Source organism: Lytechinus variegatus, chromosome 6 (genome assembly GCF_018143015.1).
Source record: "Lytechinus variegatus isolate NC3 chromosome 6, Lvar_3.0, whole genome shotgun sequence".
NCBI lineage: Eukaryota > Metazoa > Echinodermata > Echinoidea > Temnopleuroida > Toxopneustidae > Lytechinus > Lytechinus variegatus.
The window spans coordinates 41859092-42003270 of NC_054745.1; the positions used below are offsets into that span (position 1 = coordinate 41859092).

The 144179-nt window shown below is 35.9% G+C and overlaps 9 protein-coding genes and 3 long non-coding RNA genes across 12 annotated transcripts in view; all 12 read left to right on the plus strand.

Moving 5' to 3' along the window:
* Positions 1 to 3088: 3088 nt before the first annotated feature.
* Positions 3089 to 5928, plus strand: LOC121416659. The gene is made up of 3 exons (XR_005970227.1): positions 3089 to 3193; positions 4238 to 4387; positions 5829 to 5928. It is a non-coding gene; the product is annotated as an uncharacterized LOC121416659 (long non-coding RNA).
* A 21-nt stretch (positions 5929 to 5949) lies between these two features.
* Positions 5950 to 19856, plus strand: LOC121417842 (MAM and LDL-receptor class A domain-containing protein 1-like). Its single transcript, XM_041611574.1, has 16 exons — positions 5950 to 5969; positions 7426 to 7548; positions 8518 to 8651; positions 9472 to 9589; positions 10439 to 10851; positions 11153 to 11240; positions 11911 to 12048; positions 12388 to 12585; positions 13198 to 13350; positions 13960 to 14100; positions 14539 to 14670; positions 15552 to 15685; positions 16396 to 16528; positions 17287 to 17433; positions 18684 to 18922; positions 19833 to 19856. The coding sequence occupies exons 2-16, from the start codon at positions 7428 to 7430 to the stop codon at positions 19854 to 19856; spliced, it is 2313 nt and encodes a 770-aa protein (XP_041467508.1). The 5' UTR covers positions 5950 to 5969; positions 7426 to 7427.
* Positions 19857 to 20006: 150 nt separating this feature from the next.
* On the plus strand, positions 20007 to 22039 carry LOC121417502. Its single transcript, XR_005970361.1, has 3 exons — positions 20007 to 20084; positions 20848 to 20994; positions 21988 to 22039. It is a non-coding gene; the product is annotated as an uncharacterized LOC121417502 (long non-coding RNA).
* A 3181-nt stretch (positions 22040 to 25220) lies between these two features.
* Positions 25221 to 26312, plus strand: LOC121417843 (MAM and LDL-receptor class A domain-containing protein 1-like). The gene is made up of 2 exons (XM_041611575.1): positions 25221 to 25454; positions 26079 to 26312. The coding sequence occupies exons 1-2, from the start codon at positions 25221 to 25223 to the stop codon at positions 26310 to 26312; spliced, it is 468 nt and encodes a 155-aa protein (XP_041467509.1).
* Positions 26313 to 28797: 2485 nt separating this feature from the next.
* On the plus strand, positions 28798 to 43413 carry LOC121417844 (MAM and LDL-receptor class A domain-containing protein 1-like). Its single transcript, XM_041611577.1, has 13 exons — positions 28798 to 28872; positions 29363 to 29493; positions 29996 to 30080; positions 30700 to 30822; positions 32000 to 32146; positions 33838 to 34103; positions 35704 to 35956; positions 37253 to 37481; positions 39821 to 39992; positions 40738 to 40840; positions 41254 to 41400; positions 41781 to 41965; positions 43204 to 43413. The coding sequence occupies exons 1-13, from the start codon at positions 28803 to 28805 to the stop codon at positions 43411 to 43413; spliced, it is 2121 nt and encodes a 706-aa protein (XP_041467511.1). The 5' UTR covers positions 28798 to 28802.
* Positions 43414 to 43985: 572 nt separating this feature from the next.
* Positions 43986 to 91564, plus strand: LOC121417845 (MAM and LDL-receptor class A domain-containing protein 1-like). Its single transcript, XM_041611578.1, has 40 exons — positions 43986 to 44151; positions 45600 to 45862; positions 47251 to 47485; positions 48390 to 48473; positions 49277 to 49446; positions 50181 to 50304; positions 51364 to 51513; positions 52772 to 53028; positions 54456 to 54546; positions 55295 to 55426; positions 56387 to 56535; positions 57311 to 57433; positions 58361 to 58595; positions 59702 to 59928; positions 60962 to 61085; positions 61715 to 61831; positions 62908 to 63048; positions 64398 to 64654; positions 65550 to 65634; positions 66063 to 66191; positions 70014 to 70160; positions 70769 to 70866; positions 71696 to 71957; positions 72527 to 72682; positions 74201 to 74323; positions 75315 to 75433; positions 76773 to 76910; positions 77624 to 77813; positions 79018 to 79167; positions 79607 to 79707; positions 80805 to 80969; positions 81524 to 81644; positions 83594 to 83710; positions 84729 to 84869; positions 85586 to 85848; positions 86829 to 87057; positions 87622 to 87762; positions 88427 to 88524; positions 89713 to 89877; positions 91418 to 91564. The coding sequence occupies exons 1-40, from the start codon at positions 43986 to 43988 to the stop codon at positions 91562 to 91564; spliced, it is 6330 nt and encodes a 2109-aa protein (XP_041467512.1).
* Positions 91565 to 92634: 1070 nt separating this feature from the next.
* LOC121417846 lies at positions 92635 to 99366 on the plus strand. Its single transcript, XM_041611579.1, has 5 exons — positions 92635 to 92815; positions 93596 to 93686; positions 96253 to 96328; positions 97918 to 97974; positions 98858 to 99366. Exons 1-5 carry the CDS (start codon positions 92635 to 92637, stop codon positions 98933 to 98935), a joined length of 483 nt encoding a protein of 160 aa, XP_041467513.1. The 3' UTR covers positions 98936 to 99366.
* Positions 99367 to 104814: 5448 nt separating this feature from the next.
* Positions 104815 to 111535, plus strand: LOC121417848 (MAM domain-containing protein 2-like). Its single transcript, XM_041611580.1, has 4 exons — positions 104815 to 105022; positions 107951 to 108201; positions 110782 to 110875; positions 111357 to 111535. Exons 1-4 carry the CDS (start codon positions 104815 to 104817, stop codon positions 111533 to 111535), a joined length of 732 nt encoding a protein of 243 aa, XP_041467514.1.
* A 2228-nt stretch (positions 111536 to 113763) lies between these two features.
* LOC121417849 (MAM and LDL-receptor class A domain-containing protein 1-like) lies at positions 113764 to 122680 on the plus strand. The gene is made up of 10 exons (XM_041611581.1): positions 113764 to 113803; positions 114015 to 114146; positions 114784 to 114932; positions 115587 to 115703; positions 116587 to 116821; positions 118211 to 118437; positions 119586 to 119718; positions 120457 to 120606; positions 121253 to 121506; positions 122618 to 122680. The coding sequence occupies exons 1-10, from the start codon at positions 113764 to 113766 to the stop codon at positions 122678 to 122680; spliced, it is 1500 nt and encodes a 499-aa protein (XP_041467515.1).
* A 65-nt stretch (positions 122681 to 122745) lies between these two features.
* Positions 122746 to 131798, plus strand: LOC121417850 (MAM and LDL-receptor class A domain-containing protein 1-like). The gene is made up of 10 exons (XM_041611582.1): positions 122746 to 122883; positions 123891 to 124049; positions 125112 to 125257; positions 125617 to 125736; positions 127057 to 127291; positions 127897 to 128123; positions 128698 to 128827; positions 129375 to 129506; positions 130233 to 130547; positions 131785 to 131798. Exons 1-10 carry the CDS (start codon positions 122772 to 122774, stop codon positions 131796 to 131798), a joined length of 1590 nt encoding a protein of 529 aa, XP_041467516.1. The 5' UTR covers positions 122746 to 122771.
* Positions 131799 to 132281: 483 nt separating this feature from the next.
* LOC121417569 lies at positions 132282 to 135072 on the plus strand. The gene is made up of 3 exons (XR_005970387.1): positions 132282 to 132368; positions 133861 to 134010; positions 135003 to 135072. It is a non-coding gene; the product is annotated as an uncharacterized LOC121417569 (long non-coding RNA).
* Positions 135073 to 138364: 3292 nt separating this feature from the next.
* Positions 138365 to 144179, plus strand: part of LOC121417851 (MAM and LDL-receptor class A domain-containing protein 1-like) — a 66911-nt gene continuing 61096 nt past the window's right edge. Inside the window, exons 1-6 of the mRNA XM_041611584.1 lie at positions 138365 to 138547; positions 138957 to 139041; positions 139452 to 139601; positions 140613 to 140764; positions 141406 to 141604; positions 142921 to 143061. Of these exons, the coding sequence (XP_041467518.1) occupies positions 138401 to 138547; positions 138957 to 139041; positions 139452 to 139601; positions 140613 to 140764; positions 141406 to 141604; positions 142921 to 143061 (874 nt within the window). The 5' untranslated portion in view covers positions 138365 to 138400. The remainder of the gene's footprint in view (positions 138548 to 138956; positions 139042 to 139451; positions 139602 to 140612; positions 140765 to 141405; positions 141605 to 142920; positions 143062 to 144179) is intronic.

Genomic DNA, 144179 nt, shown 5'->3' on the forward strand with positions numbered 1-144179 from the left:
ATTTGAATATTGCAATCACTAATGCTATGGAGATCCTCCCGTTTGCAATGCGACAATGATGTGTGATGTCACATGTGAACAACTTTCCCTTTGATGGATTATAAAATATCCTCAAAATTTCTCTTTTTGCTTTTTCTTATTGGTGATACAAACTCTTTATCCATGATGTATTCTTTAAAAATCTGTATTGCATGCCCTCCTCTTGAAAGAAAACATGATATACAGATAGATGTGATAAAAGAGGCAATTTAAGTGAAATATATACTAAAGTAATGGGGAGAGTTGTTCACAAGTGACATCACACATCTTTGTCGCATTGCCATTTTGAGGATCTCCATAGCATTAGTGATTGCAATATTCAAATGCTTATAACTTTCTCATTATTTGTCAAATTTTTCTAAAACTTTCGTTGATCTATTTCTTTGATTTGTTTGTATTTTCACACAAGCTATCTTGTTCCAAAGGTTTCATTCTTCAAGTTTTTAGTTTAAGTTCAAGTTTTATTTTCCATTTCCATTATCAACATTACAAGCAAATACAAATCAAACATACATTATAAATATAAACAAAAACAAATGAAATGTGATAACAATGATTACAAGTTATAAAATATTTGTAGAATAGTTTTAACAGAATCTGATATGGAAATGAGGGGATCCACTAAAAAGCATTGCTTGTAGAGCGTGGATCCCCTAAGAAAGCATATTAAACATTTGAGAAATGGGACTCATTCGCAGGTGTAAATACAATAAGTTAAAATAGAATATTGGAAATAATAACAAGATGGTGAGTGATAGCGAGAAATGATAAAAAGATGACAGAGATACGGGACGATACTAAAAACTAAAAAGAAACAAAGACATGATAAATAGAGGGAAGAGAGAAGGAATAAAGTACTGAAAGGGGAGCGAGAGGGAGAGAGAGAGGGCAAAGATAAGTAGGGAGGGGGAGAGAGAGAGATGGATGCACACACACACAGACAGACAGACAGACACAGATTATGTGGAGAGAAAGGGTCAGAAAAAGAGAGAGATAAAGGGGGGGGGGCAAGACCGAGAGTGCAAACGTGGATCAACGAGAGTGTGACTCAATAGCGTGCTTAGATAGTACTAAAAATATACAAACTAATTAATTACTTTGGTAAGACAATAAAAGAATTATTTTTAGTTTTCTCTTAAAGGAGTGGATAGAGGGGGCCTGTTGAACATCTTTATGGAGTGAATTCCAAAATTTGGGGGCGGTGAAAATAAAAGTATTTTGCGCAAAACGAGTTCTTAAGATAGGCAGATGAAAGTTATCGGCTTGTCTGGTAGGATACCTATGAAAATTGTTATTTTGAGAAAACAAATGATTAAATGCAAAAGGAACCATACTGTTTTTATACATAAACATAAACTGCCCAAGCTGAAATTGGTATAAGTCTTGAACCTTTAAAATTTTGTAATCAAGGAAAAGCGGATCAGTGTGAGAACGGGGTGTGAGAATGAAATAATACGAAGGGCCTTTTTTTGTAATAATAATATTTTGTTAGGTAAACTTAGATGGGTATTGCCCCAAACAAGGATCCCATAGTTGATATATGATTATATCCTCCTTTTATGACCATATAAGAGAATAATTTATTCTCCTTTAATGACCATGATTAGATACCCTCTCACAACGGTTCAGTATCCCGCACTAGGAGAAAATCAGTGATTTTTTTAAAACCATTATTATCAGGCACGTATTGATCATGATTCAGTTGATTTGGGGGATGAACTTGACTTTTATAATTTTTCAACCTCTCCTTTAAATGTGTTGGCAAATGAATGGTTTAAGATTGCTTGTGGCCAGGCATCCCAAAACCAACAAGTCGCCAGAGGAGGTCCTCTGTAAAAGGCCCAAATATGAATTTGGTCATGATAAGCAAAAATACAAATAAAGGATATTATTTGAAAGAGTTTTCATTTTGTTTTTTAAACTCGTAAGGATAAATATAAGACAGGATATGAGAGTATAATATGGGTGCTTTTTACTCTTTCCATTTTGATATGTCAACATCGTTTTACAGCTTAGGATATGATTTTTTTATAAATACTTCAAAATCTAAAAAAAAAACATTTTGAGCAATTTATTTGTTAGTGTTGGGGTAGCAGGCCAATCCTGAAGTTGCTTTGTTCTATGGTAACCATGATAGCTGTTAGTATAAATATTTGTCATGTGTATTCTATAATTCATATTGCCTTAGCATATTTATATGAGCTATAATTATCCTCTCTATGATATACGTTACTTTGATTATATTGATCTTCATATTTGTGTAACTTGTATCTATGCAGGAACGTGCGATTTTGAGATTAACTATTGCTCTTGGACACAAGATTATGATGATAATTTTGATTGGAACATCGGTAACAACGGATCCCCTGCGGAAGGCACAGGACCTCCTATCGATCATACGATGGGAACAAATTTAGGTATGGTTTTCATATAGATGCGCTTGAATGGTATATTGCAGAGTCGTAGCCGAGTGCAATATTCATGCTGATGAATGTAAATTATTTCTGATATACGACGACAGAAAATATTTTTATTTTACATTAGATACAAACAACTTTCTATTTAATACATTCGCAATGCATTTAGTTTTAAATACATGTAAAAACAACAAGGACATACAGAATCATTAAAATGTTTAATTGATTGATTGATCTATTTATTTATTCACTTACTTTTTTATTTACTTATTTACTTATTCATGTACTTACTTATTTATTCATTCACACATTCTTTCACAGTAAAATCCCTATTCAGCTACAAGGCTGTTTTACAAATGGGCCGTGCAAACAAAATGTGACTTAAATGATACTAGTGTTTTGTTATGACATCCATTAATGAAGTAAAATCTTCCTCTATACATTCATTCAAGTATTTTACCTTCAAAAAAGATACCAATAGATTCACGAACATCTAGATATATGAGACCTCCCCCTTAATTTCGATCCCTCACCAGGAATGTTTGCCTTCGTGTCTACGGCCAAGCCTCCCCGGTCGGCCGGTGAAGTAGCCCGGTTATTCAGTCCGGTGTATCCGGCAGCAGTCAGTGAATGCTTTACATTCTGGTATCACGTCTATGGGGATGATATAGGAACCTTAGAGATCCTCATCTATGACACCATCTCGGAGATATCGACTACCATCTGGCAGGCGAAAGGTTTGATTTGCGATGATCTTTCATGAAGCTTTTCTAAGCACGAATTTATGCACGACCATACACAATTAGTTCGCATTAGTTCTCATTGTTTATACCTTCTAATTCTTATGCATTATTCCAATTAATAGTTTACTTTAATTTGACTCTGTATTGTTACTTTGATTTTGTTGTGCTTTGTGAACGGAAAATGAATAATTCAAATCAAATAAACTACTACTAAGCAGACTTATCCCTGTACATTTTGAAGCAACTAATTTATCTGGTGTCTCAAGAAAGCGTTACTAAATTTCTCCTTTACCCGTTATTCCCCCCCCCCCCAAAAAAAAAAAATCAATTTAGTTACTGCTCAATTATTAGTACATACATGTAAACAATTTTACCTGTTTAGATCGCATTTGAATAATTTTAGCCACCATCCTGAAAACGTCGACATCAGTCGTGCTAACTGCGAACACCTTTATGAAAGATCACCGATGATGTATTTTGGGAGCAAGTATATGCATGTCTTATCAGAACTATAATGCAAGTGTTTTAGCATCGTTTTGTTGTGGGTCCCCATTAAACAAGAAATGCCACGAAGCTAATTAAAAATGAAAAAAGCTAAGAAATATATATTTAAAAAAAAATAATGATGAATAAAATATGTAATCAGGATGCAAGACTACGACTACTATTCGTAAAAATCAGTGGTATTTATTGCCTCTGTCCTTTACCCAACTTTCTCCGCCGTTCTAGTTGTTTTCTCACTCTCTCTCTCACTCTCTCTTATCCCTTTCTCTCTTTCTCCATTTTCGTTTAATACTGTCTACTGTTCCATCTCCATTTATCTCCTCTTCTCTCCCTTTTATCTCTTGTATCTCTTTGTGCTTGACTTTTTCTTTCTTGTCTTCTTTTCTCTCTTCTCCTTTGTATCCTGCCCCTCACTCCATTCTCTATACCCCTTTCCTGTCCATATTTCTCTTCCTTTTCTCTCCTCTCTCTCTCCTCTCTCCCTTTCTTTCCCCTCGTTTATCTCCCATGTCATATCCTCTCTTTTCTATATAGCTCATGAGAATATATGGCATTATTCACGTGCATCGATCATACCATCGCATCCATACCAGATCGTGGTGAGTGCCACCCTCGGGACTGGTAACTACGGTGACATTGCAATAGATGATCTCTCACTCCTCGATGATTCCTGCACCAGACCAGGTACCCAATAAGAATAGTACTCTTTTACACAAAAATATAACTAGTGCACACTCGCACTAGTCCTTGACGAATCCTGCACCAGGCCAAGTAGCCTTGGCAAAATTATATTCTTTCAAATAAAAACCCTTGGTGCACGCTTGTACTAGTCCTTGACAAATCTTGCACCAGATCAGGGAGCCATGGCAAAGCAATATTTTTTTAATCACTAGTGCACACTCTCACTAGTCCTGGACAAATCCAGCACCGGGCCGACGTAGCCATGAAGAAAATATTGTTTCAAACAAAACGAATCACTGGTGCACACTTTCTCTGGTTCTCGATGAATCCTGCTCGAGACCAGGTAGCCATGACAAAATAGTATTCTTTTTAAAACGGCTAGTGCACCTTGCACTAGTGGAAAGAAAACTGAAAGAAATAATACAGTGTATACTTCGTCAAAATATAAGATTTACTACATGTACGTTAGAGCGCTCGTTTTTTGTGTGTCCACATAGAACAAATTATGTGAACATGAGATTCACACGTGTCAAACGATCCAATAATCGTCGGCTCTGTGAACCAATACTCACATACATGGAGTTGCTTATGAAAATGTTTAATACTTGAAATACGTCATACTAGAAATGCTCAAGTTTTTTTTATGGTTATGTTAAACATAAGTTGATTCCTTTTCTTGTGCAACCTACCTGTTTTATATTTCGTAACCCTATTATATGTAATGATCTTTTTTCACTCAATCGGGTGTGGGAGGGAAGGCCTGTGGGCCATGGCCATTAAGTTGACCTATTCCCTACCCAGGCTAACTGGTTGGGTGAGAAAAGGTCTAAACACTATTTCTATTTTTGTAATATTTCTCAATCTTGCATTGTACATGTTTTCTTTTCGATTAAGTGCCGAATAAAATCATGATAATAATGATAATAAATTTAACATGGTAAACGCAAGTTCACGTTGTATTAATTGTACAATAATGAAGTGAAGCGAGAGCATAAGACTCAGATCAGAAGACTCGTATTATGTATATTTAAATATCTCAATTAAATTTTAAGCCTGCGTGTATACACGAAAAATTAACTGCGTTAGCACTGTCATTTTAGTATTAATTTCTAGTACGTTAAGGAATTAATCAATTGACATGCAGGGGTAAATCATGATTTTTATTTGGAGAGCCATTATTGATTGTGGTTTTTTTTTCAAAATGATTACAAATAGTATAAATTATGGAACACGAAAAAGGCGTTCCACGAGAAATATTATTCCGTGAGATGTATTTTACTGGAAAATTGTGTTGCCAGTTTATTGTAAGCACAAATTTTCAGCTTATGACGTTGCACCAAATAATTTACGACTTTTTTGTTTTCTTTTGGTATCTTAAGATATCTTAACTTGCGAACATTTATCACAGGCATGATAAGTGATTACAGTTTTTCTACTCACCCAGGTTTCTGCGATTTCGAGCAAGATAAATGTGGATGGACGGATGAAAGAGAAACAGATACTAAGGATTGGTTACGCAATAACGGCGTAACTCCATCACCATATACTGGACCTTCCTTTGATCACACAACGGGAACTGAACAAGGTTAGTGTGATAAGGTAGTGTTACTATTTTATCGTTTGAACCAATGTTGTGATATAAAGTCATAAAAGACATAAGACATCAATTACATGTACAAATAAAAAATGGTAATATTGATATATTGATGATAATAATAATGGTAATAATATTAATATATTATTGATAAAGGAATAGGAAGATACAAACAAGTAAGGAGATAAATGGATGTACAGAGCATTCAACAACTGGTAATACAATACTGGCTGAATTGAACTCTTTGATTAATTCACAACATAAAATGCTCAGATTAAGTAGGGAGGGGCCAATTCCACACTGTGCCTAATCCTAAATTGTTAGCGAGTGTGAACAGTATGTGAAAACAATGTCCACACTTAAAACATTCAGTGTGAGTGTTTTGCAGCGTGTTCACATATTAAATTAAGTCATCATAGATTTCACACTGTTAAAATGCTCGATCCCAACAGTGTGGATAGGAGTTCACATTTTGTGTCGCATTGAATTGAATTTATCTATTTCATTTCTAGTGGTGCTAAAATGTTGAGCCCCACCAGAAAATGCAGTGACTGGTGCGCTGAGTGTAATATGTACACATCATCACTACAATGTCCGGCGAGCACTGAGAAACAAACTTAAAGGAGAATGAAACCATTGGAACAAGATAGCTTGTGTGCAAAACAGAAAAAAGTCAAAGAAACGGATCAATGAAAGTTTGAGAAAATTCAGACAAATAATGAGAAAGTTATGAGCCTTTGAATATTCCGATCACTAATGCTATGGAGATAGCAAATTGGCAATGTGACAAAGATGTGTGATGTCACTTGTGAACAACTCTACCCATTACCTTAGGTTATATTTCACTTGAATTGCCTCTTATATCACATCTATCCATAGATCATGTGTTCTTTCTACATGAGGGCATGTAACGCATATTTTTTTAAGAATACATCATGGATAGAGAGTTTGTATCATCAAAAAAAAAAGCAAAAAGAGACATTTTGAGGGTATTTTATAGTCCACCAAAGGGAAAGTTGTTCATTAGTGACATCACACATCCTTGTCGCATTGCCAATGGGAAGATCTCCATGGAATCAGTGATTGCAATATTCAAATGCTCATAACTTTCTCATTATTTGTCTGATTTTCCTCAAAATTTCCTTATTCTTATTCTTTGATATTTCTGTTTCTACACAAGCCTATTTGTTCCAAAGGTTTCATTCCCCTTTAATTCAATGCAATATTTCCTCACATGACTTCACAATTAGGTATCTAAAAGATTGCAGGACGTGAACAGTTTTATATTGTTAATTTTCTGGTGGGATTTTCTAACTTTGTTAACCATTACAATGAAGTACGTTAAGCATTTTCAAGAATTCATCTCTGATATATTTGTACACAAGGGCTAACGACAGCTTAGTTATCGATATTTAAAATCATGTGTTATATATTCTGGGTTTTTTAGGGATGTACGTGTATTTTGAAGCAGATAACGGAGTATCGAATAGTTGGGCGGACCTGATCGGTGAAATCCTCAGCGCGTCTTCAGGATCATGTCTCACATTCTGGTACCATATGTTTGGCAATGGTAAGTATTCAGCCACTTCGTAGTTCCATTCTGCGAATGATTAGAAAATTCTGCGCATGATCAAAAGAAGGTAATTCATCCTAAAGTGACATGATGGTTTAATATTCAATGAGATACACACCAACTTTGAGGTTGGGCTATTTATATATTCTTTTGAATTTAGTTTTTTTACTAGATCCACAAAAACATCAATCTGTCAACTAGCGACTGGTAACAGTTCGTCAACATTGTTACAACACCATGCTAATGAACTCAATTTTAACTGCATAAAGTGTCAATTGGTCTGCTATTATATTTACCTGTTGTATTTCATATCTGCATTCCATTATATTTTTTCTTTACAATTTGAAATAATGAAATAAATGCACAATCATTTGACCAAACTTACTCGTCAATGTGCGAACTGCGAATTTGTATACTTAGTTTGAATGTTATTACTTACTACCTTATGTTATAGGTAAAAGTGGGGCAGAGCGACGCCTCGCCTTGAATATTAAATTTCATAAAATCGCCCTAGCAATAACTGATCATTGTGCTGATGCATCACAAAACGAAAATTTACATGTGGCCTGTCTCCTCTCTCTTTATGACATACTTCCCTGATTGCATCTCTTATCATTTTCAACGGTGACACGACTTTTGCTCTGGCGAAAATGTCTCCCAGCTACATTTCGTCTATAACATAGTGTTGGGGTTGCAATATGGTTTTATGCTAAGTTTAGGGTCAGGCTCAGGATAGGGTACAATATTGTTAAAACCGGGGTGAAGTTGGTTATTCCATTAAATATGTTGAGCAATTGTCGCGGGAGCAAATGCTTTGGAACCATTTTAACACGCATCCGGTGGAGAAAGGGGGGGGGGGGCTAATATAGCATGTAGTGAACATTGCATCAAAACAATACATGTGTGTGATCCTTGTGATATTCAATTTATTTTTTGGTTCTGTTTTTGTTGGATTATGTTGTTTAGCTGTTGGAAGTTTAGAAGTGTATACCATGGATGAAGATGACCAACAGTTTGGCCCTATCTGGAGCACATCGGGTTCACAAGGGGATGTATGGATCATGGGTAGTGCTGACGTCACGTTTGGTCGAGAATTCAGGGTACGTACATCAATAAAATATGTCTTACCAAATTCAGGAGTCATCTATGAATATGGAATGGGGTTTTTTTCAGTCACTTGTAAGTCTTTATTCATACAAAATGAAGAGGATTGGGGTAAAAAAATATCATTGGAGGAAAAACAAAGGATATTTTTTTAATCTGAAATTGAAGATACTTTGGATTAAATTTCCATTTTTCAGCATGCCTGTCTCATTTCAAGAAGGTTAATGTTCTATATGGTTAATAACACACGCCACACCTCAAGGCAAATCTTTGGAGGGGTACAGCGCACCCCAGCACCCCCGCTTCCAATGGCCATGGGCTTCATTCAAAACCTACCTGTAACACACATACACAGAACCTTACAGTGAGATTTTCTAGATTTAAACCTACAAACATATTAGAACAAATACCAGAACAAATGAATTCGTGTTTCTAATTTCTCAATCCTCTTCTTTAGGATAAGACATTCCTTTTTCGTCAAAACTAGGGGTAGATTGCTTCAGGGGGATGTTCTGGTTAGAATGCAATTTATGCTTACTTTGCATATTTCACAAATGCCCCTTTCACGTTGTTGCGAACTTCATGTACCTACACTGTTTCTTAGTCATGCAGATCGCACTACCATGACTGCCATTGGTGCCCTATAATCAGTTCAATAGAATATATGATGTTCTCCTTGGCAAAACTCTTATAAAATACATGTATAATGGGCATTTGTTTAATAATAATCTTTTTTTATATATTGCATACTTCCCTTTAATTTGCCTTAAGTGGAAATGAACGGGCCAAAACTTATGGCTTTATTTTGGTTTGTAGATTGTTTTTAGGGCTACTGGTACAGATGGGACAGAGGGTGATATTGCCTTGGACGACATTGATATACAAATAGGAGAATGTAGCGATGGAGAAGGACCAACGGCTATACCAGTAGTTCGTAAGTTTATCACTTATAATATATCGTCAATGTATTCCTTCAAGAAATAGTCGATAAATTTCTCCAAACTGTAGTAAAAAAAAATGACAATGTCCCACCATGTGTCCCGAAAAAGTATTTACAATCTATAGGAAAATATGAAATTATCTACTCACTGTAGAATTCAAACATTTTAACAATATGAATCATTATCATTATTATTTTGTTTGGCGTCACCTTTGCCTGGGAAGCAAAAAGCGAACTGAATCAATGTGACCCGCAGGTCTCTCCTTTCTATACAACATATTTTGGGAGTGCAGCTTCACATTATTCACTGTGTAAGAAGATGATCTTCACCTACTGTGTCATATTGCCCCTCTACACATCAGAACAGAGGTGTCAACACAAGCAAGAACATTACCCTCTTCATCCTTTCTATAACGATAAACCTCCCAAAAGAGATGTAACTTGTTCCTTGATAGCCCTGCTCACAGTCTAAGGTTCTCCCTATAATGGTTCAACCACATTCAATCTGTGACACACAACCTGTCTTATGGACCCAGCGAATCACCCCCCCCCCCTGTCCCCAGGTTGAAGTGACATGGTGTTCGAAATTAAAGATGCATGTATTACCAATGTATTTGCAATTGTTCATCATGATGAAAAAGGAGATGAATAATAACAAAAAAAAAGACTTTGCAAAATGATCGAAGTGAGAACAGAGATTTTTTTTGTTTTGATATGGCCTTAGGTACAGTGTATGTGGCATTTGGCAAAATGGTATATTTTCCATTGAGAATAAAGCATAAAATTGGCAGGTTTTGATCCTTTCTCAAAATTACAACATATTGCTTTCTTGCTTCTTCTTAGCAATGGCCTGTACATTCGAAAGCAACCTGTGTTCATACACCCAACTTGATAGTGACCAATTCGACTGGACAAGAACCTTCTGGCTAACCGACACTGAAAGCACCGGTCCATCTTTTGACCACACCCGTGGGGACAGTAACGGATATTACGTCTACATAGATTCAACAAGCCGTACCCCTGGCGACAGGGCACAGCTTGCAGCTCCGACACAGAACCCGACCGGCACGGGATCACCTAAGTGCTTGGTGTTCTGGTATCATATGTACGGGGCGGAAGTCGATAGATTAAACGTGTATCTGAGGCTGTTCAAGTCAGGAGTTGTAGAAGATGATCTCATCTTTACCAAGTATGGTTCACAAGGGAATCAATGGATCAAAGCAGAGAAAGAGATCACCACGAATTATAACTGGATGGTGAGTGCTTGCATATTATTGATTGGAACATAGTTTGCATGATCTTTAAGACATGGCAAAGGTCACGCTAACCTTATGTTCTATGATATGAATATAATATCCCTGATAAAAAAATCAGTGCCATGTTGTTCATTTTAAGTCCACAAAGGGTTGTAAAATATTGATACCTGGTAGGTAATAATTTGTTTGAATAATGGAGGCATCTGATTGGGGCAGCCGTGGTAGAATATGGTTAGAAACATTATTTTGTTCTGAGAGTTTTAATGATGCATGTTGTTCTTATCCTTTCGTTTTTCTGTAGATTATCTATGAAGGTATAAATGGAGGTCAATATGGTGATATCGCACTGGATGATTTAAATCTATACGATGGTGTATGTCCAACACAAGGTAAATTATTTTTCCTATTTTCACATGTTTCCTTCGTTCTCTTTGCTAAAAAGGGTCTGTATTCATATGGCATATGTCCTCTTTTTGGCGGGGGTTCTCCTCTTATTATAATTTAGTATATCCATATAAGCTGTAAAATGTCCACTGTGCATATAATCAACTAAGTAAGTAAGCTAATGCCTCCTTCATATTGTCTAGCGATCCGTTCCCAACGCCGTGATTTACCTTTTTAACTGATCGCGAAAATTATGAAACCAATCAAAACATTTATATGATCAGTAGGATTGCCATTTATCTTAAACGATATGTGACGATCACTACCATAATTCCAGAATTAAAGGACAAATCCACCCCAACAAAAAATTTATTTGAATAAAAAGAGAAAAATCCAACAAGCAGAACACTGAAAATTTCATCAAAATCGGATGTGGAATACGAAAGTTATAATACTTTAAATGTTCGCTCAATTTCACAAAACTGTTTAAATTGCAGAGGAAATCGTGACGGCAGAGTAAATTAAAATTTTGTATAACAAATTAAAAAAAACCTTCACCACGTGGACAAAGGGTAAGATGAGCCAAGTATTTTGTATAGTACATGCTGCCATCAATAGTGATGAATAAAGCATGAATTGTATGGTCATGGATTAATTTCTTTCCTTTTTTGTCAGTTGAGTGTGATTTCGAGGTCGATTTTTGTTTCTGGACGCAAGAACCATCTAGCTCGTGGAAGTGGCTACGGAATGCAGGTTCAACACCCAGTAGCAGCACTGGGCCATCACGTGATCACTCAACAGGCACTTCGTTTGGTAAATGATAGATAATGATACCATTTGGAAGCATCAGGGGTAGTTTGGGTCTGGGTTGGGACAGCACTGTAAGATTATCTTTCTTGCTTGAATCTTAGCTTTAAAAAAACAAAGTGTTGATCGACATATAACCAGTATACTCTGATCGTCATTCACAGTGCAGTTCCTAAAGGCATAGAGGCTAAAAAAATAGCACAGATGACTTAACAGGACCACAAGAGATAGGTCCATCTTTTACTTTCACATTCTTTAACCCACAGTGAGCTTTGGACAGACACCACGGCTTTTTTAGTAATATAATGTCTTGAGTCCGCAAATATTATTTTTCTCTACCATAAGGTTACTACGCATACGTGAGTGCTTCTACTGCTGCTACTGGTTCTAAGGCACTTCTCTACAGTCCCATCTACCTTGATACAGATTTGGAATGCCTGAGGTTTTGGTATCATATGTATGGCAGTGACTTGGGTCAACTGACTGTTTATACAGAAGATCAAGTCACACTAAGTAACAGTGATCCTTTGTTCATAAGAAATGGTAAATATAACTAAGGCTAACTCCTGCCCCCAAACTATTCTGATTCATTTACTCTTTTATTTCATCTATTTTTGTTCTCTCTAATTACTACCTCATGCACATGTTTCCATTTGTGATATAAAACCGTGTGTGCGTGTGTGTGTGTGTGCATGTGTGCTATTTGACTTTTAACCTTGACTCATTCAATACATGTATATTTATCTCATTGACTATACGGTAATTATTCAGTTCCCCAGTGCCTTACAAACTTAGAATGTAAAAAATAAGTGATCCAAAATATTGACATTTGGACGATTTCATACAATCGTTATTATCTACTTACTCAAGGCCTTGAAACAATTTTTTTAATGAAAAGTATATATCCTTTTCAAAATAATAGATTTTTTGTCATCCTTTACCGTTGGAAATCTCTTGCCTGTTCTTGGGCTTGATAAATTTTCAGTGAGGGAAATGTCAATTAATTTACCTCTGTGGAAGGCTTTTTCTTTTTATGTGCCATTTGGAACCAATTTACTTTAAGAGATTGACCAATCCCTCCGCACAAATATAATAGTTTTTGGATTTGTTCCTGTTATCTGTATATCAATTTGTCAAATCTTGTTATTATGTTAGGTCCTTCTGATGATTCCTGGAGGTTTGGTCAGGTTAGTATATCATCATCTCATCGTTATAAAGCTGTAATTGAAGCTACACGTGGTGATGGTGTCCAGGGAGATATCGCTATTGATGATGTCGAGATCATCAGAGGGGCGTGTCCACCTCCAGGTCAGTTTCTCAATTCTATTCATTTTGTTTCTGTTTCTGTTTGTGGTAACTCCCGTAGGAACTCGGCATGACAGCATCTTGCTGGTAAACGCCAAGCTGGTATGTAACCAATTACCTTGGAAGCATTTATGTCTAGGTTAATAAGTCATATTGGCTGACCTTATACACGACTGATATTACTACTGGGCATTCTTATCAAAGTGGAGACAATGGTGGCGTGGGGATTCGAACTCAAACCTTGCGATTATATGCTCTAACCACTGGACCACACGACCCGTGTTATCAAATACAAAAAGCAAGTGTTTTATTTGTCTAAACATCAATAGTGCAGTGATTTAATAAGATATGACTTACATGTACACTGAGGGATTGTATGGACAGTTGAAGTTATTAAACCTTTTGAAATGGGTCAGTCTTGAAGATAAGTACTAAAGATTTGGTATAGATACAATCAGGGAAAGATTGTAATAGGTTGATTCAGTATATATTTTCATGTAATATTTGGTCATCCCTTCCGTCTTATGCCGTCCACTTTCACTTCCCATGATTCTTTCAAAGGTTCGCCACCTTCCATCCTCATAATATCATAATTCTCATTCATTATTGCAGGGTTCTGCGATTTCCAAAGTGATCTTTGCGGCTGGTCCCAAGAGGTAGTCCAGGACCAGTGGGATTGGCTTAGAACATCTGGAGGAACAGACAGTCCTAATACAGGACCACAGGTAGACCACACCTATGGAACAGGGGAAGGTATGTAGATGATCTCATCATTTTTATCTTAATTCATTTATTTCATTCGTCTTCTTTACCCAGGGTAGGCTGTTCAGTGATTGAAACATTGTCAACCAAGCCCCTGTGCAATCCATATATTACCCTTAATAAATCTTTGTAAAAAAAAACACTGACTCCGTGAAGGCAACAGTCAATTATTTTGATCAAGCACCACTCTGAGTCTGTTTCAAACCATGCAAAAAAGTATTAAAGGTAATATTATGCTCCTGCCTTTCAATTTAAATAAGTCTATCCAATAACAAAGAACCATATTATCAATGGGAATATGGAAATTGTTATAAAACAAATATTACTCTCTTCTAATACTACACTCTTTTTAAGTTTCTTTAAAAAAATGCAGTATGTAGACTATTCAAAACGGTAGATTCTTTGTGACGTTACAATGTCTTATTTCAGGTTTTTACATCTATTTTGAGAACTCCTTTGTGACGTCATCCAATCTTGGACAGTCAGCAATCCTGAATAGTGAACATTTCAGTCCTGTAGACTCCGCTTGCCTCAGCTTCTGGTACTATATGTATGGAGATGGTTAGTAATTATGACGTTGATTGTTGTGTGATTCCACTTTGTCTGTTGAAATCACATGATATTAGGCCTGGAGAACCTTTTTAACCTCATCCACTGTATAGGTATAGTAATGGTTTATTGAAAATTAATTTAGAGCCAAAGGCTGAATTTCAGAATATTTTACAAAACAAGTACAATAATATATTATCAATTGCATAATGACACAGTGCTTAAGAAATTAAAATATTTAAAAAGAAACTTGCCCAAATAGATGGATACAGGATTTTTTTGTATCCATGCATAATCAAGATTTATATAAACAGTTATCATATATACAATTAGAATATTAATAGCAAGTACATTGGTCAAATTTATCAAGCAAATGCCTCAAATGGTTGTATGACATTAATTTCGCTCGCGCATCAATTGCTCTGATGGAAAATCTGCATATTAAGCCAAACAAACCTAACCTCCAAAACTAAATAAATCCTAATCATATTTTTCACATTTATAACCAAGAACTTAATTACAATCCTAACTCTAACTCTATGCCCTCTTAGATAGTAGGACGGGCACAGGAGCACACGTCGTTTCACCTTCTCAAATATCATATTCCATAGTAGGGTGAGCGATATACCAATGATACACGTATCAAGGGTGTGGAAAGTGGTCCCTTTCTTTCCCTTATTTTATACTTCTTTCTACCCTTTACATCGTATGCATGGACATCGCCCGCTTGGTGAAAAATAACCCTTCAGCCTTCAGGTGATTTTTTTTTTGGGGGGGGGGTATCAGCATACAGTATGTACCTTATACCGGTCGTGTCCCTCGCTTTCTAACCTGGCTCAAAATCCATTTTTATCACTCCCTTATTTATTTTCTTTACCTCCTCTTCTTGTCAGATGTTGGTGATCTTGAGGCTTGGATGGACTATACTTCCGGTCAATCAAGAAAGCATCTTTGGTCTAAGGAAGGAGAGGAATATTTTGCATGGAGGAATGTTAAAATAGATCTGAGCAGTCAGAGTGAATTTAGGGTAAGCCCTTTACTCCTTAACAAACTTATGATTTTAATCGAATATGATGTTTATGGTTTTACCTGGTGGATGTTTCATGAAGCTGTTGAAATAAGAGTGACTTTAAGAACGACTGGTGGTCATTTATTGTGGTAAATGGTATATGCCAAACTGTTCATTGGCAATGGCTTAGCGAGTAAGAAAGGATTACCAGCCATGTGTAAAGTCGCTCTTAACTTCGAGTTTATAAAATGGCACCCGGGTATGAGAGGGTGTCAGTACTTCTTGACAGAGAGTAAAATAAAAAGGAACTCTCTGTAATAATCATTCTACCATCTCAAAGAATTGTGCGATGACATATATCTCTTTTAAAAAAATATCTCCATATGTTTGAAATGTTTAGTTGGGAGGATATTTTTTCAACATGTATGTTTTCCATTTATATAGACAGTATATGCAGACGCTACTGTGCAGTATACTGATAATCAAACCTTGGTTTAAATATACTTCCACACTATTTAGTCTATAGCCGTCAGACATGCACAAGCTGCAAATCGCCAATGCATGCAAGGCAATAGAACTGACAGCTAAGATGGCGGTGCTATGATGTTATCGCACAATGCCTATTGCCACAGAATATGAAGTAAAAACTCTGAATTTTTTAATACATTTTCGTTTTGGTTTATTGATTTACCATAAATAATCTTAATATTGAATTTCCTATAACACAGATTCAGCTTTCAGCTGTAGCAAGGTTTGTTGGAGATCAAGGCGACATTGCAGTAGATGACTTAGACATTGAAATGAATGGATGTTCAGATATTGGAACAGCGCCCCCAATGGCCACAACGAAACCAACTGCCGGTAAAGACTCAGCTCACGATGGCTAAATTAATATCACAATTTACGTGTAATATTTGACAAATTGAGAAGGTGTATATCACCTATCAAGACCATAACAAGCATCTGGCAAGTGGCACGTGCGTTATAAGGTGCAGTTGTTACAGAATAGTTTCGTGCAGTTCATTATGATAATGATGATGGTGGTGATGGTGATGAACACCAGGAAAAATCATTCAAAGGCGCCAGCTTCCCTATCATGTCACACCTATACAAGGTTGCTGGAATAGGTGGGTCTTTGGGTCAGATTTGAAGGTCATACTATTGGTAATGAATTCCAAAGCCGAGGAGCATCTGACGAAAAGTTAATCATTCATGATCTTTTTATATGGATGTCTGCAATTACCTGTCATCGATATTTGTATTTTGTAATAATTTCAATTATGTTTTGCTTTTCTTAAACCATTATTTTCATGAATTGTACATTGATTTTAGTTGGTGGGCTTAATTATTTTGATGAAGCATATTGTGTTTTAACCTTCTAAAATTATCATTATCTTAAATTGTACCTTGATCCTCGAGGAACGTTTAGCCTATCTCGCGAAATGTCCGTCATAACTGCAGGACAAATAGTATTCGAATACATGTGCATTATTTATTGCATGGACTTCGAGTTCCAACTTTACCACTAACAGATGTTTAGCATCAAAGAATATGACGTACTTGAAGTCACATTTACCCTAATCTTATGACAATGCTTCACAATTTCCTCTTCACTCTAGCTCCTGTGCTATCTATCTGTAACTTTGAGGTGGATTGGTGTGACTTCACAGTCTTGACGCCGAACTCACTCTCCTGGAATCGAGGATCTGGCAAACGATCATCATATAGTGGACCATCAGTGGACCACACCTTGGGGAGTACCTCAGGTAAGCTGTGAACCGCCACCATGGCCAACCCGACACAAATATTAAGTCCCAGGGATGATTTGCTTACAGGATGGGGATAATAATTTAGTGTTGTGGTTAATATCATGCTTTTCACACTGCAATTTTTTCCTTCATCCCGGGAAATTGATGGTGCTAAAGGGGGGGGTCTTCCTGGGGTTAAGCTTAGCCCACTTCGTTTTCACACTGTGTTTTAGCAAAGTGGCCTAGCACGGAAATGGTACTGTACTATCTGGCCCTGCAAAAAAGCAGGGTTAGCCGGCTTATTGCGGTGCTAAGAGATGCAGTGTGAAACGAAACTGGGCTGAGGAAGAGTGGGGCTAAGCATTAGCCATTCACTGAAGTCGAAATTGCATGTTAATCGTGCGCTGTTTGGTGAAATCATAAATATTCATAAGCTGTTAACCCCGGCTAAGCCGGGCTTAAGAAATACAGTGTGAATCCAAAAACAAAATGGAGTTAGGGATAGTGCAGGGTTATAATAATAATAATATAGGATATTTATATTGCGCACATTTCCACCTTGTTAGGTGCTCAAGGCGCTCCTATATTACCCGGCTAAGCTAGGCGTTCATAGCGCACACAGCTTCTTAAGGAATTACTTCCTACCGGTACCCATTTTACCTCACCTGGGTCGAGTGCAGCACATTGTGGATCAGTTTCTTGCTGAAGGAAATTACGCCATGGCTGGGATTCGAACCCAAGACCCTCTAATGATAGTATGGAAATACAGTGTTAAAAGCATAATATTGTGGTGGATGTGGTAATGATGGGGATTGATGTTGTTGAATTACATTGTAATTACCAATGTTGATTAAATGTTTCTGGTGTGAGTGTTATTATGATGACGATGATGATTGGGAGGAGGTAGAAGATGCTGATGTTTGTGTTAATTATATTCACCATGGTGACACTGCCGATTAGATATGATCATGATAGTGGTGATGCTGGTGATTATGTTGTTGGTGATGATGTTCATTACGATGATATTATGTTTTTGAAAAAAGGGGATGATGAGGCGATTGTGATAGTTCTAAAGAATATAATTTTGTTCTTGTTACTCTAAAATGATGATAAAGTAAAAAGAAAAAAAATATGTCGGCTCCAATGATATCAATATTCATTTTATTCAATCATGGGATAAGTTCGAACTTTTCGTTTCAAAGACAATCTGACATATATCATCAGCCTTTGCTCTATGATTCTGCATGTTTGTTAACAATTTTCAATAGGATACTACATATATCTGGATACCTCTACTGGTAGTAGTGGGGACTATGCCCAGCTTTTATCAGGGACAATAACACCAAGCTCTGATGGCGTCTGCCTATTATGGTGGTATAACATGAACGGACCTGATATCAATAAGTTAGAGGTTTGGAAGTACGGATCAATCAAGGAATGGGTAAGGGTTGGGCACCAGGGACCGGACTGGAAGCAAGGACAGCTCTTCCTCACAGGCAGCTTCAGGGTAAGTTTTAACACCATTTTCAAATTTCAATCTGCAAATTGGCATTGACAATTAAATCTCATAACCTACTTAGTTAAAAAAATGAATTAATGAATAGACCAGCTCTTCCTCAAATACAGCTACAGAATAAGTTTTTACACCATTTCAAATTTCACTCCGCGAATTGGCAATGACTTTTGAAATAATATCAACGTCATAAATTTAATTTCGGAAACAAGAAAGATGGCCCTACTAAAAGTTAATGATAAAAAGAGCAATTCTTCCTCAGAGCTTCAGAATAAGATTTTGTACATATTTTTTTTTCAAATTCAACCCCGCAAATTGGCAAAGAATTTTGATCCTATAACCAAAATGTATTTAATTTTAGAAAAAAGGAAAATAATTACATCAATATAATTGATAACAAAAAAAACTCTTCCTCAAGTGCTCCTTGAGGGTAAGCGCTAAAGCCTTTTTTTCAAATTCACACTGCAAATTGTCAATTATTATGTTGTCTCAGATCTCATACGCTACAAAAAAAATCACATACGCTACAAAAATACAGTATCTAAAAATCGCCCTACATTGAATGTTACACAAGCAGAGAAAAAAACATGACAGATGAGCATGAATCAAGATGATTTTTTTTTATCCTAGGAATTGTCAACAATGCATTTATCACAAGTTTTGACTTTAATTTCAATTTCCTGAGAAAACACCGACCTCTGACTGCTACTTTGGAAAGTTACAAATTTTCCATTTTGGCAAGGTTCATAAAGTGGTCCCCAGTGACCCATTTCATTAAACCGGTTGCGATTACAAATTTGTATTAATAGTTACAAGCTACTGAAATACATTGTTCTGATTGGCTGTTAGTAAGTACGCGTATGTAATAAAAATTATGCATTCGTTATTATACCAATTCCTTAAGAAACAGGACCAAGTTCTTCCGTAACCTATACAAAGTATAATAGATACCAAATCACCAGTCTTAATGAATGAGTGAACGATTTACTAAATCAAGGTTTTTTGCTCCTTTCGAGTTTCGAAATAAATGTGGTTTATTTTCATTTCACTTCATTTCTTATAAAGGCTGGTTTCCATGGTTATAGATCAAGCGGAGACAGAGGAGAAATAGCAATTGATGACATCTCATTCAGTAGTGGAAATTGTCCTCCACAAAGTAAGTTCGAACTAACCACTCACAGCTTGCAATCTGTAGCTATTTACATGCTTCTGATGCTCAAGATTTTCATTTTTCAATGGATTTTCGAGAGATAAAAAATGGTGTGTTCTTTCGAAAATTGTTTAAGCATTCCACTAATAGAAGAACAAAATATTACAGCCGCAACTACTGATATTTTCCAAATACAATGAAGAAAAACATTTTTCTTTATCGTTTGCATCGCTGTCATTGAAAATTAGAATGTGTTAATTGTCGCCATTTTGACGCCAATTGAATAATATTTTATGACAAAATATACAAAAGTAGCCAACAGAAACTCCATGTAGACAAATTTTGTGCCTTTGTGCTTGATCCGGTATCTTTTATCACCTCAAGGAACGGATGTAAAGAGACTAACATGAATGAATGAATATCGTTACATGAAGTGATTTGCTTGAATATTATTGTCCAAAGTAGTACAATACCAATCCCGTAATGGTTTATACGACGGGTTAGCAAAGTTATCTCAATACATTTTTGAAATGAGTATCTTATTTCAAACTATGTATAAGCAACTACAGATACATTATTCAGTAGCACCTAGGTGGTATTTCTCTTATACATATGTATGATTGCACATATCTATTTAATAATAATAATAATAATACACAGCATTAATTATTCACCATCTATCTAGTTAACTATTCCGAGGCGCAGAAGGATGGAGGGATTAGGGGGAGAAGAAACAAATAACCTCCCAAATACTTTTTTTTTACTTTAGGATATTGTGATTTTGAGCATGGTGATTGGTGTGGATTTGATCAGGATTACAATGATCAAGGAGATTGGAATGTGGAACCTAATGATTTCAGCTCCTTGGCCTTAACCTATGGACCTGATACAGATCACACATATGGAACAAGTCTAGGTAATGCAGTTCGATATGATATTCGAAGGAAACGGCTTTTTTTTTTTAATTGAATAAAAGTGACTTCAAAGATCATTACCACCACGTTCATCGGAACGTTTCTTAAGCACACTTTGTTTTATGGATACTGGAAACTGTTTTAGACTCATTTATCCATTTATCCAAGGATGTATAAGTGACAAACTGTACTACCTGAATATAAATCTCGATATATTCCCACTTTCTTAAAATAATATTATCAATTAAATTGGCAATCATAACTTAAAAACATACATATTTATTGATGTATATCATTAAAATATGAAATATGTATTGTAGGCCCCTCCCCACTGGACAGAACACAGTATCTTACAGTGCGCCCCTCTCTGGACTATGTGAAAATATTATCCACACTTTAATAGTGCTCAAATCAGACACTGTGGAAATATTTTCACACTGTGGACACGCTGTGGTTTTCCATAATAGGGTTTTCACATGCTGTTTAATTAAAATCTTGAGGGTTAATAATGTTCTAGATTTAAAATTCATTACAAATATGTCGTGTCCGCTCGAGTCTATAGTCTTAACAACGTAGACACCTCTTTGATTAAAAACAAGATTTAGTTGGCTCATATTTCCCAATTGGCTGCTTTGAATTGTTTCAACGTCAACATTACGGATCTTATTAATGAGTTATAAATCTTTTAAGGAATTTCGTTAAAAAGATTGAATTGAAACTCACAATTATCAGTGGTCGCGACGTTTCACCAGCCACTGTTGGCTTCATCAAGCTAATGAAACACCAACGTCTTTCCAAGTGAAACTGCATCCAGATCTGTAGAAGGTAACGCCACACGGTTCCCAGGAAGTAAGTCACGTGAGAGACGGCTTTCAACTTACCATAGAGGTCTTTATTACTTTGTACTACTCTAACGTTAATTGATATGTTTCACATTCAAATGAGAATGAAAACACTGTTACTGTATTATCCTAACTCTCGCTCCTACCCTGTAGGCCATTTCATCTACGTGGACAGTGTTGTGAACAACGTCCAGGCCAAGGTCCGTCTCTTATATCACCAGTCTACCCTTCCACCTTTCAAAGATGCTTGAGACTGTGGGCTTTTAGAAGTGGAAACAGTCCCCCTCAATTGACAGCCACAGTGACCATTGGGGATACGCCTTTGACACAGATCTTAAGTATCGATGAGGGCGCTGGTGCTGATGTTTGGCTTGTGTATGAGGCATCACTTTCAAGCAGTCTATCATACACGGTAGGAATCGAATTAGAGACTATAGTTTGTTAAACCTTGATTCTTTTTAAATCCTCTAAGTAAGTGTATTCAATTTATTTTGTTCATAGAGAAAATAATAATATCGAAGTTTGTTCCCTCTCTCCCTCTTTATTTAATTCTTCTTTTTTTTTTGGGGGGGGGGTGATTTGAATAGGGACGATGGTGGAAATGAAAGTAGATATGTGTCTGCAATGAAATTCGATTATTTTATATCCATACTCCCGACTCCGAGGTATTATTTATTATACTATTACTACTATTATACTACTATTATCATACTGGTCGGGTTGGTTAGGAAAATTATCAGTCTTTAATATGAACAATGGTATGTTATGCTCTTGGTGCTTTTTTAATGATTTGGTGAAAATTTAAAATGAAATACTTTCTTCTGTATTAGTTATCAATTTTCAAGAATTATTATCATTATGTTGCTTTGTATTATTTTATAACCTAATTAAAACACCCATTAATCCCACTTATCAGATTGTTTTTGAAGCGACTGTTGGTTCTGATGGAGTTCTTGCCCTTGATGACATCGACTTGAACAAAGACTACTGCTCTCCAGTCGGGTCATGCGATTTTGAATATGACACGTGCACCTATTGGAATGAACCTTCTAACGACGATTTTGACTGGATAAGATGGAGTGGACAAACCCCGTCTTTGAATTCAGGGCCAGATACTGATCATTCTACAGGAACCCCGTCAGGTACAAAACTTGATCTGTGGAATTGACGTATCATCATGTAATCAGTCAAGGAAACTCCCGCTTTTGCGAGAGCGACAGAATCTCGATAAACAGGGATTTGTGGTCGCATGACGTAATCTTTTAGGATCTCATCGAATAGCTTTCCTGTATAAAGTGAATGGGGTTTTTTGACATACCCTCACTAAAAAATTCATATAAAAAAAGCACCACGGTGGCGGATTTATTTTCAAATATGTTAAACAAAACTAAATTTCTAATCTATATTCCAAAAAATAGAATTCGCCACCGTGGTGCTTAGACGCTATTGAAGAAAGAAGACACATTTATGCTGAAAAAATGCAAGCAAAAGTTCTCGTAAGAGGAGGTTAGTCTCTGCGTTCAGCCTTTGTGCCGCGATACTCCGTTGCATGTTGTAGCCGAACGCGTGGTGTGTGTGTGTGTACAAATTGTACGAGGTGTGTATAGAGCTATGGTACTACCATGGACATTCCATGATCATGCTGAAAGTTATTTTGGGTACGGCATTACGTAATATATGATAAGAAAGACTTGGAAAATATATTCGTTCCTATGGTAATAACCTCTAGCTCTAACCATGGACCTAGCTCCATGCTCTAACCAGCTCTCCGGCGGTTTAGTGCTATGGAAAATGGATATGCAGTTCTCGATAATGTTCATAATCTAAACCATTGATCTCACACCTGTTCACTGCTAGCATGGATCATGTCGAATGGAGAATGGTCATGATTATAATGACATCATGATAATTGATATTCTCATCTGGGCTGGACGTTTGAGGGAAGTTTGGACATGGATCGAGCTGACAGGCAGACTTTTATAATGCACTTGATTTGGTGACCGGTAGCCCCAATACTTTGCAGTATGTATGTTTTGAAGGTGAATACAGTATACTTTCTTCCAATTTGTTGGCTTCGTCAACCAGCCAATGATTGTTTTAGGACAGACCTGTATTCGGCATGTTTTGAAATTGCATATCGACGTAATAATTTCCATGATTTCCGCCGGCATGGTAGTGGAAATAATATTATAATGAATTGATTATGGATTGTGCATCAGATCATAAGCTGAATGCTGAGGTGGGATCAACATGAAAGTTAGATATTACGGATATGACTGTGGATCCAAAAATATGGTCTATTTACGGTACATTTAACGTCAGGATTAAGGGTAACTGATGAACGAAAATCAAATTGAATGCTTGACAATAAATAAGAGAGAGAAAGAGAGAGAGGGGGAGAGAGGCACATGTTCTAAAGATAACAATGTCCAGAAGAATGCACGGTTGTATCATGGAGCTAACAGCTCTATGGTTGTATACACGCGTACACATTTTCACCGCTCTTACCAAGTGTTTGCACACATACATAAGGGTCTGAAAACAGCCGAGAAAGACTACACAGGGCGAAGGTTTTCAGCGGTGATTCACGCTTCGGTGAACGCAACTATCTCGAAAAAGGGACATTTCAAACGATCTCGGAAAAGCGGGAGTTTCCCTGACTGGTAATTGCTGCGTTATGGGAGTTTGAATAATGAAATATAGTTCCTTTCTAAGTAATAACATTTTCAATAGGTTCTGACTTTTTCCTTCCGCATAATCTCTTTTGCTGGATAAATGGGATTCACCAACAATTGTTTCAATTCAAACCTTTATTTTGTCATAACTACTAGAAATTGCCACCAATAATTGTGTATACTAGTAATGTCTTGTAGAGTCTTTTAACGTAAGATACCAGGTTTTGGCACGGACGGAGAAAAAGTAGGCTTCCACCCTTACCTGCTCAGGATCATCTGAGAAAAAATACTGGTGGAATGGTGCAGATAAGTGGCTTACGTAATTACAATCGCTGATGTGGTTTACGGAACACCATGCGGAGTATTATAGAAGAAGAAAAAGAAATGGATAGGCGAGAAAGTGGAAATTTGAGCGAAGAGTAATCTTTCTTGAATATAGTCCTGAAAAGGACTGTAAACCAGAAGAGATTGATTAGTTGAAACAGCTTGAGTAGTAGGATGGATGAGGAGATGCTGGCTTGAGTCGGCGAGTTGAGATGATGTGTAGAAGTAGAAAATTTTCCACTTTCTCGCCTATCCATTTCATTTTCTTCTATAATCCGCATGGCGTACCGTAAACGACATCATCGATTGTACATGCCACCATGCAAACCTTCAAACAACATCCTACCTAAATACATTCCCTTTTTTTCTTCCTCTTTAGGCGTCTACATGTACATTGACTCCGCCGCACCACGTCAAAATGGTGATAATGCTATATTGATATCTCCATCTGTTGAGGGTACAAAGTGCCTCTCCATCTGGTACTATATAGATGGCGCCCTTGGAGCTCTTCTCGAAGTAATCACAGATGATAACGTGATATGGAATCAACCAGGATCTTCGACTGGTGCATATTGGTTGCATGCAACAGTCTCGACGAGTTCAGCTAGTCCAACGTACATGGTATGTAGGCTGAAAAAGATGTGTATACTGTAAGCTTTGTCAGATGGTTCATAGACTTATTGATCAAGTAGTTGGTTGGTTGGTTGGTTGGTCGGTCGGTCGGTTGGTTGGTTGGTATTAGATGCATAGGTCGACCTGTTGATCATTTGAATCGTTGATTGACTAGTGAGGGTTGGCTGTTTGGTTTGAATTGATTTATGGTGTTTAGATGGTTTGCAGACTCTTTTTGAATGCTTGTTTGTTGGAGCATTGATAGAATGATTGGAAGATATGGTAATACATGTAGATGTTTTTGATTGAATGATTGATTGGTTTGTTGATTGGTTGGTTGTTTGGTTGGTTGGTTGGTTGATTGATTGTTTGGTTGATTGATTGATTGATTGATTGATTGATTTGTTAATTGAATATGAAAGAGACAGTTTGAACATGAGATTTTCAGATGGATTATTGATTACTAAATTGACTGATTAATCATTCCACTATTCCATTTTATGATCGAATAAATCAATGGGTAGTGTTTTCCGTTTAGAGGTTATCAGTCTTCCTAAAATTTCCCTCCATCTGGAGCAGCAAACTGACATACGCTTGGTATTGGGTATATGAAATTTTATCTCCTTCCTGAAGGTTCGCGTCAAAGGCAGTGTTGGCACGCCCTCTCAGAGTGATATTGCTATAGATGATATCAGCATCTTCGATGGCCCGTGTGCAGGGGCTACTAACCCACCACCATGTCAGTTTTACTGTGATAATGATGTGTGTTTGAAGGATGCTACCTTGGTCTGTAACTTCAAAGATGATTGTGGGGACAGCAGCGATGAGTTCAACTGCGGTAAGAACTATATGAATTTCATGAAATAATCATTTGTTTGAATTCAAAGTATTGTCAATCTTAATAATAATAATGGTGGCTACTTATATAGCGCACAGGTCCACCTTTCGGTGCTCATGGCGCTTTAAAAAGGCACTGCTAATATAATTACCCCGGCTAAGCTAGGCAACTGATTAAGGCGCACACAGCTTTTTGAGGAATTACTTCCTGCCGGTACCCATTTACATCACCTGGGTCGAGTGCAGCACACAGTGGATGAATTTCTTGCTGAAGGAAATTACGCCATGGCTGGGATTTGAACCCACGACCCTCTGTTTCAAAGTCCGGAGACTAATCCACTGGGCCACAACGCTCCAATCTTATTTGTTTGTAAGATTTATGAGTAATCTAGTAGATTGAAATTAGATGTTTGCACCCTTTTGAAATAGTAAGACCACTTTTTTATTCGTATGCACCCTTTTCTTGAACAATACTTACAAACTGAAATCCCAACTACTGAAATCTGCCCCGGTTCCTAAGCCATAATCATTGATACTGTAACATTAATAATTTATTATTCTTTATACAATCAAATGCAAGTTGATATATTTTCTATGATAATAACAGCAAGTCCTTGCTATATATAACACAAAGTCAGTGGGAGACCGCACAATTTTCCCTTATGAAGTATCCTCAAAATTGTCATGTTGTGTTGTTTTACATTCCGCTTTTAAAGCAACTATTTACGACTTGAAATATAATCCAGTATGTTTACTTTTAGAACTGCGCAGATTTTTGTAATACAAAGTCACCAAGATGCCCCCCCCCTCCCCAGAAAAAAACGACAAAACAAATCAACACCTGACTGTAAAAATGATGTTTGAAATATTAAGCACGTTGTTTAAAACTGTCACTCTAACAACTGCTGTTTAAACATTTTGAACAATAGTTTAAAATTGTTTATGCAAATCTTTAAACTTTTTAAAGAACAGTTTACAATTTTGTAAACAACTGCTTATTTTTTAACAACTGTTAAAACTTTTAAACAACTGTTCAAACTATTTAATCAAGTTGTTTAGACAAATTAAAAAATCACTAACAAATTTGTTGGTAGAGTGACACGCTTAAACAACGTGTTATTGATTTTATTTACTCTGCATGACATGTAATTTTGGTAATCTGGACTATTTGTTACCCAATACAGGCACGTGTGATTTTGAGTCAGATTGGTGTAATTACACTGATACTAGTATAGGTAGTATGGTATGGCAGCGAGGTAAAGGGTCTACTTCTACAGCTGGCACCGGTCCATCCACAGATCATACTACAGATTCCAGTGAGGGTAAGTAATGAGAAAAAGATCTAAAATAAATAATAATGAAGATAGGTAAAGAACAAGGAATACACCATAAATATGTAACAAAACATGTTTGTTGTATAACTTGTAGGATTGAGGCACATCTTGCGATTTACTATTACTCACGATTTCGATTATATGTCGGAGAAAAATAGTTTTGCAATTGAATAAGATTAGCTATTATGAAAAGTTTATGTACATGTACTACATATTTATATAATATATCAAAACATAGCACTCTTTTTGTTTTGAAATAATATACATTATAGCAAATTTGCAATAGATGTCAAAATCATGTATCAAACATCTCGTTAAACCTTTTTTATTTGTTTAAATCTTTTTTTCAAGAAAGTATTTATTCAATTTCTCTCCACAAGTCATACAATCAAATGCAAAATGCACGTGGTACATAATAATGCACTATTAACATGTTTAGAACACAAAATTCAAATGTGACCTGCAACCCCAAAACCAACAATATGTCGATCAAACTTAATATTGAGATTTTTATTGAGCTGGAAAATCAATTTCATTAGCTTTAGCATGATATACAGTATACTACATGTATAATAGTCCAACAATGGCCATTAAAAGTACTTGAATGAATGCAGAGGAAATTCCGCAAGAGTTTGAAAAAATAAGGAGAAAACAAGGTTTGAAGTTTGGGGTTCACTCAAGCATGAGATGTGCATACTGTGTAATCTCAGTGATACTTACAAGCAGTCTGAAAAAGTAAGTCCATGAAACTGAATTTATGGAATTCTATTACTACTTTCAATTTTGGTTTATTCGACTTCATGACTTTAAATTACTATGTAGAAGAAGAAATGTTCTTTCAGGTAAGGATTTTTTTTTATTCTTTTTATTTTGGTGACTAAATCACTTCTTTGGCTATTTACAGAGAACCTTACCTGGCAATTTCTTGGTGGTATTGGGGTGGTAGGTCACATATGATGTGCTTTAATCCATTAAGATATCCAATATACTTAATTGTTACATATTCATGATGCGTCCTTTACCTGTATTCATTTCTGGTTTCTAACATGCTACATATACCTTTTGCATACGATAACATATAATTCGAATGTCCCATGTTTGTTAAGCACTTTGTTTTCTTTCTTCCTCAGGATACTATCTATACATTGATGCTAGCCAGGGTTCCAGTTACAGCGAAGCTAGTCTAATGTCCCCTGAAATGAATGAGGCTAGTCCTACCTGTATTCTTGAGATCTGGATTCATATGTATGGAAAAGGTATTTATGTAATATCGAAATTAAGCGTTTGTTAGTGTCATTACATTCTCTCTCCGATTAAATCGATTAAATACAAGTAATAACAAAGATGCCTAAATTGCAACTCGTATTCAACTGGACCATGCCCTTATTACATGTCGCCCAAACATTTTCCTTCAGTAATTTTGTTTTAATGGCAATATATCAGCAACGATTTGAGTCATAATTCTATGATTCTGTCAAATTTGTTTAACAATTGTGTTATTTTTCATTTAAAAGGTCAATATCACAGCTTGTTTAAGTTTAACCAGTTAACGGTTTCCAGTGACTGATCCAGCTGACTTACTATATCACCATACCATTTCATAGTCCATATTGCTTATGCTGAATACTCGGCGTGTTAAAAAAACACATTCTGTCTAAACCGGCTTGATCCGCGCCCACCCCCTGAATTTCGAAGTAAAGCGTATCTTTATTTTAATGAGAGTTGTGTTATTTATCCATTTCTTAGACATTGGATCTCTTGGTATATACATTGTATCTGGATTAGAGAGGGCTCTTTTGTTTTGGGATGAGAGAACTAATCGAGATGAGTGGTTTAGATCATCTGTTGGTGTTGGTCGAATCAGGGGAACTTTCCAGGTACATTTACTTTCATTCAAATATTTCTCTATCGTTAATTGAAAGACTGATTACGATTGTTTTAAAATTTTCATTATGTCTTTTTACGTGCTTCTAGATATTCATAGCTATACTTATTAAACTCCTTTCTTGGGTTGCCCGTGTTATTTTGGAACAGTACGACCAAAATACAATACAAAAGTATGCATAGGCTATATTTTTATTGTTCTTTGTATCTGTTTTTAATATAGATGTGGATATTAACTTCGATACAATTCAATTGAACAGTGTTAAGCGTTTCTGGGGGATTTCCCAAAAATAAAGATGTACTTCCAGGTGAAGTGGTCCACCTGCACTCCCCCAATAAGTTATATCGGGAGGAGAAATCTGCGGGTCATAGTGATTCAGTTTGCTTTTCGCCTCCCAGGCACATGTGACCCCAAACAGATACTAATATTAACAAAAATAATAATAGAAATGATAATTCAACCCTTTATTTCCTTCTTTTCTTTCTATCTTGTAGATTCAAGTCCTTGCCCAAAGATCATTTGATGTTATAGGAGACATTGCAATTGACGACATTACTTTCAGGGATTGTGGATTTCCAGGTAAGATAAACCCCCTCAAAATCAAAGACTCTCGTGTAAAGCAGAAACAAAACAAAAACCTTACATTCATAATGTTCAAACCAATAGGGTTATGCCACTGAGGCTGCTCCACAAAATAAATTTCTTGTATTTGCCTGCTGGGTTGAGAGAAGGGAAGTGTAGAATATCCGAAATTGTTATTGCATTTGAACCAGTGTGAACTTTTACCAATTAAAGCAATTTCGTCTAAAAGTTGTTCGGATTTATTGAAAACACCGTCTTCTTGTCTTTGTCAACCAACCTGTCGGTTATTTTGCAATTAAAGCTATCGTGCATTATTGTCAACCTCGAAATACAGTAATGTTTTAAAAAAATTATCTCGGTGAAAAAATCCTGGCAACTAATTAATAGCTAACAATCTGCGGGAGTATGGTTATTTTTGTTGACTATAACTTGATAAGTAGCTTACATTTTTGGAGAATGCGCCACTGAAAGTTTTCAACGGATAAAGGCGGGCATATAAAAATAGACGTGGATCTTAGTCATAACCAATCAACAAATGGTTGAAATTCAGTTTAAATGTTGTGCCAATCTCACAAATTGCATAAAGTGTCTAAAACCATTTTTCTTATTATGTTAGATCCTCCTCCAGAGGGTTGTACGTCAGATGAGTTTACATGTGCCAATCTGAGATGCATCGTTAGAGATCGATTATGTGATCTCACAGACGACTGTGGAGATATGTCGGATGAAATCAATTGCGGTAAGTTCATTTTAGATTTATATAAAGTTTATCTATTCCATCTAAATTGAATGTTTAAGTAATAGAATTCCATAAATTCAGTCAACAAGAGTTCACATTATGATTCTGTTATGATAGCTAAGACGATGCAAGCGCACATGAATGCATTCTAAAACGAACGATAGGAGATATATATTTTCTTTTAAATGTGTGCGGTAGCGATTATTTGTACGTTAGTGGCCAGTGACCCAAAAGGCTGGTGTCTTATGTTATTAGTATGAAACTCTGACAGTTTGTTGACAAAACACACCAACCTTTCTGATAACGGAATATGCGCTCTTATCACCTAAACAAAAAAAAGAATGCGGATCGAGATTTTCAACTACATTAATTCTGTCGCATAATAGGCATTTGCACCCCCAATACACAAGTCGAAGGCGGTTAAAAGTGATGATTTGATTTTATAACAAATATGACAGATGAAAGGAGATACATACAGATATTATCGCTATGGAAAATTAATGAAGTAAACACTTGGTTTTACACATTCATGATATTTCTTAGAAAACAAATCACGACTAGTTTCGTATATACATTTCTTTAGATATTTTTTGTTTCGAGGTAATAGGATTTCTTGGCCCTCGCACTAAGACACGATATGGTGATCGTGCATTTTCTGTAATTGCTCCCACCATCTGGAATAAACTCCCAATTCATATCCAAATGCTCCCTCCGTATAAATTTTCAAATCGTCACTTAAAACTCACCTTTTCTCATAACTTGATTTCTTTTTCTTTCTTTTTTGACCGATTGACTGTATAATATTATAATCTGCCAACCTGTGCGCTTTGAACGTAGATCACTCCAGTATAAATCATTATTATTATTGATTTTTTTTTATACACACGAGTTGGCTTTATCTAAGGACTAATATATTTACAATCACAAAATAAAACCAAAAATAATGCCTGCAAGTACTATCTTTTTTAATTTTCATTTTGCAGCCTGTATTTTTTTATCGTCACCGGTATCACATTTGTTACAATCACAGTGATTATTAATAGCTGCATCTAATTACTTTTACTTTCATGACTTGATATATTATGTATTCCTAGATATTATATCACCAGTAAATATTCTTAAAGATTATTTTATTGTTGCCTTTGCCGTTATTCTTCCCTGTATTACACAATGATAGAAACCTATGAGCGATGCAGTTTTGAGAATGGAATTTGTAGTTGGACTCAGCTAACTACCGATGAATATGACTGGAGGTATTACTCTGGTATTACACGTACCCCATGGACTGGGCCAGCCAGGGATCACACCACTGGTCTTCCGGCAGGTAACAATCCACAATTTCTGTGTTATTTACTTTGATATTTTATGCTTTCTTTAATTTCGTGTATAATAATGATAACGGTATATTTACTCAGGGAAGCTGCTTCAGTTCCGAAAATTGTTCTCTCAGTGGGTCATGCTATGATCATTGCCCGGCTAAACTAGGCTACCTATTCGTTGCACACAGGTTTTTGAGGAATTACTTCCTGCCGGTGGCCATTTACCTCATACCAATTTCCTTTAACACCCTTTTCCCCTTTTTAAACAGACCTGTTCTATGTTTGGAGATGATATCGACCTGTTTTATGAATCTACACAATGACTGTTATTGCATTCTGTAAAATCTTCTTTTTCCTGTAAAATCACGTTTTTTTTAACAGAGTAGCTAAATCCATGGTACTGATCAGTGGCGTACCGTGGGTCACGGCATTGGGGGGGCACCAGCAAAAATTTTGAGTCACTTAGTGAGCGCGCGAAGCGCACTCAATTGTCAGGTATACTGACCTAATAGAGACATTTTAAGGAAGCACTTGTTAACGAAATACTTTCGCTAAAAGATATTATTGTAATCATGAATAAAAATACGCATCTCAGCAATCAAATAATGCGAGCGCGAAGCGCGAGCTGAAATTTTTTGATATTCAGACCTAAAAAGGGACATTATAATCGATTTTGTAATCATGATACGTACCTGTCTAGCTAAACAATGCGAGCGCGAAGCGCGAGCCGAAATTTTTGTATATATTGACCCCAAACAGGGAGATCTTAAGGACTATATTTTAGGAATCACTTAATAGTATACATATCTCACCAGTGCCAAGCGCTGGCTGATTTTGTTAGAATTACATCTGAACACATGTGTAGTCATTGTAATCATGATTACCATACGCATCTCACTTATCAAATATTGCGAGCGCGAAGCGCGAGCTGAAAATTTAGATAGTTCAGACCTGAAGCGGGGCATTCTAAGGCTTGCTTGTAGGAATTTACTAAGACCATACGTATTTCACTAACCAAATGATGCGAGCGAAAAGCGCGAGCTGAAAATTTTTGATATTCAGATCAGAAAAAGGGACTTTTTAAGGACTGATTTTAGGAATTCACGGAGAGCAGACTTATCTCACCAATCCACTGATATGAATGTAATCACGGACAGGAAATGTTTTATATCAAGACCTTAACATGGGGCAATCATTTTAAGTACATGTAGTCATTAAAAAAGAAGCATATGCCACTACATAAAACAATAATATATTTGGTGTATATTGACTTGAAACGGGAGTTTTTCGTACAACAGGTTTATACATCCTTCTAAACAGACAATGCGAGCACCAGGAACAATGATAACATAGGCCCTGAGCAAATTATGTTTCATAAAGTTATGATAAAAATGTTTCCTATGTAATATAACATAACATGATTATAATGTAATATACCATTATAATGAATAATAATTTCTTCTTTCCCACTACGTTCCTCTTCCTTTCTCCCTCTTTTTTTCCTTTTCCCCGTTTTTTTTTTTTTTGGTCAGCCGATTGGGGGGCACGTGCCCCCCCATGCCCCCCCGTAGTTACGCCACTGGTACTGATAATATTATAGTAGGCCTTTTGACAGAATCTACATTGATAGATAGGTAGGTTGGTAGGTAAACAGATAGATAGATAGATAGATGAGTATTATTGTTATTCTCTATAGGTTACTACATCTACCTGGAAGCAAGTGACGCCCAACCCGGCGATAGGGCACGACTTGCATCTAGAACACTCACTTCTGTGACGTCATCAGGTTGTTTCTTGAGATTCTATTACCACATGTTTGGAGATGATATTGACCAGCTGAATGTGTACACAAGGCAAGCAATCAATGGTCCATTGACACGTATCTGGAACAGAGAAGGAGATATTGGGGACTATTACTTGAGAGCTGATATTGAGATTGATTCTCCTCAGTACCCTGTCCAGGTTCGTGATATCCCTTCTAGAAAGAACATAGTGCTATATTGTATCCACAATGCGTTCACATCTTATCCATAGTGTGTGTTTTGTGTTTTCACAGTGCATGTGCAGTGTTTTTCAATAAATTTACAGTCTGTCCACAGTGTGTTCACAGTGCGATTGCAATCAGGTGGGTGTTTCAAAGTTAAGAGCGACTTTAGCAACGGCCTGTGATCCTTTCTTGGGGCAAATGGTATATTCATTGTCGATTGTTACGTGCGTAAGAAAGGTTCACCAGTCATTCTTAAAGTCGCTCTTTACTTACGGACAGCATTATGAAACGGCCCCAGGTGTGCAAGAAGTGTATGCACAGTGTGTTATATTGTACTCGTAGTGAGTTCACAGTGTAAAACACACTGTGTTTTGTATTTCCTCAGTGTGTTAACAATGTATTTGCCATGTGTTAACAGTGTACACGCATTGTTTTTTTTTACTATTTTCAGTGTGTTAACAGTATATTCCGAATGTGTTTGCAATGTATTAACATTGTATGCGCAATGTATTAACCTTGTATACGCATTGTGTTTTAGTATTTTGACAATGTGTTAACAGTGTATTCTTAGTGTGTTCACAGTGTATTCGTACTGTGTTTTAGTATTTTCACAGTGTGTTAACGGTGTATTTACACTGTGTTTTAGCATTTTCACAATGTGTTAACAGGGTATTTGCATTGTGTTTTAGTGTTTACAGTGTGTTTAGTATTTACAGTATTCATACTGTGTTAACAATGTATTTACACTGTGTTTAAGAATTTTCACAATGTGTTAACAGGGTATTTGCATTGTGTTCTTGTATTTACACAGTGTGTTAACATTGTTTTGTCACTGTGAAAATGCTAAAACACATCTGCATTGTGTTTTACAAATGTAGTATTTTCGCAGTGTGTTAATAGTGAGTTCGCACTGTGTTTTAGTATTTTCACAGTGTAATCACATTGTGTTTGCACTGTGTTCTAGTATTTTAACATTGTGTGAACAGTATTTGTACTGTGTTTTTATATTTTCACAGTTTGTTAACATTGTATTGTGTTTGCAGTGTATTCACAGTGTGTTAACAATGTTTTCACACTTTGTAGGGGGTGTATTTCCACATAGAGCCAATAGTGTATTTGCAGTGTGTCGGTGTGTGTTTGTAGTGTGGATGCAGTCTCCTCCAGTACATGGCAGTGTGGTTGCGATGTATCCACAGTGTAATAATACAGCGTACTAGTGGAATATGATTGTACATATGTCATTCACACGGTACACAACTTCGGATATTGACATTTATGAGTGTAAACATGATTTCAGCTGTTTCAGCTACACTCTAGTCGCACTGTGCACTGTATGACACTGTCTTCTTTTCAGTAGTTAGGCATTGCTGTGTGAAATATAGATCACCTCACTTCTATACTGAATTTAGGAATGAAGATGTAATATATATTACATATACATATATATTTAATTATTTTTCCTAGATGTTACAACCTGTCATATAGTCACTAATGTATTGACTGTGAGACAATATTTTGGGATATATTTTACTCATGTGCCATGATTATACTCTTATATATTTTGTGTGTATATAGGTAATCATTGAGGCTACACGAGGGGCTGGTATATACGGTGACATTGCTATTGACGATACAAGCTTTACCCCTGGGTGTGTCTTTAGTGACACACCCCTGGCAACCGTCTCCACCGTGGCTCCTACCCAACCCCCTACCCTGCCATACTGTCCTCCCGACACATTCCAATGTAACAATGGAACTTGCTTGGATGTTCAACAGAGGTGCAATCTCAAGAACGATTGCCTGGAGGGGGAAGATGAAATTAATTGCGGTGAGTTGCTAAACACATAGGCCCGTATTCTGAAGTCGGGTTTAACTTAAACTCAGGATTAAAGTTGTGGTTTAAGTATGGCGAGCCAATTGTAACATAAATCACTAACAGTAGAGATATCATACTTCAGCTCATTTGGCTCTCAAAACATTCATAATTGTCTAGGAAGTATAAATCATTCATAATTGTCTAAGAAGTATAAAAACATTTGTGGCTTCACCATCGATGAATCAGGAAAGAGCATAGTAAACGTAAGAAAGATTCAACTTAATAACAAATTTGATACTTTTGGCTTCCCATACTTAAAATACTACTTTAAACCTGAGTTTAACTTAAACCCGACTTCAGAATACAGGCCATTGGGTTTTTTCATATATATATATATTTTTTTTTGGGGGGGGGGAGTGGGGATGGCAGTGTATTTTGTGTTCTATTATGTATCGTTATTGTGTCGATGACACCCTCTGTGTATGAATATGGAAATTATCTCCATGAGTTTATGTATTTAATTTACTGGTCAAATTTGAAGGGGTGTTCAAAAGATGGTATAACTTAATGAATAATGAAATTAATTAAAAAATAGCAGATGAAAAGAGTGGAAGATTTTCGGTTTAACAGTTAATATATTACCATGTGATCATCAATATGCAACTTCAATAGGAGTAGATATATGAATATGGAAATTATCTTCATGAGCTTATGTATTCAATTTATTACAATTTGAAGGGATGTTCAAAAGATGGTATAACTTAATGAATAATGAAATTAATAGAAAAATAGCAGATGAAAAGAATGGAAGTTTTTTGGTTTAACAGTTAATATATTACCATGTGATCATCAATATGCAACTTCAATAGGAGTAGATATATGAATATGGAAATTATCTTCATGAGTTTATGTATTCAATTTATTACAGTTTGAAGGGGTGTTCAAAAGATGGTATAACTTAATGAATAATGAAATTAATTAAAAAATAGCAGATGAAAAAAATTGAAGTTTTTCGGTTTAACAGTTGATATATTACCATGTGATCATCAATATACAACTTCAATGGGAGTAGAAATTTAGAAAGGCATACATATAAAAGAATTGATTCTCTCCCCCCCCCCCCCACTTATCTGTCTCTCTCTCTTTCTCTTCAGTTATTGCATACTTACTTATCGAATGGAATTAATATCGCATCATTAAAGAGAATACTCATAAATATACTCTCCTTTTTTGCTTACATATTGAAATAAAAGTAACCACCCGCCCCAAAAAAGGATGTAGTTGCATATTTATTTTTATATTTCAAAGGTGACTGTGACTTTGAGCTTGATACATGTGGATACACTAGCATCCCGAATGGAGAGTACCTGTGGACACGAATCCAAGCGAGTGACGCAATTAGTGGGCGTGGTCCATCCGTAGACCATACCAAGGATAGTGGAGATGGTTATTACATGTTCGTTGATAGTACTTACGGATTATTCGGAATGACTGCACTTCTGATCAGCCCTGTTCTCCTTGGCGAAGCTGGCTCCAGGTATTCAAAATATTTTTTTCATCTACATGTATTTATCAGTATTTTTTTTTATTTAACAAAAAGTTGACCTTGGTGCTGGTGTAAGTGTTGAATTTCGATTGCTTTCCTAGCTCCAAAACTTATTCAGAGTTTGTAAAACTGATTATTATTATTTGTTTGGCGTCACCTGTGCCTGGGAGGCGAAAAGCAAAGCGAGCTGAATCACTATGACCCGCAGGTCTCTCCTCCCGATATAACTGATTGGGGGAGTGCAGGTGGACCGCTACACCGGGGTTCCCCCTATTCTTATACGAATAGTGCAGTGGGGTTTTAAAGGTGGTGACTCTCCTCTACACGGGCCTCCATTTAACGTCCTATCCGAGGGACGGAGTGTTTTCCATTGTAACATAGCCTGCATCTATGAAAAATGGGAGAGACGTTTACACACAACGCACTGGCTTCAGTCATCCGCCCGGGGTGGACTCGAACCCACGATCTTTGGTTCGACGGGCAAACGCGTTACCGACTGAGCCAACACCGCTCTCTAGATCTGTGATCCAGATCACATTATTGACATCTCAACAACTAGTGAGTGACTTTGCGGGACCATCCTCATTTTATGTATGGTGTTATAATCGTGTAAAAATTGACCCAACACCAAAAGGTGAACACTAAACTTGAAATCACTCATTTTCCAACAGTATATATATGTATGTATGTATGTTTTATTTATTTAAGTACGGGACAAAAAAACTGCTTTCAGCCGCAAGGCTGTTTTTCAGCAAGTCCGCACATAAAAAATTGAAAAACATAAAACAATAAATTATAAATCATGAAACAAAATAATAAATACAAACACTTGAACAGACATAAGTTACATTGTACATGATAAAAATAAAGATTTGAGATAAGACAATAAGAACTAAAAATCAACAAAAAATATATAAATATAGACACATTTAAAACATAAACAAAAGTACAATCAGTATACATGATAACAAAATAAAAACAATACAATGGTCAGAAATGTCAGTCAGCAACAATTACGGAAAACTACTAGGAAAGATATTTTGGATGCATTTTTTAAAAGCCGGTAGATTTGTTTGTATTCTTACAGATTGGGAGGTGGTTTTTGAATTAATGACTGGCAAGACATAAAGAGCTATTTTTCAAATAATTGGTGTGGAGTTTTGGAAGATGAATATACTGTTCGATATTTCTAAGTGAATGGTGCGTGTCCTTAATTGTAAGTTTTGAGTCTAGCACTTTTGGAAGCAGATTATTTAATAGTTTGAATAGCAAAGTGACGAGGTCTTTCTTTAACTTTACATTTAAGCAGTCAACAAAAACAGTCTGATAAAAGAAGCATTCTACTGTAGCGACAATCAACCTGTAGAATTATCCGCGATGCTGTTTTGGAGGATTTGAAGCCGTTTCAGAGAAGTTGAATCAGGATTGCAGGGTTTTGACAATGTGGAACACAATGTAAAATCGCCATCACACTGTTAGAATTGGGCGTTTTAACACTTCGAAAAACATGTACAACAGGTCTAGCATGGGAACACTCACACTGCCAGCAGTAAAAAATTACATTCACACTTATGAATTTGAGCATTTCAATAGTGTGAACCATATTTCACAATGTTCAAATGAAAGATCCAATGTCGAGGCGTTTGTAGTTTCAACTGTCTTCAGTTCTTACTGATAAATTTACAGAGCATACAGATAATGCACGTAAGCGCGTGCATGCAGGGCAAAAAATGAACGATGTGCGAGAGGAGCTAATGGATACACCCCCTCCCTTCCCCCGAATGCCATATTTGATCTAAATTATGATAATTGTAGATCATTCCAGATCTCGCACTATCCTGCACTCTGACGTCAGAGTGCATTTTTGATGCAATAGTGCAATTCGCTGAATATCATGTGATCCGATTTGGACCAATTATATTACAGAACATTCTTGGGAGTTGTATAATATGATATTGTGAACCATATACTGTATATATAGTAGTTTACATGTATGTGAACAAACTATAAGCACTCACAAAGTCAAGATAATGTGAAATTATCTTCACACTGTTATATTGGAGTATTCCCTGCTGGAAACAGCACAGTGTCCCACAGTTTGATGACAGTGTGTTGACATAGTGGGAAATGAATTCACAGTTTTAAAATGGTCACATTCAACAGTGTGAAAATATTTCCACACTGTGAACATACTGTGGGACACTGTTTTCTTTTCATTAGGATATAATGCACCGTGTGAGCATAATCTTATACTGCATGATACTGTGAAAAAAAATGCATGATACTGTGCTTTGCCATCGATGACATACCACTCCTTGCTTACATTGCAGGTGTGAGTTGGAATTCTATTATCACATGCTTGGTGGTCAGGTGGGGTCTTTAAGCGTCATCATATATGAAAATGGTTATCCTGATGCATCATGGGTAATGGCAGGTGATCAAGGGTCAAGCTGGAACCGAGGGTCATTAATGGTTGGACCACACGATGCAGGGCAGTATTATGTAAGTAATGGTCAAATGAAGTCATCTATATCGTAATCAACTCTTTGCTTGCTGAATTAATTAGGGGGATAATAATGATTGTTTCCATGTTATTTTTTTAAAATGAAGAATATCCACATTGCGATGTTGATATTAATGAAATGTTATCCAAGAACAATTGCCATTTATTAGCTTCTCTATAAGTATGAAGGTAGGGAAGAAAACTAATTGTTACGGCTGTTGAATTTAATTGTACGAATGTGCAAAATTGTTTCAGCGTGTAAAGGGTTTATGTGCTTGTAATTAAAAGGGGAAAATGAACAAAAATGAAAATAAATTGATTATTGAGCAGAAGTATAAGAAGTTGACAAGACAGGAAGAACAAAAGGAGGGGAAGGAGAATGTAATAACAAAAAAATATAGTTATAATTATAATTATTCATAAGAGATGTTAAAATCGTACTTACTGATAACAGTAATACTAATAGTGGAGGTATAAATTAGTAAAATACTTATGGTGTTGATATAGCAATGTAGCAATAGTAACAGATAATACAATTATCATATGAATCAAAATGATAGTGATATGCACCTCAAATTAACAAAACTGATTGCCAAAGTTTTAATTTTATTTCTTTCAAATTTAGTATTTTGTCTTCTACATGGATTAAAAATTTAATTTTTCAAAATATGGATACCATATATTTACATTTGTTTATTTTGTTGAACTTTTCTTTATTCAAATATTTTTTTGTAATTTATATAGGCTCGTTTTGAGGCCTCACCAGGAGTTGGTTTTGATGAAACAACTGAACCGACAGACATTGCCCTCGATGATATCAGGTTTATTAACTGTGGTAAATCAGCAGGTAAATAAAGCAATAATATGGAAAAAATATCTATCCAAGTCACAATAAAAGTCTATTATTGCCGACGTAGGTCAGATAATAATACATTACACATGATAAAAATAAAATGTAAACTATATTCTCATCTTTTTGGCTGCCCATCAAATATTTTAGCACAGACTTGGAACATACCTACGCTAAGCTAAACCACACTTTTTTCTATATTAAAGGTGAATCATCTTTGATTTTGTAAATCTATCTTCAAACATAATTTTCTGTTATTAAATGAAAAATAACGTTCTTTAGCATTGTGGGAAGAACATGGAAGTTCCCCTCATTGAAAGATGCTTCAAAGCTAATTTGAAGCTTATTCAAAGCTGTATAGGAGGGAAAATGATGAAATCATGAACTTCCCTTCTCTTTCCATACTCAAGACCTCGATTGTAACTTTGGAGAGGCAGCAGGAACACTGTGCGGCTGGAGCCAGAATGTAGATACCGATACAGTTGACTGGACCTTGTTCAAAGGAAGGACACCAACGGGCTACACTGGGCCACAGTTTGATCATACTAATGGTCTAGGTAAGTATGACTGGAGCCGATGACATAAAACCTAATTAGTTGATCGTACAGTTTTGTGTGTTTGATTACATTTACCATTATATGGAATCAAACTGAAATATCACGAAATGATGTATAACGCTTGTATTCGTCAAGAAGTGAACTCCTGGTTCTGTAATAAATCTTATTATCGTAGTCTCTGTCATTCAATCAAATTGATAAAAAGTGCTTAAAACTTATCAAATTTTGCGCAGAGGAGCAGATGTCGGGTACTGCCCTTGATACACGTGACCCATGTGTAAAAAAAATGTTTAAGGTTAAATCAAGGTGGCTTTAGCAAATATGTTTCCTTTACTTACATGCCACGGTTTTATCTTCCTCCTATATTTCTTTGATTTTAGGCTATTATGTCTATTTGGAGACATCTTATTTAGTAAATGGCGACTTTGCTCGTTTGGAGTCTGGTATCCTCAGATCGACTGATGATCAACCGTACTGTCTTTCGTTCTGGTATCTAATGTATGGTTCTACTGTTGGCACGTTCAAGGTTTTCAAGAGAGATACGGACACCGAGGATGAGGTTCTTGTGAGTATAAACCCTGATGAATACAACACGGTTGTCCAGTAGTGTAGTCACAGTGTGTCCCATTATGCATCACACGGTGTTACCCACGCAGTGTTGCAGAGGGATTCACAGTCTGTTCACAGTGTGACACATAGTGTATCACAAGGTGTTGGCTACATTGTGTTGCTTAGAGTGTTTCACAGTGTATTTCATTGTGTATCACACGATGTTGGTCATAGAGTGTTGTAGAGTGGTTCAAGTCACAGTGTGGACATTCCATGGTATTTTACACGGTGTTAGCCGCATTCTGTTGCACAGAGTGTTTCACAGTGTGTCCAATTGTGTATCACACAGGGTTTGTCAAAGGGCATACAAAATGCATTAAGTATTTCACAGTATGTTCACAATGTATCCAGAGTGTGACCCATGATGTCTTCTACAGTGTGTTCACATAATCAATCACATCTTACCATCATAAGTTGATATTCGTCATCGGAACACACCATTAATACTCTCACCATGGAAGTATCTACAGTATTAAATTATATTAACATCCTGGAACATAAATCACATCTCAAAGTCCAGTATTTGAATACAATGTGGGCTTTCATACTGTGGAGATGTCCACAGTGGGAAATGATACACACACTGTTGACTTTTGACTATGTCCAAAACACTATCGAATAGTCCATTGTGTGAATACGATGTATGGCTTTGTGTTTTTTTCACCAGAAAATGATCAAACCAATACTGAATACAAGATTTAAAACTAACTAACAGTAATAATGTGAATGGTGATAATGATAATAATAGTACTAGTAGTAGTAATAATAATGTTGATACAGTGTAATAACTAGCAAAGGCGTATTTACGAACTGTAGCCACTTTAGTAGGGAAAACTGTTTTCCCCGCTTGCGTTTCTATCATTATTGAATTATAATCAAATCATAAAGCCCAAATTTGAATTTCAATACAGTGAATATCGAACAGGATCCCACTTTACAAATAGTAGTGGCATCCATTCCAAATGCATCTTTTAACATGGAATAGAGAATAGATAATACTTCAAATCTTTTGAGTTTAAACTTTTCAATCGAATACTTTTGGTTCGTATGCTTCTTTTTACATGGATTTCGCTTAAACTGATATAAATCCTGTATTTTGTAATCATTTTCGATTTCATCTCCTATTTCAAGGAAATACTAACCGCTTCCTTTCATAATAATCATACTATCATAATGTATGTTTTTTCTTTATAGATGTGGTATAAGCGTGGCAATCAGGCTAGTGTATGGTTACCAGCCCAGATGAATATCATAACATCTTCAAACTATGAGATTATTCTAGAAGCCACACGGTCTTCTCAATTTTACGGCGATATTGCTGTTGATGATACTGCCCTCTCCGCCGGCGCATGTCCTGGGTCACGTGAGCAAACCATCATCTTTAAATCATTGGTTTTGTTATAATATCATTGCATAAGTATTACATCAGCTAGATGTGGATTGGAACAAGTTTCATGGGATGTTTTAGTCAGTAAATGCTTCAGATATGTTTAGAGAATCAAGCTTTTGACACTGCTATAATTAAAATGTTATTTTATTTACCAGTTTAGATTTTGATCATAATTGAATTCTACCTTGGATTCCTATTAAGCAAAATGAAATTAGAAGAAAGAAATGGAAATAGGCTTAATCCATTACCATTTCAACTAATGCTAGTTGTAGTTTTATGTTCTCATTAAAAAAAATGATAATTTGAAGTGTAACTTTGGGGAAAATTGACATTTTGGCCATTTTATGTATTTGAGTCATTGAAGAGTAGTCCTTGCCTTACATAACTATGACATGACATATGCTGCCAATTTAAAGTCTCAATGGGGGTAGTGATTACCAATTCTTACAACTTCAAAATTCATAACTTTTCTATTGTTTGTCCGATATTGTTATCAACTTCTCTAATTTTTCTTTTTCCTCTGCAACAAGTTTTATATGAGTTGGATTTTATTAAGGTTTAGTTTCGACAGGTCGTTTCACTTCAAATGCTTATCCTATTTGGTTTCCTGTTTGCAGTTGACTGTGATTTTGAGGTTGGCTTCTGCGACTGGAAGAACGTTGATGGAGATGATTTTGATTGGATTTGGGGAACACCAATCTCATCACAGGGAAAGGGTCCTCAAGTAGATCACACATTAAGCACAAACGCAGGTAATTGACAAAATAAAAATGTTGTTTAATGTAAAACAAACACTACATGATATGATCCTAACAGTAGTTGTTTATAAAACTGATTGAAAGTTTGTGCTTGTGCTTGAATTCTTAATCAACAAGGCCACTGTATTATTTGATGAAATCGTAGGGAAATCATACAAGGTGGTTTACTGTAAAGCAACTTATGTAGTCAATAACATTGTATTAAGTACTAAAAAGCATTTGATGTGGATGAATAGAATAGCTACCCAAATTCACGATACTCCATTTCAAGGAAATCAAGAAAGGCTAATAGATTTTTTTTTCCTCTCGGATGGGAACTTTGGTCTGTTTTTTCATCGATCTCCAGCTGAATAATAGCAAAACTGAATTCATAGCTCTTTGTTCTTCTGCCCGCCATCTGCAATCAATATCACATCTCCAGCTTAATGTTAATGGTCAATGCATCCCCATCTCCACTAAAACTACTGTTCTTGGAGTATGCATTGATAACATGTTCACACTGTCTGCTTAAGTAAATCAGGTTGTCCGTAATTGTAATTATCATGTCAGCAATTTGTGGAGGATTCGTAGATTTAATGATCTTAAGACATGTCCCCATGCTGTGCGAGCACTTATCATTTCTCGGTTAGATTACTGTAATAGTTTATATACTGTTTTGTCAGCTAGAGATAGAAGAAAACTTGAGGTTATACAGAATCGTGCCGCTCGTTTAATTTTTGGCTTTGGATCCCAAACTCATACTACACCCTTACTTAAGGAACTCAACTGGCTACCTCTATTCCAACGCATTTATTTTAAAGTCTGTTTATATGTATAAAAAACTCTAAATCAATTAGCACCTGAATATCTTAATAATACCATCAAATTATACACTCACTCTCGTAATCCTCGTTCAATCACTGACACATGCAGACCTTGCATTCACTTGTCAAAACTCTCCTCTGCCAAAAAACCGTTTGCTGTAGCAGCTGCCAAGACTTGGAATGCTATCCCTCTTTCAATAAGAAATGCTTCCAGTGTTCTTGGCTTCAAATCTTCCCTTAAGACATACCTTTTTCCTCAATAATTAATATTTCCCTTTTTATCTTGAATATTGTAGAAATCATAGCAAATGTTAAATTGTTATTCCTACTTTGTACTCGCTATGGTACTTTTTTGTTTTTAGCGCCTCTAGATACCCATTATTATCATCATCATTATTATTATTATTACTATTATTATTATATATAATCTTGGCTGGTGCTAAATCAAAACTACAGTTTTTTTGCAGTGTGTGATTTATAGTCTGCGAAAATGAAGGATCCCACTGAAAATAAAACTTGTATACTGTGGGCTCCTAAAAGTAAGATAGATAGGAACATCATATAAACTATAATTTTTTCTAAGGAATTGTCTACTACACTACACTTGATAGCAACTTTTCTCATTCTATTTTTTACCAGGTCATTACGTGTATGTGGATACTAATGCGAATAATGTGGGTGACACTGCTATCTTATCAAGTCATGATTACATCCACACCGGTCCAAGATGTGTATCATTCTATTATCATATGAGTGGGTCTGGTCCAGGAACTCTGTCGGTCTATAAGCAGGATGATGGCGAGCTGTTTGTTAGTCCCAGCTGGACTAAGAATGGGGATCAAGGGGATAGATGGGTCCATGCGCGGGTTGAGGTTGTACCGACACCTGATAAGAGTTATAAGGTAAGTTCATGTAAAGCTTATGAACCAAAAATTTTAGAGAGTACCACAACAATTTTAGGGGGTCCACCTGAATTTTTAAGGGGGATGCAGAAAACAAAATTGACAAGCAAAAAAAGATTATAAAAAAAAAATAGGTGGGATAGGACCTAACCGCCCCCCCCCTTCTTCCGCCGCCCATGCTTTAAGGTGTTTCCATAGGTAAGGCTGGTAACAAGGCCCAAAGATGGCATCATAGTTCTATTATAGAGCTGTCGTTATTTCAATGGAAATTACACAAAATAATTTCTCATTAAAGAGTATAAATACATAAAGTAAAATGTATAACATGACCAAGCTTCTCTTCTTTATCTTCTTTTTTATATTCTTCTTCATTTTCTCATCTTTTACTTAAACTGCTCTGTAAATCAGAAAGGGTGGGCATCCCTTTCTGTAGCATCTTCCCTAGACACTATTTCGATGCCGAGAGTTTTTTTTCAAATTCTACAAAATCTTGTTCATTGTCTGATTTCAAGATAAATAATTATGAGCTTGCGTGTTACTTAAATTTCATATGTAACCAGCCACCTTAGGTAAAAAAACCAACATATATGTAAGTCTTCCAAAATTGGTTCTGAGATAATTAATGAGATTGAAAAGACCATAATAAGCTGTATTATGATAGATTCCTTTCACTTATTTATTTACTCATTTATTTATTAATTCATATTATTTATTCATTTATTTCTGATATTTATATATAACTTGTCAAAACTGATAAAAAATAACCAACACAATTCAATACTTGACCATATGCAAAGAAACTTAGCTTGAGCTTTAAAAATAAGTGTAAAATAACGTTTGAAGTTGGGGGTTCACTCAATCATGAGATATACACACTGTGTAGTATCAGTGAAACTTCCAAGCAGTTAGCATAACAAAAACATGTGTAAAAGAATCTCGTTTGTACTCAACTTTAAAGCATTACGTCATATTTTGGCAGCATGAAGAATATGAATCAACAAGATAAGTTGATTTTTCATTTTAGAGGCCAAAGTTCTATTTTGGCTATTTACAGAGAACCTACCCTATTATTCCATATTGTTGGTTGAGGTGATCACATATGTATACTTGAACATTATGTATGTGAATCGCAAATCAAAATAGTTCTCAAAGTGAACACGCTGTGAACATTCACACTGTGGAACTATCTTTATACTGCTAAATTTGATAATTTGTACAGTGTGAATCACTCCTTCACATCGCCCAATATGCGAATACACTGATTATTCCCGCTGTAGAGATAAAACAGTATGGAATACATAGTGTGATATTGCACCAGAGGTATAAGCCTGTCATCATTTGCCTCAATCAAAATTAAAGTTGTTTTCAAATATTTTATTTTTCCGAAGATCTATATTGAGGCTACATCATCGGGTCCTTCTGCCGACAGCGATCTTGCAATCGATGATATCAACATTGGCGACAACATTTGCCTTCCCGAAGGCTCATGTACATTCGAGTATGATATGTGTGGCTTCGTCAATGACTACGTGAATGATGATGGACTTGACTGGTTTAGAGCTAGCCGTACAGGATCAGGCGATACTGGACCAAGTGTTGATCATACACTACAGACAGGATACGGTGAGCTCACAATGATGTTGGTATATGAATAAAACACACATGGGAAACGAATATTCATAATTTTATGCAACACTCTTTGCTATAAGAATCTCACAGTAGTTGTTTAACAGGTGAAGTAATTAACCGTGCTTAATTTATTAAGAATTACAGATTAGGAATAAAACTTTCTTGTTTCAGATTTTAAACAATTGTATAATAATTTAAACAGCATTCTGACTTTGCATCAGCAAGTGCTTTTGACTACATAGGAGCGCTTCGAGCACCTAACAAGGTGGATATGTGCTCAATATAAATAGCCTATATTATTATTATTAAATTTATATAAGAACAACCCAAGGCCATGATAGATAATTTTGAGTAAAAATTCAGGATTTTTTGAAATGTCGAATCATGATTTTCATTCATCTTTTGCAATTTTAGATGGTATTCCAGGATATCAAATGCACACATGATGAACCCATGTTTATAGGCAGCAATATCAATTACTAAACTCAGAAGTTTGTCGATAAATTTACTTGGACAATTTTCATTTCCATGCACTCAATTAAGAGCGAGAGCTATCCCATTGGACAGATTTACACATTTGATGTTTACCTGTATGGGTAGTTTAGAAGGCAATAGGCATGATAGGAGTGTTGGTAGTATGTTTACTAATAACTGAGAAAAATGGCTTATGTATTTTGCTCGATAAAATAGCAATATGTTTCCTTCTTATTCTATTATCTACACTCATCTGAAAAACATGACTGAAAAGTCGGATCGGTCAGTATTACCTGAAGAAATATTGGATGTGTAGAAAGAAGAGTATATGGAATTGTAGTTTTAAGTATAACGTTATTAATATCATCGTAACCAGAACTTTTTTAAAGTAAACTTTAACTCGTTTTTTTTTGTATTCATTCAGGTCATTTTGTGTTCATCGAGGCTTCGTTCATTACACCAGGAACCAGAGGTTGGCTACTCAGTGAAAACTTCCAACCAACCCCAGGTATGTTATACATGTATAATGGAGGCAAACTCCTTAGATAATGAACGAATTCCGACTGTAATACAGATTGATGAATCATATTATGTTAATAATAATAATAACTAAAGATTAGCTATCATTGACAGGGTTGCGCTCTGGTTGCACTCTTTTCAGCTCTCCATATTTTGTTTTGATAACTTGAGAATTTCAGACTCGATTTTTTAATGGTTTACATCAGTTTGAAGAGGAAGTCTTAGTGAAACTGGTGGAGAAATTAAAAACTTACCTCATGAGAGAAGCATTTCCTTAACTGTTGTGTTATAAGACCTATTGTTATTTTGACCACCAACTTTAACTGATTGTGTATTTTTTTCTTGTTAATTTATTCAATTTTTGTGTATTTGTTAATTTTATTTCTGCTTTATATAAGTTGTGCGCCTTAAGTGTCATCGGCAAATATGTGCGGTATACAAATCTTTTAATTATTACCAAAATTACAATTGTTGCTATATTTTGACTACACAGCAAGGGCTTCAATGTGCAATGTACAATGATATGATATAAGCGAATAGTTATCAACTTATGTAAGGTTCGATTCATCCAGGAAAAGGCAAATTGCGATGGAAAATTAAATCTATTCATCTGGACTTACTTATATTGAAACAGACGATTTCCCGGCAATTCATAAGAGCTGAAGAAGCGTTCCGGATCGGACGTGAAACTGTTCTCTGTTTCAACCAAATTAAATCCAGATGAATAGACTTATTTTTTCCATCGTAATTTATCATCATTTCAAATTATTGCCAATTTACTGATTGATACAGGTCGCTGCATGGAATTTTGGTATCACATGTATGGCAACACAACAGGTGACTTGAATGTGTATTCAACCACTGCTACAACCTCTCCTAAATTGCTGTTCAGTCAAAGTGGTAATAAGGGTGATGTTTGGCTGCAGGCAAAGGTAGATGTCGACTCAACGGAGAAATTCTGGGTAAGTAGGCTATGGCGTCCCCTGAACGTACCGTGGTCTAGTGGTTAAGTCTCTTGTCTGTCGATTCCCAGTCATACCGTGTTTCCTTCCGCAAGAAAAATACCCACGTCGTGCTGCACTCTACACATGTGAGGTGAAAGGGTGGTCTGCATTAAGAAATGCCTTGAAAGTCTGAATGCATGCCTGTAGGCAGCACGGCTAAAGCCTTTCTAACAAAAATACATGATTGCACTGCGCAATTCAATTCTCGAATTTATTTCATTTCCATTTATTAATACTTTCAATTGAAAGTAAATGCGTATACGGTTAACAAGATGACAACATAAGTAAAAATCCAATACATACGATAATACAGCAAAGCCAAATGATTGCGTATGTTTGGTGGAAAAAATACAATTTCAATTAAAAAGTAAAGCTGTATAATCGCGGGAAACACTAAACACAGGAGGCCATGCGTTTAGAAACTGCCGTATTAAGCACGTTATGAATCTTTTTTTGTAAATATTTTCATTAATTTTAATAATTGTACTGTCTCTTTTTTCGTTCAATAGCCCAAATGTATGACAAAGATTTGTATGTGTGTTGTTATGACCATACTAATTTGATTTTGTTTGCAAGTATTCAAAATACGATTAGAAAAGGCTTGTTAATATAAATTTCACACGCTTCATAAAAGTTTCATATTAATATCACGATTATAAACTACACCATTGATAATGTCTTTTATGGTCCAGGTTACCTTTGAAGCGGTTGTTGGGTCTGACTATCTCAGTGACATAGCTCTTGATGATATGTTTCTCCATCCTTCTATATGTGCTATCACTATTGCTCCACCCTCGCTATTTCCACCTACATATCGTAAGTCAGTTTTCTTTGTTCTGCCCCTCCTTTTTTCCATCACTGTATTCCTTGCTAAACGAACAGAGCGCCACACAATGGCCCATTTACCGTAGCTTAGATTAACCTATACATCTCTCCAAAACGTTCTCTTATTTGATTGGTCCAAATCAGATCACATAATATTCAGGGAATTGCACTCTGACGTCATACCAAATTCACTTTCCTTCCTGCAGTCTGACGTCGGAGTGCAGGATGTCAGAGTTCAGGATATGCCAGGTCTGGAGTTATAGAGACTTATCTAGAATGTAGATCAAATATAGCATTCGGGGCAACTAATTAACATCGGGGAGAGGGGGTTGTATGAAACAATCAATACACACATTCTTGAGCATAGAGGACCTATATAATAAGCTCTGTGCTCGACTTGCCAAATGCGTAGCGCACTCGGTCCTCCGGACCTCGGTGAACATTGGTTCTTTCCTCACATAGTTCATTATTTGGCTGTGCATGCACTTGCTTACGTGCATTATTTGTATACGTTACCATGGTATTACTTTGCTAAAATTGAAGGACAACGAAAAGTGAATACTTCTTACTCACATCACACATAGTGTTATTGTCTTTATTTAATTAGTGTATTATTACTTATTATTTTTATTAAAGAATTGTATTTCTAAGGGGTGCAGGTATATCATACTTTCTATTTCTTACCTAAATGAGCTACATTTTAAAGGATGAAACATTTCATACACTTTTGAATCACTATCCGAGTAATTGTTGTTCTCAGTGTGGTAAAAGAGTTTCTTGTTCGTTTTGTAGTTCCAGGAACACAAACTAATAGCAATAGTACATTTCAGTACTTTGAAGATAATCATCATATAATATTCAAAATGCAATAATAGAATTTAAAAAATACACACAAAAAGGAAAAGAACACCCGCTAAGGCTTTTTTTTCTAAATCGTAAACTATTCAGCTTTTCAAAGTATGAATATTCCAAAGCAAACATAATTATGTAGTTATTCTCAGAAGAAAGCCAATGATTTGAATTAGTTACTCTAATTATCTATTTTTCTAGCACCTGATACTCATGACTGTGACTTTGAATCTGATTTGTGCACCTGGAATCAGGATGTTAATAATGATTTTGACTGGATCAGGGCTTCAGGAGCGACAGATAGTGCTGGGACAGGACCATCTTCAGATCATACTATAGGAGACCAAACAGGTAAGAAAGATTGGAGGTTTTTGGATGAATGAGTCAAACTTTTGAAGAGGTTAAAATGAAATAATGATAAGAATGATGACAACTGAATTTTCCCAGGGTAGCTACTTCAACTGTTATGCCACTTCCAATCATGCCAAATATAATATGTTGTTACATAATAACATCATATGCTGGAAAGCGTTTTGAGCCAAATATGGGAAAAAAGCGCCATTAAAAACTGGCAATTATTATTATTATTATCATTGTTATTGCTGTTATTAATACTTTTAATATTATTTGTATGATTATTATTACGCTCATCCATTAGCGCTCAATAAAAAGACAGAAATTCTTGTTTAAGTCCTAGGTATGATTCTGAAGGGGGTCGAACCCAAGACCTTCCGTTTGGAGCAGGTGCTCTTTCAGACAAAAACAACCACATTAATATCAAAAGTTGGCAAGTGGGCATTTTATCTCCCCCTTATCTAAAATACGATGTGACATGCCTCTGTGGTCATTTAGCAGGTGTCCCAGTGATGCATCTAAAAACACTACCTGGGGCTACTTTGTATTTCATTCCTTTCCATGTGGCTTCTTTGAAATGTTGTTCTTCTGATGTTTGTTTTGTTGTTGTGTGATGACATGTACCTTATGAATTATTTGTAATGTTTTCTTTTTTTCTTTTTACTTGGATTGTTTCTCTTAATTTTCTATGATGTAGGTCCCTGAATATATGGTTTATTTCCAATTCGTCTAATGTCAATTCGTCCAATTGCCATCTCGTCTATATCATTTGATCCACCATCAGTTTTTCCACTCACCACATGGTCTACTTTTTTTAGTCTAATGGCATTCCGTCTAATAACCAGTTGGTCCAAAATTCCTTTAGTCCATATACCATTTGGTCTAATCATGCAGCTGTTATAGCTCCATGGTCTCATTAGACTCAAGTGTTAATTGTGCAAAATGAATAAAAAGAAAATAGGTATTAGACCAACTGGTTGTTAAACGAAATAGTAATAGACGAACTGGTGATTAGACTAAGTGATTATAGGACCAAATGGTTATTGCACCAAATGGTTGTTTGACGAAGTGTTGATGGACTGAATGGCATTAGACTAAATGAAAGCAAACCATGTGGTGAGTGGACGAGTTGGCAGTGGGCCTTTTGGTAATTTCCCAAATATATGGCACCTCCCTTGTTCTCTTCCCAACCGCCCTTGAACTGTACTGTGTCTAACATAACCATGATTCAATAAACGTTTAAAAATCTTATCAGGTTATTACATTTACATCGAAACATCCAATGGAAGTCCCGGCGATGTTGCCCGGCTTAACTCTCAGTTCTTGAAAAACATCGACGATACCGGATACTGCATGGAATTCTGGTTCCAAATGTACGGCCAGCACCTGGGCGCCCTCACCGTCTATGAGAATATAGGTGATACAGAGAGCCCTGTATGGACAGAAACAAATCCAAGAGGACCACAATGGAACCAGGTTCATCTTCACTTTACAGATTCAGGATCGTACACGGTAAGTGTATCTATTTCCCTTGTAAACAGAGGGTCGTGTGTTCGAATCCCACCGCGGTCTGGCGTCCTTTGGCAAGGTGTTAATCCACACTTTGCCACTCTCGACCCAGGTGCTAAATGGGTACCAGGTGAGTGTTTCATAAAGCTGTTCGTAAGATACGAATGACTTTACGCACGACTGGTGATCCTTTCTTGTGCTATGTGATAACCCCTGTATAACTGAGTCATGACCTAAGAACATGTTCCAGTCATGCGTAAAGTTGTTCGTAACTTTACGAACAGCTTTATGAAACATACACCCGGTAGGATGTGAAAGTCATTGTAGCTTGTCCAGTATTGTGTACGCCTCACAGGCGACTGACTGGAATACTCCCCAGGGAGTGGAGGATGTGCACACATTGAATGTGGGAATGACTGATTGAATCCGATGACCGGGGTAATAATATATCTGTAAAGCGCTTAGAAACGTCGTTCCGATGGATTAAGCGCTATATAAAAGCGGATTATTATTATTATTATTCCCAAGTAGGCCATTATTCGATTCATTTATTTCCTTTATAAAAATAAAATGGTAAATACATAATTATAAGAGATAAAAATGCATTTATTCAATCAATACACGTACAAAATGTGACCAGCAACACAAAGCTATTACAGAATTTCTTCCACTATAAATTGAATATTTGAGTGAGTTACTGTTGATCAATTGTGACAGGCTACATATTATATCAATGCTAAGGATGTGTGGGATTTCTAAAGTTATAAAAAACTCATTAAACACATTTAATTCTGAGCGACCTATTGTTGGTTTTGTGGTGGCAAGTCACATATGTGCAGATGAATTGATAAGACCAAGTTAGATTTGAAAATAGAATTTTGATACCATTGTATACATTGCGGATAATATGAATTAAGAAACAAATCAAAACTAGGATTTGAAAATGTGTATTGGAAAGGGTAAAAAACTTGATATATCGGATGCACACTTTATGTACCTGTCTTTTATAACTGTGTTTCTTCCTGTTTTAAAGCAACATACATGTAGAATAGTATTGTAAGAAAATATTAGCCGTCCCATAATAGAAGGAATAAACTATATATTTTTTTTTCAAAATTGACTTGTTTTCTTAATTTGCTCTACATGATCCTTAAGGAATTGGAAGAGCATGATTCCTTTTTTTTAATGAAAACGTTTAAAAATTAGTAAATCCATATTTTTCCACAATTATACATTTTTGGAAACAAAGAAACTTGTTCCATTGAATTGTTTTTAGTATGTCATTATGTCCTCTCTTTCCTATTTCATGCCATGTCTGATATTCCTTTAGAAAAAAAGGAACATATCATATCAGACACCATCTTTAATATCATATACTGTAAAGGTATTTACGTTTTTGACCGAATGTGATTGTTATGATATAATTTCAGGTTATCTTTGAAGGCCAAAAGGGTTCGCAAGCCTTGGGAGACATTGCCTTGGATGATATATCCTTTCATCCGGGTAACTGTCCTACACCAAGTAAGTAGGAAATCGGCAACATGTTACAATAATAATAATAATTATTTTGATAATAATGATGATAATGATGATGATATGAATAATGATTTATATAATAATGATAATGATAATAATAAATATGATAATAATGGTATTATTGCACAAGGTAAGTAAGAAATGGGCAATATGCTACAATAATGATAAAAATTATTATTAATAATAATAATGATACTAGTGATAATAGGAATAATGATAAATATCATAATAAAAAATAAACAAAAATAATATTTATAATAACAATAAGGATAATGATATGAGAAGAAGAAGTAATCCAATATTTCATTGAGATTTTATATTGACAGTGGATGTATCTCTCCATTGTCCCCCCCCCCAAAAAAAAAAAAATGTTTTTTTTTTTAATGGTTATGTTGACTTGTGTTATGTAATATCGATTTCTTTCTTCCCAAAATAAAGAAAAGGTGAATTATGCATGGGGCATACAATATTCAAGTACAATTCTGCATGCATAACCACATGGTTAACTTGAGTGTCGTTCGTACTCCCTTGATGAAACGATTCATCAAGTTACAAGTCAATGAACAGATTTTGAATGAATAGTCAAACAACTCCTAAATAGTGTATACTTTTCTTACTATCTAATTGGTTTCTTTTAGATTACCGGGAGAATAGAATGGCATCACTAATGCATCATTTCTTTTTTTCTTATCCCAGCCTCACACTCCTTTTCATATTATTTTCTTATCCAAAGGTATGTGTGATTTTGAGAACGGAGCATGTTACCTGAGTCAAACCGAACCAGATCAATTTGATTGGCAGGTCATTCAAGCCAATTCAGAAGCAACAGCACCTACCACAGACAATACCTACAGAACTGATTATGGTAAGCCAAATTAAAATTATTGATCCTGAAAATAATAAAAATGATAATAATAAATTGATGGCAACCGGGCCCCCACCTTTTTTATGACTCAAAAATATAATATAATCCTTTTAATGACCTTTTTACAAAGGTAACTGTTTTTTAATGTTTGAAATATGTAATGAGTCTTTTAATTGTTTTTACTTTGCATACATGAACAATTCAGCCATTTGGCTGCAACTCATGTTTTTAATAAACCTTGAATTGAATTGTAAACCTTAATTATGATTTATTCCCAGTCTATGTCTTCATTTTATGGGTTATCTATCTGTTAGATATCTACTAGATGATAATGATATAACAAAAGCAAGCACTCTTTCCCGTTAGTTGACTACTCATGAAGCAAATGATAATAATCATGAATTATTGATGAATGATGGTAGTAAAGAGCTCAATGGCAAATTTTATTTATTTTTGTTTTAAACAACAAGATTTTTCCATCTAATTTTAGAATTGTGTTCTCTCTAATAACATATATTATGGGCCCAGCCAACCAAAACCAGAAAGAAGTCTAATGGCAAGGTACTCTGCAAATAGCCAAAAAAAATAATATCTGGTTTTCAAACAGATCTTAATAATCTCGATAAAAATTCTCAAAATTGATTTAGGTGACTTATTGTTTGTTTTTGGGGTGGCTTATGACAAATAATTATGTAAAATATTCATAAGATTTGATTTTGCCTGTAATGCAGGTAATAGTATGCAGCGCTTAGAAACATTTGTATTAAGCGTTATATGAATTTTGCATATTCATATTATTATGCATGTCACACACATTATGGATAAATGCACAAAGTGGACAAAAAGCAAAGTCTGAAATGTTTCATATAACTTACAGACCAAGCTATTATAAAAAAATAGATTTGTATAAAAAGCATTAGTATTGAAATTATCAGGAAATACCCTTTTTGTTGCCCGTAGGTCATGTATTCTATGCAGACATGACTGAGCTGACATCAAATGACGATGTAGCTATTGTGGAAACTGGTCCCCTTCCTCCAACATCTAATTTGGGCAACTGTTTCCAGTTCTGGTATTCAATGTTCAACTCCAAAATATGCCAACTTCAGGTAGGTTATATGCGAGAAGAAAATAGTATTTCAAATTCACCATTAAACAAGCGTAACTGAAAAACTTTGTCAAAAAGGGCAAAGCATATCTGAAAAAATGTATTTAAAAATTCATCAATTAATAAATAGATAAAACATGAATAAATAAATAAAACGATGAATAAATAAATAGGTGAATAAATCGAAATCAGAAAAGGAGGTCAACATTTTCTCTTAAAACAAATTCTGACAAAACTAAAACAAAATCATAAAAAATTTTTTTTTAGAGAGAAAAAAACATTTCCCCTCACTCTCAACACCCCAAGCCTCAGATATCCTCGTAATCTTTACAACATATTAACAGTGTCACGTTGTATAGTCAGTACAAATTTATATTCTAATGCATAACCTATTCTAAAAAGACAGTTCAAAATAGAAATTCACAGTAAAATTTAAGGTACATGTACAAACAAAACATTTATAGAGGTAGTACAGACATATGCAATGTGATTAAATATTGGTTAATTAAATCAGCTGTATATGCCATTATGAAAATTTGATACAGTGGAAAATATATGCATAAATTATGTTAGTAACATTGCACAGTGAATTATGAATAGAATTATTAGCTCTCTCAAATAAAAAAATACAATGAATTGAGCTGGTATGCATTGGTTATATGTATTTCAAACATGGAGCATCCAAGGATATGCTTCTGCAGGGTTATTTCAGCACGTACTTTAGGAATATTTGATGTTTTTTTCAAAATGGAATAACCTGAATATCTTTTATACAGGTGTATAAGATTCATGCTATGAGTGGAGAAGTATCATTAGAATGGGAGATGAATGGTATAACCCACGAGGATGAATGGCATGTCACGGAAATAAATCTCAATAACACTGATGATCTCTTCAAGGTATGACTCGTTTTCTTTTTTGTATTGGTCTCCTTTTTTCCCTTCTCTCTATTTACCTTCATATTACACTTTTTATTTACCTTTTATCAGAGCTGCCGAACTAATTGGACAATAAAAATCTCTGAAAATCCTATTTTCAACACAAAAATCCTATTTTTGCCACTCACATGTCAGCAAAATTTCAGAATGAAATCTAGCTTACGAGTATTAAAAATAACCACTAAATTTAGATTGTACGTACTCGTGCACTATTACATGTAGTTTTTCTCAAAAAGTGAAACAGAACAAACTTTTTTGCATGCATATAATACACCAAACGTATCACAGAATTCCTAAAAATCTTATTTTATTGAGATAAATCCTATCCATTCTCATGCAAAAATCATACAAAACAAGGTAAAATGCTATTGATTGGCATCTCTGTATTTAGCTTTATATTCTTAACTACCTCTGCTGTCCAATCATTTATACAGTAGGTGTAATGTTTGCATTTTTGTACATTGTCAGTTACAAAGAATATCCCTTATCCACTTTTAGTCTGTCAATACATGTATGAAGCTGCTATTTCAGGTAAGAGTTTAAAATCACCATCCCACTAACTGGATGCTGCTTGATATTAATAATAATAACAAAAAAATATTTGGTATTTATATAGTGCCTAATCAATTAAAATTGCTCTATGCACTTTGTACAAATTGCTCTTCAATATTACAGTTACACTACAACAAAAAAAATTTGTTTTCAAATTTCTATGATCACAATTATTCATATCATTATTTATATTTTTTACATTGTGTTTACTTTTTTGCTTATACTTTTTACACCCAACTGTGTGAGTTTCCATGCAACATCAAAATGGTACTTTAGGTACATCATAGAGTACCTTTTAGAATCGACTTATGACTCTCTTGTTCTATACCGTTGCAGATCCAATTCCGAGCCGCGAGTAAAGACTACACACAGAATGCTGCCATATCTCTGGACGATCTTACTATTTCATCCGCCCCGTGTTCCCCATTCGGTGACTGTAACTTTGAGACCGGTCTCTGCACGTGGAAGAATGAAGAAAAGACTGATGATTTTGATTGGCAGCGGATCCAGGGTAGGACGCCCTCTGACGGTACTGGACCAGGCGTTGACCATACCTTCGGGACGCCTTATGGTAATGTTTTTAAATTCTTGTGTACTCTAAAATCGCTATAAGAGGGGCCTTCCTTGGAGCTTTTCCTCCAGCATTTCAGAGCAAACCGTGAAAAATGAAAAAAGGCAAAATTTAACCCCCCCAAATATGGACTTAATTTATACTCACAATGGCAAGTAGGCTCATGGTTTGTTGGAGTTTGATTCTAGGTGTTGTGAATCTGATGACAAAATAAAGTTTATAATTACGCTATATGACACCGATAGTCCGATACTAAATAATATAATGTCATAATGGCATGGGAAGGAGTAAAATGAACCTTTAAAAAAGTATTGTGGCTTTGGTGTATTTTGTACAACGTGAATTTCAGCTTTGGATAGTGCGCTTCAAATCACCATGAATGTCATCAATTGCTTGTTATATTGTTAAGGTGGACATTATTCGGGGAGCATTTCATTGAGTGGTTTTCTGTGATTCTCATCATCAGTTTACTCTTAGCCAAGCAGATGAAAGGGCTTTCAGTAGCTTATAACATCTGTTTGAATAAATCATTGACAAAACTTTCCGTAAATGCTTACAAGCTTTTAATATTACACTCAAAATCACAATTCACCTGTAATAATAATGATAATTAATAATTAACATGTACATGTAGGTACATAACGCTTCATATTTTCGTTTCAAAGCGCTTTGAATTATAATTATTATTACCCCAGTCAAAGGATCCATCACTGTTCCACACATAAAGTTCACCATCTCCACTCCCTGGGGAGTATCCTGGCCAGGCCACTGTTTATCGGTGCGCACTGCCAATCTAATCGCATTGACTTTCACATCCTACCAGGAACCCATTTAACACCTGGGTGGAGAGTGGCAAACATAGATAAGTGCCTTGCAAAATGACATTAGCGTCGGGTGGGATTTGAACCCTCGACCCTTGCTTTAAGAGTCATGTGACTGAACCACTACACCATGACACCTCCAATGTTAATTGATTGCTTATCTGTATGATGGCTTGGCATTGCAGTGTGTTGTCCTCACCTTTCTTAGAAATTCTACACTTGAGGAAATTGGAACGTACAACTAAACATGAAAAGTATAATTGTTTGTTATTTATATCTAATCAGGGACGTATATATACACCGAAGCCTCGGGGCAGACACAAGGACAGGCTGCCACCTTGAAGTCAGGTGACTTCCTGGCCTCACAGAAACTATGTATGGAGTTTTATTACCATATGAATGGGGAAGGTGTAGGCAATCTCAATATCCAAACTCAAGCAGATACAGCCACTAAGGTCACGACGTTGGAGACACTGAAAGGCAACAGGGGCGATGTGTGGAGACATGATACGGTAAGAGTGTGTAGTATATGAGGGTTATCTGTCCTCATGTTGCCCCTGAAACGTATGTTCATTAACATTGTACTATGTGTAAAATGTGACATTTTTTTCTTAGTGAGACCCTGTTTTACTTTTTGAAAAAAGAATCATGGTTTGTGTAAAATTGCAATATGTAATTCCTTTACACTAAGACACTTCTATGCTTGTCATTTTCGGGGGCCAGTTGTGTCCATGTCTAGTATGAACAATAATGGACTGAAGATTGAAGAGTCCGAGCGGTCCTTTTCAGGACCAACACTAGTCCAAGAAAGATACATGGTGTACTGTGAAACATGTTACACTTCTTTGTCATGGAAAGCTTCAGAAGTCACAATAAAGGACTGTGTTTTCTTTGTGATAGAAACTATCTGAAATAATGATGATGAGACAGTGTTTCATTCAGGGTCCTGGGGAGGATCTTACGAAAGTACTTGTTGGATATTTTATTTGACAAGTTCTCTTTATCTGGCCATTACCATAGTAACAGTGCTTCTAAGCCAATCAAAATCAAGTTGTCAGATCACATATCTATGTGATGTTATGTCATATTATGTTGATGAAAATTAATGCTCCCTGGTATGAAGTCCCTCCCATTTAATTCCTTCAGTATAGAAAGGCAGCATAATTCTTGCTGTTTTATCATGATCATCGAATAACTCACATTTTCCCTCTCACGTTGATACTGAAGATAAAATGCAGACAGTCAACACTTTTAAGAGAAAATGTGTTCAACGTCATATCTTGTTATATGTCTTTGATAAGCACCATGACACAGATAGCTGTAGTGTATTTTTTGCAGGCTTCTGTTTTATCATCTTGCAAATCGATTCTTCAAAAATTACTTCGGTTGTGTCCATGCTGAAATGGAAGAAGTAGAAGGAAAGAGAGTGATGAACTTTTTGACTTTGTTTTTTCAAAGTCGTTGCGTTAATGAATAAACAGATGGATCTATCAGTTTTATCACTATTCCTGTACTAAATTGATCTTTTATTCCCGTTGATTACAGATAATATTGAATCCCATCAAGGATGCTTATTCGTACCAGGTGATGTTCCAAGCTACGGTAGGCTCATCACACACCAGTGATATATCACTCGATGATATTGCTTTCTATTATGAAGAATGTCCAGGTGTGTAATAGTCTATTATATCCCCAGTGAGATATTCATCTATATATTACCTAACTCAGTTTGTTATCAAGAAGAGGAGAATGATATCCGTGAACTTGTCACCTTTTACTATATTTTTTTTTGGGGGGGGAGACAATTTGTTCTATGGTGGTAATATTTTTCCCTCGGCAATAAACCCTTGAAACGCCACTAGCCCCCCCCCCCTTGACCAGCCCTTGGTCCATCCCTGATGTGGACATAGATCCTAGGTTTACAAATTAAATTATTTTCACAAGCCCCAAAATCATCCATTATATAAACATTTATTTTTTTCCAATACGATATAAATGCTTCCATGGTAGGAATTGTTGACTTTTCACCAAATATTTTTTAACACAACTAAACCCCTCCCCCACCACCTCAGTCCTACTATAGAATATTGAAATTTCCCACCGGAATGATATTGGTGTAAATGGTAAGATGATATAAGTGGCAGTAACCATTCTCAACCGATTTAATTGATTATATGATTTCAAAGTATGTTTGAACAATACCTACATTTGTCACTCAAGTCTTTGTACAAATAGAATAATTAATACCACATAAATAACTACCATCTTATCACAGTCTAAATGCGTTTTTTTTTGTAGCCGATCCAACCGACTGTGATTTTTTCTGTGAAGACCCAGCTCAGACCTGTATACCTTATACACAATTTTGTGATTTCACGCCTCACTGCCCAAATCAGCACGACGAACTAGACTGCGGTATGTATATTTCGATTCATATCATTTGACTGATGATGGTATCTAGTAATTTAAGATTGTCTGTGGGTAGCTTTCATGGGGCCTGATAAATATAGGATGTGATCAGGCGTTTGTTATCAAACTGAGTTAACTAATTGTCAGTATGATTCTGTGATGTCGATTCTAAATAATCATATCATGGAGGAGTAGTGGTTCTGACTCTCGCCTTGTTAACAGAGGGTCGTGTGTTCGAATCCTGTGTCCTTTGGCAAGGCGTTAATCTACAGGTTGCCACTCTCGACCCACGTGCTGAATGGGTACCCGGTAGGATGTGAAAGTCATTGTAACTTGTCCAGTACTGTGTGCGCCTCACAGGCGACTGACTGGAATACTCCCAAGGGAGTGGAGGATGTGCACACATTGTGTGCGGGAATGACTGATTGAATCCGATGACCGGGGTAATAATATATTTGTAAAGCGCTTAGACACGTCGTTCCGATGTATTAAGCGCTATATAAAAGCGGATTCTTGTCATTATCATTATCATCATAAATTGATCGACATGTCTTACAATTTTTCAATCAAATAATTGAAATGTGCATTATATTGACTGTATATTTCTCAAGTGAATATAGCGCATTTATGAGAGAGCTTACAGAGGATAAGCTTATGAAGCGATTCCTCGCATTGTATTCCCAAGCCATGCAATGTATATCAGACTAAAGTTCTGACAATATTTCACACTTCCATGACCCTTGGAGGCAGTGGGCTTCCTGTGGGGTGCTGTGAGTGACATTTTTCATAGGCAGCACCTACTGGAATTCTGGTAGGTGTGGCAAAATTGATAAATATAAGGACCTACATTTACTTGTCAAATTTCTTGGAACCACAACGACCTTTATCAATCTTGTAGTGAAACTCTCTTTTCGGAGTGGGGGAGGGGTCAACTTTCTTGGGACCAAAACGACCTTCATTTTTTATTCAAACTTTTTTAGTCAAATTTACGTCCAAATCCTTGTAAAACTTGTTCCCAGTACCCTGCTTTTGTCAAGGTGCCTTTTAACTGCAGTATTTATTTACTGCTTATCTGTACATAGGATCAGCATGTTCATTTGAACAAGACACATGTCGCTGGTGGAACGCTGGATCCAGTGGTTATAAATGGATTAGACACCAAGGAGCTACACCAGATTCTAACACCGGACCTGCATATGATCATACTACACTAAGTGCTGCTGGTAAATATATTCACATTAGCATCATGTGTTATACCCAAGGTGTTATCTTGTATGTATAAGATGTACAAATCTTTTGCGGGATCTTGAGATAAGATACTTTATTTTATGTTTTAGGGTAAATTTTGTTCAATATTGTCTAGAACATGATTTAAATTTTTGTCCGCCACAAAAAAGATCATCCTGCTCCACATAAATTTCTAAGGTGCATGCTTGTGATGATTTTTGTGTGGACTATGCTAATTCATTTCACACTAACTTTTTATTGGTAAAGTAATACTTTGTGTGTACATTATGCAATATGATGCACACATGACTATCCTAAATGTGTGTATGACAATGAACTAATTACACTATGAGTTTTGAGACTGAAATATCAGTGAGTTGAAGTGTGCGGTTGCTGTACCTTACTTTAGTCCATGCCAAGCAGACAAAGCATTAATTGAGGGCAATATCAAAATATACTCAGCATTTCTTTAGGCATCGGACCCCCATTTTCCACTTGTTCTACTTTACTTCATGAAGTAATGAAACCATTACAATTGGTTGCATTTCTCCTTTCTTATGTTAAGCACAAAGTGGAGACAGATCATTTCAGGAGCTCCCTCATTTAGAAGTTTTGATGTATATACTTTATGTGATTGTCCTTGTGCGTTTCTCATGCCTATAAAACATGCACTTACCCTATAGGAATTACTGGACCCTAATCGATATAGGCATATCGGCTCTCATTGGCTATTCATTTTATGTTTTCTGATACTTAAAATATTATATATCTGCATTTTATATCTGGCAAATGATATCAAATGATCAATCAATGAATAAATAAATCACATCACTTTTTTCCTTTCCATATTGGCTTTCCTGGGCTTTCCTTTTTTAGTATAACTGATACTCAAAATATAATTCATTTTCGCTTTGTTATGCTACATGTATATATATGTTTTATCTGGCAAATAATATAAAATGATCAATCAATCAATAACTCACATAACCTGTACTTTTCATGTCTTTGCAAGGCTGCTTTCGACTCCGTACGGCCACCATAGAGCAAATGTGACTGCTACATTAGAGATATCATGGCCCCGTCTGACAAAGAGTTGCGATTGATGTGTATTTGCATTTTGATATGTTATATATGTACCTGGCAAATATCAAATAATCAATAAATAACTCAAATCACTTTTTTTCTCTTTTCCATATTGGCTTTCCTGGGCTTTCCTTCTTTAGTAAATCAAAATATAATTCATTTGCGTTTTGCTATGCTCTATGTATGTTATATCTGGCAAATAATATAAAATGATCAATCAATCAATAACTCACATCACCTGTACTTTTCATGTCTTTTCAAGGCTGGTATATGTACGTTGGAACCGCGCCTAGCTCTGGTGCTGCCTACGCTGTATTTTCCTCTCGAATGCATAACAACGCTGCAGCAACGTGTGAGATTCGATTCTGGTATCATATGTACGGTGAAGACATTGGTGTCCTGCAGCTATGGATTCAAGAGGAGGTTTATCTAATGCTACCATGGTTTAAGGAAGGTGATCAAGGAGACTATTGGCACGAAGGAATCGCAGGGATCGGCAGAATTCCTGGTGGATTCAATGTTAGTAAACATCTTCCATTACAAATTTTAAGACTTTGCAAGTTAATAAAATTTTTGCTAATTTTATACTTCATGTCTCTGAAACTGTCATTATACGGGTGCCTTGATGGCCTAGCAAAGTGGATAGCCATGTGCGCTTAACAATACCCCAAACCTGCATATGACAAAGACATGACCATGTGCATACAAAAAACGAGTTTTATGTCAATGACCGGAATTACCGTACATGTTTCACCTCATAAAATGAAATATTATGTACATGTGTAAGTGGTGCAACTGCAATGAATGGCACATTTGAGGCCCGTCTTACAAAGAGTTGCAATTAATCCGATCAATCCCAACTATGGAAAGCCAGCAATGTCAACATATGAAATGCATGTTTGCTCAAAAACTGTTTTCGATATAAATGTATATTCATAAAGTCATTGATTTCTTGACAATTTGGTGTGTTTTCTTTTGTTTGCAAAGGACATTTTGCAAATTACCTGTAGAAAAAAAATTATGACACTGATGGATTTCCATAGAGTTATGCTGGATTGGATCAATCCTAAATCTTTGTAAGACGGGGCCCAAGTGTGTGTATAGGAGTTTTTAGTGCTACCATAATGTATGCTTGGTAATTTTGGTGACTATAGGCATGCAAGAATACAAGACTTTGACAGAAACATATTGTATATGCATTCAACTCAATTCATGCAGTATTCTATGGTCATTTTATATATATTTACATTTGACAAGTCAAAATATTGATTAAGAACAAGGACTTGCCTCAAGAAACATAATAAGCACATACATGTAAATGCTTTTATATATCATTACTCCGATATTTTACTTTGAGACAAAATATTCTCATTCTTGGGAATTAACAAAAGGATGCAACTTCTTTTCGCATCAGGTAAAGTTCCAGTCAATTCGAACATTTGAAGTTCTTGGTGACGTGGCGATTGATGACATCAGAATGGAATCATGTGCTCTACCAGGTAAGGAATCCCTTATCCCGGAGGGGGCATTTACGGGAAACAAGTCAGAAAGAAGTAATCCTGTTTGTTTGACTGTTTGTAAAATAATATTTATCTCTAAATTTTGGACTGAACGTTCATCCTTTAATTCATTTAAACATCTATCTAAAGCGGGTTGTAGATTTTTTAATATATGTTCAATGATACATTTCTAGATCTCCGTATGGAAGTCAAATAATCTAAGTCAAGACACCTTCCAAATTTTATAACTTTGTTGATTTTTATCCGAGTTTGATGAATTGTTTAGCATTTTGCTCTTTGAATTTTACTCTAGTTAGTTAGATATAATATTTTTAGCCCGGAGCATCCCTTTAATTAAATTGCCTAAGTGCTGGTTACTGCCCCCTCTAAGTATTTATGATATTCATCTGGTGTTGATTTTGTTGCAGTACCTCAAATTGAGGAATGTCAAGCCGATGAGTTCCCATGTGATAGTGGAGCCTGCATCACGAAGAGACGGGTCTGTGATTTTACGGATGATTGTGGTGACTGGTCTGATGAGGCTTCAGATATTTGCAGTAAGTTATTAGTGCTATTACATGATGAATCAGATCCTCACGACACGATTGGTCAAAACGTCACACGTGACCAGACAAAATTGTAAATGTTTTGAATGGCAATTATACAAAATTGTATTGAAGTAGTCAATATTATACAGATATTGACTAATGGGGTGTGTAATATAAACATTCTTTGGACCGCCGGAATTATATTTTCCCGAGAGGTTATATATGAAAATATGATCATGAGGAAAAATATTAATCCTTTAGGCGGTCCAAAGAATTTTTTTTACACATCCCATCAGTCAATATCTGTTATATTAGATAGCCTTTAATGATGTAGATAAAAATGGCCTGTTTTTTACGATAGTCACAGTGAATGATGGAACTGGTTTAGATCTAGATGTAACTTTAGTCTACTACTACTCTAATGCAGTGAATGGCCCTTCTCTGATCAAATCAAGTTTGTTTTAGGCCTAGCCCTAGATCTAAGTTAGACTCCAGTTCAGATACTTTAGTCCCACATATTTTATTTCCGTTTAGTTGGTAACATCTAACCCACAAGAGAGCGCCATACACGTAGAAAACTATATTCACGGACCAGTTGGTCAATATATTCATCGAAGGTGGACCGGCTGGGAAAATGTGTTAAGACTATAAGGGAATTTACTATAGTTCCTAATAGTTACTAATTAGTTACTAATAGTTCACAAAATGGATGTGTATAGGGATCAATAGTTAACTACACGTTTTCATAAAATAGATAAGATATTAATGATACATGTATATATTTCCAAGGTCTGGACACAATGAATATGAAATGAGTCAAAAACTTATTACTATTATCGATATGCAAAGATGATACTGTAATCCCCTCCTAAAACGAAAGAATCATCATATTTCTATTATAACAGTAAGCATTCACACTATTCCAGTGTCGTATCTAGCATTGATGCAAGCGCATTGAATGTCTGATGATGTGAATGTATCCACTGTGATAATATATTTTGAAGAAATCGTAAACAAAACAAGGGAAACGGGTTACTTTTGGGATTGATTCTTGAAATATTTTGTTTACAATGTCAGTGCCACGTCTACCTTTGATATGAACACATTATAACTCGGATTTAGATAGTAACTACTATATCCTCTGGAGAAAAATATATAATATATATTCTCAAATGAAAAAAAATAACAAACAGTATCCAGTAGAGTTGATATTGTAGGATCATATCTCCCTTAACCCTAAAAAGTCTGGGGGGCTGATTTAGCCCCTCCTCAACATTTTTCGCGATAAATCCACCGCGCGAAATTTTTTGACCGCGTCGCTCGCTGACTTTTTAATTTCAAGTCTCGCACAACTTTTGATACCAAAATTGTGACCCCCGGATACGCGGTTCTAAAATTATGGGACATTTTGTAAGTGCATGCAGACCTAAAATTACTCAAAAACGTGAATTAGTGTACAAATCCAATGCAAATAGTGTTCTTAGCCAAAATTCATAAATGTATCATTATTTTTCCTTTTACTGCTTAAAATCAATTAATTTTATCTTGTTTATGGTCAAAATAAAGTCCCCGACAATTTACATTGAAAAAACAATAAACAACAAAAGTCGAAAAAGAAAGAAATACATAAGAAATGTAGAAAACAATAGAATACATAAGAAAATAAATATGATTTTGAATTTTTTTTTAAATCAATTTGATCAGATGCCTATCTAGAGTATGTGAAACAAAAAATAGCAATTCAGGGGCATTATTTTATTAATTAGAGCAAACTTATGATTTTAGGCATAAATTAGCATAATTAATGAGACACGAGATTTTTTGCAGAATTTGATGTTATCGTTTTGTAGATAATGCCATGGGTAACGCGTGTGCCAATTTTCGTCACGATCGCGCGATCGACAGCCGAGATCATAAGGGGGGCTGAATCAGCCCCCCCCCCCCCGTCTTAGGCGTCGAAATAGCCCAGTCTATTTAAGGGGTTAAAAGTACGTACAGTAATATCGTGATGAGTCAAATGGTGATCACTTTGACCTACCATGGAATAGTGTAATTATAGCTTGTGCTGGCCCCTTCCCAGAAAAACATAATAACAAACGTGTTATAATGTAGCATCAAGCATATCCGTTACGTAGATCACAATGAAATCAGCATTAGATGTGAACATATTAAGCATATTCTCTGTAGAGTGTTATGAATATTACTCCATTGAAAGAATAACGCAAATAGGCATGTTCTAAGTCAAGTACATGCATAGGGCAATTCCATAGGATATTTACGTCCGACCCCCTATATGTGGGACCTTCATGAATTGTTCTCTCTGATTTCTGGTTATTTTTGACAGTCTGTAATGCTCTCAAATGACCATGACTTGGTCAATTGATGAAGTGTAGTAAATCTTGAGAAAAATGGGGGTTGGACGTACAAATATGATGATTATTATTTTTTAATTGCCTATATCATCAGTTCACGTGCTATATCTTATGAAGATATGAACACATCGATATGATATATATACATTACTACTACTGTATATCCTTCCGATAGGGATAGTAGAAACGACATCCCTAAAAAATGCAATGTATTACATGTTTAATTGTAACATCAACACCATTTCAGTTTCATATCTACATTAGATGTGAACTTGTTGAAAATTCAATAAGTCAAATATTATTATATGTACTCGGTGAAAAAAATATATTAGTGCAACTTTAAAATATAATCAAAATTATTGATAATTACATCTTCTCCCGCCCCTACCCCTCTAAAAAACACAATCACTGGGTTTATTTTTGTTATATCATATTCCTATATGTAGTTTCATTTTCAAAATTTAGCATTAAAAGTAAAATACTGAAATACTTAAATGTATAAGAAATTGGAAACATGCTTTTTCTCTTGGATTTGTGTTACGTTCTCAATTTTTAATCGCCCTATTCCAATATCATTTACATGTATTTCTACTATCTTTCTTAGATATGAACAAATTAAATCACCATTGAATCAGACAGTACTTAATATATCCTCCGTGTAAGGATGTGTTTACAGATAAAGTATCTATAAAAAAAGAATGAATATTACATGCGATACTTTGAGGGCCGTTAGGATTTACCATTAAATCAAACGCCCTCTCTCGGTAACGTATCTATTTTTTTATGTCAAGGAATTATTTTACATATTCATTAATTGGATATTATAAGCTACTGATAAGCATTGTATTCCGAAATTGTTCAGTCCATTCCTTGCTTGGGAGCGTGCTTTCTGGAAACGAAACATAAATAAGAGATTTTTTCTTTTGATCATGCAGCCGATGGAATCAATTTTTTTTAAATGGATAAATATGTGAAATAAAACAGATACTTCACACCACAACCGTTCTCTGACAAGTGCATTAATATAATCCAGTAATGAATTTGAAGAGTGGCATGCCCTTTTGGAGGTACATTTACAATAACTAAAGATGCGTTTTGATTATTATTATTAGTAGTAGTAGTAGTAGCAGCAGCAGCAGCAGCAGCAGCAGTAGTAGTAGTAGCAGCAGCATCAGTAGTAGTAGAAGTAGAAGTAGAAGTAGTAGTAGTAGTAGTAGTAGTAGTAGTAGTAGTAGTAGTAGTAGTAGTATAGTAGTAGTAGTAGTAGTAGTATTAGTATTAGTAGTTGTAGTAGTATAGTAGTAGTAGTATTAGTAGTAGTAGTAGTAGTAGTATTCATTGGATGCGCCAAATCCATTGTTATGATGATTATTATTATTATTATTATTACTAGGCTTAGTATGGATAATACTATCATCATCACCATTATCACTATTAAAATTGTCATCAATATTTTCAGAGGATTACAACAATTGTGACTTTGAGGATGATACGTGTGACTGGAGTCAAGATAATACAGATGAAATAGACTTCATGAGAATCAAAGGTCCCTCAGATGATAACTTTAGGACAGGGCCCTACAGAGACCACACAACGCAGACTATAGGTAAGCATACTTTCACCTTGCTTTAGTCAGAATGAACATACTTCACTTCATTGCAGAAGATATTCACAGAGAGCTTCAAGAAATACGGTGAAACAATTTTGAAGTTTGTTTTTTTTTTCAAGTATGAGATTTGCACCATGTGCAATCTCAATAAAACCTCTATGCAGTCCGCGAAAGAACACAAAAGCGGTGCAATAAAATAAATTGTTTTCTCTTTAAATTTTAAATTCTGACAATAAGAAGAAGACGATTAACTCTTTTGAATACGTTAATTTTCTATTTTTTTTTATTTTTTGATACCACATTGCTTTTTTAGCTATATACAGATAATCTTTCCTTGTGAATCATTGATGCTTTTAGGTGGCTTGTAATGCATGCAATTTGTCATAATGTTCGTGAATGCAAGCAAGCACGAATGTTTACAATAAAGGCGATAGAGCGAGGATGCTTTAACAATGAAATCATCTTGACATTCCCTAGTCCTTTCTAAAAAGTGAAGTTAAATATTCATGATCAGTGAATATCATATGTAATATAGGGTGTTATGCAGGTGCTTTTATATAACCATCCCCATATGATAATGGGTTTGCAATAATCTTGTGCCATAGGTCATTACATGGTTATGGATGCCAGCACAAAGGGGTATACAGAGGGTGATAGAGCGAGGATGGTCAGTCTTGTTCACCAATCTAATGGGGACTGCAGGGTAAGTGGTATCTCATTCCCCCTTCGTAGTACATTGAAATAATAATAATTATTATTATTTTTTGGGGTTGCCATGCAGTCAGGCTTAGCTTATAGTGGCAGCCCCTGCCCCTTCTAAAAATCGATATGTATTAATAGAAAATGCAAATTTGTTCGACGTTCTGCTTGTCTTTTATACGTATATTAGATATTGTATTTTCTTTGTGAATGTGTTTATGAAAAGTGTTGCAGAAACAGTAAATGAAATAAAATGAAATAACTCATGTCATCATATATGTTCCGCCATGATAAAAGCCATTTTAATGGATTCCCCTCAGGCATGCATGAATTTGAGTCATAACGTTCATTTTAGGGGTTCATATATTATTGTACTAGAAGAAATAAAAAAAAGCAATTGTACATTATAATGTAAATGTCTCATACTTCCAAAAATGGTGTATTTTGAGCACCTATGATGCAAAGGAACAAATATCTTCAGTATTAATGATATCTTTGTTGAACCAGGATTAAAAGAGGTACCTTTATTTCCCAGAGCAGTAACTTTGTTGTCATTCGTTTCTTGGTAATTCTGCTCAACAAAAAAAGGACACAGTGTCACATGATTTGTTAAACGTGTGTACAGATTCATAGTGTGAATATATTTTCACACTGTGGACACCTCGACAGTGTGACTTTTCACAGCGTGTCGACAATGTGACAGCGTGAAGGTGTTAGTACATTATGTTTCTCACTGAACATGATTTCAACAAACTGTGGTACACTGATCTTTCCAGTAAGGGGCCAGAAAAAAAGTTCACCCTCTCTCTCTCTCTTTTTGCTTTTGCTTGTAGTTCCGATTGTGGTACCATATGTTTGGATCTAACATGGGCACACTGAATATATTCATGAAGACATCAATAGGAGGTTACATGACCACTCTCTTCACCAAGACTGGCCATTCAAACGACTATTGGGAGCTCGCAGATGTAGACCTAACTGTTTCCGGGTCAACCAACTTCCAGGTCGTAATAGAGGCCATACGAGGAGACGGACCATATGGCGATATTGGCATCGATGATACGTCCTTTACACCGGAGTGTGTGAAGTCATCTGGTAGGCACACCCTTATGCTTCACAAAGGAACCTTTCAATGGTTTATTTCAAAATTTGATAATGAGAAAGCAAAGAAAAAACATGCAAGATGTTTGCTTCAACAGTTAATTCATAAAGAGTAAAAATTATTTTTTTCTTATTTCTCTATATCAAGGGACGGTTGATGATCATCTGTTTCTGAATAAACATAAGGAAATAGAACGGACAGTAATAAGTAGAACCATACAATTTATTCATTCATGGGTTGGTTCAATAGAAACACACGTATTTTCCTTTGGTTATAGCGAACCACTACATTTGTATGTAACATTTTACTTTGAAAAACACTAGAATGTTAATTATCACCTTTTGGGGAGCAAATTATGATAAAGAAACTCCGAGCTTATTTAGAATATTGAATTATTTTTATCAATGCATGTTATTGTTATGTGTAACATGCATTTTGTGTTTATGTGCTTTGTGGATAAATTATAAATAAACACTTTTTTTGAAAAAACAATATAACAGTTAATTGTTGTGAATCAAAGAATTGTATAATGATGATTCGTTTTGTATATCACTATTAACAGGAGGACTCCCTTCAGGCACCACTACCCCAGCTGTAACCACCATTGGTCCTTGTGGGGCTGGTAAATGGCAGTGCTCTGATCTGACATGTATCGATGCTAACAGATACTGTGATTATCAACAAGACTGTCCAGATAACTCCGATGAGGCTATGTGTGGTAAGATCGGACTTTGGACAGTGATTATCATCAATAAATTTGATAACCTAGATGGTAGAAGTGTGATGGTAGTATGAGTTACATTAGTAGAAGTAGTAATATAAGGCCTAATAGTAGTAGTAGGAGTATGATGATTAGAAGTAGAAGTAGTAGTAGTAGTATAGTAGTGATATGAGTAGTAATATTAACAGTAGTATTAGTAGTGGCAGTAGTGGTAGTAGTAGTAGTAGTGGTGGTAGTAGTAGAAGTAGTAGTAGTAGTAGTAGTAGTAGTAGTAGTAGAAGTAGTAGTAGTAGTAGTAGAAGTAGTAGTAGTAGTAGTAGTAGTAGTAGAAAAATAAATATAGAGGCCAATTGCTAAACTTCCCTCTTGAGCCAGAGGTTCAATTTTCAGTATTCTCGCTGCTCATTCCATTCAGAATTCGCTGGGAATAATTAAAATATTTGCCTTAGCTGTCATGAGCACAGGAAACGTAGCAAATAGACATCAATTATATAAAACAAGAGTTTCTTTTCTCAATGATTTTAACAAAGAGTATTTCCATCTCGTTGGATTAATTTGGGACATCCCAAAACTAAAAGATCCTGTCTCATTTAAACTTGCCAAATGTCTTTAGTGATTTCTTCAGAAAAATGGTATTCCATACAGATTTACTTATTGAACATCAGGATGTGTTGCAACTTCCGAACTAATAAGCTGAATACCACTGATGTATGAATGTGAAGTCCATGTACAGTGGTGAAAAAAAGGGTTGATTTCAAATACAACTAAACCAGAAAGGATTTCACGATCAAACACAAATTATTATCGAAGAAGACCTTCCCAGATTGACACAGTAAATCTGAGCCAGATCGGAATTGATCTTCATTGTAAAGTAGGTTACTTGATACCTGCATTACATGGACTTCTTGTAATCTTTTTTACCCAACCCAATGGTCTTTCCCGAATTCAAACTGGACTTAAAGGGGAAGTTCACCCTGAAGAAAACTTTGTTGTAAATATAGCAGAAAAAATAGTAAGAAATATTGGTAAAGGTTTAAGGAAAATCCGTTAAAGAGTAAGAGAGTTGTTAGAGTTCAAAATTTGGGATTTGTGGCGTCATAAACGAGCAGCTGTCCATGTGTTATGTAATATAAAATGCATGAATTTCAAGTTTTGTATGGTTCCTGATGATTTAATTTTGTTTTCTATTCATGATAGGGTGTGAAATGATCTGTCTATTAATATACAAAAGGTACAGTGAAAACCATTTTCAATTTTCTGAGAAAATGACATTTTATTGATTTTTTTACCATTTGCTATGTAGGAATGCTGCTCGCATATGACGTCACAAATAATTGAAATTCTAATAACTTTTAAATTATTTGATGAATTTTTCTCAAACCTTCGGCAATACTTTTTATTATTTTTTCTGCTATTTTTACAATAAACTTTTTGTCAGGGTGAACTTCCGTATAAATTGGAAGATCCGCACTAACCAATTTTTGTTACGCCTCTCTCCAATCTCACTGTATACAGGACCATGTGATTTCGATACTAATCTTTGTGGATGGCGTGATGAAAGCTTTGGAACGTATGTATGGGGGCAAGAAGCTGGAAGTATCGGAACCATACCAGGGCTTAGTACACAGGCTGACAGTGGTAGGTACACACTTACTTTTTTTAACTTGCGCATATTACGTTGCCATATGACGTCCCTATGTGTTTCCGAAGGTCTTGGATATTATGACCCTGGCTTTAGCCCCGCAATCTTGTAAAGTGCAAAAGCATTTCAAGTACGTTTTGAACAATAAAATAGGAATTTTCATTTGTTCTCGTTCATCCCCCAAAAAAAATGAAACGAAATTTGCAACCAGTTTCGGGAGGTGATTTCTTTTCCTGAACTTTCTGTCTATTTTATATTTTTGTACCACAGACAATCCGTTTGAATTTATTAAATTAGGCTACAACACTTTGACTTGTAATGACTAGAAAATGAATAAATACTTTTTTACTTTACATACAGTGTGTGGCAAAAATAGTCAATCATGACTTATTGCCAAATAAAAACAAGGAATGGATGGATGGATATCCTGTTCAAAGTTTCACCTCAATTTTTATCCAAAAAGTAGGATGTTTTTCATTTCAGGTTCTAGCATATATTTGGACTGGAACCATCGACCTTGTCATTGTAAGCGCAATGATAATCTTATTGCGCCATGATGGTGGTCAGATGCTCAAGTCAATGCCAATTATATTATAGCTTTACAAATCATGTTTATGAATTGATGATGTGTAGTCGTTGCCTAAAGAAACCCTACTCGTATGCCGGGAAAAGGGGTTCGTAGGGATGGAAATTTAGCTTTCGGCATTTGAGCCTGATTTTGCTAAAATAGTTCCCCTATCAGGTAAATTATATTTCATTCTGTAAAATTTTAGTATGTAACTTTCAACAAGGTTTCATTCTACATAGCATAGATTATAGTCGTCCTTTACTGCTATGCTTCAATGTTCCTCACTGGCAGGTTTAATAAGGCTTGAAAGAAAGCTGTGCTAAACGTAAACGTTACGAACCATTCATATCAAGAACTGTAGATAAACATTTCATATTATTATATTATGCCACCAAACTATATGCATTATTGTTATAAAGGATATTACATGAGAGTGGTACCCGGTAATGCTCAGTTCAAGGAGTTTGCCCGATTCGTGAGCCCCACACTACCAGATACATCTATCTACTGTCGGTTTGACTACTGGTACTATTTCAAGGTTGGTAATGACACATTACATTATTGAGACCAACGAACGTTGAGGAGAGCAACACTTTGCAGTACTGCAACATTCGTTGTGTAGGAATATTGTAAACCTTATATATGACGTCATAATCTCATACAGCCATCCCTCATGGGATATAGGCTTAACCATAATGGCCCCCCCCACAACAATTTTCGCGATATATCTGCTGCGCGAAATTTTTTCACCTCGCAGCTCACTGACTTTTTACATTCAAGTCTCGCGCAAATTTTGAGACCAAAGTTGTGACGCCCGGGTACGCGGTTACGACATTACGCAACATTATGCAAGTGCATGTCAGACCCAAAATTGCTCATAAACGTGATTTCATGTACAAATCCAATGCAAATTGCGTATTTAGCAAAAAATTCATAAATGTATCATTATTTCTACTTTTACTGATTAAACTTAATTACTTTTGCCTTGTTTATGATCAGAATTATGTCTGGAGCAATTTCCATTGAAAAAACAATAAAAAACAAAAAGTAAAAAAACAAAGAAATACATAAGAAATTCATAAAACAATAAAATACATAAGAAATTTATTTCCAAACCAAAGTTTTTTTGAATTACGATTGTTAAGAATGCTACAAAGAAAATTTTTACCAAAAATTAGCATTCTAGGAGCTTTATTTAGTGAATTAGAGCAAAAAGTATGATTTATGCATAAATTAGCATAATTAATTCATATAAAATAAAATCTCATTATTTTGGAAAATTTTACCATACAGCCTTGTAGATTACATCGCACACTACCAGCGTGCAAATTTTTGCGTCGCTCGCGCGATCGGCGGCTGAGATCTTAAGGGGGGCCATAATGCCCCCCCCCCCCGGGAATGACAAGAATCAAAATACCCCGGGAGATTTATAGTTAAGTGTAAACGGAATTCAGCCCGTAAGATGGCGTTACGAGTATGTCAATTAATAAGGTTCAATGCTTTATCAGTATAGCATAAAGATCTATTCCTGGAGTTAGTTTGCCCATGAAGGTTCAATCATTCTTTTCCCCACATCACCCCAAAGTTTTGAAATATGGGGCTGGATGTGCATAATTTGTGGTTTTGAAAAAATGCATGTACTTGGAATAGATTAAAACTCAAGATTTTTAGATTAATTTTTTTGTTATATCAATTTCATTTCAAATTTTTCATTGTAAAACAGAATGACCAATATGATCATAAAATAAATGGTCATATCACAAGATGCAAAAAAATAATAGCAAACATGGGAAGCAAGAAAATGATATCAGTTCTTGAAAATGAATTTTTTTATGATTTTCCCATTCTCAGTTTGTCTCTTTGCTCTCAATTAATAGCCATCCGATGACAGTGTTGAGTTCAACTTAGAGATGAAGAAATTGGATCAACCAGGGTATATTGTTTATCACAATGATCAGACCGAGCAGTGGATCAATGTACATGTTTATTACGGTCGAATCGAAACCACTTATCAGGTATGGTTTGAAATAAAAAGAGGTGACTAAATTATATTAATCACACCCATAATCTATCATTACATGTACTATCATATCTACAGCAATATACAAGATACATACAGTGCATATATATCTACAGTAAATATGCAAATATCGATAGAGACAATCTTATTCATATATACAAGTATCAAAATATGTCCAGTCAGCAGAAGTGATATTATAAATATGAAAATAATAAAAAATGATGATAATCACAACGATAATAATAATAAGCACTTGTATGGCGCCATTTATGAAGGAATATTGTGTGTTGTGGCGCACAAGAAAAACAAGAATGTATGAGTTTGGATGAGTGTCTAAATTCGAATTATTGATAATCTGAACCTGTTATCCTGTATAAAGATATTTTAATAAAAAATAAATAATACATGCTTTCAAATGTGCTTTGTCCATGTTGCATGTGTTTCAGCTCATTTTCATGTATACAATTCCTTAGCTTCAATGTGCAATGGCAAGATCTGTCATTTTATAAAAGAATTTATCATGTTATGATGATCCACAGCACATATATGGCGCCATATATTTGTTTAAGAGATTCATAGCTGCATGCTCATCCGATCAAGCTAATTACTTTACACATGCTGAAATAAATGCGTTTTGAGGAAAGATTTGAAGAGCTCATTGCTGTCAATGATCATGTATCTGTTATTATTCTATGTTTCATTGTCTAGCTTATCTTTGCTGCCTTCGCGCAAGCAGATGAGGACATCATTGTTGCGGATGAGATCTCTTTCACTGACTGTAAGGTAGATTCCTATTTTCCATGCGAGATTGAATGTGATAATAAACTATGTGTACCCTACTCAGCTGAATGTGATTATACAAATGACTGTGGTGATCGAACGGATGAGAAGACATGTAGTAAGTACACTCACTTTCTTAATTTCTTGTATTTACGGTAGTTTAAAAATAAATTCCAGTTTTGGTAACGATCTCAAAATGACTTTTTACAGAATCTAATATAATGACCACCCAAGTGCCTGTTTGTATGAATAAAAAATATGTGCCAAAGAATTCTGGGAGAAATTGTGTAATTGCTGAGAAATAAGCAAAATAAGCGCGAATTCTTTCACTTCCGACGGGTCTTTATTCCAGCAATATTAATACACTGTCCCACGTGTGCCTATCTGTGTTGGTGATCTTCAGTGTGAACGTTTTTCAGCGTAGATTTCAAGATTTCACAAAGTTTAGTTTATGCGACTGTACCAGATCTAGATCCTCGATGATATTCTGACAATTAAGCCTGGTTTTACAGACTTTCTCATGAAATCAGTGTTTACTGCAACTACTGGCATTCCTCTTTAATGCCTCCAGAGGGCGGTTTCATAAAGCTGTTCGTAAGTTAAGACCGACTGGTGAACCCTTCTTACGCGAAAGTATCACTAGTCATTCTTAGAGTCCCTCTTAACTTACGAACAGCTTTATGAAACAACCACCGGGGATGTTTCAAAAAGATTTAAGTGTGACGTAGAGTTGCATGTATACCTACTTCGCAGTTTCCCGATGTATAAAAGGCATCGCCGCATTGGTCAACTCCTATCCATACCTCATACCTAACAGGATGCTCACTACTTTTAATTAATGAACTTGTGCGTAAAATTTCATCAAAGTTAATTATTTGTAAAATACCCCCCGCCCATAATTCTAATAATAAAATGGAGTACACTCTAAATGATGAAGAGCCCATCTAGTGCCTAATCACACTTCTATTTGAGTTATTACAGGGACTTATCCTTTCAGAGTAAACATTTAGAGTGAAATGTGAATTTTATAACCATTTTTCTCTCCAAAAAATTATACATAGGGGAAAAATAAATTCCCTTTTCTTATAAATTATTTATCATTCTCATGTTTCAATTGATTGCCAGCGTTTAGACATGATAAACTTGTACCACGCTCGCCAACATGATGAATCGCAGTTGAGTGTAGTCCTCATATCTGTAAAATTCCATAAGCCTACATCTCTCTGCTAAAAAACTATTTATTATTAAGCAATGTTTTCATATTAGCTGTGTTCTTTACTTACATGTTCAGATTCATCACTATGTTTGTGTGTGTCTTTCAGGTGAATACAGAATGTGTAACTTTGAATCAGGCACTGAATGTGATTGGAGCCAAGATTCTGAAGATGACTTGGATTGGGTGTGGCTTGATGGTTTCCAAGGGGATGCAGTGGGCGGTCCTGACTATGACCACACCTACTTCAATCCAACAGGTAATTGTTAAGACAACAACTGACCTTGCCATGGCGCTTCCTATTTTATGTTGACTATAAATGTCTAGTGGTCGTTTATAAGTCCTCGGGTGAAAACTGGAATCTCCTTTGTATAGGTAAATACGCAATTTAAGAACTTCACTATATGTCTATGAATAGTAATTACAAAGCATCCCCCCCCCCCCCCCCCGTTCTTGAAACTTTTGGAATGACAAGGTATAGCCAGAAGTGACTGAGCGCGAAGACCTACATGGTCTGTAGTAATTGCTAATTGATGAATGAAAGACTGTATTGTAAATACTATGAAAAGCAAGCAACAAAATCTTGAAGATAATCATTGAATTCAAGATGGAAGTGATATGAGAGCGTTTATTTGACAAAGTGACGACGTGAGCAGTGTTAAAGATTATATGTATTAACATCAAAACATTTCTTGTAGGTCATTACTTCTTCCTGGATTCTGGGGAAAATGACGTGAATAAGAAGGCTTTGTTGGATAGTGTGGTATACTCTAAACCTCAAAATACAGGAGATTGCCAGGTCAGTATCAAGGTCATTTTATGAAATTATTTAACAGATTGTATGGACAGATATTATTATCATTATTATTTATTGATCATCTTCATTATCATCATCACCATCATCTCCAAATTCATCATCAACACCATCATCATCATGATCTTCATCAACACCACCATCGTCATTATCATCATTATGATCATCATCATCATCAACACCACCATCATCATCATTATCATCATCACCATCAGCTTCATCATCACCATCATCTTCATCATCACCACCACTATCATCGTGACCATCATCATGATCTTAATCGACATCACCATAACCATCAATATCATCATGATCATCATCACCATCATCATCGTCCATTAATAGTTATGTATATGAAATATAAGATATATAAAATGCATGAAACAAACATACATGCATTTTTTTAGTAACGTGACAAAAACAGATTGATGGTCAGGGGTGGTCAAAACAAAGGACATTTCTGTTGCTCGAATGCATATCACCCTAACATGCAACATTGTATAAGAATGGCAAACAATAAATGCTGATTAACAAAGACGTGAATGAAACAAATATATGGATATCAATTAATACAAAATATTGTCAGTATAGATATGAATGAATGAATGGATGGATGGATGGATGGATGGATGAATGAATGAATGAATGATTCAATGAATGAATGGATGGATGGATGGATGGATGAATGAATGAATGAATGAATGAATCAATGAATGAATAGATGCATGGATGGATGGATGAATTAATTAATTCTGTTATAACAAACAATGTTTTTAGTTTCAGTAAAACATGAATTAACTTATGATCCGGTCAGGACATATTCAAAGCAATTACCCTCAAGAAACATTTTCACAAAGCGTGTTAGGTATTAACATTTGATATCAGATAAACCAATTATAAGATTGTTTTATAGAGAATAATGGTCTTTTGATTCATAATCATGTCAAAACGAATGGAGCTGATTCACTGTTGTAGATAAAATCATATGATTTTTCAGGATAAAAATTGATATGTATATGTTGTAACATTTCCTCTCTGGCTCCACAAATGACACCTTTGTTCGTTATTGCTTTCTTCTTTAGCTTCGTTTCTGGGCATTTATGAATGGAGCCAATGTAAATCGCCTGAGTGTTCTGACCCAAGTATCAACCCATGATGACCCAGTAAGGTCTTGGACCAAGACTACAGCTACGGGTGAAGAGTGGATCAAGTACATTGTTCCAATGGACACTGGATACAAATTCAAGGTATGTTTTTCTAATATTATTGCACCCTAGACAATTTGAAATCAATTTATTGAGCCCCACCACCTCCCCCCCCCCCCTCCCCTCTACCAAAGTAGTCAATTTTGGTTTTTCTTTTTTATAGATTTTTTTGTGATTTGGTATTTTTTTACCTGATTGCTAAGAAAGTATAAATGCTTATAAGCAAGCGACAACAGGACCGATGGCGTAAGGTCCTCTCCGAGAGACCTGGTAATGAGGATAAGTGCTTTTCCAAATGCCACTAACACATCAAGTGGGAATCAAACCCGGGTTACTGGAATCTGAAACCCCATTTTACCGACTGAGCTATCACGCCTCCTCTTCATATAAAATTGTTGGATTATTGTTGATTAGAACATTATGTTCATGATGTTCATCATCAATTAGTTACATCTATCTGTTTTACTAGTTTTATGTTTTAAACTGTTCATATAACCTAATCTCTTATACACATGAATGTCTATAGCCATGAATGCTTGAAGCATCAAAACTTCTCATATAAAAAAACAAGAAAGTCATCTCATTGTCCAATGTAGGTATACTTCGAAGGGATCGCTGGTGGTCTTGATGACGCAATAGCACTTGATGACATCACAATGACTCCTGGATGTATCAAAGATCCTGATCAAACATTACCCGATTCCGTCACACCTACAGGTAATAACAAAGATAGATGGCCAATATGAATGCACACTAATAGTGATAATAATCGGCTTTTATATAGCGCTTAATACATTAGAAAGGCGTTTTTAAACGCTTTACAGATATAATAATAATAATAGAACAGCTTTTGTATAGCGCATTACACCTTACAAAGGTCTCAATGCGCTTTAGAAGAAAAAGAAAGATGAAGGGTAAGCTGCTGGTAAAGCTTTAATATTCTTTTCAGTTAAATAAATATATTTTCAATGCAGTTTTAAATTGCCCAATTGTGTCAACTTGCCTTAGATTTTGTGGGATGCTATTCCAGAGTTCCGGCGCAGCATGCGCGAACCCCCGTTCACCATAAAACTTTGTCTGAACAATCGGTACGTTATATAAATCCTTATGAAGTGATCTAAGATTTCGAACAGGTTCATATTTTACAAGTAACTTTGACAGATAAGATGGAGCCATTTGTCGAAAACACTGAAAAGAGAGTAGTAAGATCTTGAACTTAATACGTGACCTGACAGGCAACCAATATATTATTACCTTGGTCATCGGATTCAGTCAGTCGTTCCTGCCCTCAATGTGTGCACATCCTCCAATCCCTGGAGATTATTCCAGTCAGTCGCCTCTGAGGCACACACAGTACTTGACAAGCTACAATGACTTTCACATCCTACCGGGTACCCATTTAGCACCTGGGTCGGAGTGACAAAGTGTGGATTGACGCCTTGTCAAATGGACGCCAGACCACTACTAACGCTATCCTGCGTGTCGAATGCCAAATTTATTAATCTACATGGTTTCATGGTATTCCAAGCTCAAATTATATTTCATTGAAAACATCAAGACATTTCAACAACTTGAGTATTTAAAAATGTCGCCGTTTTTTGGAAAAGATCAATAATCTTGTTAAACTTGATATCATTTTCATCAAGTTTGTTGGTTTATCTGGAGCTAGCCTGTAAATTAATTGTTTTCCAGATCTCCCACGTCTTAATATTGATTTTGCATCTGCAGAATTCAGCTTTTAGAATTTTACTTTTTACGAATCTTCAAGTTGTACAACGTCTCATGGATACGCACAAAAATCAATCAGTATCATTACTTTAGTTGAAATTAAGTTATGGTAATAATCATAATTTTATATACTGCAAATTCGCAAATTGCCTCTAAGCGGTTAAGAGAACGGAAATATGAAGTATAAAGGAAATACAAATACAAAAACAATGTATAAAAAATAATATTACAATTTATAACTAGTTCCACCATAGATGAAGTTGAAGTTTTCTGGAAAAAATTGTTGTATATAAATCCCATATAATTGGCCATAATGTTGCAAAAGAGGGTAAAAGGATTATCTCCAGATGTCACTTTTGGACATTTCAAGTTATATGTAGTTATGTGACTGATACACAAATCTTTTTTCTATGAATCCTGTGTTATCAACATTTAAACCGCCATCAATTTCAAGCTTAACCACTCAAGATGGTGATATTCCTCTGGAGATATTCCTTTTACCTTCTTTTGCAACATTATGGCCAATTATATGGAATTTATATGCAATAATTTTTTCATGCATTCATTAAGTAATTTTATTGCTATTTCAAGAAGTCTGGTTTATGCGCACATCATTATTTTGTATTCATTATTAGTTATGATTATAAAAAAAATATTTAAGTTATGGATTAGTTTGCATATTGTAGATTATTTTGACAAGGTTGCTTGTCTCTTTGAACATATTTTCTTGTTTATTACTTTTTCATTGTTTATACTTATTATATATATGTATTTGTTACTTGTATGCAGGCCCCAAGAAAAAACAGTGCTTAGTCCACTGATGGGGTGACCCTGGGTAAACAAAACGAAATAAATAAATTGTGTCATCTTACATTGTATTATTTCGAATGCAGTAATAAATGCAAATAAACAAAAAATGATTGATTTTTATCTCACAGATGCTCCACATTGTAATGCTGGTGAAAGGGCATGCAGGGATGGAACTTGCATCGCTTCTGAGAAGTTCTGCAACTTCATCTATGATTGTGATGACGTCTCTGATGAACTTGATTGCCGTAAGTGTACCCCTGGAGCTACAGAAAGTCCCAGGTTGAAATAATTAGCGTTATTTGAACGACTTCATAAATTTACATTTGCAATTTCACAGGAATTACGGTGAGGCCTATATTCTGAAGTCAAGTTTAATTTAGCCAACGGTCTAACTCTGCGAAAATTATGTGAAAATAACAAACTATATCTATATCATATATTTATTTTGTTTACTATTACATGCCCCCTTGCATTTATGATGAAGAACAAAGATTCCCGTTATCATTCAAAGACTGATCTGATTAGACAAATTGGTTGATAAGTTGGACATGTACTCACAGACATTTTTGTCCATGATTAGTTTCCCATAGTTAAACCACAACTTTAAACCAGAATTTAATATAAACTAATGTTCAGAACACGGGCTAGTATGTTCAGGTTTAACTACTCCCTCCATGGTAGGTGGGACATGCAGATACCGAACAGGGAGCCAGAATCAGATGACTAGGGTAGTCCTGTTATCTTTAAATCACTTTGAGAATATTCCCAATGTATCAAGCACTGTATTTAGAGTACTATGTAGTATTGTGCTTGATATTTTTCTTCATTATGGACGATATTATTACAAACTTTGGTGACATTATGTGTCCTTATTTAGACTTCCGTGTTACCGTAACAATTATTTTCTATCTCTCTTTACAAGAGAATCTTTTAATTTGCCTTTCTTTTGAACTATGGCATCTAGTTATAGGTATTTACGCTGCAATTTTCAACAAATCATAGAACATGTCAAAAGTACATTTTTCATGAACATTGCTGAAAGAACTTAGCCCTAATATATCAATGGCTCTGAATGGAGTCTTTCGTCTGATGTTTGTATTATTTCCAATCTGCATATGTATCTTCGAAGTTTGTACTCACTCTTTTTTTATGTTTATAAGGTAAACAAACCAAACTGTTTGTTTTTCCCTCTGAATGTTTTATTGAAAAACGATGTGCCACTTGATATGACTAATCTTTCTTATTCATTAATCTTCTTTTTAGCATCTGTTTGTGACTTCGAGAATGATCTTTGTATGTGGACCCAAGGAGTGAATGATAACTTTGATTGGTCAAGATTCAACAACTCTGAGGAATCAAGCTTTGCTGGACCAATCTCTGACCATTCACGTGGTAGTCCAATGGGTAGGTTTGGCAAAAAGAACCATCTTTTAATAATAATAATACATATGATTTATATAGAGTCTTTTCCATTTTGATCAAATGCTCAAGGCGCTTATAAGAGAGAAAAACATAAAAGTAAAGAGAACTAAGAGAAGTACAAGAGAGGGTTAATTACAAATGTCTTCAAACCTAGTACCAGCTGGTGAACAAATGCAATTTCTTTATCATAGCATATATTAGTCCCTACCAGAAATTAAATAGTGTACATGTAAGGGTTATTATAAATCATGTGCATGAGCATTTTGTTACAAAATGAATAAACTAATGAAGAAAAATACATTTTTAAAATCAACATCAATATCATAGAAAATATTTATACATTAATGAATAAATATAAATAATGAATTTATACATAAATTCAAATAAAATACCCACTACATAATACACATGTTTTTTTTTGCCAAACTTTGGTATTTTTGGCTGTTCTCATTTCGTTTTGATAATTCCTTTGGCAGCGATGCAGCATACAGGGAATATATGCATTAAATAATCGTGTACTCATCGTTTGAAACTGCACAATGTAACCATGTTAGGAGAAGAAAGTATATCAACTTCTAGAATTAGAACTTCTAAAAATTAGTCCATGATAAATATGAATATGATAAATACTATCATCGCTGAATATCAAGATTTTGGAATGAATGCATGATTTTTTTTCTCAAATCCTTATCTTGAAGGTATCTACTACTTTGTTGATGGTCTGACAAGCACAAGGAATCATCATGCAACCTTGATCAGTCCTAAGTTTGGTCAGGCAGGAACTAACTGCATAGCCTCTGTGTGGTACTACATATACGGTGCTTCATATGGTAACCTGGAGATCAAACGAAGAGTAGCTGGCGAGGATAGAACCTTGATGGTCATTAACGAGGGTAATATGGTCAGTGAGCAGTGGACACAGGCCAGGATAGCTCTTCCGCCATGCCTTGCAAGCTTCAATGTAAGTTCTCATCTCTAAGCATACAATTACAATGAAGAACAATCAATTATTATCATACTATTTATTCAGATTGTTAGGGACCTAATAAATACAAGCCTTGCTTTAAATTTAGTTTTCACCACTTTTTTCAGAAACCTCTTCTCCAACTCATTGTACTTAGTTATTGAATGCCTAGTTATTGTAAAACCTTTCCTACTTTCAGAAACACATTAATTTTATATTAAGGTTTTTTTTATACAACGAATTCTATTTGAGATATGCACTGCCAACTATTCATGAGACATTCTTGAAATAATAAATTTTTGTTTTTATACTCATTTATTTTTATGTATTTTGAAATCATGGGGGATTGACCTTGATATATCAAGTTGGTCTTTTTCAATCCCCTCCACATTTTGAATCTCTTCTGTATTCGTGTAATATCTTGTTAATGTTTATATGATTTCATGTATTGACTGTTTTGAGGCTTGTTTTTATTTTTTTTCTTAGTTCGTTGAAGTAAATTTGAATTTGTATTGCTCTTAATGGCTTAAAAATTGGAATAGAAAAGCAATGGAGTGGAAAACCAGATTTTCTTTTTAAAGAGAGACTTTATTCAATTTTCTTTCATGAATCATGTAATAAAATACAAAAAGTATTCAATGCATAACAAACAATATTATACATTTTTAAAAAGCAAAATTCAAATAAGTTTGATGCACCTGTATCCATCAATATCTGCAATAAACATAATTTGTTGCATATCAATAATGCATCGTAACTCGTGCTGATATTTTAACTTCTATCACAATGAGGAAAACAATAAATAACCCTTTAAACATTGAGTAGAAAATGCTTAACATTCAACATACAATTTATCAAAATTGAAAGCACAATAATTTCTGCCTAGTATCCCAAATACAAAATCATTAAAAGACGAAATAATAAATTCATTAACTTGCCCTTTTCTTTACCGTTGTATTTTAAAATCTAATGTATAGCTCGTCTTAGATGCTGGTAACCAACAGACCACCCCTATTCCAGGTGGATTTGCTATCGATGATATCCGTCTTGATGACTGTGCCTTTGACGTTTCACCATCATTAGTACCATGCCAGTCTAATTACTACCAGTGTTCTGTTGATCACTGTTATCCGAGGGATAGTAAGTGTGACCTGACCCTAGACTGCTGTACAGACAGTGGCATGGGAAATGATGAAACCAACTGTGGTAAGTTGACTTGTTGGTATTTATCCGTATTAATGCAAATGAAGATAATGCAGATTTACTTTTTTAGTGTGACATGACCCATTATTAAAAGTTCCATAGTGAATGATGAAGGCAGAGGCTTTACACTTTTATTTTTGCAGTCTAAGGGTTAAGATAATCCAGGGTTGTTTGGTTTAAGTTTTAGTGTGACGTGACTCACTGTTGTCACTTTAGGGGTTGATGAAGCTACATGTAGCTGTGGTGAAATGATTAGTTCAGTTGACATTTAGAGTTAATATAATTCAGTGTATACTTAGTACTATATTCTCCTCAATTCACCCCCTCCCCCTTAATTCCATGTCATTCCCTTTATTCACCTTCATCTTCACTTTATCATTAGTTTGCCCTTACTTTCAACTTAATGGAATATTACGTGTATATCACCTTTATTTCCTCCTACTTTGCCATTATCCTAACATATTACTTCTTATTACTTCATATTACTTCAAACTTACTTTACACTTACTTCTCCTTTACTTGACTCTTGAATCACCTTAATTTAGCATTTTCTCCACTTTCTTTTAGCTTCTTACAAGCAATGTGACTTTGAGGATGGTCTGTGTGATGTCTGGAGTCTGATGCCAGAAATTGATTTTGATTGGTCAAGAGTGCAAGGACAGGATATGACGCAATTGACCTTCGACCACACCTTAGATTCAGGCGATGGTAATGAATAGACTAAACCTACATTTTCTGTTCTTTCTTTTTCAACCTTGCTTAACTTTTTTCATGGTTTATCCCAATGCTAAAATGTCTATTACGTCATTTTGGTATCTCATGCATTAACATATAGGAACAGACAGATCAAAATAAATAGGAAAAAATTATATCAGCAAATGATTGCATTGATAAAACAAATAAATATATAATTTAATGAAAATCATGTGTGCGCTTTAAAAAACTAATCTGTTCCAAGTTCTATTGCTCTTGTGATTATGAAAGGGGAATTTCAAATTTATCTTTCAAAATATTATTTAGAATAGACAACAGAAATAAGAAAACATCAATAAATATTTGAATATCAAATTTTTGACTTGCCAAATTTCATCAACAGAAACATTCAAGTCCCAGTTGAAAACTTATTTAATCTCCCATTAACAGTTTAATATTGTGTTTATTCAGGAGAATTCAAATTCTATTATTGTTTGTTTTCTATTGATGATGTGTTTTGTGTTTATTTTCCTTGAAGTGCCATGAGCGCCGAAAGGTGGACCTGTGCGCTATATAAGTAGCCACCGTTATTATTACTATTGCAAGAGGTATTTTAAAAAATGGTTTATTTTGTAGCTTTTGATCTTTTTGAAATGGTTTATCATGTTTCCCACAAAAGGATCTTTCCTGTATATGGACCCTACCAACCAAGCAAGTAGTGGTGATATAACACAGCTCGGAAGCTTTATTATACAGCCAGCTAATAACAACTGTAAGGTGAGGTTCAATTAATTACTTTAATTTACTCCAACTATGTTGTAGGACTAAGATTCTTCATCGATTAATGTAGAGATGTCCACCTCTGCTGTCGTTTAGACGAAAAAAATAAACAAACTCACTTCTTGTGTTGCCAGGGGTGGCAAGGGTATTGTGACTCAAAAATAAATAACTCAAACATTACTTTGGAAGCACTCGAAAATCGCATCAACTCATAGGCAATCTTCTCCCTATGCTTATCAAGTCGAATGCATCCACTGAACAAGCGGTAACTACCTCTTCTGGGAGACTGTTCCACACATCTATCACTCTGTTAGCAAAAAAAACTTACAAACATCAAGACATGACAATCTCTTCTCAAGCTTACAGGCAATTTATAATTCTTTTTTTAAATAATGTCATTAATATTAATGTAAATTCCATAGATGATTTCGGAATTATATAAGTAGTTATTTCCGACCATAAATATGCCGGGCCATCATGAAGTCATTTTTTCTCTGCATATTGCTTCATATAAGATGGTGCAATGCTCTTGAATTATCATGGTTTGTGTACTTTATAAGGCGAAGTTAGAAAGGATTTGTTTACTGGATGTCAGATGTACACTATTTGATAATTAGTGTATATGTATATGGGATTGCTCCATTAGGTGTTTTTTTTTTGGTTAAGTAATATTTTATTACTCTCCAAAATCAAAAAGCATGTATTATGGTGCAGTCAACAAAACATTTTCATTTTTCATTTCATAGACTTATCAGTGATAGATAATTAAAGATATCTGCAGTGTTATGTGATAATTATCTGATGTTAAGTATGATTGTTATTGTTTTATTAATTGTAATATTATCATTTACAGAATGTATGCTGATATTGGCATTGTTATTATTGTTCAATATGAATGTTGTTATTGGTATTTTATTGTTACATTAGTGTATCGTCATTTTAATTAATGTTATTAATGTTATTTTTTTACTGTTGATATTTATAGAGAATTTATGTTATTATTTACAAAGTCTTTACAATTGCAAGTTAAGAATACACACTAGCAGATGGAGGAAGATTAATGGATATCGAGAAAATGTCCATGTCATCTCGACATGTGTCCTATTACCTTTAACATGTGGGTGTAATATTTTAATATATAGATGAAAAATAAACTGTTATAATTCTACCTTATACTACACACAGATGCGTTTTTACTACTACATGAGTGGCAGCACCAGTGGAACTTTGAATGTGTATACTCGCACGTTGATAGGAGGCCCTCTATTGTCGAGATGGTCAGAATCTGGAGATATAGGTTTAATGTGGATGAAGCAAGTCATTACTCTCGACAGTTACGAGATCTTCCAGGTATAGGGGAGCTTTTCATGAAACAAAAGGCAGTGATTATTCACTGCCTTTTGTTAAAAGCTACTGAAATTTTTGCATCTTATTGGCTCAAAATGAATTAATCAGGATAAGCATTGGCAGGATTCTACATGAAAAAACTCCCAGATGTCTTCCTTTTTTGTGACTCTTCATGATAGACTAGCCAGGTAGACTTTTGAAAAAGAAATAGGCACCCTTACCCATTATGAATATAATAATCAGGGGCCTTTAACACAAAGCTTAGCAATGATCATAGAACATTTTTCTAAGATTGATTACAGTGAGACTACAATGTACAATCAGTCGTAAGAATCAAATGTATGATCCCCTTTATGTAACAGGACCTTGGTTGTGATTATTGACAATGGAAAACATGTATACATTCGATTACACCCCTTATATTTTGGACTTTCCTGAAACCAATTGTTTCTGCTTTCTAGAACATAATATGAAAGTGTGTACTATACCTACATAGTCTAATCATTGATTATAGCATCTGTTTTCATGATCATGATACAAATGGAGCCATCATAGTGTAGTGGCTCTGATTCCCATCTTTTAATCAGAGGGTCATGGGTTCAGATTCTACTAAGAGGCAAGACATGTATCCTTATTGTACCGCACCCATTCTAGGTGAGGTAAATTTATTAAAGATGTGGAAGGAATATTTTTCTTGAAACAAAGTGTGCGTAACAGGTGTTGTGCTTGAGCCAGGGTAATAATGCTGTGACTTCAGATTGAATGACCATTAAGCTTTTTATAGCGAGATCTAATAATGATCATGACTAGGTAGTATTGTTATAATCAGTTATATTAAAGGTCAAGTCCACCTCAGAAAAATTTTGATTTCAATCAATAGAGAAAAATCAGACAAGCACAATGCTGAAAATTTCATCAAAATCAGATGTAAAATAAGAAAGTTATGACATTTCAAAGTTTCGCTTATTTTCAACAAAATAGTTATATGAACGAGCCAGTTACATCCAAATGAGAGAGTCGATGATGTCACTCCCTCACTATTTCTTTTGTTTTTTATTGTTTGAATTATACAATATTTCAATTTTTACGAATTTAACGATTAGGACCTCCTTGCCTGAAGCACAAAATGTTAAAATAATGGAATTCCACGTGTTCAGGGAGGAATGAAACTTCATTTCACATGACAATGACAAGAAAATATTTCATATTTCATACAATAAAATACAAAAGAAATAGTGAGTGAGTGATGTCATCAACTCTCTCATTTGGATGTAACTGGCTCGTTCATATAACTATTTTGTTGAAAATAAGCGAAACTTTAAAATGCTATAACTTTCTTATTTTTTACCCGATTTTGATGAAATTTTCAGTGTTATGCCGGTTGGAATTTTCTCTTTTTATTCAAATCAAGTTTTTGTTGGGGTGGACTTGTCCCTTAAGTAACGGTGGGTATAGCTCGTAGAATATCTGATCACTTGGTATTTAAATAGGTTGAATATTTTGCCATGTGTATATAACACAAACCCATTGTGAATTTATTCAGGTCATCTTAGAAGGGGTGAAAGGTGAAGGGTCATCAGGAGTATTGGCCATCGATGATACGACCTTTACACCTGACTGCAGAGCATCATCAGGCAATCTTCCCAGTAGTACAACTAGACCACCAACAACAACTGGTAAACGAGACTAATTATTATTATGCAAAAATTATTATTTATGTAGTTTTATTTTAAATGTCATTAGTTGAAATATCAGCTCACTTCATTAATTGCTAGAATATTTTTTGATGTCTTGTTTTTGTTTTATTAAATTTGATTAAATTGGGTATGTTGTCTTACCTTGTTCATTCTTTATTCAAAGTTTTGATTATATTTTATTATTTTTTATTGTAACTGTTTGTGTTATTAATTGTGCCGTTTTAATTACCCCAATATTATCATCAATATTATTCCTTAATCGTTCAATGAAAGAAAAATGTAAATGTAATAAATATTTTATTTCAAGATTTTGTTGCAACAATATGACAATATCGCTCATGTGTGATAGATGATTATTCCTGATATGAAAGATTTCAAGTAATAGGACAGATGTTTAGTATTTGGGAAAAGAACAGAATTTATTAAACAAGCACATCAATTATAAGAAATTTAGCAACTACGTTTCCCATATGGAAAGTCAATTAGGTTTTTTTTTCATCAATAGCTGCTAGGACTTGACTCAATTTGTTTAGAACACAATTTGATATTGAATTATGAAGGAAGAATTGTAATGTATATTTTCAGGAAAGAGAAATATGTGGCAATTTTTTAGAAGGAAAGTATTAGAAAGAGAGATTTGCATCATATAAATATACATACACCTTGTCATTTAATTGAGTGGAAAAGGTGACGTTCCCTTCAGAGGTCTGTTTCATAAAACTTGTCTTAATAACAGTTACAAGCTACTGAAATCATTCAATGTCATTGGCTGCTAGTCAGTTTGCTATAGAAATTATGCATTTGTTAGCATAATATGTCTTAATGAAACGGGACCCAGGTCATTTTTACCTGACTGAATACCTTGGCACCACATTTGTAGAAATTATATGGGATTGTCAATTGAACGGCTCAAATGAATACACCATGCAAGTTTGTTTTCAATGGGATTAATTTTATCGAATTCTTGATCAGGGTTCCGTTTCAGAAAGAGTTGCGTTTAAACGCAAGTCAACAAAATCAGTCGCAAGTCCCAAATGCGCGCAGTTAAAAAATCAAGTTGCGCATGATTTTTAGAGTTGCGAGTGATTGCAACTTTTTCTGTAACGTGCCCCTGGTCTGTTTGTCATCCCGTTTAGTTCCCCCTACTACTAAACGAAGAACAGAAGCACCAAAGACCACATCAGGGCAAGGAGAAATAACAACAGAAGAGCAAGAGGCTTCTGAGGAACCACCAGAAGACAACAGTAAGGATTAACAACCATTCTTGATATTTTGTTTTGTTCCATTGATTTCCATATGTGCGTCCTTGGATTATGAAGTGTGAGCATATAATGAATAGTAATGACAAAGCTATTGTATATCGCATATAACGTCCCTATGTGCTTCTAAAGTACTTGGATATTGTTACACTGGCTTTATAGCCTCAAGGCCTTTACAAGCATGGTGGCATTTCAATGAATCAATTCCTGCTAGGTTCCCATTTACCTTACCTGGGTCGAGTGCAGTACAATGTGGATAAATTTCTTGTTGAAGGTAATTATGCCATGGCTGGGATTTGAACCAACAAGCCTCTCATTCAAAGAGGCTGGTAATTGTAACATTGAAACAAATTTGTAAAAATACTCTGTCATTTTTTTCCCTTAGAAAAAAAAAAAATTTTTGGTTGTAGAAGGTTGGCAGGTCCGCTCAAAAAGTGTAGTTCATCGTGTTATTATTAATCTTTTTTTCGTCAATCTCCCCCTAAATTCAATCTAGTTTTCATTTTTATCATATGTGGTATATGGCAGAGTTGTCAGACTCTTATTGAAGTTTTATTTGTTTTTTTAAATCCCATTCTTATTGTGGATATGTCATTGAAACTTTTTCCCTGTGTTAGATTTTCTGTTTTATCATTTTTGCTTAGTGGTCCCATTTTTTACCATTTCTAGAATACCCATACATTCGCTATTGGAGATATCAATGACCTATTGTGTTTACTCTGATGTTTATCTACGTCGTTTTAATATGTTTGTTTTATTTTAAAGCTGCCTTAATCATCGGTCTGTCTGTGACCTTTGGCCTACTGTTCCTCATTATAGTGATGATATCACTTCTCTACTGGCGTAAAGGAAGAAGGTAATATATATCATTGTCTAATATCAGTAAAGCCCAGCTAACACTGTGCAATGCAACGCGAAGCAATTTTTAAATAAATTGAAATTGGCATTAAATATGAATGTTCTAAGAAGCAACTACGTTTTTTTATGTTCGGCATAATGTCAGGAATAATAAAATCATAAATTTGTTTTGCGACAATCTCTTTTGTCGGTAGTAAAGTCTTAATTGGCCTCAAATCGCAGCCGATGATGATGTCATTGCGATTTAGAATTGAATTTTATTCCTGCAAGCAGGCTCAAACTAGACTGAATTTTGATTTCGTTAGTCCTATCACTATTCCTATCTCGGATTGCTAAGACTTTTTCGGCTGGAATGTTCATATCAAATGTTATTATAATTTCTTTGAAATTGGATTGCAACAAATTGCATAGTGTGCACCGGGCAAGTAAAAAAAAAACTGAGGCAAGGTGCCAGGATCTAGTATGCAGAAACGAAAAAAATCTTTCTTTTACCTGTTATAAAAATACAATATGCCACAGTGTCTACACTGTGTGCAGCACAATGTAATATGGTGTGTGCACTCTGTGGAGCACAATTTACCAGTGTGTGTACGTTGTGTGGAGCATAATATGCTAGAGTGTGTGCACTGTGGAGCAGCAAAATGTGATAGTGTGTGCACTGTGTGTAGCACAATGTACAAGAGTGTGTGCAATGTGTGTAGCACAATGTACAAGAGTGTGTGCAATGTGTGGAGCACAATGGACCAGAGTGTGCAATGTGTGGAGCACAATGTACAAGAGTGTGTGCAATGTGTGGAGCACAATGTACAAGAGTGTTTTTCGGCTGGAATGTTCATATCAAATGTTATTATAATTTCTTTGAAATTGGATTGCAACAAATTGCATAGTGTGCACCGGGCAAGTAAAAAAAAACTGAGGCAAGGTGCCAGGATCTAGTATGCAGAAACGAAAAAAATCTTTCTTTTACCTGTTATAAAAATACAATATGCCACAGTGTCTACACTGTGTGCAGCACAATGTAATATGGTGTGTGCACTCTGTGGAGCACAATTTACCAGAGTGTGTACGTTGTGTGGAGCATAATATGCTAGAGTGTGTGCACTGTGGAGCAGCAAAATGTGATAGTGTGTGCACTGTGTGTAGCACAATGTACAAGAGTGTGTGCAATGTATGTAGCACAATGTACAAGAGTGTGTGCAATGTGTGGAGCACAATGGACCAGAGTGTGTGCAATGTGTGGAGCACAATGTACAAGAGTGTGTGCAATGTGTGGAGCACAATGTACAAGAGTGTGTGCAATGTGTGGAGCACAATGTACAAGAGTGTGTGCACTGTGTGGAGCACAATGTACAAGAGTGTGTTCAATGTGTGTAGCACAATGTACAAGAGTGTGTGCACTGTGTGGAGCACAATGGACCAGAGTGTGTGCAATGTGTGGAGCACAATGTACAAGAGTGTGTGCAATGTGTGGAGCACAATGTACAAGAGTGTGTGCAATGTGTGGAGCACAATGTACAAGAGTGTGTGCAATGTGTGGAGCACAATGTACAAGAGTGTGTGCAATGTGTGGAGCACAATGGACCAGAGTGTGTGCAATGTGTGGAGCACAATGTACAAGAGTGTGTGCAATGTGTGGAGCACAATGGACCAGAGTGTGTGCAATGTGTGGAGCACAATGTACAAGAGTGTGTGCACTGTGTGGAGCACAATGTACAAGAGTGTGTGCAATGTGTGGAGCACAATGTACAAGAGTGTGTGCAATGTGTGGAGCACAATGTACAAGAGTGTGTGCACTGTGTGGAGCACAATGTACAAGAGTGTGTGCACTGTGTGGAGCACAATGTACAAGAGTGTGTGCACTGTGTGGAGCACAATGTACAAGAGTGTGTGCAATGTGTGGAGCACAATGTACAAGAGTGTGTGCAATGTGTGGAGCACAATGTACAAGAGTGTGTGCAATGTGTGGAGCACAATGGACCAGAGTGTGTACACTGTGTGCAGCACAATGGACCAGAGTGTGTGTACTGTGTGCAACACAGTGTGAAATCATCTTCTGACTGTCAGATTTGAATCTCTAAAAAGGGAATCTATGAAGCTGAATCAACAGTGTAGATTTTTTTCACAATATTATGTTCGAGTATTTTAACAGTAGAATCAAACTTTCACATGTACCACTCTATAAACACAATATTTGACCGCACTGTAAACAATAAAGTTGTGTCTACAATGTGAATATATTTTCACAATAAAGTATATTTGAACATTTTAATGGTATAATAAGATTTTCAGAAAGTCATAGCATGGATGTGTTCACAACGTGGATTTATTTCCACAGTTTTATGTTTAGCAGGTTCTGTTTATCTCTCAATATTTATTAAATATATGCATTGAATAAACATCAAGTATATATAAACACTATGTCAGTGTGGCTCACATTTTCACTTACATGTAGCCCACTTTGTGAACACACTGTGAGCTCACTGCGTATAATCATATTCTTTCCATCAATGTTAGGCCAATATATTAATGCATGATTTATGTGTGTATTCTTCTCATTCATCTAGAGGGAAAGAGGACCTGGCAAGCCTACACACTGGTATGGAAACAACTGGATATGATAAAGATTTCGGTAATATGAATGTAAGTATGCTGGATATCTGGCCCCTGTCTTTCAAAAAAATATGATTGATCCAGTCGATCTTATGTGTATGGAAATCCATCCATACCATAATTTTTTTTTACAGAAAATTTGCTCAGCAAACAAAGGGAATCCCTTTCTTCAAGAGAACGATTAATTTACGAATAGACATCATATCTGGAAAATATTTTGAACAAATATGCATTTTAAGGCCTGGTCACACCGCCCAAGCGTTATTGGAGCGGTCGTGGAGCGTTAGGGAGAGAGGGTCGAATTTCGCTCACAAAATCGGGGGAAAAATCGGAAAAAAAATCGAAATCGAAAATGGTGAACGGTAGCAAGCGGTGATGATTTTTTCTCTCCGCTCCACGACCGCTCCAACAACAATCGGGCGGTATGACCAGGCCTTTAGATGTTGACGTTGCTGACCGTTCATAGTTATGATTGATCAGATCGATCACAACTGTTTGTAAGACGGGATCCTGCTAAGAAGTTACACAGGCAAATGGGACACATGGGAACATTTGCATCTTTGACCTGTGTGCAATTGCATTTGCATGAATCGTATTACCTTGGATTATACTGTGTACAGACCATTTGACTCCAATTTAATATTTGTGATTAATGAAATCTTGTTCTTATATTGTTTATAATTACGCTGATGATCATGGTTATAACTTTATTATTCTGTTACATATTGATGCAATATATCATTGTCATATTAAGCATGACAAAAATAACAGTTATGTAGTTTACTTAATTTTGTACTGTGTACCAACCAATTGGAACATTATTTTCATATATGCACACATATTATCAATATACATATAACAAATCAAATATTAATCTTGATTGAACCATGTGGAAAGAATATCAGATATATTCAATGAATACTTGATCTACATGTAACACTTGAATATATTTATGATTAAAATGTTGTGTCTTTCCATTAATGCCCACAATCAGTATATTGACTATTATGGCATATAAATGTCAAGATTGACTTGACCTGAATTTTGCCGGGACAGGCAGGTGCAATACACTGGGTGAACACCCTACTCTTTGACGAATAGTGTATTGGTTTTAACGTGCATAGGTTGTAACTCTCCTATAGTATATCCGGGACCAACATTTGCGTCCTTTCCGATGGACGGAGTGTTTTCCAACTGCATTCACACCTGCACTGAATACAGTGGTGAGGCACGCTAACACAACGCTATAGCATCATATTTTTTTGTTAGACGCATTTCGGCATGAGCGGGACTTGAACCTCTCACGTTGAGATCTACGATCTTATCCGCAACATGCTCTCTAACCGACTGAGCTACGCTGCCTCCCAAATGATACATATACTTACATTTTACACAAACCTGAACCTCATTTTTACTTCAGTTTATGTTAATTGTACGATAAGTGTAATTATATTATGTCCTGCTATCTATCCCTAATACTGATGACATTTCATAATTTGTTTTGTAATGTGTACCAAGCAATGGGACAGTGTATTTAGATTTTCATAATAAGGATTTGCTCTTATACTTAAATAAACTTGTGCTTACCATACCCCCTGCCTTTTTTTTATTCCATATAGTTTGCATTACAAGAGGTTGATACAAGCATGTTTGGGGAATTTCCAGATGACTCAATGGTAAGTAAAAGTAGAAGTAATGATAATGATAATAACAACAATGATATAATGACATTAGCAAAAACATATAACAATAGTAATAATCATAAAAATGATAATAGTAATATAAGTGTAATATTTCTATAAGGGAAGCGAATTCAGCCATTTTGGAAACTGTTACCCTAATCAGTTACATTGCTAAAGGTCGATAGATATGTGCCCAAAATGCAGAAATCATTCAACTAAACTTGGAGTATTTTTGAGTATTCAAATTCATATCAGTGATGCATTCCAAGGAAAGGATAGGGTATCAAATGCCATTACCCTTAATACACAATAATCAATAATTTTTTAGCTTTCATATCTTATTCTGTGCCTATGGCCATTGCAAAACAAGTTTATTGAATTCCTGTTGGTGATTGCCAAAAACTTACACCAATTATCACCAATGCATTCTTTGTCATTCAATTTCGAATTCATTATAATTATCTTCCATCTCCCAAAACCAGCATACACTATCCTCTTTCAATTATTTGCTAAGATTTATTCGAGAACTCACAGTAATGGTTGCCAAGATTGCCATTAAACTAGTAACAAAAATATAATTCATCTTGTAATCTGTAATATATATTTTTTTTTCTTTATTCGTTACAATTGCATCACCGTCAATTCTTCTGGCTCTCTACTCATTGTCATGTTTGCACAAACTGTAAATTAATCAGTAAAACATTTATTCAAATTAAGATTAATTGTTCAAAATCATGTCTGATATAATATTTTAAAAAGCGGGTGCGCAGCTAAATGTATTTAATGTTCCTGGGCTTACATATTATGTAATAGAAAATGAGTGAGATCTTATTTCCTATGTATTCTTATTTTTTCATTATTTATTTTCTTTCTGTAGCCTTCCGGTGCAGGAATTGATAACCCAATGTATTCATCGCCTTCAACCTTACCAATAGACGAAAACAGTGAGGCCTGATAATGAAGAGCGCCATCTCATGTCAAGATGTAGCCATTCTTTAGTATTATTATAACATTAGATTCTTGTACTAGGTTCAAACAAGAAAAAAATGTATTTACATTATTAAGCTTCTACATTCCATTATCATATGCGTTGATTAATTTGATATTGATTTGGTGGAAGCTTCTTTATCTTTATTCGAAACAGCTAGCTATAAAAAAAAATATCAAATACTTTCCACATATAGCCTGTTTTAGTGAATAGTTGAATAGTTTTGTGAACGGCCATTATATGACTTGTGTAGAATCCATATCAGCATCTGACGCACATTTATTTCGTATTTTTCCAATAAATGTGTATTTAATATACATGTATATGTCCGAATAGTTCATATTTTAACATGTTTAAAGAGATGTAGAAGTTTACTCATTTCAATGAACCCCCCCACAAAAAAAGTGAAGAAAAAAATGTTTGCATTGTCATCATACAAATTGATATTGATATTGAAGACTGGACTGCTGTTGAAAATGTTGGCCCATGAATAATCTCTGCAGTTCTGGCATTTACTTCTTATAGTCGAAATGGGACCAACACTTTTCTTCGTCATCGGAACCTCCATTCGCAATCCACTATCATACTTATACAAATGCGTATTCATTTATCTAAATCATTTTTTATTGTACAGAATGGTAAAATGCTTTGCTCCGCTTATTCTACTGAACATTCACTTGTTTTAGATTTGTGCTTTAAGTGCATCATTGCTTTCAAATTTTTGCAAGTTTTCTTGCAATGTTGATTTGTTTCCCCAGAGACCGTCATACTTACTGTGATGTTTATGCTTAAAATAGTTCCATCTCATCTTGAAATTGTATTCTTCTTTTTAATTTCATAATGTATTTCCTCAATCCCATATTCCATCACCTGAATGTATCTGTAGGTTTAAAACTTAGGGTATATGTGATATTTGTCGTACTAATGCCTTTAGTCTCCAAACCTCGTCCATCTACATCTTTGTTCTTTTTCTTTGTACCTAAAATTTGATGTTACCTCGGACTAGTATATGCAAACATGCTTGATTTATTTGTTAATGATCATTATCTTTTTTTTATTAATTTGCAAAGTTGTTTGTACACAGTTTTCAATAATATTATTTGAATGCATCAATAGGTTGAAACTCAAGTTATTAGGGATTAATAAAGCTCTTATGTCTATTCCCAACAAATATTGTTCGTAAATCCGTTTTTCCTACGCTCATTTGAATGTTATCTATTGCTAATCGACGCAAACTGGATTATGATAAGGATCACTAAAGATCCCCAAACGAGGTTAAATGCAAAAGTATCATATGATTGCAGTTCATTAACGAATCAAACTTGTGTATTGGTGACTGTAGTCGTGCCAATGTATCTACTCCTCAAATATTGTTTGTTATAAATAAACTAGCTTGTCCTTGAGAAATCAGTTTGAAGTTGTTAAAGGGACTCGTTCACTTACTTCACCCTAAAATTACTTGCATTTGACTCAGCTCCGAATATTTTGTTTAAAAAGTTGGTAACAAGAAAAGTTCTCATCACAAGATTCCACGAATTTCATTTTCATGCATTTGATATCCTTTACCTTCATATAATTGTAAAACCACGTGATTTTTTTTCTGAGGTTTATCATTGCAACACTTCCAAAACTGGAGGTAAAGTTCGCACTGTGTTTACCATCGCTGTTCACGTATGGACTTCGATTTATGCCCCTTTGATTTCTAAATTATGGCTATATAAAATGAAAATGCTCAAATATATCCAAAGAAACTGTTGATAGTGTCATTTATATATTGTATGCATGTCTGCAATTTTGACCTTATAAAATTGTTTGACAAACAGGTATATACCACCGTGATAATATTGGTCTATAATACTTTTATACGACATTATTTTGTTACACGCTGGAAGTTTATCTCAACTTAGATTCGGAGCATCAATTCTTATTGTGAAACTACTGTAGTATTTGTGTATAGGATAACATTTCACGGACATTCCTTTGCTTTTGATAGTCACATAAAGGTGCAATAAATACACCTTTTAAGAATAATAACTTTTGTTCTTTCTCAAAGTCTTACATTAAGTGTACGGCAACTCTTCTTCATATGATACAAATATTTCAAAATGTGTTTGACACTTCGAAATGCCGATGTTTGCCTTATCTTATCATTTTCATGTACGTTAAGTGTACGAATTGATTCTTTTCTATGTTTTATGTGTACAAAAACAAACAAAGCAGTGTAGAAGCGTTTCGATGTGATCTAGTTGCTTCAAGTATTTTAGTCATGAAAATAATAACAGTTGCTAAATGAATTGAGTTTTCTCGTTAAAATACATGTCAATAAAATGTTAATGGATAATTAGATATGTCTACGTCTAACCTGCCTACTTTTTTGTGGAAACGTACTACTTTGAGCTCTGATTATATGAATTCAGTGAACTATATATGATTTTATCCATAGTTGACAAATTTTCGGAGGAGATGATGAATCGGAAAACTGTGATTTATTAAAATTAAATAAATTGATTTAATAAGTGATTTTAAACCATTCATCAAATTGAGAACAGTCTGTTTTTGTAATCCTACTTTATCTATTTACACACACCTAAATTACCGCGACCCAGTTTTAAGCTGTAGTATTCTCATTCCTCAGGTCTCTGGTGTCATTATATCCCCCTTACACGAGCCTTTTATTTGTTTATAAAAGTAGAATTTATTGTTCACGTTAGGCCGGGTTTTTTTAAGGGCTTTTTTTAAGTTGATTTAGTAGCTGACGACTAAAACAACACGCACACACACACACCCTGACATATTTATGTAATGACAAAAAATAATGAAGAGTTGACGTAGCCTAATTCAAAGTTCCCCAGAGCTATCTTACTTTTGGAAAAATTGGTGATGCCGAAAAAATATCTCCGCCGGGAATCGAACAACAGGTTTCAACGCCGGTGTCTTGACCACTAGACCACACCAATAATATTACTTTTTTTTTTCATTATTAAATGTTTGATGCCAAAATTTTAAACCCTTTTCAACCGAATTATGCACATCGAACCTTTCTCTTGGTCTTATGTCGTTCTTTCTTTTATCCGTTATCCTTACACATGAACTAGAGTTACTCCTTTGCCTGGTCCATCCACTTCTTCTGTTTTATTGTTGCTTTCTTTTCATATATATTATTAAAATTCAATCTTTATTCTAGTTCACGCTGAATAAATAAAATACTCCAAAAAAATTATAGTTTGACCAGATCTTTTCGCGGACTTTAGGACATTCATTATATAAAAAAGGGAACCCCCCCCCCCTTCCGATTGAACTTCATTCTTTATTTTGAGATTCTAAGACCCCAAATGTGATGCAAAATTTGTAATAATTTACACAACTATGTTCTATATCTTGTCTATACCTGTTTCAATGATCATATTATTTTAGTTTGCTTTATAATTGTCATGAAGGTGGAAGAGCCGTGGTGTGGTGGTTCTGACTCTCGCCTTGTAAACAGAGGGTCGTGTGTTCGAATCCCACCGCGATCTAGCGTCCTTTGGCAAGGCGTTACTCCACACTTTGCCACTCTCGACCAAGGTGCTAAATGGGTACCCGGTAGGATGCGAAAGATATTTTATGTTTGATTTTTCCAGCGCCATAATGTGGCTGCGATGAATGCAAGGAATTCTCCCCATGGAGTGGGAATTGTGCACTTTTCGTGCTTGATTGAAATGAATCCATTGACCGGGGTAATAATATGCTGTAACGCGTTTTGGGCCATTCTGGGAAAAGCGCTTTATAAAAATTGGCTCTATTATTATTATTTATGCAACCATTTATAAAAGAGTAATACAGTGCGTATCAGAAAAACGGGACAGTTCTAAAAAGACTAACAATATTGTTTCAAATTATGTTATTTGGTGTAAATAGATGCTCTGAAATCTTATTTCTGAATTTAATTTTTTTTTAAATAATTTTGTCCATGCTTAGTGAACACGGAACGTTTTTATCTGGGGTTCAAAAAGAGGCTTGCCCCAAAATGGCAGAAATGAGAAATTTGATGATTGGACTTCTTGCTCATCAGCAGACTTCATCTTAACCTCTTCATTTTTTTTGCAATGAGTTTCGAATTATGCTGTCAAATTTCATTTACAAACTCATTTAATTACTTGAATTATTGTTATGTTTTCATGTAAACGTCTTTTATTTTTGAATTTTCCGTCATAAGTAAGAAAAGAGGACTTATTGTCAGAAGATTTACATTGTTAATTGAGAGAACTTGAAATTTTTCAAATTATGTGAAACGAAGTATGTTATGGTACCTTTTATAAAAGACATGAATCCTATTTCCAAGGGTTTATTGATTCATTGACCAAGTTACATGTAGGCATATGTGCTTGACAGGACACAGAGGAAAGGATTCATGTCTTTCAATGGCAATGGAGTCAGTTTTGAGGGGGCTAGATTTGGCAGATCGGATGAAATGTTTTAAAAGTTGTGAGCAAGCGAACCGAGCAAGCAGAGATTTCCATATTTTTGTTAAGATACTAAATTTTGTGATGAATTCTGACAAAATATTCAAAAAATAAAACATAATTCACTTTCTATCTTTCCTTTTATATCCTTTCCACTTTTTTCTTAGTAATGATTTTTTTTATCGGAGGAGAGGAGCACCGCGAGCCCCGTCCATCTGTATGCCACTGTTTAAAGGCACATACAGCACACAATGAAAGGATTTGAAAAAAAGAATACACGCCTTCCCATACTTCGGTTGACAAATTTGTGTTTTTGCTTTAAAAAGAATATTCAAAGCTAAAAGAGAACATATTAAAAAGAAACAACAACAGAACAATTCATGAAGATTTGAAAATAAATTTTGACCGTATGATTCGAAAATTATGGCAAATATAATGAAAAGGTTAAGGGGAAGTCTGCTGATTAGCAAGAAGTCAGATGATCATATTTATCATTTTATGCCATTTTGGCGCAATCCTCCTTTTTAACCTCAGACAAAAACATTCTGTGTTCGCTCAAGCATGAACGAAACTTTTTTTTCTTTTTAATTGCATTTGAAAGTTAAGACTTCAGAGCAACTATTAACGCCAAAATGAAGACTCCACAATCTGAAAAAAAATTATATACTTTACAAATCTGTCCCTTTTTTGATACGCACTGTATAAAGGTCCAATCTGGAGTATTTTATAAATTCAGGCAGAAATAAATCTCAAATCTTGCCACAAGATTGCATGGAACCCCATTGTTTACAATACATAAAATTATATTGTGCAGTAATAAATTCTTTTTTTTTATTTCTAGTTCACAAATCTTCAATCAATATATACCATTTTTGCACCTTAACCCTTCTCATAAACCTCGTCGCTATCCTATCACCAACTGGCACACATATACTCCTATTTTCTTTTAAGTTCATAAATAGTTTCAGATTAAAAAAAACAGCTACCGGTTACCATTCCATAACTGGTATTTGACCTGAGGAGTTACCAACGGCAGCCATCTTGATGCATGTTTCTTTCTTTAAAGAAGGAAACTGTCCAGGATCGGGGCACATGGTTGCTTTGTCTTTCTACAGAATATTTGATATACTTTAGATTCTTTTTTCTTGAGTGATGTTATCTGAAGAAGGGGGAGTGTATTGGCGATCTGTTGCATAAATACGTTCAACGATAGTTTTATCTATGAAGGATTAACTTTTCAAATTAAGTGGCCATAAATATCGCTTTTAACTACTGACATAGCACAATCGAGCAGAATTTACAAGGTTGCGGAGCCCTGTGGTTAGCACCAAACACCTTTGCCCAGTGGGCCTAGGATTCGATACTCGTCGCAGCCTCTCTGAGGCCAGACCCCATGCTGCAGACATGTGGTATTATACAGTAACTATCTTCCTGGTTGTGTTAACCCCTGGTGTCTTGGGTGACGCTCAAGTTCCGAATTTCGACTGTGATTTTGAAAGTGATCAATGTGGATGGACCTTTGATTTATCGAATAAACTAGTCTGGACCAGGAACTCTGGACCTACTCCGACTCCAAGGACTGGACCGTCCGGAGATCATACATCAGGCTCAGGTAATGATTACCGAGAAATTATATATATATATATTTTAAATGAGAGGATGATAAATGATGAATTGGAAAGGAAGACCTTCGGGTTATAGTTATTTAGTTAATCTTTTTCCTTTCCCAGCATCCATGTGACTCTCCTTATCCTATTGTTTGTATATTTTGTATATTATGTTTGATTATGCCGAATAAATAATGATAATAATGAATATGAAAATAAACTTGGAAGTGCTTACATTGAAATAAAACAACATTGTTTTTTTTTTTGGGGGGGGTAAGCTATGGCAGAAATGAAAGTGACTTTAACAAACTTCATGTGGTTCGATATTCACAGCTTGCATTATGCATATCCATTTTTCACATTATACATTGACAAAGTATTATATGTGGAATATATCAATTAAAAAAGCATAACTACTTTAGGCCTGGTCACACCGTCCGAGCGTTGTTGCAGCGGTCGTGGAGCGGTAGGGAAAGAAGGTCGAATTTCGCTCACAAAAATTAGGGGGGGGGGGAACAATCAAAATAAAAAATGGTGAACGGTAGCGAGCGGTGATGATTTTTTTCTCTTCGCTCCACGACCGCTCCAACAACGCTCGGGCGGTGTGACCAGGTGGGGTTTAAACATTTACAAACAGGAAATAAAATCCCTGGGTTTAATATGTTGCTGTTTCTTCCTAAATAATGATTAGGTAACCGAATTTAACGTCGGAGGGAGCCTAGGTCTCGAGCAGTGAGAGCCTCTGGAGTACTTATTATGTCAGTGTTCATTGTATTGATATTTTGTGTCGATGAAAAGATATAACTGATGTCATCGTTTGGCGAAACTATCTTGAATTTCTTTAAAATCTGAACCAGATTGGACCCAGTAAAAAAGAAGAGAGTGTTTTGGTGGGCCATGTGAAAATCTTATACACATTGTTAAAATGATCCACAGTGTGTGGTTACAATGGTGTACACATTTTTGGACACCGTGTTTTTTCTGCTAATACCAGGGGCTAATTTCATAAAGCTATTCGTAAGTTAAGAGCGACTTTTTCTTGTGGTAAATGCATTGGCGGAAATCCCAGGGGGACGTGTCCCCCCTACTCAAAATAGTAGTGGGGACACATTATCAAATGCCCCCCCCCCCTACTATTTTGGGTCTTTGGTGATGCTAAGAAATATATAACTCAAAATGGGAATAAAACGTGCGTTTTGGGAAGACATGACCCTTCTTTCTTTTTTTTTTGCTTGTCAAATTTCCAGACCGTTGTCCCCCCCTACCTTTTGGGAGAGATCCTGGGTAAATGATGTTCACCATTATAAGTTGGTGATTATTTAGCACGTAAAAAAGGACCACCAGTAGTTCTTAAAGTCGCTCTTAACTTAGGAACAGCTTTATGAGACACCCACCAGGACTGACAAAGTGATGATGAATTAAAGATTGACCTCATGCAAAGCCTATTTTCAATATCCGTTATGTTTTTTTTATGTGGGGGAGGATTTTTTCGGGGAAGGGGGGTGCAGGGCTGGGGGTCATGAAACGTACATGGATACCGGATTCAAAGTCTTAATTCATCATGTTTGTATGTGTTGTTTTTTTACCATTTATTTATTTTTGTATTTATTCATCATCAAAATGGCAATAACAATGAGGATTCAATAAAATATGAATGAAAACAGAATCGTTGTGGATACTTAGCTGTCTGAATTTGAAAAAAAGCTAACTTGATAACTGTGATCCGAGGTTATCCCTCCCTGACCAACCGGTTACATTTCATAATTCCAAAGGTTCGTAATTCCGAAGGTTCGTAATTCCGAAGGTTCGTGATTCCGAAACACGTAAATTGCATATACCTCGATGTTCGTTAATCCGAAAACGTAAAAGGGTTCGTTAATCCTACCATTTGTGGCGTTATTCCGAAGGTTCGTTATTCCGAAGGCTCGATAATCCGAAAACGAAATATGGTTCGATGTTCCGAAGGTTCGTTAATCCGAAAACGAAATAATGTTCGTTGTTCCGAAGGTTCGTTAGTCCGAAAACGAAATAAGGTTCGATACTAAGTACTTTTTTCGGACTAACGAAACTTCGGAATCACGAACCTCATTTCATTTTTGGATTAACGAACCTTCGGAATTAAGAACCTTCGGAAATACGAACGTTCGGAATAGAACCTTCGGAATAACGAAGCTTCGGAATTACGAATGTATGCGGACCAACCAACATGCTCAACAATTGCAACCATAAAATTAAGTAAGAATATCGATTATGCATAAACAGTAATATTAAGCCCCGTCTGCTGCGATAGGCCTAGCAATGCTGAATACAATGTAGGGCCGATATATGTAGATTTATGATTCGTCAAAGAGCATCTAGCCTTATTCATGTTCTGTCTTTTGTTTTCTAAACGATCATCTTTACTTTGTGGAGCGTTGTGGCCCAGTGGATTAGTCTTCGGACTTTGAAACAGAGGGTCGTGGGTTCGAATCCCAGCCATGGCGTAATTTCCTTCAGCAAGAAACTGATCCACAATGTGCTGCACTCGACCCAGGTGAGGTAAATAAGTACCGGTAGGAAGTAATTCCTTAAAAAGCTGTGTGCGCTATGAACGCCTAGCTTAGCCGGGTAATATAGGAGCGCCTTGAGCACCCAACAAGGTGGATATGTGCGCAATATAAATACCCTTTGACATGTTACAAGTTACTCTCCATTTGGGGGGCATTTGTACCATTACTGTAATTTAATATAGTTTCTTATAATTATCTCTGTTTTTTAATTATGTCGTTCTGTAGCGCATGTGATCCATATGTAAACATGATATAAAAACTTTTATGTAAATGACCGAATTTGCGAACTGTCTGATTGTGTACAATTAAATGAAATTCATTGTTTTACCTCAATCCCTCTCTCTCTCTCTCTCTCTCTCTCTCATTTTGCTGCCACCCATACAGGATTTTACCTGTACATCGAAGGTGCTGATGCCAGTACTGGGGACAAGGCGACCATCATATCGCCGACCATCCCCGCCCTCCCCGCTGGGGGAGCATGTGTCTCATTCTGGTATCATATGCTGGGGACAACCATGGGTACATTGACGGTGTATAGCCCTCAAAACCAAGAGAAGTGGAAGAAAGCGGGCGACCAGGGGAATCTGTGGAAGCAAGCAAACGTTTGGTTGCAGTCCGCTTCAAGCTCGTCACAGGTACCTACTCATCCATTTCCCTGATCTCAGCTCTGCCAGAAAAAAACTTTTAAAGGACAAGTCCACCCCAACGGAAAGTTAATATAAAAAAAGAGAAAAATCCAACAAGCAAAATATTGAAAAATTCATCAAAATCAGATGGAAAATAAGAAAGTTATGACATTTTAAAGTTTTGCTTGATTTCACAAAACAGTTATATGCACATCCTGGTAGGTATGCAAATTGGCAGACTGGTGACGTCACCCTCTTACTATTTCCTTTGTATTTTATTATATGAATTATGAAATATTCTAATTTCTCCTCCTTGTCAAGAGAAACACATTTTTATTTCTCCCTGGACATGTGGAATTACCATTATTTTAAGAGTTTATGGTTAAGGTTAGTTGGTTTTTATTGTCAAATTTGTAAAACCTGAAATATTGTATTATTCAAACAAAAAACAAAAGAAATAATGAGTGATGGACATCATCGACTCTCTCATTTGCATATCGGTGCCTGAGTTGTGCATTCAACTTTTTTGTGAAAAATAAGCGAAACTTAAAATTTTCATAACTTTATTATTTTATATCCGATTTCGATGAAAGTGTATCTATATCATATTACTATTAGTATAGGCTTTCTGCATGAGATGTATTTGTAAATGTCTTTTAAAGCTTTGAAGAGTTTTGCACTGCTTAAAATGTTGAGGGATCTTATTCCAAATAATGGGACCCCTACATAAAAATATGTTGTTTGAGAAAGAATAATGGCCATATATTGCACGAGTATCAGCTGAGTTTCTAGTATTATATTTCTGGATATCCATATTGGTTTGAAAAATGTTGTCAACATTATTAGGCAGAAGGTTGTTACAATAGGAATATATATAATATATATAATATAAATTCCTTCTTATTAAGCGCTTTTTCAAAAGTTACAAAGCGCTGTACAAATGACAAAACAAATACAATCGGTAAAAACTTAAAACAAAACTACACAAAATGAAACACTATTGTAATATATTAAACATGTTAAAACAATACATAAAAACGGATAATTGAAAATCATGTAGTAAAGAAATTGGGAGTATATTTAATTTTAAGAAAAGAGGTGTGCTATGACTTAGAAAGGGTTTATGGCATATTATACGAACTGCTCTCTTTAGAAGAAGAAAGATGCGGTTCAATAGGTATTGCTTGCAGGATCCCCAAACAATATTGCAATAAGATATGTAAGGTAAAATCAATGAAATATGTTTATAATTATAAAATCAAAATAATTATTATTCTTCGTAGCAAAAAGGCTAAACATAACCCGAAACTTCAAACCTTTAAATGCATCCAATTATAAATTTGATTCTGGTAACATATCGTATGTCATTTACTTTTTATTTGTTGATTCATTAATTTTGCAATTGAAAATTTTAAAACAATTATGAATGGGTAACCAGCAGTCCGAAAATCATCTTTTATTTGACGTTCAAGAAATGAAAATGAGAAACTAGCTTATCTGAAAGAATAATTCTTCCTCATATTGTGAAAAATGGTTTTAAAAAGTTAAAGAAAGTACACTTTCTTTCTCACATTTTTGTTAGAACGGCTTGTAAACTTGTTATACTTGGATATTGCAAAGCGTGTTCATCTCATTCTTGAGTGACCTCCAAACTTGAAACATTAATTGTTTTCTTTTATTATTTGAACTTTTTGAAGCCTATACCCATATTACCTGTACATAAAATCACGTACTTGAATGTGTGGATATATCATTTTGTAAATAAGGGTATGGTTTTAGGATTCTAGGACATCTACCCCCTGGACATCTACCCCCCGGACATCCACCCCGGACATCTACCCCCCGGACATCCACCCCCTTAGGACAAGTACCCCCTAGGACAAGTACCCTTTAGGACATCTACCCCGGACATCTACCCCCCCGGACATCTACCCCCGGACATCTACCCCCTGGACATCCACCTCCCGGACATCCACCCCCTTAGGACAAGTACCCCCTAGGACAAGTACCCTCTAGGACATCTACCCCCCGGACATCTACCGCCTCATCTTTAGATTGATTTTGAATTGATAAGATATATATTTTTGCTCGTCTGTGAGCGATCATAACGAACGAGCAATTTGACAAAAAAATGACAGGGGGTAGATGTCCGGGGGGTGGATGTCTGGGGGGTAGATGTCCGGTGGGTGGATGTCCGGGGTGGATGTCCGGGGGGTGGATGTCCGGGGGTGGATGTCCGGGGGGTGGATGTCCGGGGGTAGATGTCCGGGGGTTAGATGTCCGGGGGGTGGATGTCCGGGGGTGGATGTCCGGGAGGTAGATGTCCTAGAGGGTACTTGTCCTAGGGGGTACTTGTCCTAAGGGGGTGGATGTCCGGGGGGTAGATGTCCAGGGGGTAGATGTCCGGATACGGGTTTTAGAAGCGCGTTAGAAGCTTAATATTCACTCTGGCCGACTTTATTACTAACAATTATAATTTCACTAAATAATACACTAAGAATACGATTGTATCCTTTGATTGACTTATATATGCTAATATATCACCAAAAAACGAATAAATTTAATGCATTTCAATTTATTTTCACTTAGATGTATATTACTGGCGAGCTCGGCGGATCGCATTACTCAGATATGGCCATAGATGATCTGTCAATTAAAACAGGAATCGTGTGTCCAGATGATTGTAAGTTTTCACCCAATAATCAATTCATCAACATTTTCATACAGTTTTCATACATGCATTATTTCATCTGCTCATCAGTGAGTTGTCCATTAATTTCTCCTCCATTCAAACAATATTCACATTCATCATTTACTATCTTATTCATTCAATCAATCAATCAATCAATAAAGCATTCATTCACTCATTCGTGTATCTATCAATTCTCAGTATATCTTTTCATTCAACGACTCTGCAAGGGTATACCATTGTCAAATGTTTGATTTTAATCAAAATATGAAGGAAATGAAGATAGAAACTAGCTTTGAATTTAAACAATTGGAAATGAGAAGATAAAGGGTGACTGATTCAGTTTTCATATTATGTCTTTGACAACTCATTCACCTTTGTTGTGGATTCTTGACATGCAGCACCAGATCTGATAATCTTTCCTCGTTGGATATTTGTAATTGATCCTTTTTCTTTCTAATGTTTTTTTTCCCAGTGCCAGATGCCCACAGTTGTGATTTTGATCAAGATTTTTGCTCCTGGTCTTCTACTCCTAACCCTAAGATCAAATGGATAAGACATTCTGGTCCAACCCAATCCACATCAACCGGTCCTTCAAATGACCATACAAAAGGAGATAAGACAGGTGGGCTAAAAAAGAGGAGAGAACGTTAATGAGAAAGGTAGACAGAAAAAATAGGGGTAGAGTACGAGAGGTCAGGAAAGAGGGGTGTGGATGTTTAGGTTCACCGTAGTTAACTACGAATCGTCATTCAATTCACTGTACTACAATGTAAAGGAAATAAACTGAATTGGCAAAAAGAGAAGGGAGAGTGGGAGAAAGAGAGGTGAGGGAGCCCAAGAGGGCGGGGGCTCTGAAATAAAAATTGAATTGAAAAAGATAGAAAAAGGAAAGACATAAAAAGATGATATTTTTTATTTGCCACAGTGTGTTCATATGGTATTATCTTTCAATCAAAATGTTTAAAGGGGATCATCGCCTTTTGATTTTGCAAAAGCGAAGCAATAATAAAGATACTCATATGTTGTTGCCGTGTGTTAGATCTTCTATAGGATCTGTATCCTAAATCTTCTAACCATAATGATGATGCTGGCCCACAGCATATATTGCGCCATATTTATATTCATCATGTTTATAGGCGCAGGCTAATCCAGGTAAGCTATTACTACACATCTGTTGAAATAAGTGAGTTTGAGAGAAGATTTGAAGAGTTCCGAATGTTGTCAATTTCACGGAGCGAAAAGGGAGGGAGTTTCATATAGGCGTGCAGCAATTATAGACGAAAAGGCACGGTCTCAATATCTATTTAGGTGTGTGATGGGTACATGAAGCGTGGCAGTAGTACCAGATTAGCGCAAGCCAGGACAAAGATGGCGTTGTTCTATAACCATGGTGATGCTTAGTTGTATCTTTAACCAACCTACATGTGTATGTATTTTCTTTCAGGATATTACATCTACGTCGAAGCTAGCGGTGCTGCCTTGGGTGCCAAAGCTCTTCTCATCTCTGACGTCATAAAGAACAGTGACAATGGGTACTGTATGGATTTTTGGTACCACATGTTTGGTTCAACCCTTGGTGTCCTGAGTCTATACCAGAAGATAGAAGGAAGCGATGATCCGCAGACCTTGATATGGACTGAGACACAACCTAGAGGTCCGCAGTGGAATCAAGCACAGCTACAATTCACTGGCTCCGATCCATACCGGGTAGATAGGCATAACCGTCAGCGACCATGGGGGCGCCCTATTGGAAAGAATACAGTGTCTCTTGGGGAGCGTTTCATCAAATGAACATTTTCGTCCGACAAGCTGTCAGATCTGACAACTTTCCTTGATAATGATTGGCTGAGAGTCACTGTTACCATAGTAACTGTCGGATAAAACAGGACTTGTCGGATAAAACGTCCGACAGGTCCTTTCATGAAACACTCCCCAGGTGTGTGCCACAGTGTGTTTACAGTGTGGAAGAAACAGTGTGAATCACCTTCAATGAGTATTTCAGCAGTTTGAATCACATATTAAGAAAGTAGACCACGTGAACACGCTGTGAGTTTGAGCGTTTTAACAGTGTGGATAATATCTTCACAAAGTCCAGTATGTAAACACACAGAGATCTCACTGTTTGAGTCGATACAGTGTTCTTTCCAGCGAAGCATTTTATCAGCAATAATTGTTATTTAATAAGTTGTCAGACTACACATGTATCTTTATACTGTCATACATATGGCAATAGGGATAAACTAACAAATGTGTCATTTACAGTCGATATGTATTGGCTGATCACTGTAAAGCCCTTTGAATTATCAATGTGAATACTTAACAAAGAATGTATTTACTTTAAAAAATTAAAACATGGAAATTGGTAAATCACCCCTTGAAAAGGCCAAGGGTGGAACACACTTATTACTCAATCTCGTCCCTTCTTTCACATTTTCCACCCTTCACCCATTTTGTGTTTCTTGAGTGTAGCCTTAGCTAGACGTAGTAAGATGTGATTTAAATTCAAGGATCTTATCTCAGTAGTTTTCTAGTTCTTATTAAGCTCCATTCTGCCATTGAAAATGTATTTGTTTTGAAAGGCATGATTATTGTGCATTAGGAATTAGGAAAAGTTTTTATTTAATTGATTTTCCCCAACTTTTCTTAAAACAGCTTGTCGTAGAAGGAGGAATTTCATTAGAAAATATCGGGTATGGAGACATTGCAGTTGACGATATCTCGTTTCACGATGGCAAATGTCCGACACCAAGTAAGTACAAATATATAATCTTGTATAATATTGTTCCCCAGGAAGTGGAGTGTGTATTATCAGTTTTTATTTTAAATAGCCATACAAACTTCAAAAGATCTCACGAGGTTCTTTCACGGAGCTGCAAAAAATGAATAAAGAAAGAAATGGGCAGGCTTCACTCACAACTGGTTAGAATTGTCGTGCTAAACCAGTTTTTCAATCATATTTTATTTCCATTAGCTAAAGGTGCATTTTAATATCTGTCGATATTTTGTATCAACAGATCTTAACAACAGATTTATTTGGTCAAAATTGTTTTGAATGACATGAGTAGAAAAAATATAATTTAGTGATTTGACTCTCTTCATTACTGCATTAACGTTCATTATGTTATTTCAGATCACTGTGATTTTGAGAGCGGAGATTGCGGCTACACTCCCGGGAGCGGAAGTAACTTCAACTGGAATGTCATCCAGCCAAGTTCAGATGTCAACACGCCCTCTATCGACAGTACTTACCGAACTGCAGCAGGTACCAAAGAAACCCACTTCCGGACAACGACCATTCAAACAATGCATAGCAATTACAATTAACCCTAGCATCTACTTTCTATTTTATAGAATAATAATCATTAAAGAAATATATTTCATTGATTGCATTTTCAAGCGCTTAAATTGCTTGAGGGCCTTCATGCATATATCTATTTAACTGTTCTGCTATATTGATAAGGTTAAATTTGTTACTAATTTGAGCAAAAGTAGCTTTCTGGAAAATAATAACAGTTGAAGAAAATGAAGTCAGTTATCTGGGTTCTATATTTACATGCTCGGGATAATAAAATGTTTGTATGTTTTTGTTTTTTTATTCAGAGAGATGTAGTAGAGGAAGGTCTAAGGTCCGACTGTTACGTACCTTTGTCTGCGTATACAAAAATAATAATGATAAGAAAACATCCGCTTAGTCATTTGACCACATATAGTTCATTTTGTAAGTTCGGGGCATGTTTTAAAAAACGGAAGGTTTTATAGCAATACGCTATGCAGAAAGCAATTTTCTATGTAGACAGACGAAACCTTCGGCCTCGTGGACCTACTGCCTCGTTGGAAGACCCCAGGTAATAGTTTACTTCCATCCAACATGCCTGCTTTTTACTCTTTCCCTTTTAAAGGACACGTTCTTTTTGCTGATATTTCATCTTTGACATCGAAGAATCAGAAAGGGATTATTGAGACCGGTATGTTCGATGCGACCGGGGTTAAAGGTCAATGTTTTCAGTTCTGGTACTACATGGGGACGTCTACCGTATCTGTACTAAAGGTAATGAGTAGATATAGTTCATTTACATAGTTTACATAGTTAATTTACACACTAATTTTTTTTCTATTGTATTTTATGTTCGTACTGTTTACAAGTGTTCTGACAAATATTATAAAAATAGCATGATTGTGCTCCAGATGTCTATGGCCTTTGCTATTCTCCTTTTTTACCTTTTCTACGACTAAGTATATAATAATTTGTTATGATTATACTTGTGCATTGTATTTATTCGTAAAATTAGACAGTGGTGATCATGCGTATAATGACCACAATAACACTAATGATTTTACACATGCTCAAAATAAATAGGATGATAGAAATGAAAGAAGCAATTAAAAATAAAGAATTTGTGTTTTCCATATTTATGAATGAACAAAAACAATATTTCAATTTGCGGTTTTCATGTTTGTTTGAAAATATTTTTGGTTATTCCAATACATTTCATTCCCTCGCAAATCTGTTTTGTGAACCACGAGTTAATTTTACGGGTTCTCCATGCATTTTGTGAGATCAATTCAATTCCTTACTTGTTTCACTGTGACCTATGTTTACTTGAAATGTATCTACTTATGTTTAGGCCTACCCATTTATATTTCGACAAGTGTTTTTCTAACTATCAATGCAGATAAAATAAAACAAATAATTATTCAACAGGTATTCTTGGTGATAGGAGGAGAACGAACCAAACTATGGGAGATGCATTCTGCTAGCCATCCTGCAGAATGGCATGTTCAAGAAACAAACCTTGTCAGTACAACACAGAAAATGAAGGTAAGGATCTTCTGACGTGAGTAACATGGTATTTACCGTATTTAAGCAAAGGAAGAAAATCCCGTTTGTGAGAAATTCGATTGTTAACCCCCCCCCCCCCCTCCCTCATTTATAGGCATTGGCGGCAGAAACCAGAAAGTAGGGGGTCCACCTGAAATTTTGGGATGGATACAGGTAAAACATTTGACAAGCAACAAAAAAGGGGGCGTCCCCCACCTCGAATTTAGGGGGGACAAAAAAATAGGGGGACAGCCCCCCCCCCCCGTGCTCTTCCGCCGCCTATGTTTCTAGGACTCTTCTGTAACACTTGATAACGATTTTTAGTGTTGTAAGAGAGATAAATTATGCTAGGTCTTTGTCCGTAATTTTTTAATGCTACATCAATTTTAGAAATTCAGAAAAATCCTCTGCGCTCTGGCATGGGAATGTGACTGCTATTTTCAAATTATGTTGAATCAGCTACTCATGCCCGAAAGCCTATGCTACTTTTTTTTCAAATGTTTCAGCATATTTGGGGTTGGAATTGGAAGGGGTAGGAGTTCTTGTGCGTCCCCGAACATGACATTATTAATATGAATTGGTGTGGCGATGCGTGAGAGCAAATCCTGTGAATTAATAGCTTTGCAGTTTGAACTTCATTGTGACGAAAGAGATATAAGAATTCTTAAAAAGAAAAACTTTGGGACTTCGTTAAAAATGAAGCACGTGAAGTTCATTATTGAATGATGACGTTATGCGCACACTGTGTTGACTTTATTATCCCTCTGATGACGTCACTCATTCTTAACTTTTAAACCATTAATGATGTTGGTAGTTAAGTGTGATATCGTTTCCCGACTATTTTTCAGTTTCTTTCTCTTTTATCAATCAAACCTTATCAAAGATTTCATTCGAAGCTAGCAGTGATAACATCGACTGGCCAGGCGGTATAGCAATAGATGATATTACCTTGGCGGATTTCCCCTGCTCACCTTTTGGTAGCTGTGACTTTGAGAATGGATACTGTACGTGGAAGAATGAAGAAAATGATGATGACACTAACTGGCTGCGTAACAATGGAAAGACGATATCGGCTAACACTGGAGCTGATGTGGATCACACGTATGGGACTGAGGATGGTGAGTTTGGCCGTATATTGCCACTAGGTCTACACCCGCGTCCTCAATTTTCCGACTCGGCCAATCTCGTGCAGCTACTAGGAAGAGCACAGGGTGGTGTTTCATGAAGCTGTTCGTAAAGTTACACACAACTTTACGAACGATTGGAACATGTTCGTTTCGTGTACATAAGTCAGCTACATAGAGATATGTCATGTAGCACAAGAAAGGATCACCAGTCGTGCGTAAAGTCATTCGTAACTTACGAACAGCTTTATGAAACGGGCCCCTGGGTTCCATGACATTTGCTCCGGCGACAATTGTTCTGCTGTAAATTCCACACACTAATCAAATGACCAACTTCAACCCTGGATTACTATACTCTACTTTAAACCTTATATAAAACCCTTTGCAACTCTCACCCTAACCCTACATCTTAGACGACACAAAGTCCTTTGAAATTGTCGCAGGTGTGTGCCACAGTGTGTTCACAATGTGGAACACGATGTGTCATCACCTTTACACTGTTAAATTTGAGTCACTTTAACATTGTGAATCACATATTCCCATAGTCAACCATGTGAACAGTGTGAGCAGTCACACTGTCGAGGCGTCCACAGTGTGGAAATATCTTCACACTTTTGAATTTGAGCATTTAATAGTGTGAAGAATGTTTTCTCATGGTCCACAATGTGAGCACACTGTGATCAGACTGTGTGATACTGTTTTGTTTTCAGCAGGGATGGTTTTATGATAGTTTGTCTACAGGCAGATCTGGGTTTTTTTCGTCTTCAATTTGGTTAAATTTAATTGAATTTTAAAGTGAATTTTTATTTAAATACTTGCCACTCGGTGCAATTGCCAGCTCTCTAATTTACCAAATTGATCTTATATCCCCTTGGTCTAACATCACCTGGCCTTTTTTGTTGAATGATCCGTTTAATATGTTTTTTGCAAAGTAAAATGTTATGTAGGCGAAGTTAAAACTTGATCAACTGTGGATAAGAATAAAGTAGTATAAGATCAAGGGTGCTAGTGAAAGTATAACGACCGCCTTATATTGATAGTAAAATAAGTAAACTAAATGGGTTGAACTATGAGATATACAACTTAAAATTCTTCTAGATCAAGGGAATATATAATTTATCCTATTGATTAGTGTCATACGTCGCTTAGATTTCATATTATTTTAGTTTCAGAACTTTCAAGCAATTTTGAATGCACAACCGTTATCGTTAGAAATTATATTTAGTATTCAGAATTTCAAAGAAACTATTTTAAAGAGTTAATCTTTGATGGGTAAATGTTAGCTACCTCAAAATCCATTGCCGCATGACATGATAATTCATGTATGTTATATTATTAAGTTATCACCGGGAAACTTTAATCAGTTGTTTCAATTCCCTGCAGGTGAATACATCTACTTAGAAGGCTCGTTCCTGGAAGAGGGAAATGCCGCCATCTTGAAATCCACAGTGTTCACAGCCGATACAACCCGATGCTTCGGGTTCTGGTATTTCATGATGGGTAGTGGGATAGGTAATCTCATAACACAGATCACTGCCGAGGGTCTATCCCCAGAACTGACTCTCAGGACCATACAAGGAAACAAGGGATACGGATGGAAACAAGCTTTTGTAAGTACCATCATTTTATAATTTACCCCTGTTTCTTGAAAATTCATTTTTTAAAGCCCAGATTAAAAAGTGTAATATTTTGTACGAATGTTATGAAATTGACATATACAAAGACAAAAGGATTTGTGTCTTTTTTTTATGAAGGACCTTTCCGCGCTTGGCCTCAGTAGTTTTCATTTTTGGCAAAAACACCATTCCGTAATATCCCTGACATTAAATGGCATTTCCTAGCATACCGACTTTTAATTCAAAGTCGCCTAAGTATAATGAATTAATTCTTTCGCAACTTTGATAAAAAAAATCATAGCTAATATTTTGCTGGTCCAATTTGGGTCGTAAGTTAACCAATCTGATTCTTACATTTTATTTTATTTATTTTCTCCTGAGTTTTGATTTGACTGGATTTTCTTTCGGGTATGACTAACTTTGGGCAAACCCATAACTTATCAATCTATTGTATGCCCTTAATCCCCATAATTCATTAAGCTTATCAGGCAATGGTAACTTGGAACCGTTACGACTATTATCAAAGGAGAATGAAATCTTTGGAACAAGTTGACATTTAGTTTAAGGAAACAGAAAAATCAAAGAATGAGATTAAAGAAAATTTGAGAAACATCGATCAAACAATGGGAATAATGAGTATTTGAATATTTCGATCACTAATGCTATGGAGATCCTCCCATTGGCAATGTGACAACTGTGAACAACTTTCCCTTTGATGGACTATAGAATACTACGAAAATTTATATTTTTGCTCTTTTTAGGGTGATACAAATTCTTTATCCATAATGCGCTCCTGAAGAAAGAATATATGATTTACTGATAGAAATGAGAAAAGAGGCATTTAAGTGAAATATATAAAAGTAATGGAAAGTTGTTCACATGTGACTCTACACATCTTTGTCGCATTGCCAATGGGAGGATTTACATTACAATAATGCTCATAACTTTCTTATTGTTTATTATTTTTTTTCTCAAACTTTCGTTTATCTGTTTCTTTGATTTTTCTGTTTTTGCACAAGCTTTCTTGTTTCATATGTTTCATTTTCGTTTAAGACAGAGACAGGTGATTTCAGCGAGGGATAGACTATACACCCTTAATGATCATAATATGGAATGGTCCTTCTGTTTTCACTTTGCTACAGGTTCCCATACAATCTTTATCTGGTTCATACTCCTATGAGATTCTCCTGAAAGGTACCATTGGTCCTACTCCATACGCTGATATCTCCATCGATGACATCACTGTTGAGAACAGGGATTGCTCTGATGAAGCCGGTAATGTTACCATTACGTTTCATTTTGCGTAACTTCTCTCCCAACATTTACATCTAGAGTAGAAAAGATTGAAAGGGTTAACATTGGGCAACATTTCAAGTTTGCTAATCTAAGACGTATCGGTGAATAAACATTTGACTTGAACCTAACGATCGTTCTGTTATAGGGTTCTGTTTACCATCAAATATCCATGAGAGACCAACATATTCTTTAACGAGCTACACAAAAAAACAAGGACATGTCTTAAGCCATGTCGAGAATGAATGGGCATATAATTATGGATATTATACAGCTTACTACGTTGTTGGAGGGGAATTGATAAGTTAAGTCCTCATTCGTTATTCCTCATTCTTATTCATATCGTATTTGAATTCATTTTGTTCAAACGACATAAACTAATAATCTAAAAATATAATGATACAATGTATGATCGGCCGTAGATGAGGTTAATTTTATTTTTCGCTGCTGCCCTTTCAGTATACTTTATGTCTCTGTTTGACTTGTGGCACGTTTTAACTATTTATATTGTTGTTTTTATACTGATAAAATAGATTATGTTGAATCGAATTTAAAGTAAAATTTCGTACCGTCTTGTTATTATGCTTGAAGGAAATAATTTTCTACCTTTTATTTAGAAATCAAGGTTTCCATTCTGATCCAAATTCCTCTATTTTTCATTTAGGGGAAAATGGGAACAATATAAGTTAACTCGTGTATTGATATCATTTCATTGCTTAGCTCCGGTTACACACAACTGCAATTTCGAGAGCGATCTCTGCTACTGGTATCAAGATGAACAAGACGATTTTAATTGGGTTCGGGCTTCAGGAGTCTCGGATAGTGCAGGAACCGGACCCGGAGCGGACCATACCTATGGAAATGATCGAGGTAAGAATAATAAATGGAGGATAGTTCTGGATAACGCTTCTTGATTACTTAAACATTCATGTAATACCTTCATGTAGCACTTGCTTTATCATAAGTCTCAGGTGCTCTAGTATAATGCAATATAATCACCAGATTAGTAGATAAGATGTTCCATGCTCTTCGTTTCCAGGAATACATACTTTCTTGCTCCCGTTAGCCATACGTGGAATGGGTACAACATGATTTCTTGCTGAATGTAATAGCCCCTGCACTCTGAAGGATTTGAACGTAGAAAATAATAACTCGTGCTTGAGGTACACGAGTCAGATCCACTAAGCCATATATTATTATCATTACACTAAGTACGTTGAGAGATAAGCTAAATGTCCTTCCCATTGGCTTGTTTGGAAGCTTCAACAAGGATTCTTCAAAATTATTCTTGTAGAGGAAGCATTCTTATCGACCATCATGTTTAAGGGTAAAATTAAAAAAGATAGCACTGGAGAATTTGATGAGCAGTAAATAATTACCCGAATACTGATTGTTTTTCCGTCTGTTTCCCTATTCTCAACCAATTAGCAAATGCTTTAATAATTTTTTTTTATACATTTTTAACGAATTTTAACAGTGTAATTCCAAAACTTCGTAAACAATCTATCTATTTCAGGATACTACATATATACAGAAGCCTCTGGTCTCCAACCTGGCAACGTGGCTCGCCTGTTGTCTAATCTCCTTATCAGCCCAAGTGAAGGTAGCTGTATGGAGTTTTGGTATCAGATGTACGGTATGCACCTTGGAAGTCTAAACGTATACATGAAGATTGATGATAATGAGACCGCCCTCTGGAGTGAGACAGAGTCCAGGGGTCCACATTGGATTCCAGCACGAGTGCAGATTAATACAACGGACCGGTTCACTGTGAGTAATCCATGGAAATGTTTGTTCAGTTGTTGGAACTGTTACAATGCCATACATATCTTGAAAATAGAAACCCGACTTTAAAAATCTTAATTGTGATTAATGGGCGCGCGAATGGGTGCGTCGTGGTTTAAGGGTTCTGAAATTCGCCTTTCAAAAAGAGGGTCGTGGGCTCGAATCCTAGCCATGGCGTGTTTTCCTTCAGCAAGAAATTCATCCACATTGTGCTGCACTCGACCCAGGTGAGGTGGATTGCTACCCGGCAGGATTAATTCCTTGAATGCACCAAGCGCATTTAGCAGCTGGAGCTACAGCGGGGGTAATATACAGTGCGCCACTGAATAGGCAACTAAATGCTATATATTATTATTATTATTTCAAGGTTGTTTTTAAACGTAGATCTGTTTAATTCGGGCACACTTTTGATCTTTGATCTGAAATCTTTTCCGATCTAACAGCTTTCATTGTATTTGATTAGTTCAGAAGCATTTCTCCTATGGTAACTGTCGGACAAAACTTATTTAGTGGGATAGAATTTCCGACAAGTTTTGTCATCAAACGCTTCTTATTCTGTATCTACTGATGAAACTAAATAAAGAAGAACTGATATTAACAGCAGTGGGATATGTTGTATTTATTTATATATTTATTTATTGGTTTTCTTTATTTTCCTGTTCAGTTATGTAAAGCTGCTTTCAAAAGGCGACCTGCAGTTTAAAAAATAACTCAACATCATAGCAATTCAGTGTATGTAACATACAATAAAGTGAAACAGAATACATGATATAACATATAGCGTGAATCAGCAATTATAATGGAATCATTACATCTACACCAAGATATTCAGTGTAATATGAATGACAGTCAAAATTTAAATGATTTTCAGGGTTTTTGAGTGCATAAACATGATGAAGGCACGTGCATCTTTGTAAGATAGTTGTAATATAAAACTGAAAAATATATATAAATTTTCTTCTGCAAATATAATTCGTTAAATCATACTCTATATATAATGCTTAGTTTGCATGAATAGGCAATAAATTGCATGAAATACTAGGTATATCTGATTTGATGTTTTGTTTTGTTTCTTTTTTGTTCATGTATTACAAAGCATAGGATAATGGGAAATTTCGTATTGCCTCTAGTGGCCTACAGTCGCTATTGTGGGTTGTGATCGGGTGTTGGGTTGCGATTTCGGGTTGTTTACTAGATTATCCTTTAAGATCGTTACCACGTCTGAAGTTCAACCATGTGTTTCATATACTATGTCTCTATCAAATTTAAAGGTTATATTTGAAGGTATCAGGGGGCCGAATTTTCAAGGGGACATCGCCTTAGATGACATTACATTCACAACCGGCGATTGCGGCACACCGAGTAAGTATTGTTCAGAATTAGGTAGTTTTAAGGCAGATAATGTTACACTAATATGTATTGTATAAGCACGTGAAAGCAAGGTGGGTCTCATCTATTACTAAAGTTGACTGTATTAGTAAAGACACGCACGACATTACAAGGTTGCACATACTGCCCACTGCAAGTTTTTAAACTATGCAAAAAAAAAGAAAGAGAAGAAAAATAAAAAGGGAGGAAAATGAAGAGCATGGAAGCATAAAACATGTAAAAGATGTTCCATGACATCTGCTCCGGCGACAATTGCTCCGACTGAAAATCCTTACTTAAAGACAACTTTAACTCTATTCTCCAAAACTTAATAACCCCTAATGCTTATCTTTGAATCATTCTGAACGAAAAATCTTACACAACCCTCACTCTAACCCTATTCCCTCTGAGATACATGTATCAAGACCCAAGCAAGTGTCGTGCCACCCATAAATGAAAGAGGTGTTCATTCCGAAACTCTATATTTCCTCTGTAATTCAAATTTAAAAAGGTTTTTTTGCCCCCACATCCGCCTATAAACGCCCATTGATGCGGCAGTATGTTTTCAGATCTGATGGTATGACATTTAAACGATTTTGGTTACTTGTAAGAATTAAATCATGCAGTTATCTCTCCAACAAGGTTTGACACTCGTCAAACAATAAAATATCATTTCCTCCTACGTAATTCTGTCCTGTTAGAGTTGATCGCCTTCATGAACCAAATTGACAATATTGTCCCAGTATTGTAAGCACTTTTGCAATTTGGACTGTGTAGAATGCGCCAAGAGATATACTAAATAGAGAACCCTGCTTTGAGTAGTTTGATCAAGAAGTATTCTCCTATTTTGTGTTTTCTTTAAAATTGTTTTTTTTTACTTTGTTGATGTGTTCATACGTAATTATGCTACTTATTGACAAGCCAACTCCCCATCCACAGCACGCATTTTTTTTCTTGTCATGTTGTGATTTCTTTGTGTGTGTTGAATTGTGTTATTCTAGGTTACTGTGGGTTCGAGAATGGAGTATGTGGTTTCACTCAACCAGTAAGTGATGTCGTACAATGGGTACTAACATCGTCGTCTCCATCTTCGTCATCACCAACACCGACAACCGCCCCGTATCTTCCACCGTTTGATGCTACTTATAGAACACTCGCAGGTACGCCTTTCCTGGATAGAACACAATGTACCTCACGATGCGTTCCACTGTATTTCACAGTGAATGTATCATAGTGTGTCCCACATTATGTATCAGAGTCAAACACTTGCAGTCGAACACTTGCAGGTACGCCCCTCCTGGAAAGAACACAGTGTATCGCTGTGTGTCTTGCAGTGTGTATCTCAGATTTTCTCACAGTATGTCGCACACACAGTGTCTCACAGAATGTCCCTTAGTGTGACTCACCATATCAGACTCAGTGACAGTGTATCACACAATGTGTCTTGCAGTGTGTTTCATAGTATGTCTCACAGTGTATCACACTGGGTCTTACATTGTCTCTTGCAGTGTGTATCAAAGTGTGTCTCACATTATGTCCTAGTGTAAAATCGTGTTTTTCACAATGCGCAATACAACGTGTTTCACAGTGTATAACAGAATTTGTCACTCATTTATAAACCTAGCCACGGAGGATTATCAATTTGTTACTGAGGGTGCTGTGACAATGCTCAGCACCGCCTGTAACAATATATTAATCCTCCGTGGACAGGACCCTGCTCATATTATGTTTTACTGTGTTTTACAATTTTACTCAGATTATATCACAGTGTGTAACATAGCGAAGCACGATGTTAAATTACTTCTACACTCTAGAGATGTAAATGTTTGTTTTCACATTGGGTGAACAATTTGTAAATTATGCTCAAATCAGTTCCAAGAGAAAGTCCTTTTAGTATAAGTATGTTGGAACTTCCTGATGTGATTCGTCTCTAATGCAGTATTAAAAAGCCAAATCATTTCATGAACAGTAAATAAATCACACTCATTAGTCGTTCCAGGAAAATTACGATCAATAGTAAAAAAAAAAAAAGGTGTTCACAAACCTTGCAGTTACTTGCAACTTTTTCAATTGCTTGCTTATCTTGCAAAGGAGGTTTAAAATTATATTTTATTGTTATGATCAATATACCAATTATAAATGATATCAATAAATTATGTCTTGCCTCGCCCCCTGCTTTTTACATCTCCTGATGGCATTGTGTCTATTTTGTCTCCACGTAGGTCACTTTATGTATCTTGAACTTCATGATGATCAGAACAATAACGATGGTGGACTATCGACAGGTGTATTTCCAACAGGAACAGCTGCAGACAGATGCATTAACGTCTGGTTTTATATGCAAAATAGCGTTAAAATAAGTCTGAAGGTAAAACATTTATAGCCATTTATTTAGAGCCCCATTTGAATATACCAGTAGGTACTTCATTGCTTCCATGCTACCAATACTCAGACATATTGAAATTCATGTGGATAATCTATAAAATAATTGTAAGTTAACCTTTCAGTTATTTAGGAATAAGTTGACCACTAATTATGACAGCACCTGTAATGTCACCTTTTATTAAACCAATTGAGAAGATTGCAGTTCACTCAGTGATAGGTTTCATTAAGTATAACTACGTGATTAGCAGTGAATACTGTTATAAGCTATAGAAGTCCTTGTATGTGATTGATTGATAGTACATTTGTTTCCATCACTGACAAGACAGTTTAATCATTCTCCAGGTCATACAGTTAGGATTGACTTCGACGAATCAAAATCAGCTAGCTTCAGTTGTTGGTGAAGATTTGGCAGATGAATGGCACGTAATACAAGCAGCTCTATCCATCACAGAGGAATTCAAGGTAATAATATATCCCTGCTGAAAAGAACACAGTGTCTAACAGTGCGTTCACATTGTACACATAGTGTATTTACAGTATGTCCAGGGTGTGTTCACAGTGTGCACATGGTGTGTTCACAGTTGGTCCACTGTGTGTGTAAAGAATATCCCCAGTGTGTTTACAGAATGCCCACGGTGTATTCAGTGTGTCCACAGTGTACACATGGTGTGTTTACAGAATTCCCACGGTTTTGTTCACAGTGTACACATGGTGTGATTACAGTGTGTCCACAGTGTATCCACGGTGTTGTTCATAGTGTATCCACGGTGTTGTTCACAGTGTATCCAATGTTGTTCATAGTTTATCTACTGTATGTAAAGCATTCCCTGGTGTGTGTACAGTGTGGACATGGTGTTTTCACAGTTTGTCCAAGGTGTGTTCACAGTGTACACATGGTGTCCTTACAGTGTGTCTATGGTGTTGTTACATTGTTTCCACTATGTCTGTAAGTCGTGAACCTGGTGTGTTTTCAGTGTATTCACTCTATGTCCTTAGTTTCTTCCCAATGTGTTTGGAGTGTGTTCATAGTAAAGTGTAGTAGGTTTCATGGTACACCATGTATCTTTCTTTGGCAAGTGTTGGTCCTGAAAAGGATTTTCTACACTATTCTTTGTAAACCTTCAGAAATTCTAGTGTTCAGAGTATGTTAACAGTGGATTCACTTTGTGGATAGCAGTGTGGAACACTTTGTATCATCATCGTCATTTTCATATCACATTTTCACACAGTCTTCTGTGTAAACACATAATGAACACTGACACAGGTATAGGTGAATTGTCTTCAGAGTATTAGATTTGATTATTTTAAGAGTGTGAACTGTATATCCAAATAGTCCAAATAGTCTGTGAAGCTAAGTTCATTCAGCCGCAAGAGGAGTTGGGATCTAGTACTTCTAAAAGTATTGTAATGTAGCTACCGTTGAATGGAGGGTCAACTTAAAACCTATGCCTCTTAATGCATACTTTATAATGATAATCCACTCCCACGAAAGGTTTGCTCAAAATAACCGAGATCTAATTAAGTGAATTGAGGATCTTGAGAATGCAGTATGCGCTTGAAACATTCCTGTTTTAGTTAATTACCATAGATCAAATGACCATACTTGTAAATAAACTAATTCTATACTTTGTTAGATTGTCCTCCCGAAAGCATAGTTTTCCCCTCAATTCTGGAAACTGAAAAGTGAAAAGAAAAGCGAAATATAAATGTCACAACCATTTATAACGCTACGACATAGTTTAGCAGTTACAAAATTACCCATTTTCTATTTTTTTTTTTCAGATCATATTCCAAGCTACGAATCTCGATCAGAATGAGGATGTCTCAATAAGCATCGATGAATTCAAGATTACAGATGGCCTATGTCCTCAACCTGGCAGTTGTGATTTCGAGAATGGTTTCTGTACGTGGAAAAACGAGGAGAACTTCGATGATTTCGACTGGCAGCTCATACAGGGTAGGACGCCCTCTGACAACACAGGCCCGCCATCCGATCACACCAAAGGGACGTCATATGGTAAACGCATCAAGCTCAATTTGTTTTGTTAACGTTGAGATGAACACAAACAAGCGAATGAATACCAATACAAGTAGAAAGTAAGAAAGGCAAAGGCCAAACAGGATGAGAATTAAACAATAAAGAGAATAAAGAGAACAGAATATAATGTTAACAAAATTGCATTACATACATGACATATGGATATAAAAATAATAAGAACGCGCCGTCAATTGAATACACAAAATAAACTCGCAAATCATAAAACAACATTCTTTTTACAACTCCTTCTTATCCCAACTTATATTCCCAGTGCTTCTTACAGAATGTCCATTTCACTGAAAGCATTTTTCTTTACTTCAAACGAATGATTTTCCACATTAATAATTCGTGTTGAAATTAAATCCTCATAAAATTAATATGAACCGCATATTTTCGTCCCTAGTTATCATTTCTTGTCGTCCCCCGGAAGGTTCAATTTTTTTCAGTCCTCACCTTTAGAGTTTAACATACATACTTCTGATATAGAACATCGATGCCACCGGCTCGATCCATTATGACGACAAATACATCAAGTCTTGGAACCCTCATTGACTTTTGATTCCTGCCTTTTCAATCACTTGCAGGCATCTACGCATATGTTGAAACATCCGGCCGTGCAACAGGGGACATTGCCATCCTTAAATCATCTGATTTTCAATCTGGGTCCACACAATGTCTCGAGTTTTATTATTACATGTATGGAACCAACCTTGGTAGACTTGATGTCCAGGCGCTTCAAGACAAGGAAACAATCGGCACAACGTTGAGGTCATATAATGGTACCCAGGGAAGTGCCTGGAGACAATCGCTTGTAAGTCTGCTAATCACTGCTCGTTTTATTCCGTGTGAACAGTCATTTTCAATTTATTTCATTAAACATATCGATCCTGAAATACTTGGAACACTAAAGGACATCGCAGTACAGGAAATGCAGAATTTAAATATGCATTTAAATATTTCCTAGGTAATTGGTTACATACCAGCTTGGTGTTTACCAGCAAAATGCTGTCCTGTCGAGTTCCTACGGGAGTTACCACAAACAGAAACTTTATATTTTATGCATAAATGAGAGTCTTTTTCGTGTGTATATATCATGTGTTATCAGGGGAGCGTTTGATGAAAGGACTTGTCGGACATTTTATCCAACAAGTCCCATTTTATCCGACAGTTTCCATAGTAACAATGCTTCTCAGCCAATCAAAATAAAGAGAAGTTGTCAGATCTGCCTACTTGTCGGACAAATATGTTAATGAAACGCTTTCCATAAGTCGGTAATTGATTGAACTTCCACATGTGATAAACTTGATGTAATGTTTGCTTTTCTCTGCCCTTTCTTACCCATTCACATCTGTTCAATATTTCTTGGTTTCCCTGCTATCCTATAGGTTAACTTTGATATATTTGATGGTTTATACTACACAATCCTTTTCAACGCAAGTGTAGGAGCAACAGGGTTGAGCGACATAGCTATTGATGATATCAGCGTTTACCCGGGTAACTGTTCCGGACGCTCAGGTACGCCTATTGATGTGTTTATTTTTATCTGAGATTGTAGACTTATGTATACTATAGTCCTATCAAGGGGTGGACCCAGGATTTTCCAAAAGAGAGGGCATTTATTTCACTGAAGAATGAAGATGACTTATGTCAAGAAAAAAAGAGGTCTCTACCTATATTGGACATTTTCCAGCTATCACGTTATTCCATAGTCCATCCCAAAACACAACTTTTATCCCCCCCCCCCCCAAAAAAAGAAGATGATTCGGATGCAAGCACAACAAACAAAAATAAAACCTTTTTAGAAGTGCTAGCTACAAAAGTGCACCCGAGGATGCATACATCTATATCGTTATGTGCCTTAATTTCTGACAGTGCCATCTATAATAGACACGTTAGTTGCTTGTAATGGATCTAAGTGTTCCTGAGGTAGAGCTAGGAGGGCGATTGGTCGACGTTGATATTACAAATCCACGGTATTAGAAGTAGAGGTGCACGTATTTACGAAGGGGGTGCTGAGATATCTTGGAGTAATGACATAACATTTTCACTCTTTTCTTGACAGACATTTGCGATTTCTTCGTCGACTTCTGTGATTGGGAACAAGCGGTTGATGATGACACTGATTGGTTGATTGGTTCCGGAAGTGACAGTAACGACCAACCTCTCAGGGACCATACCACAGGAGCCGTAGGAGGTAAAGATTCTTGTGTTCTTGGCTTCAAATCTTCCCTTAAGACATACCTTTTTTTCTCAATAATTAATTTCCCTTTTATCTTGAATATTTTAGTAATTGTTATTCATACATTGTACGCGCTATGGTACTTTTTTGTTTTTAGCGCCTCTAAATATCCATTATTATCATTACGTTTCGATGCTACATAAAAAAACACTCTTCATTCCTCTTGTCTTACAGATATGATAAAGTCCGCTTAATACAATGCCTAACTTTACTCCTGCAAAAAATGTATATTTTGTAAAATCATTTTCATGGTAGAATCATTGCATTCACAATGCAGCTGGAGAAGCACAATAACTTTGAATATTGGTTTGATAGTTTCATTTGAACTAGTTATTTTTTTTTACGAACCTGGGACCATTTTATTACAGTCATTCATTGTTTTGATATATGCCGAACTCCACTAAATTGCGAATCACTGTATTAAGGTCAAATCTCAAATTTACCAAATTAGTTAAATATAATATTGTTCATCACTTACTTCGTAAGGTATTTAAGCTTACTTATGGATAATTGCATGGAATTGTAAACTTTGTTTGCATTTTCTCCTTTCAAATTTAACCTTTACCGACTGATCATGCCATGGAAATTACTGAGATTTAATTTGAACTTTAAAAACGGAGAGGTCAATAACTGATGTAATTGCTCAGATATTGTTTTCATCGATGCTCCGTCTCTTTATAGGAAATTATGCTTACATCGACTTCCGCGATGCACAAACCGAACCTGGTGATCAAGCCCGTCTACTCAGCTTAGAGCGAAACCCGCCTGCCGATGGTCAAGCAGAATGTCTTGGTTTCTGGTATCACTTAAATGAGACGGACGCAGGATCCTTGAACATTATGGCCACATGGGTAGATAATGGCACAACGGTGGTCACTGATCCACTATGGACCATCAGTGGTAACCGTGGTGATCAGTGGTGGTTTGGTGCTACAACGGTCGTCTCTAAGTTTCCCTATCAGGTAACTCATCCTGGAAAGAACACAGTGTCAAAAAGTATGTGCCAGAGGGTTCATTTCCAATGCCAATTCGTCCAATTACCAACCCGTCTGCTATCATTTGGTCTACCATCAGTTCGTCTAATATCCACATGCTCTAATTGCCATTTCGTCCACTGACCATTTCGGCATATAACCAGTTGGTCCAATATACCATTTGGACTAAATAGACCATGTGTTAATTAGGCATTATGAATGAAAATAAAATGAATATTAGATAAACTAGTTATGAGACGAAATGGTCATAGACGAACTGATGATTAGACGAAGTGATGATTAACCCAAATGGTTGTTAGACGAAATGTTGCTTGACGGAATGGCATTAGACAAAAATAAGGTAGATCATGTGGTGAGTGGACGAGTTGGCAGTGTTCACAGTGTGTTATATAAACTACCTTACGGTGTGTACCACAGTGTATTAAACAGCTACCACAGTGTGTCCAACAGAGTGTACCTCAGTTTGTTCAGTGTTCACCTCAGTGATGAACACAATTTGGAATCATCTACAGAGTGTTAAATGGTATAGTTTTTCACAGTGTGGATCACTTTTTATCATAGCTCATATCACTGGGTCATTTGAAGTCTGGTATTGGCGTTGTTGTTGGTGTTGGAATTCGGATTGCTTCCCCTAGCTGAAACATTTTCTAAGTTAATAAAACTGCAATAGATCACATTATTGACATCTCAACATTTAGTGGGTGACTTTTCAGGACCATCTTTATTTTATGTTGGGTGTTATACTCGTGTAAAAATTGACTTAACACCAACACCAAAAGGTCAACACTGCACTTGAAATCACCCAATGTGAACATCGTGTAGAGACTGACACTGTCGGGGTGTCCACAGTGCTATATAGTCCTCACACTGTTGCATTTAAAGGTCTAAATGGTGTGAATCACCTTTTCACAAAGTCCACTCTGTGAAAACGTGGTGGACATTCTAACTGTAGAGTTATCCACAGTGTCATATGATCTTTACACTGTGGAATTAGGAAATTCCAGATCTTTACACAGTGGTGACACTTCGTTCCTTTCAGCATGAAAGACTTAATGGTGATTACAATGACATCAGTTTCCTCTAGCAAGAAACATTTAATTACTTGTGTCTAGATGACGTTTCGAGCATCCAAATACTGTATACAGGGTAAACATTTTAAGCACATAAACATTATCTTCCAGTGCTCCAATTTACATCATTTAATATTTCTTGATGAATTTGCCTTCAATGTATATTAGGTTTGCAAACCTAAGAAGTCGTTCCTTGAGTTCACCGAGATTTTTAGCGCCCACCATGGGCGGAAATCCCAGGAGGGACAGGGGGACACGTCCTCCCTAACCAAAATAGTAGGGGGACACAATATCAAATGTTCCCCTACAATTTTGGGTCTTTTATGATGAAAATAAATGCATCATTCAAAATCGAAATAAAACATGTATTTTGGACTTTTTGGTGATAACCTTTTTTTTTCTTTAGTTTCTCAAATTTTTTTGGTCGAAATTACCTTACATTTGGGGTGATAACTTTTTTTTTTTTTTTTTTTGGGGGGGGCTTCTCAAATGTCCCAGCCCTTGCCCCCCCCCCTACCTTTAGGGAGAGATGTCCGTCCTTGCGGTCCACAATGGGACCGTTCCCAATGCGTTTTAAAATCTTCATTGAGTTAACGGTTACCCACGGCAAAAGCTAAAACCAAAAATTGAGGATGTGATTGCCTCTCACTTTTATCATCAGGTCATCATAGAAGGCACAGTTGGAACTGCGACGACGGGAGGCATTACCATAGACGATGTTGGGTTTACTTCCGGGGCATGTGATCAACCAGGTAAATGAACATACAAGAATTGCCACGTTGATGCATTAGTAAAATGAATCAACGTCTGCATATTTCATCTTTGGTTATTTAGATTTGTTGTGAAATTAATAATAACAATAATGATAATAATAATAATTGGCATTTATATAGCGCTTTATTAATCTACGACTGTTCAAAGCGCTTCACAATTATTATTACCCGGTCACTGGATTCACAGCATTCCAAGCAGCCTGTCAGGCGCAAACTTGCTAAACCAACCACAATGACGGTTGTTTCCTATATACCGGTACCCAATTAGCACCTGGGTGAGAGTGGCAAAGTGTGGATTGACGCCTTGCCAAAGGGCGCTAGGCCATGGTGGGATTCGAACACACGACCCTCTGATTACAAGAGAGTCAGAACCGCTACACCACGGCGCTTCCACATCGTTCGGGACTCTATGTGTGAATTTTTATTGAGCTTGATAAAGCACATTCGTAGCTTTAAAATGGTATATAACTTCGAAGCAGCCCATGTTTTAAATAAAACTCATGCATCTCGTTTACTATAATACACTCCCCATTTTGACAGAATGACGTAGATATACTCTTTGAAATAAGCTAATAATTTCTACTTTTTGAAGAACAATTTTCTTTTTTAAACAGAGAAACTTCCCTGGTGACTTTTGGTTGGTTTTGGTGTGGTTCGTGTGAGTGGGCTTTAAAGAGCACTCCTTTGCAATGGATCTTATTTTCATGTAATTTCTTTTCCGTCGTTTCCATCGTATAAAAATACGATGGAAATGGGACCAGAAAATAGCACAAGTGCTAATCAAGCCTGGCCCCACAAATATCACAAATCAGGTGCGTCTGGTCAGGTATGGGGAGGAAGGTCTGCGGACCATAGTTATTAAGTTAACTTTTTTCCATACCCTGGCAGCTTCAACAGACGCACCTGATACAACGTAATTTTGTCTTGAATTTTATATTATGATTTGTATGACTCTATTGCATTTTGTATTCACTTGTTTGTAATATTTTATTTGATTCTGTATGCAGAATAAAATAATAATAATAATAATAAACGGAAATGATAGCTCATGATAGCTGGTTATCATTTCATTTTATTTTATTTATTTATTTACCAACAATATTCAAATGCTTACAGGTTATGAAACAAATTTCATAACAGTTACACATGTATAAAAATACGATGGAAATGGGACCAGAAAATAGCAAAGTGCTAATCGAGCCTGGCCCCACAAATATCACAAAATCCACATTTAAGAAGGAAAAACAAAACAAAACAAAAATTTAAATTGCAATGTATTCCTTGTAGAGGGTTATCATCAACATTTTTAAAGTATCGTAATTGTATTAATAATCTACTGTAGACTTACATGTTAATGGTGTGAATTTATGAAAACAAATAACTTTGTAGACAATTCCTAAAACTTTTTCTTGATTTCTTCAATTTAATTGACAACGTTTTTTTTTCTTTAACATCATATTGCACTCCATAGGTCACTGTAGCTTCGATCGGGATATGTGTTCGTGGCAAACTACTGGTGATGATGGCGATCACGATGAGCGACCTTGGATACGGGAGTCTGGTAGAACAGTCAGTGGCAACACCGGACCAGCTAATGACCACACTAAAGGGACAGCCGAAGGTACTTTTTCCAATCAAATCTATCTTAAACATTGCCCTAAAAGTAGCAAAAGACCCTTAAAAGGATTGACAAAACGTGGTTTTAATGTGTAGAAAGACACCCTCTATACGAGTATCTAGGCAACATATGACGAGAATTACGGCACACATCATCCATGAGTAGCAAAATACTCTTTAAATAAGTAGCAAGGCACCCTTAAATTGAATAACAAACTGCTTCTTAAATGAATAGAAAAAGCATTGTAGAATGGTAAGTATTGAAATGTCCCTAAAAAGAGGTGTAAAACGACTGTCAAAAGCTTAGCAAAACAAATTTTAAATGGAGAGCAAAATGTAAACGCAATTCAAAATGCCAAATAAACGAAAAAAAGCAAGGCGCCATATAGGTAGATAATTACATAATATACGCCAATGCACAGGTAAATTGCACAAAAAATCATATATTTTTATTAATATGAATCAATTGTGCTAATTTATTTGGCAAATCCTCCTTTTTGCTATAATTCACTATACCCATGGTTAGGTGAAAATATTCTGTGGGCATTCTTAACAACTGATTGTTTTTAAATTTGTATGTATTTCTGTTTTTTCATCTTATTTTATTGTTTTTTGTATTGACTTTGTACATGATATTTACGTTTTTGAGCACTTTTGGTCTAACGTGCATTTACAAAATGTTGGGTAATTTCGTAACTACGCGCCTGGGCATCACAAGTTTGGTCTCAAAAGTTACGGAACACTTAACATTCAGTAAGCAGCACGGTGGAAATATTTCGCGCAACTGATATATCTCGCAAAAATGTGGAGAAGAGCTGAAAAGGCCTCCAGGTCCAAAGGCCCCTTCGGAAAACATGTTAGGGCTAGATTAGGAGCAAAATATATTTTAAATGTGTATTTAATGTGTTTGGATGAAGTAAGTTAACTTAAATCAAGATATTATACTATACATTGCCAAGATGCGTTCACGTTGCTATGTTCTTGTGTTCTCAACAGGTTATTACGTACATGTAGACGCCACGGACGCTGAAGATGGCGACACTGCTACACTCTTTAGTGAAGTCTTCGACCCTTCGTCCGCTGAAGGCGATTGCTTTGCATTCTGGTACCATATGAATGGAAAAGGTAAGATACTAATTTTAAAAAGTCAGATGTTTAAACAACCTTGCGCGAGGCACTTGCGGGTCGCCTAGCAATTCCAGTATGAAAAGTCCTGAGCCCGGTCCAAAGGCCCCTTCGGAAATCTTCATCGATAAGCTCCATTCCCATCTCCACCAACAAAAACAGTTAACAAGTATTCGTTCATCCTAAGAACCATCCCAGACTGGAAGTTCGAACTCCCTCACACCCCCAGCCATTGAAATGAAGAGCACAGAAAACATCGGAACGCACTTCAAATCTACACAAAGCAAAGCAAAGACTAAAAAAGCGTCTTCTCTCTCCGCGCCATCAACATTAATTATGGCACTTCCTGCCCAGTTGGCTCCTACCCAAAGGTGAAGAATAAGGGGTATGCACCCACTCCCATTTACTGCAATACTTTCCTCCAACAATCTGCAAGTCCTCAGATTTTAGATTTTTGTCATCAGATGTGGCGTCAACTACGAATCGTCGTAATGGTGAGGGAAACGATGCTTTGTTGCATCAAGCGGTGACTCCCACTGTTCTCTGTATACTGGTATATAGTCTTTCGCATTTGTTAAGCTTTGGTCTCCTGTGCAAGAGATACATCTAATTGGAGATTCAATAATAAGCCCGTAATTGCATACATGATGTATCTGATCACTACAATTTCGCGTCTCCCATTTATCCTTCTCTCTCTATCTCTCTCTCACCAACAGATTAGGTATTTAAACTAATCTTTTGAAAAAAAAATATCCATTGGGTATCCTAGATGAAGTTTTTGTAAGCATAGACAAAGGTTTGAAAAGTAATCTCTTTCTTTGAATCAACAGGGGAAGTTAACCTAACAGTATACTATCAACAGTTCGACCCTCCTACGACCTATGACCCACAGGAAGTGTTTGTCGTCAGTGGCAATCAAGGTGACATGTGGCTGGAATATCAGTTTGACCTTACCTCGGATATGGAATTCCAGATTTACTTTCGGGTCGTGTACAGCGAGGGAGGCTACATAGATGTGGCTATCGATGATACGAGTCTTACAACAACAAAATGCTCAGGTAAGGCGAAGTTCGTTCACATTGAGTGAAAAAAAAGAAATTTTCCAACCTAAAGATATGCTAGGATCACCCTTAGCACATTTTAGTATCTTTTAGTAGGCAGAAAATTGTTAAACTCTCCATTTCCTTCAGGTGCACCCTAATTAAACGCAAGGAGTTTTAAGAGATGGAAAGCCATCCATCACATTGCCTTTAAAGTCATTTTATTAAATGCTGCGAGGACAAAATATGTTACACATGTTCTTCATTGGACTTTTCTTGCAGACTGATTCCCACCTAAATAAGTGAATTGTTAGCTTGTTTTTGAATACTTGTACTGAAGGACATGGACATGATAAATGGATATTCCAGGTACTGGGACCAGTGAAACTTAATGATGTCCTTTTGGGAGTTTGCTCTAAAAGAAAATGGTATGTTATGTTCCCTTGAATAAACGAAAAGAATAGTGCGGTTGATTGACTGGAGAAAACAAAATGAAATGCAAAATTGTATTTGGTGTCAGGGTATTTATTGACGCATGAAGATAACAAACAATTCGATATTGTATGTAATTCTATTATCTATGATTTTTTGTTGACCGGTAAACAGTGAAATTCTGCGATTCGATAACCTTTCCCTTACAGAATACAACCAATGGCACTGTACGTTCCAGGATGGTCTATGTGGATATACACAAGCTGATGATGATGAACAAGATTGGACTAGCAAGTTCGGTCGTACACCATCTTTTGACACGGGCCCAAATCACGACCACACCATCGGCAATGGTAGGGTGTATTTTGGAACATTTTTTTTTTAGATCTAAGGAAATGAATTCATAAAGTGGTTATAAGAATCAACAAACCGTTAAGGCTTGGTCCCAATCCACCTATAACGGATGGAGAGAGGATGTAAAAGGGAAAAGAACCTTAGAAAACGTTATGTATCTGTTGTGTACTCTTTGCATACGTGTTCCATAAGCTCACATCCATCGAGCATTTATCCACTATGATTAATTTGTTTGCCCATTTTTTCCATTCAGGGCCACCCCAGAAATTTTGCTCGTCCGCTCTATCCGTTTATAATGCGTTTTATGTCCGTCGCCCAGTGGGACCAGGCCTTTACTTGTTTTATTATGACGATAGAATTATGCGATGCAACATTTACATATACATATTGCTAAAGATGATATTTCTTGAGGCCACCACAAACCTTACGCCTGGTCCACAATCTGATTTGGAACATCTCGCATTTTGCCGATTTTCTGAAATTGGGAAAGAAAAGTATATTATTTTGAGTTTCAAATTAACTGTAAGAATACTAAATATTTGGGATGAGTGAAACTGGAGAGGATGCGCGCTACTGCCACCAATCAGTAAGAACGTTCGTTGCATTTGTGCTCGTCTGCATTCAAGCATGAATCTAATTTATGTCATAATTAATTATTTGTGAATCCCCCACCACCTAGATTAAGACGTAACTAACTGACACATACACATTGGTTGATCAATCCAGCGTTCAAGCAGGAAAATCCTTTAATGAACCATTGTATGTGTGTTTTGTGTATAATTATGTCTGTCTGTCTTGCCAATAATATTCTATGTAGTTTTTAATGTGTATTTTAATTCATTATGTTCAGTATTGCCTCTCTTAGTAGCTCATGTACATGAATGCGCATGTGCGTGCGTGTATTCGTTTGTGTGTGTGTGTGTGTGTGTGTGTGTGTGTGAATTTAGGTGCATACCATTGTAAGTTATTTCATTCTTCCGTTCCTCTTCACTCTTTCTTCTCAAGGCTCTCCTCTCCTGTCTCAACTTTCATCTTTTCGATATACCTCCTAGCTCTGCCGTCTTCTTAATTCTATCCCTTAATCTTCTACCCTCTATACCCTTTTCTCTCCTATTCTGTTCGCTTACATAATGTATATGTATGTATTCTCATGTCTCTTTGCATTGTAAATATGATGATCTATAATACAAGCTGTACTTTTTAAACGATTACCTCAGTTCTGATTATTTTTGGATTTGATTATTGTTAATTCATTGATGACATGTATAATTTTTTGTAGAATTGAAATAAACTTGAACTTGAACCTAAACATTGCTTACTACCTCTCCAGTCTTCGGTGAATACCTTTACTTGGAGACCTCAACTGGGAACGCCGGTGACAAGGCACGGCTCCTCAGTGCGTTCGCCCCACCAGGCAAATACTGCATTGACTTCTGGTTCCACATGTACGGTCAACACGTTAACACGCTTAATGTCTACATTCAAAGGAATGCAACGATCCTGGACCTACCAGTGTGGACTAGGTCTGGGTCTATTGGCAATCAATGGATGGAAGGATATGTGGACGTGGTTGACGTCGAGGAATTCAGGGTAAATTTACACTCTTACCGAAATAAGTCAAAATAAGTAATGTCTATAAAGTAAACATGCTTTCAGAGAACCTTTATGCGCCATGACCGCTTTTAGACAGTATGTAGGAGAGTGGGTCACTGTCATTGAAGAGCAGATAGCATCTGCAGGTATCGTCCTGAAAACTTACCAAAAATCTGGATGAAATCACATTAAAAATTTTTCTTAGCCATTACATTATTATTTAGCCATTGGCGCCTTAAGTTTGAAACGAAAAAATGTGCATATTTTTTAGTTAAGTGAAATTTCGCTTACAATTTAGATTGAGAAATGAAATGATCAAGTACTTGAAAAACTGATCAATATTATTCTTCAATTCAAATTCATCAACTCTATTTCTCTTCCCGTTTTGTGTGTGTTTGTTGGATAGGTTGTTTATGAAGCAATCAGAGGAATATCATACCTTGGAGACATCGCCATTGATGACCTTGACCTGATTGAAGGGGAATGCACAGGTAAAAATTGGTTTTTTCCCCTTTTATCTGACACCACTAGCCTGTAATAACAATGTTAATGCACATCCTAATCATTATAATAGATAGGGGAGAAGAATAAGATTTTGAGAGCTCACGGAATGTAATTATAAACTAGTGATAGTGAAAATTGAAAACGGTGAATGAGTAGTCTTCTTTGAGGGGCGTCTTTTTCAATCCATTGTACTTATTATGACTGTCCCCTCCCATGAAATGACCGTTACTTTTTTACTACGACATATTATTGTTAATTCGTTATATAGGTATGTTGTATGTTCATCTGTTGCATGGAAATAAAAGAATCAATTAATGATAAAGCCCTTTATTTCATGATCATCATGACCATAGACATTTGCTTCATACGGATAGTTTGCTTTGACCTTTGACCTTAGGTACCCATATGTGTGATTTTCAACACGATGACCTATGTGGATATCATCAGGAAACTATCAAGGACGATTTCGATTGGCTGCAAGGATCCGGAAGTACGTTGACCCCTGGAACTGGTCCCACAGTAGACCACACCTATGGTACCGATTACGGTAAGTTTTTGATGAAATCAAGAATAATGATAATAACAATAATATCAATTATAATGATAATAGGCATTTATATAGCGCCATCTATCAAGAAAATTGCCCCGGCTTTAGCTCGAGCTGCCTTTCAGTGCTCATGCATTCAAGGAATTAATCCTGCCGGGTACCCATTCACCTCACCTGGGTTGAGTGCAGCAAAATGTGGATACATTTTTTGCTGAAGGAAATTATGCCATGGCTGGGATTCGAACCCACGACCCTGGTTATAATACAAAATGGTCATGGACGAACCGGTGATTAGACGAAGTGATGATTGGATCAAATTGTTATTAGACCAAAGGGTTGATAGGCGAAATGTTGATGGACGGAATGGCATTAGACTAAATGCAGGTAGACCATGTGGTGAGTGGACGAGTTGGCAATAGTCTACAGATTCCGGTGCGAAAAGCTTTTTGATGATTTATTTCCTTCCGCACCCATTTACCTCGCCTGGGTTGAGTGCAACACAGTGCGGGGGGTTGTGGATCCGTGCTATGTGCAAACCCCGGGATGTGTGCAAACAACGGTGCAAAATTTCGCCGGGATTTGTGCAAACAACGGTATTTGTGCAAACGCTACGCCGGGAAATGTGCAAATCTGTTTGCATTTGGACAATTTGCATTGGATTAACAAGTATATACCTGATTTCAAGTTTCTGAGCATGCACTTGTTGCTTAGTTTCATAACCGCGTACCCGGGGATCACATTTTTTTGTCTCAAAAGTTGCGCGAGACTTGAAAGTTAAAAAAAGTCAGCGAGCGACGCGGTCAAAAAAATTGGCGCAGCGGATTTAACGCGAAAAATGTCGAGAAGGTCCAGTCTAATTGGGGTTAAATCATTTCAGAAACCTCGCGCATTACAGGGGTCGGATGTATAAATATATATTATATATTCTTAATTTCTATAATTCCAAAATATCATTTATGTAATTGAAATAGCGGTAATAACCATAACTGGATTTTGTTTTTACCTTAACAGGCAAGTACATGTATATAGACTCATCTGCACAATCACCTGGAGATATAGCCCAATTCAATTCAAAGACTGCAGATCCTGATCCCTCTGGTTTCACCTGCTGGAAGTTCTATTATTATATGAACGGTGCTGGAGTAGATACACTAAGGATACTGGTAAGTTTGCTACACCAAAGTCATTGACAGACCCCACCCCCCCTTTTTCCAAAGACTATATCGAGCTATTCATCTAGCACGCTGTAAGCATCTGTCGATTGTCAGTTTGAAAACAGGATTTACCCCCCCCCCCTGCATCCATTCCTGAATTATATGTTCCTTTAGTAACGATGTTGTATTCGGCATAATATTTCGCGCAATTCCATAAAATATTAGTCAATGGCTATAAGTGTTGGCAGTTATTCTAATTCCCGAGAAGAATGGTGTGTAATAGTTCTTTTGTAATAGTGAGGTTGGTCACTACCATTTGATGACTGGTCTGGTCAATAGCACTAGTAATTAATACCAGTCTCATAGAAGATTTTTGCTCTGTTAGCTAACATATAGTTCACCCAATCAATTAATAATGATCCATGTATAATAAGCAAATGTGACGGATATAATATTTCATATTGACCGTTTTATAAAATGTTATATTAGATTGCCAAGTACGATTGGTCCATAGCGCGTCACGTGATAATGAGAGAAATCAGTGTATTTCCCAGCCGGTGCACCTTCGATGAATACATTGACCAGCAAGTCCATGAATATATTTTCATATTGACCGTTTTATTCAATGTTATGATGGCTTAATCACGCAGTTTGACGTAGATGGCAGCCAAACGGAGATAGCTGCAATATCGGGCAACCTCGGGAATGGATGGCATTCAAAGCAAGTAGAAGTGGCGACCGCACAGAGGTATCGTGTGGTGTTTGAAGCATCGGTAGGGGATAACAAGGAGACAGGAGACATTGCAATCGATGACGTAGACTTTAGGAGTGGTCCATGTGGACACGACTGTGAGTATTACACTCTTACTTTTGCTAGTAGGGCATTGCAGTAGACTTACCTTCGATTGCATAACAACCGTATGACCCCCAATCAGGCGTAGATTGGCGTCACCAAAAGTGAGAAATAAAATCGAAAGAATATAATCGACGCATGTAGGGGAAGGGGTGCATTAGAACCTGTACTTTTTATGATATTAGCCTGTTTTCATCCCCAGATACAAAATTAATCTTAGCACACAGCAAATGCATTGAAAATGCAATTCAAATGCCAATGGAAAGCTGGGAGGTCTTTGTCGAAAATTGGTAAAGCAGAAGAGCAGTTTCGTCCGACGTTCCGAAGCAGACTAAAAACTGCAAATACGCCGTTTATCTAGTCACCGAGGAAATAGCTGTTTGAATTCCTCTACACTGTTAGAAAATTTATCCTTAAAATAAAAGAAGTTCCTGCAGCAGAGTCTCGAGAACACCTGTACTCTTACCAGAATGCATAATTTATAGGAAATTGGTATTTGGTGTATGGAACTTACAAATTTCCTTAAATAAAACACACCTTTTCCCTTTTTAAACAGACCTGTTCTGTTAAATTGCAGAAAAATTCCTGTTTTATGAATTTACAGAATGATTCTGTTATTGCTTTCTGCAAAATCTTATTTTTTCTGTTAAATCAGAGTGTTTAGCAGTGTACAAAGACTTCTTTGTCATGAAGAGCATTTTACAATACACTCTACGCTCCTGAAAGCATCCTGCGTAGCGGTCACTGCCGATGAGGGCAATGCGGAACGTTTAACTGCATATCAAGCACGTTTGCCCCAATTTGAGCGTAAATTGGCGTTATAGTTTAGTTGCAATTAAACGCAAAAAGCTGCAAATTTGCGTTTAAGCAATCGATTTATTCTTGACTTTCGTTTTGGACTTGCACTCGATTCGGAATTGAACGTAAGTTTCCTGCAACGCCCCTTTCTCTAACATGATAGTAGTTTATCCTTATATTGGTGGTGATCGGTAAAGTGATTATAATAGGAGTATAATACTGATAACGGTAACAGAACAAAACAAATCTGTTATAAATGATGTAAATCAGTTTAAACAGACAATGATGATAATAACAACGTGAATGTTTTAATATTGATACAGAAGTGCATTTCTTGTTTTATTTTTGTTCTTAATTTCTTCAGCATCAGTGTATTTTGTGTAAAACTCGATCTAAAGTATATGTACTAATACATCTGTAAATTTTATTCTGTTTTCCCCCTATTTTCATTAGTATCAGTGGATTTGGGTATGTTTTGAGCTAAACTATTCATGTATATTTTGTCATTTTTTAGTATCATGTGACTTTGAGGGCAGTAAGTGCCTATGGGAGAATACACAAACTGGTGATATAGCCGATTGGATCCGATATACTGGTATTACACCGACACCAAGAACAGGACCTAATTTTGACCATACAACAGGGACAGAAGAAGGTGCGTATCAAACAACATTATAGAGAATTGTTTTTAAAGGGGAATGAAACCCTTGGAACAAGTGGGCTTGTGTGGAAAGAAAAAAAATCAAAGGTAAGATCAATCCGAAAACGAAATAAGGTTCGTTAATCCGAAAACAAAATGAGGTTCGTAATTCCGAGGGTTCGTCAATCCGAAAACGAAATAAATATGCCGTTTTTCGTGTTTTTCGAAATAAAATACTCTTTTTAAAGCATACAAGTTAAGTTTTCAGGCTGGAATATTGCAAATTTTCAGCTTGCGCTTCGCACTCTCATACGATTGGCGAAATATGCGTAAAGAGGTCAGTAAATGCTTTCTTTAACAGGTTCCTTTTCTGGTCAGTATGTTTAAGCTCGCGTTTTGCGCTCGTGTTAATTTTTTAGTTAGATGCACATCTGTTTAATGACAGCAGAAATCTGCTCGGATTTTTAAAAACTTATTTTCATTTTTTATTGAAATACCCTAAAATTTTAGCTTGTGATTCACGCTCGCAACACCTCACAATAATGCCATTATAAGAATAATTGACCACAAAAAACGTTTTACAACTTCACCTTTGAATTTGTTTTACCAAGCCGCTCGCTCATTATACTCTCTCCCGAAAAATAAAGCCTAAATATACGTTTTGCCATAATAAGAAATCACTTCAAAAAAGGGTTTTTCTCTACTTAATCACTATCAGACACACAATGACTTCAAGCAGATGATAATCTTAAGGTGAAAATATCACCAAAGTGTCCATTTTGACGTTTTTTGGCTTTACCCCCCAAACGAAAATTCGTTCGGCCGCCCTTGCCTTCCCATCCTCATAACAATTGAACGGCAACAGTGTCCCCCGCCCCCTCCCCCTTGCCTCTGCCTCTGCTTTCCCGGTTTTCATTTTTCGGATTAACGAACCTTATTTTGTTTTCGGATTAACGAACCTTATTTCGTTTTCGGATTAACGAACCTTCGGAAAAACGAACCTTATTTCGTTTTCGGATTAACGAACCTTCGGAAAAACGAACCTTATTTCGTTTTCGGATTAACTTACCTTCGGAACAACGAACCTTATTTCGTTTTCGGATTAACGAACCTTCGGAACAACGAACCTTATT

Coding starts and splice junctions, on each gene's coding strand:
- LOC121417842 (XM_041611574.1), top strand. CDS start 7,428: ATGTACGTGTATTTTGAAGCAGATAACGGAGTATCGAATAGTTGGGCG. Junction 7,549..8,517: donor GTACCATATGTTTGGCAATG/GTAAGTATTCAG, acceptor TATGTTGTTTAG/CTGTTGGAAGTTTAGAAGTG. Junction 12,586..13,197: donor TCCTTTGTTCATAAGAAATG/GTAAATATAACT, acceptor TTATTATGTTAG/GTCCTTCTGATGATTCCTGG.
- LOC121417843 (XM_041611575.1), top strand. CDS start 25,221: ATGTACATTGACTCCGCCGCACCACGTCAAAATGGTGATAATGCTATA. Junction 25,455..26,078: donor CAGCTAGTCCAACGTACATG/GTATGTAGGCTG, acceptor TCCTTCCTGAAG/GTTCGCGTCAAAGGCAGTGT.
- LOC121417844 (XM_041611577.1), top strand. CDS start 28,803: ATGTCCCCTGAAATGAATGAGGCTAGTCCTACCTGTATTCTTGAGATC. Junction 32,147..33,837: donor CACCACTGGTCTTCCGGCAG/GTAACAATCCAC, acceptor TATTCTCTATAG/GTTACTACATCTACCTGGAA. Junction 40,841..41,253: donor TAACTGTGGTAAATCAGCAG/GTAAATAAAGCA, acceptor TCCATACTCAAG/ACCTCGATTGTAACTTTGGA.
- LOC121417845 (XM_041611578.1), top strand. CDS start 43,986: ATGCTTATCCTATTTGGTTTCCTGTTTGCAGTTGACTGTGATTTTGAG. Junction 51,514..52,771: donor TACTATAGGAGACCAAACAG/GTAAGAAAGATT, acceptor AAATCTTATCAG/GTTATTACATTTACATCGAA. Junction 84,870..85,585: donor TTCACGTGGTAGTCCAATGG/GTAGGTTTGGCA, acceptor CTTATCTTGAAG/GTATCTACTACTTTGTTGAT.
- LOC121417846 (XM_041611579.1), top strand. CDS start 92,635: ATGATTTTTAGAGTTGCGAGTGATTGCAACTTTTTCTGTAACGTGCCC. Junction 92,816..93,595: donor GGAACCACCAGAAGACAACA/GTAAGGATTAAC, acceptor TTTATTTTAAAG/CTGCCTTAATCATCGGTCTG. Junction 93,687..96,252: donor TACTGGCGTAAAGGAAGAAG/GTAATATATATC, acceptor TCATTCATCTAG/AGGGAAAGAGGACCTGGCAA.
- LOC121417848 (XM_041611580.1), top strand. CDS start 104,815: ATGTGGTATTATACAGTAACTATCTTCCTGGTTGTGTTAACCCCTGGT. Junction 105,023..107,950: donor AGATCATACATCAGGCTCAG/GTAATGATTACC, acceptor CCACCCATACAG/GATTTTACCTGTACATCGAA. Junction 110,876..111,356: donor AATCGTGTGTCCAGATGATT/GTAAGTTTTCAC, acceptor TTTTTTTCCCAG/TGCCAGATGCCCACAGTTGT.
- LOC121417849 (XM_041611581.1), top strand. CDS start 113,764: ATGAATAAAGAAAGAAATGGGCAGGCTTCACTCACAACTG. Junction 114,933..115,586: donor CTACCGTATCTGTACTAAAG/GTAATGAGTAGA, acceptor ATTATTCAACAG/GTATTCTTGGTGATAGGAGG. Junction 118,438..119,585: donor ACGGATGGAAACAAGCTTTT/GTAAGTACCATC, acceptor ACTTTGCTACAG/GTTCCCATACAATCTTTATC.
- LOC121417850 (XM_041611582.1), top strand. CDS start 122,772: ATGTCTCTATCAAATTTAAAGGTTATATTTGAAGGTATCAGGGGGCCG. Junction 124,050..125,111: donor TACTTATAGAACACTCGCAG/GTACGCCTTTCC, acceptor GTCTCCACGTAG/GTCACTTTATGTATCTTGAA. Junction 128,828..129,374: donor TAACTGTTCCGGACGCTCAG/GTACGCCTATTG, acceptor TTTTCTTGACAG/ACATTTGCGATTTCTTCGTC.